Source organism: Scyliorhinus canicula, chromosome 11 (genome assembly GCF_902713615.1).
Source record: "Scyliorhinus canicula chromosome 11, sScyCan1.1, whole genome shotgun sequence".
Lineage (NCBI taxonomy): Eukaryota > Metazoa > Chordata > Chondrichthyes > Carcharhiniformes > Scyliorhinidae > Scyliorhinus > Scyliorhinus canicula.
Genome location: NC_052156.1, coordinates 139,175,953 through 139,320,131, shown reverse-complemented (window position 1 = coordinate 139,320,131; position 144,179 = coordinate 139,175,953). Strand labels below are relative to the sequence as shown.

The window sequence follows — 144,179 nt, the reverse complement described above, 5'->3', positions numbered from 1 at the left end:
AGCACAATCGGTCACGGCCAATAGAACATACCCCATTTACCTGTTTGCAATAATAAATATTAATTGACCCATTTTTAAAAATATATTTTTATCAGTTTTTAACATTTTATACATGAAACAAAACAACCCCCAATGAAAAGAATAACAAAAGAACCCCCTTCCTCTACCCACCAACCCTCATATAACACAGAGAATAACCCCACCCATCTCAATCCCCCACCCAAACCAACACCCACACCCCCTTAGCAGTTGACAGCGACCAATTCTTTAAAATGAAGACTACGTAGACCCCCATCTCTTAGGGTGGCACGGTAGCACGGTGGTTAGCACTGTTGCTTCACAGTGCAGGGTCCCAGGTTCGATTCCTGGCTTGGGTCACTGTCTGTGCGGAGTCTGCACGATCTCCCTGTGTCTGTGTGGGTTTTCTCCGGGTGCTCCGGTTTCCTCCCACAAGTCCCGAAAGACGTGCTTGTTAGGTGGATTGGTCATTCTGAATTCTCGCTCTGTGTACCCGAACAGGTGCTGGAGTGTGGCGACTAGAGGATTTTCATAGTAACTTTATTGCATTGTTAATGTGAGCCTACTTGTGACACTAATAAAGATTATCATTACTATATTATAGAAGCCCTCAACCACCCCCCCCCTTGAAGGTGACCTTCACCGTCTCAAGTTACAGGAACTCCATCAGGTCCCCCAGCCACACTGAGGCACAGGGCAGAGAAGCTGACGTCCACCCCACCTGACTGCGAACAATCAGCGAGACGAAGGACCCCAACCCGGTCTGCAGCTCCGGCAAGTCCGACACCCCAAATATGGCCCTGAGGGGATGCTGACATGGTGCTGAAAAAAGATCTTCAAAATGTCTCAACTTCTTGCAGGACTAGAACATATGTACATGGTTCGATGGACCTCTCCCACACCGCTTGCAAATAGCCTCCACTCCCTCAAACCACCGGCTCATCCTTGACCTCGTCAGGTGCGCCCTGTGCACTAACTTTAACAGTATTAATCCCAGTCTCACACACAAAGTCGAGGCATTCACCCTCCGCAACACCTCACACCACAACCCCTCCTCCAGCGCCACCCCCAGCTCCCCCTCCCACTTGGCCTTAACCCCCTCCAGAATCCTCCTATAAATCGCTGAGATGACCCCGCCTTCCTCTAACCCCGTTACTGATAATGCCCCTCTAACACCTAATTGATCCATTTTTAAGAGAGATAACCTAGTGCAGCTTTATATTTCAGCTGAAAATTAGTTTACCACAAAATGTAACCATTTTAATCAGTGTCTCACCATGCAGCTGCGACTAATCTGATTTTAAATAACTGGAAATAACTTTGAAAAAAAATTATACTGGACTAGTTTCAGTTTCTGAGGATATAAAGTATGCTTGAATGCATAAAAGTTTTAAAATCATGCCTATTGTCTTTGCACAAAACAGAAAATTGAAGTGTCTCTGTGAATGGCCACATCGGGTGCAATTGGTAGAAACTCATTAACTTAATTATTTCAAAGGGTGGCAAGGTGACACAGCGGTTAGCACTGCTGCCTCACAGCGCCGAGGACCCAGGTTCAATCCAGGCCCCGGGTCACTGCCCGTGTGGAGTTTACACATTTTCTGCGTGGGACTCACCCCACAACCCAAAGATGTGAAGGGCAGGTGGATTGGCCACGCGAAATTGCCCCCTCATTGGAAAACATATTTTAAAAAACGTAATTATTTCAATTTGGGAGTGTGGCCAGTTTTGAATGCTGGACCAGCTTCTAGCACAATGATTTTTAAAACAAAGATTAAAAATGATAGCCAAATCTCAATTTACACTCGTTGTAACTTGCATTTAGAATTCCATAATGGGGCAGCACGGTGGCACAGTGGTTAGCATTGCTGCCTATGGTGCTGAGGACCTGGGTTCGAATCCCGGCCCTGGGTCACTGTCCGTGTGGAGTTTGCACATTCTCCCCGTGCCTGCGTGGGTTTCACCCCCACAACCCAAAGATGTGCAGGATAGGTAGATTGGCCACTCTAAATTGCCCCTTAATTGGAAAAAATAATTGGGTACTCTAAATTTATTTAAAAAAAGAAGAAAAAAAAGAATTCCATAATGGTTTGCTGTGGTTTGGACAATTTCAGCAGATTGTGCTGATACAACCAATGCCAACTCCAGCACTTATGTTTAGATCAGCTCGGATATTCGGTGCGATTTAGTGGGTCTGTTAGCCGTGGGCACAAATCCTGTCATGGCCACTAAATCTAGCGCTGGCGAGATTTAAGAACGCCATCTTCCTGGACCCTCCCCGATGACATGATTAAGTTCATTAGCATCTACATGACAGGGTTAACGTTGTATCTTCAGCCCTCATCAAATCTTCCCACCCACAGGCATGAGGTCACCCTGACGTGAATTATTACTGATTTTTAAAAAAGGGGAACCAGGCACCATAACCTCCGAGAGGGAGGAAGGAGGTAAGTACCACTGTCACCACTGAGCACCCGGGAGTCCAAGGGGAGAGAGGACGCTGGCCAGCACCCGGGGGGTTGGGTGCAGGGGTGTTGCGGGTGGTGGTGGTGGGGGGGGGGGCATGGGGTGGTGGTAGATGGTGTCCAGAGGGAGGTTTAGGGATGTTGGCAGGGTGTTGGGGTATTGCTGGGGGGTAGGGGGTGCCTGGAGTGGGGTGGTCGAGGATGCCCCGGGGGGCACCTGGGGGTCTTTGGGAGAGGAGATGGGGAAATAGGAGAGAAAGAGGAGGGCAACTGTCAGAGCCTTAAGGCTGTACTTGTGGGGTGGGGTGCGGGGGTCAATGTAGGTGTCAATGGTACTGGAGTCTGCTTTCAGTGTTTTGTGAGTATGCTTTCAGTGGTGTGTAAGTCTGCTGTCTGCTGTATGGGGTGGGGGTGGCTGCGGGGCACATGACTTTGGTGTGGGATATGATACGAGACAAGAAGCCGGGCCTACTGGGCTGGGTGGATGAGACCCTGAAAGAGAAAATAACATGGTGCCCACCTGGGGACAGGGTGGATGAGGGCGTGGAGACATGGTGAGGGCTTCAACCCAGGAGTGGCTGAACAGGAAGTTTAAGTGTTGAGGCATGACAGCAATAAGATCTCTGGATTATGCAGCTTGAGTAAGAAGGATACCTACAAGCGCTCCTTCTCCCTGAAGCAGAAAGCAATTGTGCCCCCTAATAATCCTGAGACTCATGCTCGTCACACGAATTGGCCACTGAGAATTAACCCTTAACAATGTCAGCTCCCCACAGTCTCAAAGTCAAGGAATGGAATGAGTGTTTGGGGTTCAGGGTTCAAAGCTTGGTGGCATGGGATAAAGAGGCAATGGGGTCGCTTCTCTGCCGGGACCACAACACCTGCCAGCAGCCCCTGCAAGGTTGACTTTGGGCAGATGGGATGACCCTCCTGTAATAACCCCCAGTGGGAGTAAGCTTAATGGAGGGCTGTCCCAGATGATAGGTTACAGGCAAATCTAAGTGGATGAGGGATTAGGCTGGGGCTCACCATGCTTAAGAGATGGGAGAACACTTGAGCTTTGAGTGTGCGATTGTTGCCCCCTAATAATCCTGAGACTCATGCTCATCACACGAATTGGCCACTGAGAATTAACCCTTAACAATGTCAGCTCCCCACAGTCTCAAAGTTAAGGAACGGAATGAGTGTTTGGGGTTCAGGGTTCAAAGCTTGATGGCATGGAATAAAGAGGCAATGGGGTCGCTTCTCCAGGTCAGGGGAGATAATGATGGCCAGCAGGTACTACCCAAACCTGACTCTCTACCACAACCCTCACAGGAGTACGAGTGGTATCGGGATTGAGCTAGTGGAGCTGGCTATCCTTCAAATCACTGCACTGCAGGGGGACAGACTCCAGCAGCAGAATGCAGTGCCTCCGAGGGGAGACCCTGCAGATTAACACCATGTGGCTGTGAGATAGGATTAGGGGCAAGAGGCTGCATCAGCCATGCAGGGAGCACAAAGGCGAAGAGGACCAACCATCTACCCGACACTTATGTCCTTCATGGAGCTGACTGACATCATCTGCCATCAAAGACTCCACCTTATGAAGGAGACTGTGCGGCGCCTGTGCAATGTGTCCTCCACAACCTGGATCTGCAGAGAGGCGAGGAGCTTCGTCAGGATGACCTGGACGAGTGAAACATGTCCTTGGATGAGGAGGAGGTATCTGAGGATGCTAAGGAAGAGCCTGTTGGAGCCTGAGGATGGTGGCCACACCGGGCCAAGGGTGCACATGGGCAGGTGGGCTAGAGGCACCCTCATCACCTCTCACTTTATGGACCCCTCCCTTCTGCGCCCCCCCCCCCCCCCCCAAGACAACATGATCCCTCTGTGTGACCAGGGGATGAAGGTGACGATGTCTCAATCATCAGGGTGCTGGTGCTGAGGACCATAAGAACATTACCTGGACCCCACATGCTGCCATTTGGGGTGTGGGGGTACAGGTAACGTTCTGAGGGGTGACGGCAGGGCAGAGTGCAGAGAGGAGACTGGGAGTACTTACCCTGGCAGACCAGAATGCTTGTGCATCTTCTTGCAGCACTGCATCCCCCCTCCTCTTGGTCAGGCTGCTGCCATTGGCAGCTGTGACCATCTCCCAGGAGGGTTTTGTTATCATGTTCGAAGGTCTCCTGCCAGCCCAAGGGTATACTGTTGCCCGTTTCTTCACCATGGCATCCAGCATATGGGTGAGGACCCCCTTCATGAGATGAGGAGCTGATTTCCTCACTGCCTTCCACCTGGCTTGAATGAGAGCAAGTTCTATGGAGCTGATTAAATGCAGCGCCCCTAGATGACCCGTGATGTGAGCAAATCAGACGCTTTGCGCCTCAGGTGCGATATTTTGCATGTGGGAGAAAACATTTTTGCCGGGGCCGACGGAAATCGCATCGGTTTTGGCATTAGGATTGAAATCTTGCCATTTTGGGGGAAAATTCCACCCATTGTATTTTAGAAATACAAGCCTTGTTGCTGTCTCTGAGATTTATTCTGCTCCTTTTCTCTTAAAAGCCCATAGGTAGAGAAAATATATGATTCTGTCTGGTGGCATGAACTATAAAAGCACAGAGACTTCCTTTAACGTGACAACAGATTGCTTTTTGCTCGATGCCTAACCCTGGGCACCAAAACATGGCCTTCCCAGACGTTGAATTCCAAGGGGATTTGTCGCAAACCTGATTAGCTAAACAACTCACCAGTGAACCATAACTCAAGCTTTTGACAAAGGATTTAAGTTTTCTTCCATAATACTTGACAATTGATTTGACCTTGAGGCATCAGGAACTGACTGAACAAGGTATAATTACGGTAGCAGGAGTGAAAGTGAACTCCATAGAGCTAAGCACCTAGGTTTTTACTTCAACTTCAGCTTCTTAGTCACACCGATTAATTGCCAATAATTAACTGAATTATACAGAGTTTCCTTAGTTTGGGTGACTGGAAAGATTATAGCTATAGCAATAAGAATTGTCAGAATGGTGTTTTTCCAGCATATCCGGTGCAGTGCAATGTCCACGCACAACCCATCCTTTCCATAGACCACCATTTTGGATGACAAGTTTAGTGTTTGGTTCTGGTCTCCTGTATGTCGTTAAGAGTTATTTTTAAAAATCTTCTTGGAGGCGATTTTCTGAGCCCCGCGCGGGCTGAAGAATCGCCGCAACCACGCCATGACGCCCCGACGCCGGCGTGCGATTCTCCGAGGTGCGGAGAATCAGCGCCATTTGCGTCGGCGCGGTTGGCGTAGCGCGCCCGCGGGTGCTAGAATCGGCGGGGCCGCCAAATCTCAGGCCTGGATGGGCCGAGCGGCCGCGCGTATACGACAGAGTCCCGCCGGCGCCGTTCATCCCTGGTCGCTGCCGGGAACTCTGCACGAACGGTCGGGTGGGCAGCCATGCTGGTCCCCATGGGGGCCAGAATCGGTCGTCCCCGTGCCCGTTTTGCACTGTCGTGAAACGCGACGGCTTTCACGACGGCACGAACACTTGGGCTCCATTTGGGAGAATTGCCCCCCATAACTTTTAGCTGGATAGCTTGCTTCTGATTTTTAATCACAAGTTAAAAGTTGAGAGTTTTAAACCAATCACTCAGTTTATGTATGTTGTATGATTAGACTAACAGAAATAATATTGCAGAAGCTCATGTGTTTGATGCAGATTAACAGAGGTTCATTGAACAGGTCTTCACTGTACAAGGTTTGACACTAGACTCCCTCAACAACCTGCAAAGGAGCCGATGGTGTCACACATGTCACGTGACTGGTTTTCAAAGGGACATTACACACAACTCAATAACATGTATATGTAACAATGTATGCAACGCTTGTTTTGTTATGCTCTTGACGTAGCATAAGCTGCTTCCTTGATGTGCACTTTGACAAAGGAAGGTTCAGACTTGGAGATAGCTTTAATACGTTTATTTAAACTGTTAAAAATTCTCCTACTTGGATTCGACTCTCCTGTTAAACCTGCTATAGCTACTCAGACTGACGAACTACTCTGCTACAATCCAGGTGGTGGGTGTGATGTGTTTCAAATCAACCCTGTGTACTCACTGAGTGTCTCCACTGGAAAGAGGAAGATCATGTGTGCTGTGTCCATTTATATGGGTTGGTGTAATGCCCCCCTGTGGTAGTGTCACCTCTGTGTGTGTCGTAAATGCCCATTGGTCATGTCCTATCTTACTGGCCTATTGTTTGAATGTCTGTGTGTCATGTTTCTGGTGCTGCCTCTAGTGTCTACCTAGTCTACGTGTATTTACATGAACCCCTTGTGTATTTACAGTGATGCATATCACTACAACTCTTACTTCAATGCAGATGACTAGGTTTGTCACATGGACTGTACATTCAATAGTACAGCCACAGTATAGTAAACACTCTTTGATCAGATATTTATACCATGATTTTTGGGTCTTTTACAAAATGACCAAGAGCTTAAGCTATTGGAATTTTAGAAGTGTCTCATGTGTGTACCCAGTGTCGTCACTATTTAATATTCTCCATGGATGTTGATCCTCGCTTTGTCTTTTTAAGGTTACCTGCTAACCCTAAACATCAGAACACTCACAAAGTGCAGCCTGAACTAGGTCCAATGCTCTATCGGCTTACAGTTTTGTGTGTTGGAATTTATTTTAATATGAAGCATAATGGCAATGTCCATTTTCTGTCCTTATTGAGATACTGCTGTAGCAGATGTTTGGGGAATCGTTTGAACAATTTTGACTTTCTTTTATTGAAGGGACGACGTGACATTTTATAAAGGCAGCGTTTCTGAACATAGAGAACAACCTTTAGTCTCGACACATGTACACTTAAGTACTCAGGTGGTCTGATAACTGAAGACTAACATTTTTGTTTAATCTCTTCAAGACTTCCTTGGCTTTATGTTTGTTCTGTCAAAAATCAAACTGTGCTTATTAACTGTAGAATCATAACAGTGAGCTGAAAACTGAAGATTTCCGCAGTTCTTGAACCTTTTAAAGTTGTTATTAGTTTGAATCATAATAATTTCTGCTCCTTGCAATGTATAATCAGTGGACACAGGGCAAACATTATTTAATTGATGGTTGAGAGCATTGCGTTGGCCCAGAGTAATTTTCGAATTCCCACTTGATGTAAGGATTTAGTATTGCAGAGCACAAGAAAGGGAAAAATATCTTGTTGCTGCCACATGGCACTATGAGATGGTATTTATCTCCAATTTTTATTGCTTACAGTTGAGAGAGCGCAAAGACTTTAGACTATGCAGCAGGCACTGCATTGAAACGTGGCAGGAACCCTTTCCATCCCACATCAGAGTGAAATGTGGAGATTTGTATGATATTCCACTTAATTTCCAACTAACTGACTGACTCAACAATCAGCATTCAGTTCAAAATAGCCTGTCTACAGATTCTTAGATTCTTTATTTGCAAATTTGGGATTAATTTAGCTAAATCAAGAGACCTAATATTTTGATAGCTCCTATTTTAAAATTATATTTTACTGAAATCACATGATATTTTTCAATCAAAGCTGCAATTTAAAATGAACAATACATAATTTTACTAAATAATTTGAATCTTCTACAATTAGCTTGAAAGATGAATATTCAGAAATCAAAATCTTAAAATAAATAATATATAAATATTAAATAAACTAAAAGGAAGGGTTGATTTTGCGTGATTGTGAATCATAATCTATCGTAGGTGCGTAGAAATGAGTAATCAGGAAGTCAGGCTGTTGTCAGACTATGAGCTTTACCAATATAGTTGACTAACCGGTTGTGGGAAGGAGGGCTATGTATGAGAATACTGTCATCTTCAATGGAGTTAGCTCTGCTGTTGGCCAGGATCTCAGCAAAGAGACCATCACCTCTGAGGGTGATAGAATGTTCAAATGTGTGTACCTCTCTGCCTCTGGTTAGTCCTTGGTGCCCTGGTTTATGCACCACGTTTTCCTGCAAGAGAGACGGAAGCATGCTCGTGAATGTTGTGCAATGTGTTTGCATGATGTGGCTGAGAGTTGAATGGCTGGCAGTGTAAGCACGCTGTCAGGTGTGGGTGTGAAGCTTGCAACAATGTTGAGTGCATGAGGGTGCGGTGAATCCAATTAGCATTGGAATATGATCCCTGGTTGAACGAGATTGTTGCTAGAAAGTGTTGTGTGGTGAATTTAACAGTGGGGAGGTTAATTTTGTAGTTGGCAGGATATTGGCATTTAAAATTGTGTTTTCTGACCTTGAACGCTTGTGTGAGGTTATTGTACTTCATGCAGCACTCCATCCAGGTCCCTGGAGCTCGACTTCGAGCATTGACCTCTGCAGCTATCTGTTGCCTCTAGCTTCACATTGGAGGGTCTCCTGCCCCTCTGCGGAAGGCCTCCTTTTCACTTGCTCCACCAAAGTTGCAAGTGCAGCTTTGGAAGAACCTGGCACATGTTCTCTCCCAGGCTCAGACATTGTTGTTGCACAGCATTTGTCACTATTCTCAGCATTTCCGCAGCAACATTGCAGCTTTCCTTTAATAGTTTAATTTAATTTTTTAAAATAAATTTAGAGTACCCAATTATTTTTTTTCCAATTAAGGCGCAATTTAGTGTGGCCAATCCACCTACCCTGCACATCTTTGGGATGTGGGGGTGAGGTCCAAGCAATCGCGGGGAGAATGTGAAAACTCCACACGGACAGGGACCCAGAGTGGGAATGGAACCCGGGTCCTCAGTGCCATGAGGCAGCAATGCTAACCACTGTGTCACTGTGCCGCCCAAGGTGCAGGTTAATTTTAACTTGTGCTGGCAAGTAACGATATTGGACCCCTGCTAATGCAACCAATGAACAGTACGGTTATCACTCACTGCATATTGCAGGCATGGTAATGAGCATATAGCACAAAGTTGGCATGTTGCATTACATTGACGGGGCACTGGGTAATTTCTCAATCTGATCTCTGGCGTCTGTTTTCAGGGGCTATCCAATTCGGCACCCCAGGTTTCTCCATGACAAAACAAACTTTTGGAGGTAAATTTATAAAAATCGGCGAGTAATGCAGCTGTAAATGAAACACATTAAAGAATGATTGGTAGCCATGAGTATTGTTATGACTAAATTACATTATGATTACTAGTTATTATTTAATTTGGAATTTTATTACTATTAAGAATATATCAGGCATGAAAACCAACTCATTTCAATTTGCCCACCAAATTACATCTTCCGTCGTGAATGTTTAAAAATATCCTGAACACAGCTGTATGGGCTCACAGGAATCCAGTGTAAGCTCATAAGATTTCTACTTTAATAAAATTTGTATAGTTGGGAAATGTACACATAAATATTGCCTCTGGGAAGAGATAAAGAGTGATCCCTTCAGACAAAGCATATTGTAAAACCAGTTGTTCTGCAATAACTTGTTCATAATAATAATTGGTAGTGAGAGTTTTATAATGAATATGTTGGTACATTTATTAATATTTGTATAATAGATATATAATGGAACCATAGAAACCGTACAGTGCAGAAGGAGGCCATTCAGCTCATTGAGTCTCAACCCTCTGAAAGAGCTCCCTACCCCGGCCCCACCGTATCCCCATAACCCCACCTAACCTGCACTGCACATCCCTGGACACGAGGGGACAATTTAGCATGTCCAATCCACTTAACCTGCACACCTTTGGACTGCGGGAAGAAACTGGAGCATGGAGGAAACCCATACAGACACGGGGAGAAAGTGAAAATTCCACACAGTCACCTAAGGTCGGCATTGGACCGGGTCCCAGGCACTGTGAGGCAGCAGTGCTAACCACTGTGCCGCCATGACAGTTGTTATATTACCCCGTTCCAAAATAGACCCTTTATTAATCATTTATGTACTGTTTAAATAAGAAAGCTTCATCAATTAATTTACTTCATACATTTTTAATGATTCGTGGTGTTTACATTTAATATATGCAAGCTAATTCCCTCACAGTATCCAAAATATGTAAGGAATCTTGGGTGTCGGGTAATATTAATTTATCCATGATGGCTGAGGGAGAGTCTTGGGGCTGGAGGCGGGGTTGGGGGTGGGGGGATTGGGGTGGGAGGTGGGGAGGTGGTTAGCATGGTGTGGGGGAAGGATCGTTAAAACAGAAAATTGGCAAAAGCCCCCAATGAAAAGGTCAGCTTCCACTTTAACTGTGGTGTGTTTTGGAGTCTTCACTCTGGAGAGGTGGAACCATAATCATATTATTTACATAATGTTCTGTTGGTGATATTTTCACATTGATTTTAATTTAAGCTTTTCTCTATGGGTTTCCCGGGGCTTAGTGGGGCAGTTAGAAAATCTCAATGTAACCAGGCAGATTCATTACGGATTTGTGAAGAGCGAAATCATGTTTTACAAATTTACTGGAGTTATTTGAGAAAGTAAAGAACAATGTGGTTAATGGGGAACCTGTGGATGTGCTGCACTTGGGTTTCTAAAAGGCATTTGACAAGGTGCCACTTCAATGGTTACTACGGAAAATAAGGATTCACGATGTAAGGGGAACCATATTAGCTAACACGAAAATGAGAGTAGGCATAAATGGGTTATTTTTGGATTGGTAAGAGTGGAGTATGTTCATTTGGAGAGGCAGTGAAGACACAATGGACAAAATGACCTTTTCTGCACTGTAGCAAAAATGTGATTTTGTGAGTGCCACAGCGATAAGTGTTGGGGCATCAACTATTTACCGTTTATATCAATGATTTGGATGAAGGGACCAAGTGCATTGTTGCTAAATCTGCTGATGAGGCAAAGATAGGTAGGATAGTAGTTGTGAAGAGGACATTTGGAGGCTGCAAAGGGTTATAGACAGGCTAACTGATGGACAGAATTTGGCAGATGGACTATAATGTGGGAACATGTGATATTGTCCACTTTGGCAGGAGGATTAGAACAGTGGAGTATTTATATTTTTATTTTTCTAATTAAGAGGCAATTTAGCATGACCAATCCACCTACCCTCTGGGTTGTGCAGTTGAGGCCCACACAGACACGGGGGAAATGTGCAAACTCTGCACAGACAGTGACCCAGGGCCGGGATCGAACCCGGGTCCTCAGCGCTGTTAGACAGTAGTGCTAACCACTGCGCCACTGCCGCATAAAGTGGAATATTATTTAAATAGAGAAAGGTAGCAGAATTCTGAGATGCAGAGGGATCTGGGTGTCCTGGTACATGAATCAAAAAGTTATTATGCAGGTACAGCAAGTGATTAGGGAGGCAAATGGAGAGACAAGAACTAGGGGATGCAGTTTAAAAATAAAGGGTCACTCATTTAAGACAGAGATGAGGACATTTTTTTATCTCTCAGAGAGTTATGAGTATTTGGAACTGTGGTACTTGGGGCAGGCTGACAGCAGGAAAAAGACCAATAGGCCAAAAAACGAACAACCAAATAAGGCCCTGGCCAAAATCGATATTAGCTGTCTTCCAGACCACTCAAGTCAGCACAGAAACTCATTACTGCTAAATAGAATTTTATGATCACACAATTGCAGTACTTCTCACATTAACACAAAAGGAGAAGAAGTCCTGAAAAGGGAAAAGATCGTCAGCAGTCAAATAGATATACCACTATTCAAGAAAATCACTCTCAACCTCGTGGTTGACTTTCACGCCCTTTTCACGGTGATAAAAGTTTAGATATTTATTTTTACTCTGCTCGTGAGATAAACACTTTTCAATTGTGATTTTTAGCGTAAACTCTTGTTGCCTTAACAATGCTTCCCTTAGACTCTCATCACATAGTCCATACATAATCTGATCCCGGATCAGCAAATCATGCAAATCTGTGTAGTTGCATGTCTGTGCTAGCAATTTTAAGTCGGTGACAAAGCTAGGGAATGACTCGCATGTTTCTGTGACCTTTTGTGAAACCTAAATCTTTCAAAGATTTCATTTGTCTGCGTTTTGCAGTGGTCGTCAAATTTGGTGATTATAAAATAAAATTTTCTTTTGCCCTCCCCTTCAGAGTAAATGAAGGAGTTGTATATTTCAATAGCCTGCTGTCCTGCCATGGACAATAGAACCGCTATTTTTCTAGCTTCAGAAGCGGTGGTCAAATCATGTGCCTCAAGATAAATTTGGAATTGGTGTTTGAAAAGTTTCCAATTTGAGTTAAGATTACTAATAGTTTTTAGTTGACGTGGAGCTTGAACGTGATCCAATGAGTATATTGTTCTTCGAGCGATCCGAATGCTGCGAAGTCTTCCAAAGTCGAATAGTGGCACAAACTTTTCTTTTTTCTTGCTAATTCTAATCTAATCTATCTAGTAAGCTTTCTTGAAGTCAATATCCTGGTATCATGTTAAAATACTTTGTGTAATATATGTTACTCATTTGCTTCTTAGCAAGATGATCTTTAACTCGGTGTTAATTAACACTCGTAGTCTTCCAATTAAAGCAAATAATTTATTGAGTAATGTCAACAAATAAACTGTGAGTTTGTTCTCTCTCCAACATTTATACTAGATATTAAATAAACAAAATTGAATAAGAATTAACTATGAATAACTGCACCTGCACTCTGAGCTATCTCTCTCTACCTCTGGTCATTAGTCACTACACACACGAAGAGGCGGGAACTTGACTTGAGTCTGTCTTTTTTACCCATCTCTAGTGCTGCCATCTAGTGATTACTTAGCTGTTATGTCTTTACATTAACCCCTTGTGTACATACAGATATGCAGATCACTACAATCCTTCTGTTAAATCACCACCAGTCAGCTCTTCCCCTCAAAGGGGAAAGCAGCCTATGGTCATCTGGACTATGGCAACCTTACCTTACTTACCCTCAGCCACAGCCAGTGTCTGGGAAGCAAAGGTGATTGGACATTTATGGCCATCACACATCCATCATTTCACTTTTCCTTTGTTCTTTTATAGAAGGATATGGCACTAGGAAGTGCTGTAGGTTTTGGCCGAGGGAGGTATCATGACCGGTGCAGGCTTGGAACGCCGAAGGGTCTGTTCCTGTGCTGTATTGTTCCTTATAAAATATACGTATTTGTCAGTATTATCACTCCCGTGGTGCAGTAACATTTCCTCACAGTTTTACAAACTGAAAGTAGTTGGGTTCTCATCCCGGATCTAGACGCATCAAAGGAGTGAAAGCAAAGATCTATGTAGAGCCAGAAGCAACACAGATTTTTCTTTGCGCCAGACAGTTGCCTTATGCTCCATACAAAACGTGGAGGTGGAGTTGAAATCTGGAAGACCTGGGGTAATTATTCCATTTTCTGAATGGGCAGCACCGATTGTCCCACTGTCAAAGCAAAGCTGCACAGTTCAAATCTGATTACAGTTCAAATCTGATGACAGTGAACAAGGCTGCTAAAGTAAATAAATATCCCATCCTAGGATAGAAGATTTATATGCCAAGTTGACAGGGGGCCTCAAATACATCAAATTGGATTAAAGCCATGTGTACCAGCAGCTTGACTGGAAGATGAGTCAGGAAAGTTCATTACCAAAAATAGCCATGAAGACTTGTTCCAATATACGGCACGGGATTCTCCGACCCCGCGCTGGGTTGGAAAATCGCCGGGGGCGGTGTTGCCCGGAAGGGCCGAGCGGCCGTAAGAAAATACCCATGTCCCGCCGGCGCCGTTCTAACATGCTCTGAGCTGGCGGGACCTCGGCGTTGAAAGGTCCGGGGGCGGCCTGTGGTGGGGGGGAAGGGGTCCGACCCTGGGGAGGGGACCTCCGATGTGGCCTGGCCCGCAATCAGGACCCACCGATCGGCAGGCCAACCTCGCTGTCTCCCGGCCTCCTTTCTTCCACGCCGGCGCCTGTACGCCTGCGCCATGTTGGGTCGGGGCTGGCATGGACAAGGGAGACACCGCGCATGTGCGGAAATCGCGCCGGTGGAACTGCGCATGCGCTGGTTCGCGCCGGACCCACTGCGCATGCGTGTATCCCCCATCGCTCATTCCACAGCTGGATCAGCAGCTGGAGCGGCGTGAACCGCTCCAGCGCCCTGCCGGCCCACTGTAGGGGCCAGAATTGCAGACACTGAAAATATATCATCACTATTTTTATGGCCAGCACTTCATCATCATCTTAGATCATCAACCATTACTTTGCATTTGTGAAGAGAATCTTGTCCCTCCAATAGCAGCAGCCAGAGTGCAAAGATGGGCACTGTTCTTGGCTGCATATTCATTTACCTTTCAGCGTAAACCGGCAACCCAGATATCAATTGTGGATTCTTTGAGCAGGCTTCCACTGCTACAGACAATATCAGAGCCTCCCACACCTCAGGGGTGCGTCCTGGCTGTAACATTTCTTGATACTCTACCTGTTTAATCTGGCCACATTAAGACATGAACCAACAGAGACCCCATGTTGTCAAGAGTTAAAAAGATAGTTCTCATTCAGGGCTGACATTTTGAGAAGTCAGAACTGATTATGCCCTATATGCAACAAAGGGACGAAATCACTTGTGAGGATAGGGTTCTCCTGTTGGGTTGCAGAGTGATAGTGCCACCCCCGGGGCAATAGCCTCTTCTCCAAGGGTTACGTTTAGTGTCCAGCGATCGACAAGGAGATCGAACTTATGTTCAACCATTGCCTACCACAGTCCAACGATGTGCGGGTTAGGTGGATTGGCCATGCTAAATTGCCCGTAGTGTCCTAAAAAGTAAGGTTAAGGGGGGGGGGGTTGTTGGGTTACGGGTATAGGGTGGATACGTGGGTTTGAGTAGGGTGATCATTGCTCGGCACAACATCGAGGGCCGAAGGGCCTGTTTTGTGCTGTACTGTTCTATGTTCTATGTTCTATTGCGAACAGTATCAAATGCAACACAGCCTTCCGCCTGCTGCAAGTTTGCAGCCTAGGGAGTGACCGGGGCATCCGTGGATGAGGCTTTTCATCGATTTTGTGGGTCCCTGTTGGGCATGATATTCTTGAAATGAAAATCGCTTATTGTCACAAGTAGGCTTCAAATGAAGTTACTGTGAAAAGCCCCTAGTCGGCACATTCCGGTGCCTGTTCGGGGAGGCTGGTACAGGAATTGAACCGTGCTGCTGGCCTGCCTTGGTCTGCTTTCAAAGCCAGCGATTTAGCCGTGTGCTAAACAGCCCCATGGAAGACATGATTGTGGTAGACATCCACTCAAAGTGGCTGAATGTTCAGATTATGTGTTTAACCACTGCGGCGGCCACTGGGGACAAGCTGTGCCAAATATTCATGGCCTACCCAAGGTGATTGTCTCAGACAATGGTACTGGCTTGACAGCCAAAAGAGTTTCAACTCTTCATTAATTCCAATGGGCTCCAGCATGTAAGGACTGCCCCTTACCATTCTACATCAAGCAGTCAGGCTGAAAGGGCATTCCAAATGTTCAAAGCATCAATGAAATAACAAGCTAATTGGTCACTACTGCTTTGTTTAATGGACTCTGTGCTCTCATACAATTCAACCCTGCATACCACCACTGGGTCACCCTGGCTGAGTTGTTAATGAACAGATGTCTCAGGACCCGACTTGACATAATTTTTCCAAATTTGTCCAGGTAGGGTGGAGGCTAAGAAAGCCTCACAGAAAGGCCACCATGATACAGCCAAGAAGGACACAAACAGAAGATTTTGTGTACATGCGGAACTTTGGTAGAGGACCAGGTTACTTGGGAGAGTTAGAACATAGAACATAGAACAGTACAGCACAGAACAGGCCCTACGGCCCTCAATGTTGTGCCGAGCCATGATCACCCTACTCAAACCCACGTATCCACCCTATACCCGTAACCCAACAACCCCCCCTTAACCCTACCTTTATTAGGACACTACGGGCAATTTAGCATGGCCAATCCACCTAACCCGCACATCTTTGGACTGTGGGAGGAAACCGGAGCACCCGGAGGAAACCCACGCACACAGGGGGAGGACGTGCAGACTCCACACAGACAGTGACCCAGCCGGGAATCGAACCTGGAACCCTGGAGCTGTGAAGCATTTATGCTAACCACCATGCTACCCTGTTGCCCTGCAGAATTGGGCCAATATCCTATGTCATCGACCTACAGGGTCGGAAACTAGAAAGTATGGGGTGCGTTTGAACGGTCTTGTCTCGCCTGACTCGGTAACGCGACAAGGCTATTAAATCTCGCGAGAGGTTATCATCTTCTGATCAATGTGTGTGATCTTTATGTGTTTTGCCATCTACTCCTCCAGATGGCAAAGCTGCACCATCTATACTTTGTTGTCACTGGAACATGGAAGACATACAGAAATTCAATAGTATTGTGCCCAATTTTCATTGTGGGGGAGGGGGGGATAAAAGTTGAGAATGTACCATACCTGAGGGAGTGGGGGAGGAAGTGGTGGTGGGGGAGGAAGTGGTGGAGGAAGTGGTGGGGGGAGGGGGTGGTTGACGTCCAGCTATGTTTCCCTTCCTTCGTCACTTGTGTTTCAGTTAAAGATGGAGGATTTTGCTGACCTCATGCAGGGTTAGATTTCCATCTTGGGGGCAGCATGGTGGCCCAGTGGGTTAGCCCTGCGGCCTCACAGCACCGAGGTCCCAGGTTCGATTCTGGGTCACTGTCCATGTGGAGTTTGCACATTCTCCCCATGTTTGTGTGGGTTTCGCCCCCACAACCCAAAATTGTGCAAGCTAGGTGGATTGGCCACGCTAAATTGCCCCTTAATTGGAAAAAATGAATTGGGTACACTAAATTTACGAAAAAAAATATTTCCATCTTGGCTCAGCTGGGGGAGGGAGGGGTTTAACTGTTTTTCATGTATTGGAGAGGGAAAGGAAAGGGCAGTTACTCACATCTTGTCCTCGTTTCCTTACTCTCCAATCGGAGAAAGGTGGAAGGACTGAATTCTTTTCTCAGAAGTGGAAGGCAAAATGTAATTTTTTTTTCACTTTCCTACAGCGATAGGGTGAAGTTGTTGAATTAACTGCCAGGTTTTCAAATTTAAAACACCCAGACCGTGCCTGGGCTTTTTCTTTATGAATTAAGCCTGATTTAATGATATGAGTGGAGTTCCATTATGTTTCCCAAATAAAATTCTTTTGCTTTACAGAGCAAGAAATATGCAACCAGGGAAATTTCCTGATGGGAATTAAAATTTCCTTGATTTTTAGGAATCTGCTCTGAAATCTGCACCATTTAGTCATCGAATTAGAGAGCCAGAAATGCACATAAAAAGGTCATTCAGTGCACCCTATGCAAGTTGGCTCGATCTGCTAAGGAGCAATTTATGTTTTGTTATTCCCCGTCCCTTTTCTCTCATCCCTGCTCATTCCTCCTTTTCAGATTGTGGTGATATGATCTGCATACTCGTCTGCCATTGGGCCAGAACGTCGGCTTACCATTGGCCCTGGTCGGTCATGTGCCTCTCGACCGATTGGCCGAGAGGCTGAGTTAACCTCTATTAACGAGGTATAAATGCTCAGACGCCTGACGATCGTCCCTTTCCACTGTAGACGATCGCAGAGCTGTGTTCTAGTCAATTAAAGCCAGACTTTGGTAAATCACTCGCCTCGCGTACAATCGGTGGTACATCACAGATATGTAGAAAATTTAGAAAATGTAGAATCACTTATGGCAAAGATGGAGGCTCGTGTCTGCACCAGCCAAGAAGCAAGCCACCCAGCCTAATGCCATTTTTCAGCACTTGGTTCACGACCCTGGAGGTTACAGGACTTAGATGCATACCAGGAAATCTTTTAAATGATTTGAGGGTTTCTGCCTCTCTGACCCTTCAAGGTCGTGAGTTCCAGAACTCTACCACCCTCTGGATGGAACCATTTTTCCTCATCTTCCCTCTAATACGTCTGTTACGACCCCCGACAGGGACAGAGCTGTGGGCCATCGCCTAAATCCACAGCCACTGATTATGGTCCGATGGTACCATTTCCATATCACTTCACAGATGCAGGAGGAATCCACTGGGGACTACTTGGTGTGCTTATGGGGACTCGCAGCCCCCTGCGCGTTCGGAGCTGCCCTGGCTGAATCGCTACGGGACCTCTTTGGGCGGGATTCTCCAATCCTGCGGCAGAGTGTCCACGCCGTTGCATTTTACGACGGCGTGAACGAGCTGCTCCCACGACTAATTCTGGCCCCTCCAGGGGGCCAGCACAGCGCTGGAGCGGTTCGCGCCAGGCCAGCTGCAGATCCTGGCGGGAACTGTGTGCCGCGGGATCCACGCATGCGCAGTTGTGCCGGCGCCAACAAGGACATGCGCAGTGGCACCAGCACCAATGCGCACAAGCGCAGTGGCCTCCTTCAATGTGCTGGCCCCGACGCTAGATGGCGCAGGACTACAGGGGCTGGTGTGTATGAAAGGAGGCCCCCAGCCACAGAGGCCGGCCCGCCTATCAGTGGGCCCCGATTGTGGGCCAGGCCACATCGGAGGCCCCCCCAGGGATGAACCCCCCCCCCCCAAAGCCATCCCCGACCCTTACACTCCGAGGTCCCACTGGCCCAGAGCAGGTTAGAATGGCGACGACGGACTCGGCTCTTTTCTTACGGCCGCTCGGCACATCCAGGCCGGAGAATCGGTGGGCCAGCCGCGTAGAGCAGCCAATGACTGATGCCGCGCCAACCATGCCGCGCCAATGGCGCCGATTCTCTGCTCTGTGGAGAATCACGTGCCGGCGTCAGGGCAGCGTGGCACGATTCGCGCGACCCGCCGGCGATTCTCTGACCCGGTGCGGAGTCGGAGAATCACGCCCTTCATTTGTGGACTTCGGGACCGGGAGATGCAGCGGAAGCTGTTAGCGAAGACCCCTCTGACCCTTGTCAAGGCCGTCAACATAGCACTTGCCCAGAAAAGTGCCGACAGCGGCTCCAGGAACTCCAGAGCTTTGCAGTCCAGAACATTGGTCATCACCAAGACCATTGGCCGATGGCTATCGGAAATGAGGTGACAGGAAGTTCCCAGGTCGTAAGTCACTGCAGGTCCAGCGGCTCGCCCCAGAGCAATGATGAACCTTCCCTGACTCAGTGTTCCCAGATGGCAGGCACCAGTATTGAGCGGGAAACCAAGGCCAAGAACGAGGCTCCAGACAATCACGTGAGGGTGCCAGCCCCCGGCAATGGACAAGTCGTCATTTCCCCCCATGAGGCCACACACATTTCCTGGAAGACTTGGAAGCTGAGGAGACAACCCTGCACTGCTCTGTGAGACCCTCCCCAGAACTACGCCTATCCGGATGACGCTGCTGTTAAACGGTTACCCCACTGAGATTGAACTGGACACGGGAGCGGTGGTTTTGGTTGTCAGTCTATGCATGTTTGCCACCATTCAGACAGGTCTTCAGCCACTAGAGCTTTGTGACATGAGGGCCCGATTGGCCACGTATACCGGGAGCCCTTAGAAATCGAGGACACCGCCCATGTGCCTGTGGCATACAGAGACCAGTCTGCATGCCTACAATTGGTGGCAGTGCAACGGACCCAGCCTATTGGGACATGATTGGCTGTGTCACCTACATTTGGATTGGCAACGCATGTGCCAGATGTACCCCCATGGACCGGATGGAGTGCTGCCTAAGTTCCCTTCAGTTTTCGTCGAAGGCCTCGGGACCATTAAAGGAGCTAAGACCACGTTCAATGTGGAGCAAAACGCCCAGCCCCGATATTTCCATGCCCGCCCTGTGCCGTACACACTTTGCGCCAAGGTAGACCAGAAATTGGACCATTTGGAACAGCTGATGCTTATTCGCCCTGTCCACTGTGCCGATTGGGGCGCACCCATCATCCCCATATTGAAACTGGACCAGTTGATGCGGTTCTGTGGGGACTATGAAATTACCGTGAACCTGGTTTCCCGCCTTGACCGTTTTACCCAGTCCCTCGGATCTCTACACCTGGCTCAGTGGGGGGGAAAATGTTCACTAAGCTGGATATGAGGCATGCGTACTAGCAGCTGTTGCTCGAGCCAAGTTCCCGGAAATATGTGACAATCAATACCCATCGGGAATTGTACGGATATACGCAGTTGCCATTCGGAGTCTCCTCGGTTTGTGTGATATTCCAGGTGGTTATGGAGAACATCTTGTAAGGGTTGTCAAGGGTGGCCATCTGCCCGGGCGATGTTCTCATCACCGGGACACGTGGAGACCAAGGTCCTTGAGCGGTTTGCTCGGGCTGGCATCCGCCTCTGGAGGGAGAAGTGCATTTTCCATGCACCGGAGGTCACATATCTCGGCTACCAGGTGCACAGCAGAGACCTCCATCCAGTGGAGGAAAAGGTCCGGGTGATTCGCCAGGCCCCCAATCCTCGTGACCAAATGGAACTTTGTTCTTTCCTCGGCCTCATGAACTATAACGGGAAGGTCGTACCCAGAATGGCCATGATGCTCAATTCGCTCTGCTCCACCGACTACTGAAGAACGGACAGAAGTGGGACTGGGGCCCCCCACACGAGGTGAAGCAGCGGCTCTTGTCAGAGGAATTACTTACCCACTTCGACTCGGACAAGCACGTGCTTCTCACGTGCAACGCGTCGCCACACTGCATCAAGGCGGTCCTCGCACACCACACACCGACAGCTTGGAACGACCTATAGCTTTTATGTACCGCACGCTGGTGGCGGCTGTAAGCTCCGGAGTGTGATCGGGAGGACTGGCCTCCAGTTCCGACAAAAGATCAACAACCTACACCAGGCAGCATGAGTGAGTGGACGCCAACGTCGCCAGATCCCCCTCCCCCCACCCCCACATTGAGGCATTCCCACCCCCATTCGAGCAACTCTCCATGCGACCACCAACCCTCCATTCATCCCCCTCTCCCTTCAACCCCTCAATATTTCCTTCACAACCCCCCTCCCACCACAGTGAACCATGCATGTGACTCATGATGCCCTCTCTGTGTGTCCGCAGTAAAAGCTCTCCCACAATCACCAGGAGAGGGCCCAGACTGGCGGAGGGGTGCTGGACATAAGAATTCTCACCACCTTTAAGGAGTGGGCCCTGGAGCTGACTGGGTTGGCCGAGGTCAGAGCGGAGGTTGGCGGAAACAATAGAGGTGGAGCCAGCGGGCCCCACCCGGAGGACCTGTCAAACGTGAGTTGACATTGCCTTACTGACTGACCCATCCCTCCCACTGGCCACATGTCCATTCTCTCGCAGGTCCTCCCGCTGACGGCACCGGCCCATCCCAGGTGGCCCCCTCCCCTGACTCCCTGGAGACAGCCTTGGAGGGAAGCTGTGAAGAAGACACAATAGAGGTGTCAGAGCTATCATTGCCACCCCTCACCAGGGCAGATACATACCCCTCGATGGGAAATGTTCATGGTCAGGCTTCTGGGGCACAACCTGGTGAGCACCACACAGCTGCTGATGCACATCAGGTGGAGGCAGTAACGCCCAGGCGAGACAGCAGTTGGAGGCCCCAGGACCCAAATGGGTCCCAGCCTGATGTTGAGTCCAAGGAAGAGGTATTCCCGGAGTTGATAGAGATGTTAGGGTGTGGTCAGGACATTCAGAGGGAGATGTCAGCGACACTCCAGCAGATCCATAGCGGATTGGAGGAGTCCCAGAGGCTACGGGGGGGTGGAGTTGTTGCCGCCAATGCATGGCACTGGGGCCAACACTGCTAGGGCATGCAACCGCAGTGGAGAGCCTAGTGCACGACATTGGCATCATTAGTGAAGGTATCCAAGGCATTGCGCAGTTGGCCATGGCTGAGGGTCTCGACAGAATGTCTGCCTCGCTGGGGTACCAGGCTGACCTTGATGAGTTTTTGCGGGACATGTACGGGACAGGGGCAGCACGGTAGCATGGTGGTTAGCATAAATGCTTCACAGCTACAGGGTCCCAGGTTCGATTCCCGGCTGGGTCACTGTCTGTGCGGAGTCTGCACGTCCTCCCTGTGTGTGCGTGGGTTTCCTTCGGGTGCTCCGGTTTCCTCCCACAGTCCAAAGATGTGCGGGTTAGGTGGATTGGCCATGATAAATTGCCCATAGTGTCCTAAAAAGTAAGGTTAAGGGGGGGGGTTGGGTTATGGGTATAGGGTGGATACGTGGGATTGAGTAGGGTGATCATGGCTCGGCACAACATCGAGGGCCGAAGGGCCTGTTCTGTGCTGTACTGTTCTATGTTCTATGTCCCGCTCTCAGATGGGAATGGCTGAGGCCCTGCGGAGCGCGTCCCAATCGCAGGTGGGGCATTCCCCGTCTGGTCCCCCCAGTCTGATCCCTCCGTTCCCAATGTCCCCAGGGGAATCAAAGGCCATGGGGTGAAGTAAGCAGCTGGTTGCCTCCACCTCTGATGTGCATCCTGGGGCGACACCCAGACACAGTGCAAGAGCTAGGAGGACCAAGCACATTGAGGATCACTGAGGGCACCGGGGAGGGGGTGGAGTAGGTAGGTGGTGGAGGGTGGGGGGGTGGGCAGCACCATCAGGAGGCTGGGGAATTGTAAAACACATTGAACACCCTTGACTACAACCAATATGATGCCTCCGTCACTTCCTTCTGCAATGTGGGCCGACTCCGAACTCTTGGCCCATCTCTCGAGGCATTCCCCCACCTCGCCCCTGGACCCACCGTGTGCAGGGGTGATGGGTATGAGGAAGCACAAGCAGACAGGCAGGGGTCTGACTTTGGCATAGATTGAGGAGCACCACCACTCAGCCCTCTGCGGGTTATCATCATCCCCCTGCCCTAGACAGTGACCCGCTGATGGTGCCGACACAGTCCCAGCACCCTGGAGTGGTGTTACACAGACTTTGGGAGGGTGGGAGATGGGGGATGGGTGGCGGGTGAGGTATCGACGACGGACCAGGCCACGTCCCATGTGAATCGGGTGATTCTGAGGACCTCCCTGCCCTCAGGGCTTGCCAGACCCTCGTCACTGCTGCCTGTCTTGCAGCCTCCGGCTGGTCCTCCAGCTCCTGCTGGTCCGGCGCCGCCTCATCATGCTCGTCCTCATCCTCCTTCTTCCTGGAGGTGGTCACATGTTCCTCATAACCATCCTTCATCTTGTCGTCTCGCTGCTGTGCGAGATTGTGGAGGACACAGCAGATCACCAAAAAGTGGACGACCCTCCGAAGGTACTGGAGTGCACCACCGGTCGAAGCATCTTGAGGAGTCTGATGCACCGCTCAATCACAGCCCGAGTGGCCACATGGGCCTCAGTGTAACGGATCACCACTTTGGTCTCTGGCTTCCGTACTGGCATCATTAGCCAGGTCCTCAGCGGGTACCCTTCTCCCCCAAGAGTCAGCCGCCCATCCTGGGGTGGTCCTCGACAAGGCCGGGGATGTAGCTGTCGTGGACACTCCCTGGGAAGTATGCACACATGTGCATTATCTTCATGTGGTGGTCGCACAAGAGCTGAACGTTGAGGGAATGGAACTCCTTTCTGTTAACTTAGGGCACTCCCAGATGGCCCGGTGAGCGCAGGGCAACATGTAGACCATCCACTGTCCTCTGGACCTGTAGCATCCCAGCGATGGCGGCAATGGTAGTGAAACCTGCTGCCTGGGCATCCTATTGGGCTTGGTCCATGTCAAAGTTTATGTAGTTTTCCACCCAGGCAAACAGGGCAGCCGTGACCTGTCAGATGCACCTGTGGTCTTTGAGATGGCACACAGGTCCCTGCTCGAGCCCTGGAAGGGTCCTGAGGCATAAAAGTTCAGGGCTGCGGTGACCTTGATCGTCACAGGGGCGGGTGTCCTCTTCCATGTGGTGCCAAGTCTGCTAGGACATGGCACTGATGCCGCATCATCTTCTTGTTGAAGTGAGCCTCCTGAGGCACGCACTGTCTGTCATCTGTTCAAACGACCAGCGATGCATGTATACCCCGGGGCCATCGCGGGACTCCCCCTCTGGCCTGATGAGCGGCCGGATCCTCAGGGTATGGGCTGCCTTGAGCATCTGCTGATGCCGCTGTTGCTGCCGGCTCTGGTGCCTGGCCACCCGGCCTAGCAGCAGCACCACTAGAGCAAATTCTATGTCCAATAGCCATAGCGCTCATTTTCTGTAAGGCATTGGGAGAGTGTGTTAGACTGACAAATGGCAGTGGCTCCCACCCTGGGACTCTCCATTCCCCGTCTGACTCCCCCCCCCACCTGGAACGCCCTGCACACACACCCCCGGCCGCAGCGGCCCACCTTCTCTGGACCCCAAATCCTGTACCCCATGCACCCGCTCATAACGTCACCTGGACCGGGCACTGATCTCCTCCCAAATGCACACACCCATGTTCCAGCTGTGGACATGTTCCTGGATCTGTGTCCCATCCCGTGGGCATTCATATGTTGGCTGCTGCACGTGTGGTGTTGCCTACCGCAATGTTCAGGCACAGTGTCCAGGGATCATGGTCTGATTGGGATGCTAGGGAATAAATCCCACATGCTACATAGTCTGCCCACCCGCGGGAATCCACTTGGGTTGTGTGAACTGGTCACGTTACCACGATTGCCAGTTCCCTATTAGCAATAGCCTTCAACCGCACAGACAGAGGCCTCAGCAGTCAATGGGGGTTATGGGTGGTCAGTGGGACAGACGGACAGGGACATGGGTTGCCCCGGAATGGATACAGGATGCAGGGGTTGGCATGGTGGTTCTGTGCGTGGTAGCCCCCCCCCCTCCCCCACCTGCGGAGGTTCCCCACCTCTTGCCAATAGTCCACCACCCACCACCGAGCTCTGGGGTGGCAAGCCCAGCACCTCACGCTGGTTGCCAGTGAGCAAAGATGGTTACTCATCTCCTCAGTTCTCCACGGAAGCCCTTCTGCCAGGTTCACGTTTACTACTGCTGTGATGTCAGAGAGTGGGTGAAGCTGGGCTGTCTGTCAGCTTTTTACTTTCGTTTTAGGCTGTTTGCTGCAGGGTGTGTTTTAGTTTAGTTTTCAGTGTTGGAGCTGAAGCCAGACGAAGCAGGTGTGCTGCTGTTCTCTCTGACATCAAAAGACTATCTCTTGATCATTTGGTGAATTCAGAATTATAAATGTTCTCAGTAGTGAAAGTAAACCTAATGTGCTTCTGTTGAAAGATGTTTCTTCTGTCTTCTGGATGTTGCCTGGGAAGTTATTAAGGATTACTTAGTGTTGTATTCTTTGAGGGTTGTATTTGAATTGATGGTAGCTAAGATGTTCACTGTATGTTTTAAAAAGGTTAACTTGAGTTCAAAGAATAAACATTGTTTTGCTTTAAAAAATACTTTTCCATTTCTGCTGTACCACACCTGTAGAGTGGGTCGTGTGCTCCCCATACCATAATCCATTAAAGATGATGTGGAGATGCCGGCATTGGACTGTGGTGAGCACAGTAAGAAGTCGTACAACACCAGGTTGAAGTCCAACAGGTTTGTTTCAAACACTAGCTTTCGGAGCACTGCTCCTTCCTCAGGTGAAGACAACCTGGTGTTGTAAGACGTCTGACTACAATCTATTAAAAGTTGTGGGCCAGGGGAACTCCATGATACACTTTGGGGTTCTCTAAACCCTGGCCCTTAACAAATTGGGGGCTCGAGGGGGATAAAAGTCTATTTATTGGATTGGCTTAGTGAACTGAAAGACAGTGAGGGGTGACCATATTGTGTTTGCTTTACAGGTGTGATATTCTAGTTTAAGTGGGGGGTGTGTTGTGGACAATGGCTCTTTCAGAGGCTCAGAAGTTTTTGGGGGTGGAGTCAGTCACATGCAGGATAGAGACTAAACGCAGACTGTTAGATTTGGTGAAAACATTGCAGTTAACATTACCTGACAAAATGCAAAAAGATGAGGTAATTATGGCGATGGCTAAGCATTTAAAGTTGCCTGAGATACAGTTTGACTCATTGGAAATGGCAAAAATTCAGTTGCAAATTAAACAAATGAAACATGAGAAAGAATTAAAGCAGCTTGAATACAAAAGAGATAGAAAGGAAAAAGAAAGAGAGAGAGAGGAAAAAGAAAAGGAGAGAGAAGAAAGAAGAAAAGAAAGAATAGCCCTTGCAGAACAAAAAGAAAGAGAAAGGAAGATGCAGACCAGGGAAAAAGATAAAGAGAGAGAGTTTGAACTTCCGAAAATGGCCATGAAACATGACAGTCAGTTAAAATTGGTAGTCGTAAAGGGAAACATCCAGTTGGATGATAGTGATGGGGATAGTGAGAAAGAGTGTCATAGTCGAAGGCTTGGTGGGAATCTATTTAAATATGTCCAAGCATTGCCAAGGTTTGACGAGAAGGAGGTAGAAGCCTTTTTTCATTTCATTTGAGAAGGTGGCTAAACAAATGAAATGGCCACAGGACATATGGGTATTACTGATTCAAACAAAGCTGGTAGGTAGGGCTGGTGGAGTATTTGCATCACTACCGGAGGAGGTATCTGGGACGTATGAGGAGGTGAAAAAAATCCATTTTAGGTGTATATGAACAAGTACCTGAAGCTTACAGACAAAGGTTTGGAAATTTAAGGAAGGAATTTAGTCAAATATACATGGAGTTTGAAAGGATCAAACAGAGTAATTTTGAGAGGTGGATAAGGGCTTTGAAAATAGACCAAACGTATGAAGCTCTCAGAGAAATTATATCAATTCCTGATGTAGTGAGAACTCATGTGGAAGAACAGAGGGTTAAAACTGTGAGGGTTAAAACTGGCAGATAATTATGAATTAGTTCATAAATCAAAGCTTGGATTCCGACATCAGTTTCAGCCTGTGAGGAATAGAAACTGGGGACATGAGTAATACTTAAGTGGTAACGGTAAAGGTGATCTGCTGGGAGATAATAAGGAGAGTGTACTTCAGATTTTAAAAAGTCCAGGAGGGTGGAAAAGAAATTAAAAGTTTCAAATGTTTTCACTGTAATAAACTAGGCCATGTAAAGTCACAGTGTTGGTGGTTGAAGAAAAGCACTGGAAGGCTGATGTGGTAAAACAGGATAAGCCAGTGGGGGTTTGTTAAAGTGGTAAAGGAAAGACCAAGTGAAGCAAAGGAGGTGCAAAAGATTGTACAGCCTGATCAAGAGGTGATGATAAGAAGGTGCCATATCTCTTTAAAGGAATTTACTTGTGTGGGTAAAGTTTACTCATGTGAATCATGTGGAGTGGGTAAAGAAGTCACAATTTTAAGAGCTAGTCAATCTTTAATGGTAAGAGATGAGGAGTTACGTAGTTTGGGAAGAATATTGCCAGAAAAGGTGGTAATATGTGGAATTCAGGGTGAGAGGAGTAGTATTCCATTATATAAGGTAAGATTGGAAAGTTCAGTGAGGAATGGTGAAATGGTAGTATGAGTAATAGAGAAACTATCTTGTCCAGGAATACAGTTTATCTTGGGTAATGATATAGCTGGATCACAGGTGGGAGTGATGTCTACTGTTGTTGATAAGCCAGTGGAAAATCAGACAACTGAAGTGTTGAAGGACTAATATCCTGGGATTTTTCCGGATTGTGTGGTAACAAGGTCGCAAAGTCACAGGTTAAAACAAGAGAAGAAATCAAAGAGTGAAGATGAAGTTGATGTGCAATTATCAGAAATGATTTTTGATCAGATGGTTGAAAAAGAACAAGAACAGGTGGAGGATGAGGGGATATTTTTAGTTCAGGAAAGTTGGCGGAGTTACAACAAAAATATGTAGAAATAAAACAGATGTATCAGAAAGCATACACAGAAGATGAATCTGTGTGTATACCAGAGTGTTATTACCGTAAAAATGTGTCCTGATGTGAAAATGGAAACCTTTACATATGCAGGCGGATGAAAAGTGGGCAGAAGTTCATCAAGTAGTATTGCCGGTAGGGTACAGAAAGGAGGTGTTGCGGTACCAGTGGGAGGTCATTTGGGAATAAGGAAAACTCAAGCTAAAATCCAGAAACATTTTTATTGGCCTGGACTACATAAAGATGTAGTTAAATTGTGTCAATCATGTCACACATGTCAAGTGATAGGGAAATCTCAAGCAGTGATAAAACCAGTGCCCTCACTACCCATTCCAGCATTTGAGGAACCTTTTACAAGGGTCCTAATTAATTGTGTAGGACCGCTTCCGCAAACAAAAAATGGGAATCAATACCTTTTGACTATAATGGATGTGTCTACTAGGTTTCCAGAGACCATTCCAGTACATAATATTACAGCTAAAAGGATTGTGGAGGAGTTACTTAAATACTTTACTAGATATGGACTACCCACAGAAATACAATCGGATCAAGGATCAAATTTTACCTCAAGGTTATTCAAAGAAGTTATGGATAGCTTAGGAATAAAACAATTTAAATCAAGTTCGTACCATCCAGAATCACAGGGAGCGTTAGAAATGTGGCATCAGACATTAAAGACAATGTTGAGTTCTTATTGTCAAGATAAATCCAGAGGATTGGGATAAAGGAATTCCATTCGTACTGTTTGCAATTAGGGATGCACCTAGTGAATCAACCAAATTTAGTCCTATTGAACTCATTTTTTGTCATGAGGTAAGAGCACCATTTTAATTGATTAAGGAAAAATTGGTGAGTGAGAAATCGGGAATTACATTATTGGATTACATGTCAAATTTTAGGGAACGATTAAATAGAGCAGGTGAATTGGCTGGACAACATTTAATAGTTGCACAAAATGTGATGAAACGAGTAGCGGACAGGAAATCCAAAGTTCGTAGTTTTGCCAGTGAAGATAAAGTTTTAGTACTGTTACCAGTGGTAGGTGAGCCTTTAAAAGCAAGGGGCGAAATTCTCCGGCCCCCACGACGGGTCGGAGAATAGCGGGAGGGCCTTCCCGACATTTTTCCCGCCCTCCTGCTATTCTCTCCCCCCCCCCACCCAACTCCCGACACGAATCGCTGCCGCCGTTTTTTTACGGCCGGCAGCGATTCACAGCTGTTCGATGGGCCAAAGTCCCAGCCCTTTACGCTGTTTTTACAAACGGCAAACAGACCTGGTCTGGCCGTTCGTAAAAACGGCGGGAACAACTCGCTTTTTATAACCATGGCACCGATTGGCACGGCAGTACCACGGCCGTGCCAAGGGTGCCATGGGCCCGCGATCGGTGGGCATCGATCGCGGGCAGCGGGCCCGATGCCCGCGCACTATTTGTCCTTCCGCCGCCCCGCAGTATCCATTCGCGGGGCGGCTGAGGGGCATCCCGGCCCGCGCATGCGCGGGTTTCGCGCAAATACACAATGACATCATCCGCGCATGCGCGGGTTGGAGTCTTCCAATCCGCGCATGCGCGGCTGACGTCATATGACGCGTCAGCCGGCGCTAACTCCGGCAAGCGGGCTTAACGAAATTTGTTGAGCCCGTGATGCCGGAGCTTGCGGCGTCGGGCTGCTAGCGCCGACCGGGGACCATAATCGGTTCCCGGTCGGGAAGGGGCGCGCTGGTTTGACGCCAGCCTTACGATTTCTCCCGTTTTGGGAGAATCGCGCCCAAGGTTTTGTGGACCTTATCAGATTGAAAGGAATTTAAGTGAGGTGAATTATGTGGTACATACACCTGATAGAAGGAAGACTCACCGAGTGTGTCATGTGAATATGCTTAAAAGCTACTTTGAAAGGGAAAGAGAGAAAAAGGAGGAGGTTTTAATGATTCGAACTCAAAGTGATGAACAAAATTCAGATGACTGTGAATTTGATATACCTCAAATTAAATTGGAAAACGAGGATGTTCTTAAAAATTGGGATAAATTTTTGAGTTACCTTCCAGAGGAAAAACGAACTGACCTGAAAGAGTTATTGATATCACATGGGCACGTTTGTAGAGATACATTTGGAAATACTAAAATGGCTATACATGATGTAGATGTGGGGAAAGTTGTTCCGATGAAACAACATCCATACAGACTTAACCCTTTAAAATTGGATAAAAGAAAATTACTGCGGATGCTGGAATCTGAAACGAAAGAGAAAATGCTGGAAAATCTCAGCAAATCTGGCAGCATCTGTAGGGAGAGAAAACAGCTAACGTTTCGAGTCTGGTGACTCTTTGTCAAAGCTTTTAAAAATTTTTTAAAACCCTTTAAAATTGGCATAGGTTAACAAAGAGATTGAGAGTATGCTTAAAAATGAAATAATTGAAGTGGGTTGCAGCCAATGGAGCTCACCCATAGTGATGGTACAAAAACCAGACGGTACCCAACGGTTGTGTGTGGACTAAAGAAATGTTAATGCAGTTATAAGAACAGACTCTTATCCTATCCCACGCTTGGAGGACTGCATTGAGAAAGTGGGACAATCAACTTGGTATATACCAATTCAAAGTTATGCCATTTGGCATGAAAACCACACCAGCCAGATTTCAACGGTTAACTAACAAAGTTGTTTCAGGATTACCCAATTGTGCGGTATACATCGAAGATCTGGTAATTTTCAGCCAGACATGGACAGAACATTTGAAACTACTGATGGAGTTATTCGATCGACTTCAGGAGGTGGGTCTGGTGATAAACCTAGCCAAAAATGAATTTGGAAAAGCCCAAATCACTTTCCTTGGCCATACAATTGGACAGGGTCGAATGATCACACGGGATGTGAAACCAACAGTTATTGAGGAGTTTTCAATACCCTCAAGTCGAAGGGAAATAATGCGATTTTTTGGCATGAGTGGATTTGATCGGACTTTTGTGCAAAGGTTTTGTAGCGTGATTGCTCCACTGATGAACTTGCTGAAAAAACGCAAAAATTTCAATGGACAGCGGACTTACAACAGGCATTTGACTGCCTGAAAGCTGTGATAACCAATGCTCCTGTGTTGGAGAATTACAAGAGACTCAGGTCAGATTGAACTAATGTATCTGACTTTAAAGAGACATGCCGAGGCACAGAGAAATGGATGGATCGTGCAGAGACCTTCTTCTTCAAAGACTGTCAATCGAGAAGGATCCAGTTGGAAGAAAAACATAAAATGGACTATATTGTTGTACCTGTTTGCGTGTGTTGTTTTTTTTTAAACGAAAAAGTATATTTACTGTGTGCATTTCTTAAAGAATGGTGAAAAGGTGAAAAATGAAACCATCTTGAAGTTGATGGTTTAATTTTTTCGTGGGGGGAGGTGTCATGTGAGAGTCCCTTTCAGAAATGGGTGTTTATAAATGGGTTGTCGTGTGGCTGATGGACAGAGCCGACTGCCTCACTGGTGAGGAGGATGGTGCTAACTGACCATTAGACGCAGACTGTGACCAGGGGTTAGGCTGGCCGCATGTCAGCAGCGCGTCCAGGCCACCGGGGCACACAGGTATCCCATGACAGCCGGCTGCCGAGGTGTCGAAGAACCTCCGTGTAACATGTTGTTTATCTGCCCCCCACCACCCTTCTGCAGGTCACCATGACAGCGATGTTCACCACAGTGGCTGGAACCGCTGCACTGCAGTTGGCCATCCAGCAGCATCGACTGCGACAGCCCACAGTGGATGCAGATGCAGGGGCTGGTGCTGCAGCAGAGGGGATGGCCGCGGAGTGGCCCGTCGTTGCCGCGCAGGCCGCAGGCGCTCATGGCCGGTATGTTTAGGGGGATGCCGAGGGGAACATTGAACCCCAAATGGTGAGGAAGGCACAGGATGCGGGCACTGATATCGAAGTGCATGGGGAGGGAGGAGGAGGAGCCACTGATGGTGGAGCCAGGGCGCCACAGGCGGCCATCAAAGCTGAGGGTGTACCGTGACCGAATGTCGTTCGAAGCCCTACAGGACATGCAGGAGGAGACTACGGCTCAGCAGGTAGACGGTCGCACATATCTGCCACCTCGTGGCAAACCTCGCACCACGTGGAACGGGAGGAGGACATGCTATACCGGTATCCGTCAAGGTGACGGTGGCCCTAAACATCTACGCTACTGGTTCTTTCCAGGCTCCGATAGGGGACCTATCTGGGATCTCACAGGCATCGGTCCACAGGTGCATCCGGGACGTGACCGACGCCTTGTTCGCCATCGCGGACCGTTACATTATATTTCCCGAGGACCGAGCACATCAAGAAGCACGAGCCCGTGGATTCACCAAGGTGGCCAGGATACCAATGGTCCAGGGAGTGATCGATGGTGTTCACGTCCCCATGTGCCCGCCTGCAGACAACAGGAATGGCACATACTCCATGAACATCCAGGTGGTCTGTGACCCCCCACATGAGGATCATGCACGTGTGCGCGAGGTTCCCCGGGAGTGTGCAAGATGCCTACATTCCTGCGCAGTCGTTCATCCCCGCAATGTTCGAGGGACGCGCTCCCCCGGCTGAGGGGCTGGTTGCTGGGCAACAGGGGTTAACCGTTGAGGTCATGGCTGATGACGCTGATAGGGAGGCCTCAGATCAATGCGGAGCCCCTATACAATGAGGCCCATGCAGCAACCAGGGGTGTGGTGGAGCGGTGCTTCGGCTTGATGAAGATGCAATTCAGATGCCTGGACCGCTCCGGAGGGGCCCTGCAGTACCGGCCCGACAGGGTCGGTCGCATAGTTGTGGTCTGCTGTGCGCTGCACAACATTGCTATGCAGAGGGGAGATGCCCCGGTAGAGGAGTCGGAGGGAGAGGCCGATGACAGCGGTGCTAACGCTAACGAAGAGGAGGAGGAGGATGAGGAGGAGGAGGTGGAGGAGGATAGCGTGCAGCAGGGTGGGGCGTGGGACGCAGGACACAGACACGACCCGGGTGCTGGTAATGTCCAGGAGGCTGCACGACGGCATCGTTGAGGACAGCAGGCACGCGACGCGTTGTTGGCCGCAAGGTTCACGCACCACGTGGGAGGGGCTCGCTGAACACTACCACTTGCATCGGCAGTCGTGCACACGGACACGACACAGCCCCCATCACCCCCCGGCATCCCCGCTCCGCGTACACGGCACCAATTCCACATCACCTTACCACTGCGGCACTACGGTATAGCGCTACATTGATGACTGTGTAAGCGGGTGTGATCAGTGCCATGTTGAATGATGACAGCCCGATCTGCGATGAGCTGTGAGCTCATATTCGTTAGACAAAGTCTGACTCATGGCAATAGCTGAACCACCCATCTGGGTGGTCACTGCGTTCGTCACGGACACTCCATCACGTGCCCGTGTGGGGTAGCTGGCGTCGGGTGCCGAGGACTATGGTGTCCAACTGTGGGAGGGGGTGGGGGGGAAGGGACTGCACACCCGGCACTGACGTTGAACCGCTCGTCAACCCCAGCGACACTCGGTCACCATCAGGAGCCCCGGGCACCGGACATAGCATAGAGTCTTACAAGTTAGGTGCAACCGCTATCTGCACGCTATCTGCACGCTGCACGCTATCCTCCTCCACCTCCTCCTCCTCATCCTCCTCCTCCTCTTTGTTAGCGTTAGCACCGCTTTTATCCTGTCTTGCAGGCCTGAAGATCCTCCAAGTCCCTTGGAGACCTTGTGATCCGACCCGACCTGACCTCCGTGACCTGGAAGAAGATCGGGCCCAAACCGGAAGTGAAGCCCCGACCTCGATTTGGAGCCGACCCGGGCTTCGGAGCTCCAAACCCGGCCTAACAACCGACGCAAGCCCCCGGATCGCCCGGCCTTGTCCCCGGAGCTCCCGACCCGACCCCCGACGGCAAGACACGGCTCAACGCGACCCCGAGAGACCCGCCCAGCGACCCGACCCGGAGAGGCCCGCCCAGCAACCCGACCTACCTGGTGATGGAAGAAAGAAAAAATCCACATGGAGGCCCCACCGTGCTGACTTCAAGATCCGACCCCAGGAGCGCCCAGGAAGGGAACAGACCATGGGACCTAGCCCAATCTGCCCCAGGAAGCCCCTGCCCACGACCCAGGACCCCAAAAACAACGGAGACTGCGCGCGAGGACCCGAACACGCTGCAAGGTATTCCCGCGCCCGCAGAACGCCGGGACCCATCCGGATCGCAGACTCACCCCCCCCCAGCAACCCCTCTACCTTAACCAGCGCCCGGGGCCCTGCCAGACGCGACCCCGGAAATGTAAACAGCGTCCTGGACCTCGCTAGCGCCCTGGACCCCGCCAGCGGCCTGGACCCTGCCAGACGCAACCACCTACCTTCCACAAGGGCTGACGTCTCCCATCGGATCGCAGGATCATCTAGCAGCAGCCGCCGACCGAGAAAGCGAGGGAAACGCAGCGGTCTGCAGGTTAGACTGAAGGAACGCGGTTTCAAGACCCCTCTCCCCAGCATGCTCCTAGCAAACGTCCAAGCGATTGAAAACAAGCTGGATGAACTTAACGCCAGACTTACCTCTCAGAGGGAAGTAAGAGACTGCTGTGTGCTCTGTTTCACAGAGACATGGCTCACCCCCGCCTCACCGGACTGTGCCATACAACCTGAAGGCTTCTCTATTCACCGGGCGGACCGCACGGCATCTTCAGGCAAAGCGAAGGGTGGAGGGGTTTGCCTCCTCATCAACTCCTCCTGGTTCTTGGATGTGGTGACCCTGGCGACCTACTGCTCCCCAGACCTGGAATACCTGACCGTAAAGTGCCGCCCATACTATCTTCCACGTGAGTTCACTTCAGCCATTATCACAGCGGTCTACATCCCACCCCAGGCAGAAGTGAGGAAGGCGCTGGATGAACTGTACACAGTCATAAACAACCATGAAACAGAACACCCGGGGGCCCTGTTCATTGTGGCCGGAGACTTCAACAAAGCCAACCTCAAGAGTGTACTGCCAAAATTCCACCAGCACATCTCCTGTACCACCCAGGGCGACAACACTCTTGACCACTGCTACTCAAAAATCAAGGGCGCCTACCGTTCCATCCCCCGACCGCACTTTGGGAAATCAGACCATAAGACTGTGCTCCTTCTCCCGGCTTACAAGCAGAAACTCAAGCGGGAGAATCCAGCTAAGAAGGTTGTGCAGTGCTGGTCTGAGGAGACAGAAGAGCTCTTACGTGACTGCTTGGAGACAGTGGACTGGTCCATATTTAAGAACTCAGCGACTAACTTAAATGAGTATGCCACCACCGTCACAGACTTCATCAGCAAATGTGTGGACGACTGCGTGCCAAAGAAAGCAGTACGTACGTTCCCCAACCGGAAACCATGTCTCAACCGCGAGATTGACTCCCTACTGAAGGACAGATCTGAGGCGTTCAAGGCAGACGACCCTGTCCTATACAAGAAATCCAGGTACGACCTCCGCAAAGCCATCCGAGATGCCAAGAGAGAATATCAAACTAAGCTAGAGTCACAGACAGACTCTCGGTGGTTGTGGCAAGGACTAAGCAACATAACGGGCTACAAAGCAAAGCCGAGCAGTATCTCTGGCAGCAGTGCACCCCTCCCCGATGAACTTAACGCATTCTATGCTCGGTTTGAGCAGGTAACCAACAACCCGCTATCGAGTGCCCCAGCAACCCATAATTCACCCATACCCACCATCACAGTTTCCGAAGTCAGATCGGCCTTCCTGAAAGTGAACCCACGGAAGGCGATGGGCCCGGACGGGATCCCTGGTCGTGCACTCAGAACCTGCGCGGACCAGCTGGCAGAGGTTTTCACAGACATCTTTAACCTATCCCTACTCCACTCCGAGGTCCCCACCTGCTTCAAGAAGACCACCATCATACCGGTACCAAAGAAGAACCAGGCAACGTGCCTCAATGACTACCGCCCGGTGGCCCTGACGTCAGTTGTAATGAAGTGCTTTGAGAGGCTGAGCATGAAGCGCATCACCTCCATACTCCCGGAACGCCTTGACCCACTTCAATTCGCATACCGTCGCAACCGGTCCACATCAGACGCCATTTCCCTGGCCCTACACTCATCCCTAGAGCATCTCGAAAACAAGGACTCCTACATCAGACTCTTATTTATTGACTACAGCTCCGCCTTCAACACCATAATCCCAGCCAAGCTCATATCAAAGCTCCAAAACCTAGGACTTGGCTCTCCACTCTGCAACTGGATCCTTGACTTTCTGACCAACAGACCACAGTCAGTAAGAATGAACACCAACACCTCCTCCACAATAGTCCTCAATACCGGTGCCCCGCAAGGCTGCGTACTTAGCCCCCTACTCTACTCCCTGTACACACACGACTGCATGGCAAAACTTGGTTCCAACTCCATCTACAAGTTTGCTGACGATACGACCATAGTGGGCCGGATCTCGAACAACGACGAGTCTGAATACAGGAGGGAGATAGAGAACTTAGTGGAGTGGTGCAACGACAACAATCTCTCCCTTAATGCCAGCAAAACTAAAGAGCTGGTCATCGACTTCAGGAAGCATAGTACTGTACACACCCCTGCCAGCATCAACGGAGCCGAGGTAGAGATGGTGAGCAGTTTCAAATTCCTAGGGGTGCACATCACCAAAAATCTATCCTGGTCCACTCATGTCGACGCTATCACCAAGAAAGCACAACAGCGCCTTTACTTCCTCAGGAAACTAAGGAAATTTGGCATGTCCACATTAACCCTTACCAACTTTTACAGATGCACTATAAAGAGCATCCTCTCGGGCTGCATCACAGCCTGGTATGGCAACTGCTCGGCCCAGGACCGCAAGGAACTTCAGAGAGTCGTGAATACCGCCCAGTCCATCACACAAACCTGCCTCCCATCCATTGATTCCATCTACACCTCCCGCTGCCGGGGGAAAGCAGGCAGCATAATCAAGGATCCCTCCCACCCGGCTTACTCACTTTTCCAACTTCTTCCATCGGGCAGGAGATTCAGAAGTCTGAGAACACGGACGAACAGACTCAAAAACAGCTTCTTCCCCACTGTCACCAGACTCCTAAATGACCCTTTTATGGACTGTCCTCATTAACACTACACCCTGTCTGCTTCATCCGATGCCAATGCTTATGTAGTTACATTGTATATCTTGTGTTGCCCTATTATGTATTCTCATGTATTTTCTTGAATTCTGTTCAATTCCCTTTTCTTCCCATGTACTGAATGATCTGTTGAGCTGCTTGCAGAAAAATACTTTTCACTGTACCTCGATACACGTGACAATAAACAAATCCAATCCAATCCAATCCGTGAGTTTAATAGTGAAAGTTACATACAGATGCCCTAGCCCCTACAACTAAAGTGTGCCCTGCTCCTGGGCAAACTTACTATGTGTGCAACTTCCTTGTCTTACGGGCCCTACCACTACATCTAAGTGATTCCCCAGATGGTACAGCGGGAGTGGAGGCGGACTGCTGAGAATCACGCCCTGCGACATGGCTCCCCGTCGGCACGTGTTTCCTGGGGCGACCCGGCCTCGATGGGCCAGGCTGCTCGGCGGGCGTGCTGGATGGCGTGGTGCCACCATGCTCTGCCCGCTGCCCACCTGATGCGCCAGGGACGGAACAGGGGGAGACCGAGTGTTCAGGGACGCCCCGTGATGGAGTTAATGGGACGGGCCCCAGAACCTCCTCCTCCCTCGGGGAGCCCGGTGGCCCCTGGGCCTCACTGTGGGACAGATGTGCGATCGGAGACGTTCCCCGTCGCACCACCGACACCTGGAGCTGCCAGTCCTGGAGGCCTGCAACGGTATCGACCAGGGTCCAAATGTTTGCAGAGACGGAGCCCAGGGAGTGCGACATTCCTGCCAGGGACTGTGCGAACTCAACCTGTGAGTGCGCTACGCCATCCAGCATGTGCGTCAGGTGGTCGATGTTCTCTGTGACTGACTGCTGGGACTGTGCCATGGCCTGCTGGGACTAGGCCATGGCCCGGTGAGACTCGGCCTGGGCCCGGAGTACGGTGGAAATGTTGTTTTGGCTCTGGCGCATGGCTGCCTGTGAGAGGGCAGCCCTCTCCTGGGCCATGGATGACGCATGCACGTGAAGCCCAATGCTTTGCAGAACCTGACCAATGGCCGAAACCGTTTCACCCATTGCCTTGGCCGTGGACGCCACCCGTGCGGTGTCGGCCTGGGTGGCTGCGATGAGCGGCACCACTCCCTGCTCCTGGACGTGAATGGACTCCTCCAACTACCTCTGCAGCTGCTGGAAGATGGCTCTCATCCCGTTATTGTGTCCCTCGGTTTCCACATGCATCAGGTGTCCAGGTGGGTCAAGTACATCCAGGAACCCGGGAACCGTCTGGGCGGCAGCTGGATACTGGGCCTGGGCTGCCCTCCGACCGTCCAGCCTCTCAGCTGCTCCAAACTCCACCTGCTCTACTGGCTCGGCTGTGTGGTGCACACCAGACCGTGACCCAGGTGCCTCATCACTTAATTGGCCAACCGAGGTGAGTGTCTCTGGGATGGTGGATGGTGTGGAAGACAGCAGTGCCGCAAGCTCTAGGTCCTCGTCCGTTAGGAAGTCCGGTGTGTCCTGGTCCCACTCATGGCCCGGCGCAGGGCACACACGGCCCATGTAATGTTCCACACCGGGTGACTCCGTTCACTGCGTGGCCGTCCTCTGTGCGTCTACGTCCACTGTCCCCGTCCTGTCCCCGTCACTGTCGTGGCTCATGGCCCGACCTTCGGGCAACGCACAGCCATGACTATCGTCACTGTCCGTCCTATGGGCAGCAGTATTATCTCTGTCCATCCTCTGTGCGTCCCCTTCCAGAATCCCGGAAGGAGAGGATGGCCCTCCTGGCCGACCTCCTTCCACCCTCTGGCGTGCGACCCTGTGTGCGGCTGACGTTGCGGATGGGCGGCGGTGTGTTGGCCAAGACGGCCCTGGATGTTCGGCGGCTGGCCTTGGGGAACACAATGATACAGGGTTCGTTAGACATGCTCGGCCGGGTGTACGGAGGTCCAGTGGGCAGAGTGTGAGGGGGGGAGGATGGGTGGTCCAACGGGCAGAGTGTGAGGGGACAGAGGATGGGCTGGAGGGGGGCATGCAGGATCGTCTCACTTGCTTCTGCACCTCCAACCTCGCAGTGCGCGACCTCCTGGGTGGCGGATCCCCCAGCGAGGTCCAGTGCCCTCTGTTCGTAAACGGTTAGGGGGTGCAGCACAGGCGAACCCCCTCCGGTTCTCATACGCTCACGTTTGTTGTGAGCTGTCTTGTCCTGTTTGCGCGGGGGGGCGGGGGGGAGGGGGGGAGAGGGGGGGGGGGGGCATGGATAGAGCATCACAATTGGGCGGGTATCATCAGGGCGTTCAGATATAGGCTACATTAATGCTGGGTGAGGGGAAAGTTGGAGCCACACCATGGCATCTCTCCAGGGGGTCGCAGTGCTCATGTGGGTGGGGTACAACGTTGTTCACCCCCCCCTCCACTCACCCTCCCCCTCGTGCCCGGGGGGGGGGGGGGGGGGGGGGCGTTGGTCGATGAGGGACATGGAGGGGGGGAGGGTCAGTTGTGACCCGGGGGCACCCCCGTGGCACTTACCCTGGCAGCCCTAGTGAGGTCATGGAGCCTCTTCCTGCACTGCTCCCCGGACCGAGGGGTGTGCCCCACAGCACTCACTGCAGTGCCAACCTCATGCTACACGCATCTCACTGTGCTGGACGGCTGGCGATGCCCACGTCTTGGGTAGAGGATGGCCCTACGTAGCTCCACCTCATCGAAGAGGGTGTCCAGGTCCGTGTCCCGGAACCTCGGGGTGGTTCTTCGGGGCTCGGCCATCTCTCCTCCTTCTTCTGCTCCTGGGTCCTTCCGTGCTTGGATCGTGCCCTTTAAGACGCGGCGCGGCATCATTCGGGCGTCGCGCGCTGACGACGCGGATTTTGCGCCATGCCCCCCGTGTTTCTTGCGGCCCCGATACTAGCCCATTTCAGAAAGCCAGAATTGATCGCGATCGGGGCCATTTCACGCCGTCGTGAAACTGGACGGAGTTCACGACGGCGAAGTTGCTCCGGTGCGGCCTCGGAGAATCACGCCTGAGCTCTTTCAAAGTAGCAAGAGGGCTGGATGCTATTCATATGATGAAAATAGGTACATTCCATCTGAACATTATGAATTATGCTCTCATTTCGTAGTGCTTCAGAGAGCGTACAGCAATTACATTAAATATTAGATGGCGTGATTTCTATGCTGTGCAATCTTGAAAAAGTAACATACTTAAAATGACAAACAATTTACTTTGATATCTCGGAGTCTTTCGCTTTATGCATTACGAGGTTTAAGTGATGTACAGGGAGTTCACCACTTGAACCAATTTCTTGCAGTATTGCCTCAGTCTAGACAATAGACACTGATACTGAATACAGAATATCGGTCAGAGCTGCACTATATCTGTCAGTGCTTATTACATTTGATACCTTTTAGCAAAATAACCTACATTTCAAATTTCATGTTTTTACCTGAGGAATAGCAGCATGGTCTGAAATTCAAAGGCTACAATAATTTCTCAAATTTATGAGTGAAATATAAATTTAATCCAATAAAACTGATGTCAGATATTTTATCTATGATAGTTTAATCTTATTATTCCAGAATGGCAATTACATTGACATCACCTCTGTGCCTGTTAAAATCACAATTACAAATTGTTAAAAAATGTAAAGGTCGGATTGTGACTGCAGACGGTATCAGAATACTTTTCCCCTCAGAATCAGTCACTAATATCACAACTCAATCTCTTCCACAGATCAACCTCAATTAATAAACAAAATCATTTTGAAATGATAGGTTTGTTACAGGTACAAAGCGGCCATGGAAATCAAATATTGCCTTCAAGATAATTTTTTGGAGCAAGCTTGTGCACTATTATATCAGCAGGATTATGACTGAAATTTGTCATGACTGAGAGAAATGCTGGGAAAGAATTGATGTGCCATCCTTTATGGAAGTGATTATTTGCACTCTAAAGTTTCGACAAACAAATTAGAAAATAATCATTACTTTTTGTGTTAAATGGTGTTCAAATCATCTTCTTGAAACAACAACAGCAACGTAGCTATACAAAGTACTAAAAGCATCAATGCAGAACTATAGAACTGAAAGTTTAATACTGAACCAGTCTTTCAAAGGACCTTTACAGTACGGGTGAACTGTTTAGTTCCCCTGCATTACTTTATCAAGATATCAGCAGGCAGCAATCGATTGAATCAGTAAAAGTGAATGCTTTGTATATATTTACATCTAATAAAGCATTCTGACATTAATACAAGGAGACAAATACCATGTTGTATCTGTCAGCGTGTAAGTGACAGGGTTAGTGTCGCTATCAGCTGCTTCAACCCAGACTGAGACACTATTCAAGGGGAGAATTACTCCAAGGTTTGAAACATATTGTTCGGGCCTACACGATGGATGAGCTCTCTCCAAAATGGAGTTTGGGGAGGGAATCCACAATTGGCTCTCCATGAATATCAATAATGCAATTCAATCAATGGGTGAAAATTAGAAAGCTTTCTGATCAAATCTAAAGTCATGCAGGGCTGCACTCTCTCCTGCCCTGTTTGTGTGTTACATAGTACGTTTTACTGAGACCATCTGTTATGTTCCGGTGCTTGGTCGGCAGGAATTATGTACAGCAGAATGTCCAGTTCTTGACTATTTAAAATGTTTTCTTATAAAATAAATGTGTGGTTCAGGTAACTATGAGAAATATGTTACAAACTACTAATTATGATAAATTATCCGAGAGCAACTGCAAGTATGACTATCCACTAACACGACTATCTCCAGACTCCTTGAGGTACAGAGTCACGTGGTAGATTTACACTGCCACCTGCTGGCTGGAGGTCATTTACATCACTATTTACACGATTGTTTGTGCATATCATCATACCATCAGGGAGGGTCCAGGCGTGAGAGGAGTGGTGATCCCAGGCAGTGGAGGGACCCAGATGAAAGCCTCCCTGTACATGGGTGATGTTGCCATGTTCTGCTCGGATCCAGTAATTCACTGATGAGCATCTGTGACCAGTTCAAACTGGCCTCAGGAGCCAAGGTAAATCATGGCAAGAGCAAGGTCATGTTCTGTATGAACTGGGTTGACTGATCCTTTTCCCCTTCACGGTCAGGTCAAACTGCCTGAAGGTGCTGAGGATATAGTTTGGAGGACTGGCACTAGAAACTGGAAGGAAAGACTATCTATGGTAAAACAAAAACGGGGACTGTGAGAGCGATATTTACTTTCCATTGCAGGTAATAACCTGGTCATCGTGTGTGGGGCACTCTGGGTGTTGCTGTACGTGGTGCACCCAAGTCCCGCGAGGCATCGGATTAAGAATTCCGGCCAAAGGTGGGGGGGGGGGCCAAACGGCGCTCGCGGAAGTAGATCTTAAACCCATTTATGGCTTACGTGCCCGGGATACACCAGCCTCCCTCGATTTTCTGGCCTCCCAGGGAGGCTGTAGCCAGGTGCCGATCAGCGCTGGTCCAGAAGAATGTGGACCAGGCAGAGCGGCACCCGAGCATCTCCCGGGCCATCAGAGATCCCTGGGTGATCAGAGTCAGTGCAGGGTGGCCCCCTGGCCCTCCCTCTGGAACGTGGGCACCTTGTCACTGCCTCACTGGCATCTTGGCACTGCCACCTTGGCACTGGCAAGGTGCCCAGTTAGCACTGCCAAGCTGGTTGTAGCACTACCTAGGTGCCATGCTGCCAATGCAAGGGTGCCTTGGTGCCAGGGTGGCACTGCCAAGGCTCAGGGGCAGGGGGCACCATTCCCATGAAAGGAGGGTGGGGGGGGGGGTTGAAGGGTGGCGGTGTGCACCGTAGGGGCCTCCAGGAGGTTGGATGATAACGGATGGGGGGCCTGGAAGTGAGGGGTGCTGTAGGAGACTTGGAAGGGGCCTGAAGAGGGGGGCCCCCAGGGACCCCATTGCGGGGTGTCCTCACTTGGGGGGTGTAGGGTAGTGCCTATGTGTGTGGGGGGTGACACTGCCCATGGGTGGGGGGTGGGGGAGACCCACTAGCTCGCTTAGAGATCGGGGCACCCTTTCAAAATGGTGGCCCAATCTCTGAGTTCAGTTCCCCAGTGCTAAATAAAATTCTTTGGGCGGGATTCTCCAGAAAGATTTCTAAGTGTGGTAGGGAGCGGGAACTGCTGCGAGCTTCCCGGCACTCAGCCCAGCGAGGCCAGCAACATTATTCAATGTTAATTAGTCCACTTAATGAGGCCTCACTGGCTTCTCGTCACAAATGAAGGCTCGCCAGCTGATTCGCCGGCACCGCGCTCATAAGCCCCCCCCGCTAACAAGGTCGAGCAGCACTTAAACTGCACTTGCTCAGCTAACCCCAGCCTGCTCGCAACAATGGCGCCCAGGAGACCGGACCCACGATTTGAGGATGCAGATCTGGCCAGAGTCCGAGACGCAGTGAAGGCCAAGAGGGAATTCCTGTTCCCCCAAGGGTCTCCCGGGGGACTGGAGGGTTGGCCACAGGGCAGCAGTTCTGCCTGAGATGAGGTGGCGGCGGGTGTGAGCGCCGGGTGTGTGACCAGGAGGAAAAAGGTCAATGACCTACACCAGACAGCATGAATGAGTAGACATTAACACCCCACCCCCCCCCCCACATCCCTACTCCCCCCCCCCACCATCGCCGAGACCTTTCAGCCCCCACGCGAGCATCCATGTCCCCAACTCTTCATGCAACCCCGACCCTCCTTCCTTCCGTCTCTCTCCCTTCAACCGTCCCCCCCAAACCTTCGTTCACACTCCCCCTCCCACCACTGTGATCCACGCATGTGGCTAATGATGCCCTCCCTGTGTCTCCTCAGGTAAAGCTCTCCCACAATCGCCGGGAGCGGGCCCAGACTGGAGGTTGGGTATCGGACATAAGAATCTTCACTTTCGAGGAACAGGCCCTGGAGGTGACTGGGGTAGCCAAGGACAGAGCGGTCACCAATGTGGAAGCTGGCGGACACCGCAGAGTTAAAGAACCACCGGGCCCCAGCCAAAGGACCTGTCAAACGTGAGTTGTTATTGCCTTACTGACTGACCCATCCCTCCCACTAATCACATGTCCATTCGCCCGCAGATCCTCCAGCCGACGGCGCCGGCCCATCCCGGGTGGCCCCCTCTCCAGCCTCCCAGGACAACACCTCAGAGGAGAGCTCCGAGGAAGACACAATCAAGGCGAGACAGCTGTCATCCCCACCCTCCACCAGCGTAGATACACGCACCTCTCAGTGGGAAATGTTAGTGGTCAGGCTACTAAGGCACCATCTGGTGAGCACCACACAGTTGCGGATGCACATCAGGTGGATGCAGGAACCCTCCAGGGGAGACAGCAGTTGGAGGTCTGCTGGATCCCAGGGCCCAGTTGGGTCCCAGACAGGTTCTGAGCCGATGGAAGAGACTTTCCCGGAGCTGATGGAAATATTAAGGTTCAGACAAAACATTCAGGGGGGGATCTCAACGGCATCCTAGCAGGTCCATAGCCAATTAGATGAGTCCCAGAGGCTACAGACGCAGGAGATGTTGCCGGCAACGTGCGGTACCGAGGCCAACACTGATAGGGCGGCAACCGCAGTGGAGAGCCTAGTGCACGACATTGACATGATTAGTGAAGATGTCCAAGGCGTCATGCCATCAGTAACAGCCATGGCTGAGGGTCTAGGTAGAATGTCTGCCTTGCTGGGGGATGTTACCGAGTACCAGTACCAGAGAACTTGATGAGGTTCTGTGGGGGGGGGGGGGGAGGCACAATTGGGGGAGTGGGGAATTTTTACACACAATAAACACCCTTGTGCACAACCAGTATTATGTCTCTGTCACTTTCTTTCGACCTCCGAACCCTTGGCCCATCACTTATGCATCTCTCCAACCTGGGCACATTGTGTGCAGGTGACGGGTGTGAGCGAGCACTCAGCAGACAGGCAGGGGTCAAACTGTGGCATTGATTGAGCAGCACCAGCGCTCAGCTCTCTGCGGCTTATCATCATCCCATTGCCCTCGACAGCGACCCACTGATAGTGCCGACACAGTTCCAGCACCCTGGAGTGATGTGACACAGACCCTGGCAGGGTGGGAAATGGAAGCGTGGTGGTGATGGAGCAGGCCACGTCCTAAGTGAATCGGGCGAGTATAAAGGCCTCCCTGGCCCTCTGGGCTTGCTGGACCCTCGCCGCTGCTGCTTGTCCTGCAGCATCTGCCTGGTCCTATGGTTACTTCCTGATCTCATCCTCCAGCCCCTTCTGGTCCGGCGCCTCTTCATCATTGATGTGCCATCAATTGTACGAGAGACGAGTTGCTTCACAAAAGTTAGGCTTTAATAAACTAGAACTTAACCCTGCGGTCGTCTACAATAAAATGGACGACCGCCGGACGTTTGACTATTTATACCTCGGCAAGGAGGCACGGTTAACTCAGCCTCTCGACCAATCGGTCGAGAGGCACATGACCGACCAGGGCCAATGGTAAGCTGGTGTTCTGCCCCAAAGGCAGACAGGTATGCAAATCATATCACCACATTCACCCCTTGCGGAGAAAGAAGCCGGGGGGGTGGGGCGTATGAACGAGAGCCGGGGCGGGGTGGGGGAGAGAACTGGTGATATGAGTAGCAGCCGGGAGGACAAAAATTTTCTCTCCTTTCTTTTATCGAATTTGGGGGCTTCCCACTGGCCCAGACAATAAGCTATATTACACAAAAGTCCATGGAGCTGTTGAAATTTAGAACGATTCGATCAGTCTTTTTGTGGCCCGTGACATTCTGGCAGACCGCCGCAGTAGAGGAGGTGACGTCAGGCCGATGGTGGTGGTTCCGCTGACGTCCTGGAGTCCGGGAGCGATGGTCCTTGAACAGTCTCCGTCACCCGAGCTGGCTGTGTAGACGCCATGGATGGGGAAGGGGGAACCTGAGGGGGGCGCTGGGGGAAAAAAAAGGGGGGGTCTGTGGTGGAGGGGGAGAAGGCCGCACGCCAGCGGGTGCCAGGTCCCTGAGGGAGACCGTGTCCTGCCGACTGTCGGGGTACTCCACATACGCATACTGCGGGTTAGCGTGGAGTAACTGGACTTGTTCCACCAACGGGTCGGACTTGTGCACCCGCACATGCTTCCGGAGCAAGATGGGTCCGGGGGTGACCAGCCACGTCGGAAGAGGGGATCCGGAGGATGACTTCCTGGGGAAAACAAGAAGACGTTCATGAGTTGCGGTACGGAGGAGTGAGCGGATTGAATGTAGGGCATCGGGGATCACCTCTTGCCATCGGGAAATAGGGAGATATCTGGACCGGAGGGTCAGTAGTATGGTCTTCCAGATGGTACCATTCTCCCGCTCGACCTGTCCGTTACCCCGGGGGTTATAGCTGGTCGTCCTGCTAGAGGCAATGCCCCTGTTGAGCAGGAATTGACGCAGCTCGTCGCTCATAAATGAGAACCCCCGATCGCTGTGTATGTACATGGGGTAGCCGAACAGGGAGAAGACGGAGAGGAGTGCCTTAATGACGGTCGATGTGGTCATGTCGAGGCAGGGAATGGCGAAGGGGAAGCAAAGAATTCGTCAATTACCGCCAAGAAATAAATGTTGTGGTTGTTAGAGGGAAGGGGCCCCTTGAAGTCAATGCTGAGACGTTCGAAGGGGCGGGATGCTTTGATCAGGTGTGCGCGCCCGGGGCGGTAGAAGTGCGGTTTGTACTCTGCGCAGATGTGGCAGTCACGGGTTACTGACCTGACTTCCGCGATGGAGAAAGGCAGGTTGCGGGCCTTAATGAAATGGTAGAGGCGGGTCACCCCTGGATGGCAGAGGTCCGCGTGGAGGGAGCGGAGGTGGTCTATCTGCACGCTGGCGCAGGTACCGCGGGACAGGGCATCAGGAGGTTCATTGAGCTTCCCAGGACGATACAAGATCTCATAGTTGTACGTGGACAACTCGATCCGCCACCGTAAGATCTTGTCATTCTTGATCTTGCCCCTTTGTGCATTATCAAACATGAAGGCTACTGACCGTTGGTCTGTGAGGAGGGTAAACTTCCTCCCGGCCAAATAGTGCCTCCAATGTCACACCGCTTCTACTATGGCCTGGGCTTCCTTTTCCACAGAGGGGTGGCGGAGTTCGGAAGCCTGGAGAGTTCTGGAAAAGAAGGCCACGGGTCTGCCCACTTGGTTCAGGGTGGCTGCCAGAGCAACTTCTGATGCGTCGCTCTCGACCTGGAAGGGGAGGGACTCATTGATGGCGAGCATTGTGGCCTTTGCGATGTCCGCTTTGATGCGGCTAAAGGCCTGGCAGGCCTCTGTCGACGCCGGGAAGGTTGTGGTTTGAATGAGGGGACGGGCCTTGTCAGCGTAGTTGGGAACCCATTGGGCGTAGTATGCGAAGAAACCCAGGCAGCGTTTGAGGGATTTGGGGGTACTGGGGAGAGGGAGTTCCATCAGGGGGCGCATGCATTCGGGGTTGGGGCCTATCACTCCTTTACGCACCACGTAGCCGAGGATGGCTAGACGGTCGGTGCTAAACACGCACTTATCCTTATTGTATGTGAGGTTAAGGAGTTTTGCGGTTTGGAGGAATTGCTGGAGGTTGGCGTCATGGTCCTGCTGATCGTGGCCGCAGATGGTGACATTATCAAGATACGGGAAGGTAGCCTGTAATCCGTACTTGTCGACCATTCGGTCCATCTCCCGTTGGAAGACCGAGACCCCATTTGTGACACCAAATGGAACCCGAAGGAAGTGGTAGAGGTGCCCATCTGCCTCAAACGCGGTGTATTTGCGGTCACTCGCGCGGATTGGGAGCTGGTGATAAGCGGACTTAAGGTCCACAGTGGAGAAGACCTTGTATTTAGCGATATCGTTTACCATGGTGGACATATGGGGGAGAGGATATGTGTCCAGTTGCGTAAACCGGTGAATGGTCTGGCTATAGTCGATGACCATCCGGTTTTTCTCCCCAGTCCGGACCACCAGCACTTGGGCTCGCCAGGGACTGTTGCTGGCCTCGATGACCCCTTCCGTCAGCAGCCTCTGGACCTCGGACCTGATGAAGGACCGGTCCTGGACGCTGTACCGTCTGCTCCGTGTCTAGACGGGTTTGCAATCGGGGGTGAGATTAGCAAACAAGGAGGGTTGTCCACTTTGAGGGATGCGAGGCTGCAGACAGTGAGGGGGGGTATAGGGCCGCCGAATTGGAAGGTCAAGCTCTGCAGGTTGCATTGGAAGTCCAGTCTTAGAAGTGCCGGTGCGCAAAGGTCAGGGAGGACAAGGAATTTATAATTTTTAAAAACCTACCCCTGGACTGTGAGGTCTGCGATGCAGCACCCGGTGATGTGGACGGAGTGCGAACCTGAGGCTAACCCGATTGTGTGTTTTACAGGATGGACAGGGAGCGCGCAGCGTCTTACCGTGTCAGGGTGAACGAAGCTTTCCGTGCTCCCGGAGTCCAGCAGGCAGCCCGTCTCGTGGCCGTTGAGGTAGATGAGCGTTGTCGTTTTGGCGAACGTGCGTGGATGTGACAGGTCAAGCTGAATGGCCGCGAGCCGTGGAGAAAATCCGTATTTGTCGTCGCCGTCCGAGTAGATGCTGGAAGAACCTTGCGTGCCAGTCCCGGAAGGCGGTGGCCAGGATCCGCACGTGGAGTCGGGATCCCAAGATGGCAGCACCCAGGACCCGCACGTGGAGTCGGGGCCCCAAGATGGCGGCGCCCAGGACCCACACGTGGAGTCGGCGTCCCAAGATGGCGGCGCCCTGGACCCGCACGTGGAGTCGGCACCCCAAGATGGCGGCACCCGTAGGGCCCTCATGGTTGCTGGGGGCGGGGCTAGCAGTGCCGGCGAGCCGAGTGGAGCGGCTGCGAGCGGGGGCGGTGAGGCACGCAGGCCAGGCGGGGGGGGGGAGACTCGCGCGGCGGGCAGGAAGGGACCGGGAGGGTCCGGAGAGGTGTGTAGGTCGGGCGCCGGGGCCCGGGGGTGGGGGGGGGGGGGGAGACTCGCGCGGCGGGCAGGAAGGGACCGGGAGGGTCCGGAGAGGCGTGCAGGTCGGGCGCCGGGGCCCGGGGGCAGGGGTGAGAGATTCAGGCGGCGGTTAGGAGGGCTCCGGGGAGCTGGTGCGGCCCCGGAGGAGAGAGAGAGGCGAGCAGGCCAGGCGCGGGGGCCCGAGGGCGGGGGGGGAGAGAGTTGTGCAGCATCTGGGAGGGGACCGGGAGGGCCCGGAGGAGAGAGAGAGGCGCGCAGGTCGGGCGCAGGGGCCCGGGAGCGGGGGGGAGAGTGTTGCGTGGCGTCCAGAAGAGCCGCAGCCTGGCAGACCGTGGAGAAGTGGCCCTTCTTCCCGCAGCTCTTACAGAGTGTGGAGCGGGCTGGGCAGCGCGGGCGAGGGTGTTTCGCAAACCCACAAAAGTAGCAGCGGGGCCCCGTGGACATGTCGGGGCGTCCCGCGGCACAGGTCTGAGGGAGGTGGGGAGCGGCGGATGGCGGTGGGGAAGCGTGCCAGGAGGCCTGGCTGGGGTCATAGGCGCGGGCGTTTTGATCGGTGACCTCCAGGGAGGAGGAGGTTCCGTGCCTCAGTTAAGCTGAGGTCGTCTCTCTCCAGCATCCGCTGGCGGATAGCGGGGGACTGCATCCCAGCCACATAAGCGTCTCTGATCAGTAGTTCCATGTGCTCCGTAGCTGAGACTGCAACGCAGGAGCAATTCCTCCCCAGGATAGCGAGGGCCTGGTAAAATTGGTTTAGTGACTCACCGGGGAGCTGCAGTCTGGTGGCCAGCAGATGTCGGGCGAATACCCTGTTGACTGGTTTAATGAATTGTCCATTTAGCTTTAGTATTGCTGCATCATAATCCGTTTCCTCTTTGATTATTGCGTAGGCGTCGATACCCATGCTGGAGTGGAGGACGTGCAGCTTCTGTGCCACGGTGGGGGGGGGTTGTAGATGCCAGGTATCCTTCGAGGCATGTCAGCCAAAGTTGAAAAAGTTCTGCAGCGTTCGGAGTTTGTGGGCTGATGCGGAGGCATTCGGGCTTACACCGGAACTCCATCTTCAAAGTTGTAGTTTATTAAATTGATGTGCCATCAATTGTACAAGAGACAAGTTGCTTTACAAAAGTTAGGCTTTAATAAACTAGAACTTAGCCCTGCGGTCGTCTACAATAAAATGGACGACCGCCGGACGTTTGACTATTTATACCTCGTCAAGGAGGCGCGGTTAACTCAGCCTCTCGACCAATCGGTCGAGAGGCACATGACCGACCAGGGCCAATGGTAAGCCGGTGTTCTGCCACAATGGCAGACAGGTATGCAAATCATATCACCACAATCAATCTCGTCTCCGTCCTTCTCCTCCTCCTCATAAGTGGCCACATGGGCAGCACGGTAGCATGATGGTTAGCATAAATGCTTCACAGCTCCAGGGTCCCAGGTTCGATTCCCGGCTGGGTCACTGTCTGTGCGGAGTCTGCACGTCCTCCCCGTGTGTGCGTGGGTTTCCTCCGGGTGCTCCGGTTTCCTCCCACAGTCCAAAGATGTGCGGGTTAGGTGGATTGGCCATGCTAAATTGCCCGTAGTGTCCTAAAAAGTAAGGTTAAGGGGGGGGTTGTTGGGTTACGGGTATAGGGTGGATACGTGGGTTTGAGTAGGGTGATCATGGCTCGGCTCAACATTGAGGGCCGAAGGGCCTGTTCTGTGCTGTACTGTTCTATGTTCTATCTATGTTCTTCATCACCAACCTCCAGCGCATTGCCCCGCTGCTGTGCGAGGTTGTGGGGGGCACAGCAGATCACCACAAAATGGGCGACCCTCCGGGCAGCATACTGCAGGGCACCACCGGAGTGGTTAAGGCATTGGGACCGAATCTTGTGGAGTCCGATGCACCACTCGATCACAGCCCGGGTGGCTGCATGGGACTCGTTGTACCGGGTCCACTTCGGGTCCATGTACGGGCATTATTAGCCAGGTCCTCAGTGTGTATCCGTTATCCCCCAAGAGCCAGCCACCCATCCTGCGGTGGTCCTCGATGACCGGGTATGACCGACTGCCCCAGGATGTAGCTGGCGTGGACATTCCCGGGAAGCGTGCACACACATGCATGATCTTCATCTGGGGGTCGCACATGAGCTGTATGTTGAGGGAATGAAACCCCTTTCTGTTATTGTAGGGCACTCCCAAATGGCCTGGTGAGCGCAGGGAAATATGCGTGGCATCTATTACCCCCTGGACCTGGGGCATTTCAGTGATGGCAGAGAAACCTGCTGCCTGGGCATCTTGCTGGGCTTGGTCCATGTCAAAGACGATGTAGTTTTCTGCCCGGGCATGCAGCGCATCCGTGACTTGTCGGATACACCTGTAGGCTGTGGCCTGCGAGATGCCACACATGTCCCTGCTCGAGCCTGGAATGATCCTGAGGCGTAAACAATCAAAGCTGCGGTGACCTTGACGGCCACCGGGCTCGGGTGTCCTCCTCCTCCACGTGGTGATTGGCTCCTGTTGAGGTGGAGCTTAGTGCGGCACGTGCTGTCCGTCATCTGTTCAAACGACCAGTGACACTTGTACACCCTGGTACGTCGCGGGACTACCCGTCTTGGACCCCTCCCTGGCCTGATGGGTAGCCAGATCCTGTGGGTGTGGGGAGGGGTCTGGCACATGGCCCACCACCTCGACCAACTGCAGATGCTGTTGCTGCCGCTGTCTCCGGCATCGAGCTGCCCAGCCTAGTAGCGGCACCACTTGGGCAAATTCTGGGTCCAACTCTCTGCCACCGCCTTCAATAGCTGTAAGGCATGGCAGAGGGTGTTAGACTGACACACAGTGGTGGCTCCCAGCCTGGGATCCTCCATTCCCCCATTGATCCCCCCTCCCACAGGCCTGGAACACCCTACGCAGGCACACCTGTCAGAAGCGGGGCCCCCCTCACCCGATCCCAAACCCTGTACCCCAGACACCCGCACACAACATCACCTGGAACGGGAGCTGGTCCTCTCCCCGTTGCACTCACCCACCCTCCAGCCGTGGATATGTCCCCAGAGCTATCTCCCATCCCCTGGGTGTTCGGATCTTGGCTGCTGCGTGTGTGGTGTTGCATCAAGCTTGTGATTGGAATGTGAGGCAATAACTCATACTACATGGCCCGACCACCCACGGAATCCACTTGTGTTGTCTGAAGTGCTCACTTAACCATGATTGCCAATTCCCTATTAGCAATAGCCTCAGGCGCATGGCCAGAGGCCTCAGCAGTCGGTTGGGGCTAATAATAATAATCTTTAAAGCTGCAATTAAGTTACTGTGAAAATACTCTAGTCGCCACACTCCGGTGCCTGTTCGGGTACTCAGAGAGAGAATTCAGAATGTCCAATTCATCTAACAAGCACGTCTTTCGGGACTTGTGGAAGGAAACCGGAGCACCTGGAGGAAACCCACGCAGACAGAGGGAGAACGTGCAGACTCCACACAAACAGTGACCCAAGCAGGAATCCAACCTGGGGCCCTGACGCTGTGTAGCAACAGTGCTAAGCACTGTGCTACCATGCAGTCGCTAGGGCAGACAGGCAGAGAGAAGGGCTGGCCCCGGAAAGGGTACAAGAAGGGTTGGTATAGTGGTGCCATGAGCGTTTCCCCCCCCCCCCCCCACCGTTTGCCCCACCAGCACCTCCCCCCCATCCTCCCATGGCAGCCCACCCCTGTGGAAGGTCCCCGACCCCCCAGCCGAGGGGTCAGCTGAGGGTTCCCCATCCCCCGTCGAGCACTTGGGTGGCAAGCCCAGCGCCCGGGCTCTTTCCCTGTGATTAAAGATGGCTACATACCTCCTTGGCTCCCCACAGCCCTTCCGCCAGGTTCACGTTTTTAAAAAGGTGTACTGATTGGCGCCAGCGTGACTGCTTGCTGGGGAGGCCAGTAAATCACAGGAGGCCATTGGATAAGGGGTCACTCCCATTAATTGTATGAAAATAGGGCTTAAGTGGGAATAATTGTTTTCTCGCCACGGTGTGGTGAGATCCCGATTTCATCTACAGGAGCGGGTCAGTTGCATTGCAAACTGTTTGGCACCTGGCGCGGTTCTCATTTTTGGCCTCTCCCGCTATTCACCAGCCTCGTTTCGCTTGAGCGAGAGGGCAACGAGGCCAGAGAGCCGTGCCTTAAGTGTGGGTTAAACCGGTGAGAAACTCCCCAGGGTCCAAAACAATTACAAAGTGTCATTGAATAATGGTGGGGAACCCACCGACAGGGCCGGCAGGAAACTCCCTGAAAAATCCGCCATAAATGAATTTGGAAAATTTGGGGGAGAATCGCGCCACCATGTTCACAGGGACACAATGCACAACCCTCTAGATAAACGGGGAAAAACATACCCAATATTACCATCATTCTGATGACCACCTTTGTGTGGTGGCTGCACCAAGCTGTGTGTAGACCATTCGTATGCAAACACCAATGATCACTGCGTGCAGTTGTTCTACCTGTCCCCGGTGTTGTAAAGGATGGGTCTGGTCATGTTGTCAGGGAATGCCCCAGATGGTTGCACCGTGCCGTACCACCTGTCCCTCATGGACGAATTTATGTACCTTTGACCACAAGTCCATTGGGCAGTAGTCTGTACCTAATGTTTTTAAGGCCCTGTGGGAAAGCTCTTAGGTAATCTCATGATGATGCAGGTGCGTGTGCGTGCGCACATGCATACTCAGTTGTCGCCAGCTCTTTACACTGGAAGACCAACATGTTTCAGGCAAACCAAAGAATGGCTTTCACTGAGTTGATGGTTCTCCAGCAGCAGTTCATCTTTGTCTTGGAGTACATCTCTGGGAGTGGCCTGTGGAGGACAAAGTCCTATGTCACGGGACTGCTTGGGATGAACCTCAACAAAAACCACTGCATCTCTTTCCAGATCTTCTTTACAAAGAGAGCCGGTGGATGTGGTTTATTTAGACTTTTGGAAGATTTCGACAAGGTCTCACAAAGCAGATTACTCTGTAAAGTTAAAGCACATGGAATTATGGGTAGTGTCTTGAGATGGATAGAAAGCTGGTGAGCAGACAGGAAGCAGAAGGTTAGAATAAATGGGTCGCGGGCAGCACAGTGGCGTAGTGGTTAGCATTGATGCCTCACGGTGCCGAGGTCCCAGGTTTGATCATGGCTCTGGGTCACTGTCCGTGTGGAGTTTACACATTCTCCCCGTGTTTGCGTGGGTTTCGCCCCACAACATAAAGATGTGCAGCGTAGGTGGATTGGCCACGCTAAATTGCCCCTTAATTGGAAAAAATGAATTGGGTACTTTACATTTATATAAAAAAAAGAATAAATGGGTCTTTTTCCAAATGGTAGGCAGTGAGGGTAGGGTTAGGGCAGGAATCTGTGCTAGGACCCCAACTGCTCACATTATATATTAATGACTTGGACAAGGGAACTAAATGTACTATCTCCAAATTTGCAGATGATGCAAAGTTGGGTGGGAAGGTGAGCTGTGAAGAGGATGCAAAGATGCTTCAGCAGGATTTGGACAGGCTGTTTGAGGGGGCATATGCAATGCAGGTGCAGTATAATGTGGATAAATGTGAGGTTATCCGCTTTGGTAACAAAAATAGGAATGCGGATTATTATTTGAATGGATGTAAATTAAGAGAGGTGGATACGCTGTGAGACCTTGCATCAGTCGTTGAAAGTAAGCGTGCAGGTACAGCAGGCGATAAAGAAGGCAAATGGTATGTCGGCCTTCATAGCGAGAGAATTTGAGTATAGGAATAGAGATGTTTTGCTGCAATTGTATAGGACATTGGTGAGGCCACACCTGAGCGATGTGTGACGTTTTGGTGTCCTTATCTGATGAAGGATGTTCTTGCTATCAAGGGAGTGCAGCAAAGGTTTTCCGGGCTGATTCCTGGGATGGCGGGACTGTCATATGAGGAGAGACTAAGTTGGTTAGGAGTATATTCTTTGGTGTTTAGAAGGGAGAGGAAACTTATAAAGTTCTAACAGGATGAGAATGTTCCTGATGGTGCGAGAGTCCAAAACTAGGGGTCATAGTTTGAGAATAAGCGGTGACACTTTTAGGATTGAGGTGAGGAGAAATTTCTTTACTCAGAGAGTGGTGAATCTGTGGAATTCGCAACCACGGAAAGTAGTTGAGGCCAAACTGTTGTGTAAGGAAGGAATTAGATATGGCTCTGGGGGTTAAGGATATCAAGGGATATGGGGGAAAAGGCGGGATCATGGTATTGAACTTGATGATCAACCATGATTATAATGAATGGTGGAGTAGGTTTGAAGGGCCGAATGGCCACCTGCTGCTTCTATTTTCTTTGCATGTTTCTGAGACACATTCCAGAAGGAGCGGATGCCAGTCTCTTCCTCACCATAGCTGTCTCGTGGTCAAGGTGTGGTGGGGTGAGATTCCAGGCGCACAGGAAGCGCACAGGAAGGATCTGACAGGGAAGGCCCTTTTCACCACCAGCCAAGTCATACCGTGGTGCTTGTTTGAAAGTTCTGGTGGCTTTGACAGTCTGCTCAAGGAACCATCTGACAGGATCCAATGACCCCTTTCCCACAGATCCTTGAGGACATTGCGTGCAGCCCACTGCCTGATAGACTTGTGATCGAAAGTGTTTTTCTGCATAAACTCTCCATTTGGGAGACTATGGACTGGATTCTCTGATTTTGAGGTTATGTCCGGAGTATGTGTCTAGTCTTACGACCAAAAGGTTGGCTCCGCTCCCGCACCGATGCTGCGCCCGTTGAGGGGCTAGCAGCCTCGCCATGTAAAGCCGGCTTTACTTGCAGCTACAGACGGTGAATTGCCGGGTATGTGGCCATGCATGCGCACGGCGGTGACCTGCGAACCCGGCCTGCCAGTTAGTGCCCCCCTGTAACTCCCCCTCGCCCCCCCCTCCGAAGCCTTCCCATTCCGTGGAACGGCTCTGTCCCCCTCCAACCCCCCGTGGCGGCGCTGTGCGCTGACGCGCCCATGCCATTGGGAAGTCAGCTCATTGGGCACGGAGCATCGGGGGAAGGCCTCAGGTGACGTCCTGAGGCCATCCCAAACGGCATGCGGTGTAGGCAGCGATGACGCTGTTTCTGAGTGGGCGGAGCATCCGAAAAACGGTGCCGACTCCAATTTCGGCAGCAAAATGGATTCCCCGGCCAATCGCATTCGGAGAATCCAGCCCTATGTTTCCCCGTCGGAGGAGAATTGGAACCGATTTACATTTCTCCTGGGAGCGCAAATCAGGAAATAATTCCGTATCCCTTGCCATGTACATTTGTGTGGGTGGTCCAATAGCAGAGTCCTGCGACCGGTAAGTGCATCCCGATCATTAAGTGCATTCCAATCACTCAAGTGTGTTCTTTGATGTGGTTGATGTTTGTAAAAATTGGGATTTCATACTTCGAGTCATTAATCCATGAAGGAAGAAGAATGAATCAAGGCTGCATCTGGTTTGTGAAAGCTGCCAATCACAGCCCACAACTACAAAGAAATGAATGGCTTGCAGCTGATGGATCAGAGGGTTTGAAACACAGGTCATGGCTGTTCTCCTTCCAGGAATGGACATCTGGAGCTTCCAAGTAAGATTTACAGCTGTAATTATTTTCACTGCCCCTGTCAGGACTGCTCTCTAACTTTCAGACAAGGGTCTCTTTTCTGGGGTGGAGGGTCCCTTTATTTCTAGGGTCCCTGTGGGAGGTCCTTTAGTTAGGGGGTCTCTCTAGTTAAGGGCTCCCTATGGGGTGTTTCCTTTAGTTAGGGGGTCTCTGTGGGGGTCCCTCTAGTTAGAGGGTTTCTGTGGGGGTTTCCTTCAGTTAAGGGGTCCGGGGGAGTCTATGTCGGGGTCCCTCTAGTTAGGGAGTCTCTGTGGGGAGGTCCTTTAGATAGGGGTCTCTGTGGGGGTTTTCTCACTTCAGGGGGCCCCGGGGGGATCTCTTGGGGGTTCTCCTGTTTTGGGGGTCTCAATGTGGGGACAGGTCTGGTGGAGGAGGGGTGTCTGGGTAATGCATTGTCGGGGGCGGTGGTGGCCCTCAAATGGATTTTGGGGCTACTCCCTCACCCACCGCGAGGACTACCATGTCAGGCTCATGTTTAGTGGGACCTGTAGTAATCTCTGCCCACGTGATTCCTGGCCCAGGGGACCGGAGAATGATGGAAGGCTGGAGATTAGGGTGCCGGGTCTGCTAAATGGATGCAAATGGGTAATTAAGATCCATTTGCATTCATTTACTACCTCCTGCTGGCTCGGGGAAAGTGGGGGGGGGGTCAGAACATCGCTTTTGAATCGCCACCCGGTGCCAATTCTGGTTTTTCGGTTCTCCATCCCATTGGGAAACGCGCTTGGGGTGTCCCAGGATGGAGAATTCACCCCACTTTCTTTATTGGGTTAAGCTCCCTGATTCAATGTGTTATGCACCCCACGATAAATCCTCTTCTGTAACAGGGGGATACAAAACAGGACTTTTACTGCAGCATCAAAGAGATGGCGAGGGCTCATTATGATAGAAAAGAGCCTCCTCTGAAAGACATCTGGAATTTTCTTTATGTGTCTTCTGTTAGTCAGATTGAATTGGACAGAGAAGAGGCTATACCAATCGGCTCCGTCACTTCATCCTGATGCTCTGGGACTTCCTGTTGCTTGTCAAGCTACCGGTATAGGTCATGGGAAATACTATTGTGAACTTTAGCTCTACATCCCCACAAGCATTTATTGATTGCAAACAAGAAAGGAAAAACCAGCTCCGGACAATTAGGGCAGTTCCGTGGGGAGGGAAATTAAGCTCAGACAGTGGCAGTTATTGTTGCTCGGTTTTTCCCTAATTTGTGCTAATAAAATCTTGGAGAAAATTTAACTCCTCCTGCCTTGGTCATACAACAGAAATTATGGCCATTAGGATAATAGCCACCTTCAGATTCTGGCCGATGAATCCTGCACATTAATCAATATAATACAACAATGCTTCAGCCTTCACACTTCACCATTACCTTTTTCACACTGATTATTTTGTTTTATTTTTTCATTTTTCCAATTAAGGTGCAATTTAGCATGGCCAATCCACCTCCCCTGCACATTTGGGGGTTGTGGAGGTGAGACCCACGCAGACACAGGGAGAATGTGAAAACTTCACACTCGGGACCAGGATTGAACCCGGGTCCTCGGTGCCGTGGGGTAACAGTGCAAACCACTGTGCCACTCTGCTGCCTTCACACTGATTAGATCAGAATTTACTGCATAACCTTTTTTTTTGCTTTGCAAAGAAAACTTGAGATGCTTCTTTGAAATTCAGAGTTTACTGATATATTGTGCAAAGGGAGTTTACTCGAGATTGGCTGTCAGATAAAGGATGAAACCATCGGCCTCAGTATGGTCTACATTTACATAATGATGTTCAATTTTTTTTTTTGCAAGTGATGGAGCTTGTGGTCTGAGGCAAAAGACATTAACACAATCCACAAAATAGATCCCAAGACACATATTGGAGCATAACCATAAGCACATGTGTGACAGACTGGAAATGAGTTTCAGATGGTTTGGACTTCACAGGACCAAATTATATTTCAGGCCTAAGAAATTATTTGAATATTTTGCTGCCATCCCCCTTCATATAATGGTAATACATGCAATGTTCCAGTCAATTTGACAGAGGGTAACAGTGTTAGTTAGATATGAAGGCAGATAGATAATTTGGTGCACAGAGATATTCATGATATTATCAATTGCACTATTTTTTCTTCAAGTGTCATTTTGGTCATGTGCTCATATACAGCCCTAGTGTTCATGCATTAAAAATATAAAAGATCGCTTCTCGGCCTTTTGGCTAAGATCAAGTCTCGGCCTTTTGGCTAAGATTGTGCTTAGATTGAGCCTTTTGGCTCAGATCTGGTATGTCTCCTTTATGGGGACCATGAATTTGATTCAATTTGAATTGGTTTTTGGAGCACGCAAGGAGCTGGATTAGGGGTTCGCCTCTGTCCACACTCTGAGCCCTGGCTTTGTAACTAAGATAAAGTAATAAAAAATAAAAATAAATAAAAAAAAATAAAAATAAAAATAAAAAAAATATAAAAGAGACAGTTATGTCATACTTTTTTCTCTGATCAGCTTATTTAAGCATCTTTCTTACCTAAAAGCAATTAAACCTTTATCGATTTCAGAATGTCTTCATTGACAGAGGTCATTGACTTAGGGGCCCTGATGGGGCAAGCCAGTTGAACCGAGCACTACTGTACGAGCTTAAAATAGACTGATTGAAAAATATGTTTGCACCCATCCTGAAATGGCTGGCTGGGAATGCAGAGATTCATCCCTGTACCTAAACGGATAGGCCCAAGCTGCACCTAATATTAGGCCTTGGCCTCATTGAACCGGCGACTGTGGACAGCAGATGAGGATCCGAAAACAACTTGCTGGAGAAGAAGTGCAGGGGATCCAGCCAGCGTAACACTGACAGTGGCTGGGGCAGCACGGTGCCACAGTGGTTAGCATTGCTGCCTACGGCGCTGAGGACCCGGGTTCGAATCCCAGCCCTGGGTTACTGTGTGGTGTTTGCACGTTCTCCCCATGCCTGCGTGGGTTTCACCCCCACAACCCAAAGATGTGCAGGTTAGGTGGATTGGCCACACTAAATGGCCCTTAATTGGAAAAAAATAATTGGGTACGCTAAATTTATTAAAGTCCTTCAAGGCAACCGGGAGAAAGATGAATGGAGGGCTGGTAGTGGTGGCCATGATTGGGAAGTATGGGTGGTACAGTAGCAGCAAGAGATGCACCAGCACCTTGAGATGTTTTTGTTTGATAAAGGTGCAATAAAATGCATGTAGTTGTAAATGCTTTTTTCGTGCAAGTCAGGATTGTTCAAGAACAGAAGTTTCATTAAATGATTTGAACTGCAGACAGTGACAATGCAGTACCTGAGAACAGAAAGATTTTGATTTTTATGCTATCTTGTTCTTGTGATATTGTGGACAACACTGATATGACTTGCTAAGATACGTTTTATTGCCATCAACAGTTAGTTGCCCTGAACAGGTAGTTGTGGCATTCTCCTGAAACACCATGTTCCAATGGTGTACCTATGGTATTAGATTGGGAGTTCCAGTATTTTGATCTGGTAATAATAAATAAATGGCAGCATATACACACATATATTCATGTGTATGTATATATCTCCAAATAAGGATGTGTCACTTACAGGAAACTTGCAGTACTCCTGAGCTCCTAATGTGGTTACATTTGTCTTTCTTGGTGGTGGAGACCATGGTGCTGTCTAATTCACCTTGGTGAATAGCTGCATGCATCCTGTACATAACATATATACAATTCAGTTTAATACATTGAATTTGTGCCTTTTCACTTCTAGTGTCAGAGACACCAATCAATCAGACTTTCTGATTGTGTTGAATGGGGTGAGCTTCTGGCTGGTCCATTTTGTTTCTAGCCAATGGTTGGGAGAATTGGTGGTGCTAATGCCATTGACTGTCATGGGAAGATAGTTAAATTCTGTCTTTTTAGAGATGGTCATTACCCTGGGACTTGTGTGGATCAAATTTTACTTGCCAATTATCGGCCATGCCCGAGTGTCATCCAATTTTGCTACCTGTCAACTGGACTGGTTCATTATCTGAGGCATTGCAGATAAAACTAAACACTGTGCTCAATTCTATTGATGATGCAGCTTGTCATAACTCCCATGAGGACCACAATGAAACCATTGTCGATCTCCCCATGAGACTCATGGTGTATGAGCTTCCCAGGCAGGGAGTGGAGGCCATCCAGCTGGAGCTCGTTAGACCTACGTGTAAAACTGGCCCAAGTAGGGCCTGGAGCTGTAGGTTGTCCCAACGGGGACTGGATTGAGAGAGAGTTACTGCTGTGGGCAGAGTATTGTACATAGTTCAATAAATCCTTGTTCCAGTCTCCCTTGCTTCCTCAGTTACTAAACAGTTGAAGGTGATTTAGACAAGGATTCTGCCCTGAGGAAAGCTTGCAGAAATATCCCAGGCCTGGGATAATTGGCTGCCAACAACCATAATCATCTTCCTTTGTGACGCCCATCAATGGAGAGTTTTCCCATGATTCATTGAGTTAAATTTTACTAACGTCTCTTGATGCCACACAATGATCACAAGACATCTCACCTCAGGAATTCAGCTCCCTCTCCCATGTTTTGACCAAGGTAGCAATGAGGTTTGGATCTGGGCCATCCTGGTGAAAACTCAAACTGAGAGTCAATTAGTGGGTTATTGCTGAGTAAGTGCTGCTTGATAGTACTCTCAATGGCACCTTCAATCACTTGGCCGATGATTGAGTGTAGACTGATGGGGCAGCAATTGGCTGTATTGGATTTGTCCTGCTTTTGTGGACAGAAAGTACCTGAGTAATCTTCCATTTTGGCATGTATTGTCGGTGTTGTAACTGTGCGAGAACAGCTTGGCTAGGATGGGCTAGTTCTGGAGCCTAAGTCTTCAACACTACAACCAGGATCTCTATCAATCACGGTGCATACTTAACATTCGTAGCTTAATATCACCCTCACACATTTAACAGTAGCAAACTTCACACAACATCAATTGCTCAATCATGACAGCCACATCATCCAAACGCACTGCACCGCAAACTGCTGGAGGTAAAATATCTCAGCTTCAGGACATCATTGCAGGGCAGGGCTGGATCATCTTAAACTGTGTCATGACTGACCTTCCCTTTGTTTGAGGTCAGAAGTGGAGTGCTCACTGATGATTGTAATGAAGCAGTCCATTTCCGTATGCTGCAGGCTCAGAACCTCTTTGTGAGACCCACTAGAACATCCAACATACAAAAGATACAGGGATCGTTCCTGTTCGCTGTTTGGGGATAACCAAATTTCTAGGCCTCCAAGTCTTCCTCAGTTTCTTCCCAGTTAAAGAATCACTCACATTATTTGTTATGTAATTTTATTTGACAATTCTAACAAATAACTCAATACCAGCAAAAGTGTCCATAAAGGTTTCTATAAACCAGGTGGGCAAAGCTCCGGGACACTGATTGATGCATGCCCTCTTTTCTCCAGCCTCATCAGTATCCCTCAGCCAGACTCTCGATGCATGGCTGCGAGGAGTCTCATCCACCCTCAAATGCCAACTTTCATTTTTAGTGCTGCTTTCTTCTGAAAGAACAGCCTTATGTTAACGTGGCTTTTTCTTTGGTGAGATGGCAGAGTACAGTCTGACACATAGCACTACAGTCTATGTGTGGCTGAATGCAGTAGTGATTTTATAGCAGCCAGGACACTTGACATCCATGAAGTTGGAGTTGGGCCTTTTCACCGGATGTTTCTTCATGTTTCCTCTTCTCCTTGGGAGACAGATGCAACAAATATTTAGCAAAAGGCATCTTTAATGTGGAGTCGCTATTGTGGGAAAGAAGGAAGCTCCTCTCCACAGATTTTTAGTAAAAGGTGAAAGATTTATACGATCTGAGTCATAGAGGTTTACAGCATAGAAAAGCCCTTCAGCCCACCCCGTCTGCGCCAGCCAAAAACAACCACCAAAGTATTCTATTCCCATTTACCAGCACTTCGCCCATAGCCTATGTCAGTGTTTTTCAAACTTTCTTTCCCGGGACTGACTTTTACCAACTGGTCGACCTTCGGGACCCATGTCAGCCAACCTTCAAGCCCCACACCGGCCAACATTCACAACCCATGCCGGCCAACCTTTGTGACCCATGCTGGCTGCCTTTTGCAACACACACCACGTTCGCTTACCTTTAATGGGAATGGGGAGTCTGCTTGGTTCTCAAAATCTCACTCCAATCTGGTTCACAGGAGGAAAGAGTAATGCATAAAGCAGGTGAAGACTTCAACCAGTTCCTTTGTGCTATCTTCATCTTTATGAAAACAGAAAATCCAACATTTCCTATGTAGGTTGTTTTTAAGGGCAATAGCAACAAAATGCTTGTTTTACTCAGCACTGGATACTCGTGGGAGATGCTGCTCCACAATGCCGGCAGATTCATGGGCTCTTGCAGTGTTTTTAATGTGCTGTCACAGGTCAAGTACACAAGCGTCATCTTTTTGTTTGGAGTCAGCTGTAAGTTAATAACAAACTCTGGGTTCTCAACTTCAAACAAAATTTTTCATCCATCACTTCTCTTTCAAAATCTGAAACTTCCCCTCTCATTTGCCAATACTTCTTTGTATATAACAAACACGAGCTTTGCACCCTTATTTGCATTGGCACAATTGACAAAATCATAACTCAAGAAATCATCTTTATACTGCTTTGTTCCCAAGTTGTTTCTTTTTTGTTGGCTTTAACCAAAGGCCCTGGAGTTCTGTACAAAACTAAAACTAACACTAATCTGTCCTGCCTTGGACTTTCCTGCGCAGCTCTCACCAGCATAATCAGTTGTAAGATCCTGGCCTGTAGGTACACTACCTATTTGTGTCTCTGCATGTTAGAAAATGATTCATCTTCACAGTCCTCTTGCTTTACTTGTCAGCAGTTTGAAAATGGAAGAAGCTCTCCACCGTGATTCTGCGCCATAAGCACGTACATAGAAGGCGCTTGACGTCAAGTATGCACAGGGCGAGTGACCTGGCTGGCAGATTGAACGCAGTCTCATTTCTCCACATTTATTGGGTGGCAGCTGCCATCATTCTTAATAAAAATGCTAGAATTGGCTGTTGGGCACTTCTTCTGCATTCAGGAGCACTGCAGGAATGCTGCTACCAACTGCTTCTTGCCCCTCCCGACACTTGTCCATGACCTACCCGCGTGTTACGATCTGCACTTTAATGTGGATTCCAGAACTGCACACAATACTCTTGCTGTGGCCTAACCAATGTTTTATACAGGTCCAGCATGCCATCCCTGCTCTTAAATGTTATGCCTCGGCTAGTAAAGGCACATGTACCATATACCTTCTTAACCACTGTATCCACCTTCCCTACTATCTTAAGGGACCAGTGTACAAGCACACCAAGGTCCTTCTGATCCTCGGTGATTCCCAGGGTCCTGCTGTTCACCATGTATTCCCTAGCTTTGTTTTTCCTGCCCAAGTTCCACACCTCACAGTTATCCGGATTAAATTCCATTTTCCACTGATCAACCCATCTGAAGTGGCTGTCTACTGTCATTTTTTTCCCTCTGTTGTTGCTCAGCAGTAATACAGTGCAGCGTTTACGCTTAAAACCCCATTTAAAACCTGTTGACATTTTGCGTGACTCGGTAAATGCTCTATTGATTGGTGAAATATTGATCTATCAGAATGCCACGCTTGTGTTTTATATGTTATCTGCCTTTCTGCTTTGCAATCTTAGTATAAAGATGTGTAAACAGTTTTATGAAAGCACTCTGCTATTTTAATATCCTGTTAAAACAGCGGGCAAAGAAATTTCATGTTTTGCCTTTTCTACCAATATTGCAGAATGTAATTTGAATCAAATAAATAATTGAGTTTGCTATTGCAAATTCAGCATGTGACCCGATGCGTATTATGCTATGTGCTATGCTTCAATCAAGGCCATCCTGAGATAGGCTATCTCTTGAATCGTTAAAAATGTTCAAGAATTTTGACAGAGAAATATCTTTCATTCGTTGTTTGTTCCACATTTGTTTGTTGACAAAAAAGAACTTATGCTCCACTCAAATTGTAGCCTACTTCCCATCCAATAATTTCCAGATTCTCTGGCCTTAATAGGTCTGTTGCTATTTATTTTCTTGGGGAAACAAGAGGCGTTATTTCTCCCTGGACTGGCATGTCATTGTCCAAGAAATCTCAAGGTTTGTTATAATTTAGAATGATGAAAAGCCAGAAACAAACTTTTCTTCATTCCAAAGCAATGTGATAACCTTCTGGTTGGTCAGCATTTCTTCAGAGTAAGATGGAATGAAGCTGAATTATTTTTTTCCTTCTGTACCGCTTCATCTATTTGTATGTGTATTAGTGATTATAATTTATGCAAAAACCTTGTGTATTCTGAGACAGTTTCAAATAAACTGTGCTTATACATTGACTATAAATGAGTAATTCACTTTTGTTGAGCAGAAATCGGTCAATTACTTAATTTCAATGCTTGGAACAACCTTTCTTAGTTTGTACCAATTGATGAAAATAACGTATTTATTATGGTGACAAAGCTATTTTTGTTTGACAATGGATATTAAATCAGCGAGTTTTATTTTATCAGTTTTATTAGTGCCCCAAAAGTAAATGGTACCTATTGATTGAATTGATTATGATATTTAAGCTTGGAAAGGGCCTACATTTTTGAAAGCATCGTCAGATGCACTACTGACTGCTAATGTAATGGGATAGTATTAACAGTAGAGGGAAATCTGTCATTCTTCTATTGGTCAGATCATTAGAAATTACATTTACTATATGCAGATTAATTTCCACTACCATTGTCTTTAGGGGCTGGTTTAGCACTCTGGGCTAAATAGCTGGCTTTTAAAGCAAACCAAGGCAGGCCAGCAGCACGGTTCAATTCCTGTACCAGCCTCCCCGAACAGGCGCCGGAATGTGGCGACTAAGGGCTTTTCACAGTAACTTCATTTGAAGCCTACTTGTGACAATAAGCGATTTTCATTCATTTTCATTTTCAAACTCTTTTAAATGATTTCCACCTGTGAAGACATAAAAACAAACAACAACTTGAAATGGCGTTTAAAAGAGATTTGGAACCATCATTTTCCAGAGCCAAATGGTAACATTTTGTTGCTGCTGGGTCGGTGGAAAATAGGTATAAAGTTTCAACATGAACAATTCATCTTTTCATAAGAGTTATTCTCTTCAGTTGCATAATAAATTAGAGATTGTTTTTTTCACTGTATATGCTATTCCTCATACATTGTACTTGTTTTTCTGGATTGGAGTATTTCACCTAAATTTTAAAAAATGCATGGTAAAACAAAAACAAAAATGACAGATCAACTCTTTGTACCACTGCTTTAAGATTTACATATTTTTTGTAGTAAGCATTTCCGTGTTTCCTGAATAGTGATGAGTGTAGAGCCAAGTGTCAACTACAGTGGTTAACACCGTTGCTTCACAGCACCAGGGTCCCAGGTTCGATTCCCGGCTTGGGTCACTGTCTGTGCGGAGTCTGCATATTCTCCCCATGTCTGCGTGAGTTTCCTCCGGGTGCTCCGGTTTCCTCCCACAAGTTCCGAAAGACGTGCTGATATGTAATTTGGACATTTTGAATTCTCCCTCTGTGTATCCGAACAGGCGCCATAGTGGCGTGACTTGGGGCTTTACACAGTAACTTCATTGCAGTGTTAATGTAAGCCTACTTGTGACAATAAAAGATTATTATAAGCTATCCTAAAGATTTTGGATTTCATGCTCAAAAGCCATGGATTTGTCTCTTACGTCCTTTTCTGATTTGACCTAACATTTTTCTGCACTCACTGCTCCAATTGTAATCCAGTTCTGGGTCTGTATCCCACCAATTAATATAACTTTTCTGCTGACATTTGTGAACACCATATGACCCAGATCAGATTGGCCTTGACTATTAGTGGTATGTGTTAGTAAAGCACAAATTATTTCTTGACTTTATTTCATTCAGCTGAGTTGTGTGTTTTTTTTGCTCATAGCAATGTTTCACAGTCATACCTTTCATTCTCTCTGTTCAAATACATCAGAAATTGTGTGGATTTGTTTACTTCTGATTTACTGTTGCATTGTTTAAGAAAGCCAAATGTTAAAAATTCAAATTAAATCTAATTCAGATTTAGTACTCAGTCTGGTAAATAACAATGTGGTGTTTAAAAGTATAAGTTTAATACTGCCTTCAAGAAACCAGTTAACATTGCGACATCAGAAGGAACTTTATTTTGATCTTAATTGGCATTGACTGTTCATTCCAAAGCAATGTGATCTCCTGGTTAGCAGCTCTACACATTCATACCACATGCGGTAGAGGCAAGTGGTTACAGAGAATAGGGTCAAGGCAGCAGAAGGAACTGTCATCCATGATGGAATAAAGGAAGGGAGGATGTACAAATTCTGGAGTCAGTGAAGGGATATATAGGTGGAAGACATTACAAAGATAGCCTAAATTAGGCCATGAGTGGAGTTTAAAATATGGATAAGGATTTTAAATGTAATGCACTCTTGAAATGGGGAGACAGATATGAATGGAGGCTGAGTGAGTGGGCAGGTCATGTGCTGCAGACTTTTGGACATGTTTATGGGGAATGGAGAGTGAGAGACCAGCAAGGCAGTGTAGTCAAGTCTGGAGCTGACAAAAGGGGGCTAAAGTGGGTGAAGGCAGGTAATGTTACACGGATTAAGTAAGCATTTAAGACTGAGATGAGGAATTTCTTCACTCGGGGGGGGGGGGGGGGGGGGGTGATTCTTTGGAGTTCTCTATTGCAGAGGAATGTGGAAGCTCAAGCATGGAGCACGTTCAAGACAGAAATGTATAGATTTCTGGATACTTATGACAACAAGGGATAAGAAGTTGGTAGGGGGAAAATAGTAGATAATCGGTCATGATCTATTTGAATGACCGAGAAGGTTTGATGGGCCAAAGTGGCCTGCACCTGCATTCCTATTCTTTATTATGGAGATGGTATGGTGTTTAGAATTCAGCACATGTTCTGAAATGCTTTTTATTACAAAACTGTTATGACAAACTGGTTCAGCCTGAGATAGCTGTTGAATAGGGGGATGAAGTTAAAGGCTATGGAGTGAGGTTTAGGCTAGGTGCCAAAGATAGTAGCCACGTTTCGGTTGGTAGCACTTGTGACGATCGCCACTAGGTTTTGGGTTCAAGTTCCATTTCAGGCTTCAGCACAACCTAAAATTCAGCACAATACTGAGGGAGTACTGCACATTGGGAAGTGCCATCTTTTAGATGAAGATGCTAAACTCGTCTACCTGCTCAGTTAGATATAAAGATCCCATCACATATTTCAAAGAAGGTCTTGGGAATTAGCGCCAGTCTTCTGATCAATTATTTATCCCTTAATAAACATTCACAAGAAAATTATCTGATTACTATCACAAGGGGCAGCAGGGTAGCATGATGGTTAGCATAAATGCTTCACAGCTCCAGGGTCCCAGGTTCGATTCCCGGCTGGGTCACTGTCTGTGTGGAGTCTGCACGTCCTCCCCCTGTGTGCGTGGGTTTCCTCCGGGTGCTCCGGTTTCCTCCCACAGTCCAAAAGATGTGCGGATTAGGTGGATTGGCCATGATAAATTGCCCGTAGTGTCCTAATAAAAGTAAGGTTAAAGGGGGGGGGGGTTGTTGGGTTACGGGTATAGGGTGGATACGTGGGTTTGAGTAGGGTGATCATGGCTCGGCACAACATTGAGGGCCGAAGGGCCTGTTCTGTGCTGTACTGTTCTATGTTCTATGTTCTATGTTCTAATGCTAGTTGCAGAAGTTGCTATATGCATATTGGCTGCCACATTTCCTACATTAAAACAGTGACTACACTTCATTGGCTGTAAATTAAGTGCTTTGATTTGTCCAGTGCTCGTAAAAGTGTGAAATAAATGCAAGTATTTCTCATGTGAAGAAAATTTTATTTTAAAAATATTTATCCAGGATTGTGGGGCTGTGTGTGTAACACAGTCTGGGGACTGAGTATCTATGCAATTAAGACAATCAAAGGGGCTGTGTGTGAAAATTAGGCATTTGAAGTGAGTATGACCAAGTTAGATGTTCGACAAGTAAACATAACATGGGTAGAAATTTGCATTGGGAGGTAAGTGAGGATTTGGATTTTAAACTGCTGAGTTTCAAAGGGAGATAAAAAAAAGGGTTTACAATTTAGGTAAGGTCATAAGTAAATAAGGCAAAGTTACTAAATTTTATCTTACCAAAACGTAGTGGCGATAAGGAGAACATAAAAGGTTTTGATATTCTGGGAAAGATAATTTTCAAAGGAGGAGAAGAACAATTGGGAAAAGATGAGGAAAATATATTTGAAGAGAGGTTGGAGCTATGCTAGGGGAACGGCCAGGTAAGATCGCCTGGCGAAAATGCTCAGCTGTGAAGAAATGAAGTGAGCAGCCTTCAGCCACCTCAGAGAAGTTGCAGAAAACAGGGTTTTGTTTAACGTTTTGATTTCCACATTTGGGTGAAATACCTCCCCTACATCAAATATGGGTTGTGCCGAGTAGTAATATAACTGGAATTTTAATAGATCTATAAGGACTGTTGCCTTTGGAGTTTTTTATTTCTGAGTTTAAGCAAGTAAGAATCTTTTGGGCAAATATTCTGTAAGATTAATTCTAAGTGTGTGAATTTAATCAGGTGTTTTCGGTTTTCTTTAGTTTTAATTTAATATTTAAATCCCCACAAGTGTTACTGGAATTTGTGGTTCCTGACTTTAAGCACAGGTATCTTTTTGAAGTAAAATACAAATTGAAAGTCATTGTGATACCTTGCCAAGTTTCTCTTTGTGATTTGGTTAACAGGGCCATTACCACCTGCACCTTATGATGACCTTTCTTCCGCCAGTGTTGAGTTGGAGGAAGTTATTATTTATCTATAAAAAAATGTCTGTGAGAGCCCAATTGGGAACACACATGCAGCAGGGACAAAGCATGAGGCTGAGTCAGTCATTCAGAGTAAGAAAAAGAGGAGGATGAAGAGTCAGGCAGCATGATGAAAATAGCGTGTGACTTTTTTTTTAAAAGCCTGCAGCTCACAATGACTCACAGAAATGTCCAACAGACAGCAACAAAAAAAATTTAAATTGGTCGGATGTCGGCCTTTGTGGCCGTTGCCATGGGTTACCAGCCGCTTCCGCCGGGGTGACGCAGGCGCAGAAACTGGGGGGGAAGACTCTCGGGCCCCCACCTCTACGCATGCGCCAGGAGCCGCCGAGCCGTTGTTGGTGTGAACGGCGCCGCGCGCCACGATAGGGAGAGAAATCCATCCATCGATAGACAGACCGACCGAGCGGCCGGCCGGTGGCTTCACTTCATCAACTGGAGGCTATTCAAACCCACGGGGAGGACCCGCCCTGAGGCCGGCACCCGCAGACCCCGCACGACTTTGTTTCCCCCCCCGCCACCCCTCATTAATTTTTGAACGTGTTGCCTGGTTTCTGGGGAAACGGAAGCCTGTGTGAGCGAGTGAGTGCCAGCAACTGTGAGGAGAAGCCGCTGCTCGATCAGAGAGGGAGGGAGGCCGGGCCTGGGGGCGTGGGGGGCAACACAACCTGCAAGATGGGCTGTACACTGAGTACCGAGGACAAAGCGGCGGTGGAGAGATCCAAAATGATCGACAGAAACCTTCGAGAGGATGGCGAGAAAGCGGCCAGAGAGGTTAAGCTGCTGCTGCTGGGTGAGTGAGTGGATGTATCACTCCTCCCCTCACCCCACACCGACTCCCCTCACCATACCCCTCCCCTCACCCACTCCCCTCAGCGCCACACCGGATCCCCTAGCCCCCACACCAACTCCCCTCACCCCACACCAACTCCCCTCACCCCCACACCCCACCCCTCACCCCACAACGACTCCCCTCACCCCCACATTCCTCCGTTCCGTATAATGTCCCCGATTCTCCATCACCCCCTGATTCCCCCAGTCACTGTTACCCTGATTCCCCCAGTCACTGTTACCCTGTTTCCCCCAGTCACCGTTACCCTGTTTCCCCCAGTCACCGTTACCCTGTTTCCCCCAGTCACCGTTACCCTGTTTCCCCCAGTCACCGTTACCCTGTTTCCCCCAGTCACCGTTACCCTGTTTCCCCCAGTCACCGTTACCCTGTTTCTCCCAGTCACCGTTACCCTGTTTCCCCCAGTCACCGTTACCCTGTTTCCCCCAGTCACCGTTGCCCTGTTTCCCCCAGTCACCGTTGCCCTGTTTCCCCCAGTCACCGTTGCCCTGTTTCCCCCAGTCACCGTTGCCCTGTTTCCCCCAGTCACCGTTACCCTGTTTCCCCCAGTCACCGTTACCCTGTTTCCCCCAGTCACCGTTACCCTGTTTCCCCCAGTCACCGTTTCCCTGTTTCCCCCAGTCACCGTTTCCCTGTTTCCCCCAGTCACCGTTTCCCTCAGTCACCGTTGCCCTGTTTCCCCCAGTCACCGTTGCCCTGTTTCCCCCAGTCACCGTTACCCTGTTTCCCCCAGTCACCGTTACCCTGTTTCCCCCAGTCACCGTTACCCTGTTTCCCCCAGTCACCGTTACCCTGTTTCCCCCAGTCATCGTTACCCTGTTTCCCCCAGTCACCGTTTCCCTGTTTCCCCCAGTCACCGTTTCCCTGTTTCCCCCAGTCACCGTTTCCCTCAGTCACCGTTGCCCTGTTTCCCCCAGTCACCGTTGCCCTGTTTCCCCCAGTCACCGTTACCCTGTTTCCCCCAGTCACCGTTACCCTGTTTCCCCCAGTCACCGTTACCCTGTTTCCCCCAGTCACCGTTACCCTGTTTCCCCCAGTCACCGTTTCCCTGTTTCACCCCAGTCACCGTTTCCCTCAGTCACCGTTTCCCTCAGTCACCGTTTCCCTGTTTCCCCCAATCACCGTTTCCCTGTTTCCCCCAATCACCGTTGCCCTGTTTTCCCCCAGTCGCCGTTTCCCTGTTTCACCCCAGTCGCCGTTTCCCTGTTTCACCCCAGTCACCGTTTCCCTGTTTCACCCCAGTCACCGTTTCCCTGTTTCCCCCAGTCACCGTTTCCCTCAGTCACCGTTTCCCTGTTTTCCCCCAGTCGCCGTTTCCCTGTTTTCCCCCAGTCGCCGTTTCCCTGGTTTCCCCCAGTCGCCGTTTCCCTGGTTTCCCCCAGTCGCCGTTTCCCTGGTTTCCCCCAGTCGCCGTTTCCCTGGTTTCCCCCAGTCGCCGTTGCCCTGGTTTCCCCCAGTCGCCGTTGCCCTGGTTTCCCCCAGTCGCCGTTGCCCTGGTTTCCCCCAGTCGCCGTTGCCCTGGTTTCCCCCAGTCGCCGTTGCCCTGGTTTCCCCCAGTCGCCGTTGCCCTGGTTTCCCCCAGTCGCCGTTGCCCTGGTTTCCCCCAGTCGCCGTTGCCCTGTTTTCCCCCCAGTCGCCGTTGCCCTGTTTTCCCCCCGTCGCCGTTGCCCTGTTTTCCCCCCGTCGCCGTTGCCCTGTTTTCCCCCCGTCGCCGGTCCTCCCCCCCCCCCCCCCCCCCCCCCCGCCCCGTCGCCGGTCCTCCCCGCCCACTCGTCCCGCCGCCAGTCCTCCCCGCCCACTCGTCCCGCCGCAGGTCCTCCCTGCCGGTCCTCTCTGCCCTGCCGCCATTCTCCCTTCCTGCCCGCCCGTGCGCAGTTCTCCCTTCCTGCCCGCCCGTGCGACGTTCGCCCTTCCTGCCCGTTCGCCCTTCTTGCCCGCCCCTTCGCCCTTGCCTGCCCCTTCCCCCTTGCCCGCCCCTTCGCCCTTCCTGCCCGCCCCTTCGCCCTTCCTGCCCGCCCCTTCGCCCTTCCTGCCCGCCGTTCGCCCTTCCTGCCCGCCGTTCGCCCTTCCTGCCCGCCGTTCGCCCTTCCTGCCCGCCGTTCGCCCTTCCTGCCCGCCGTTCGCCCTTCCTGCCCGCCGTTCGCCCTTCCTGCCCGCCGTTCGCCCTTCCTGCCCGCCGTTCGCCCTTCCTGCCCGCCGTTCGCCCTTCCTGCCCGCCGTTCGCCCTTCCTGCCCGCCGTTCGCCCTTCCTGCCCGCCGTTCGCCCTTCCTGCCCGCCGTTCGCCCTTCCTGCCCGCCGTTCGCCCTTCCTGCCCGCCGTTCGCCCTTCCTCCCCGCCGTTCGCCCTTCCTGCCCGCCGTTCGCCCTTCCTGCCCGCCGTTCGCCCTTCCTGCCCGCCGTTCGCCCTTCCTGCCCGCCGTTCGCCCTTCCTGCCCGCCGTTCGCCCTTCCTGCCCGCCGTTCGCCCTTCCTGCCCGCCTGCCATTCGCCCTGCCCGCCCCTTCGCCCTGCCCGCCCCTTCGCCCTTCCTGCCCGCCCCTTCGCCCTTCCTGCCCGCCCCTTCGCCCTTCCTGCCCGCCCCTTCGCCCTTCCTGCCCGCCCCTTCGCCCTTCCTGCCCGCCCCTTCGCCCTTCCTGCCCGCCCCTTCGCCCTTCCTGCCCGCCCCTTCGCCCTTCCTGCCCGCCCCTTCGCCCTTCCTGCCCGCCCCTTCGCCCCTTCCTGCCCGCCCCTTCGCCCTTCCTGCCCGCCCCTTCGCCCTTCCTGCCCGCCCCTTCGCCCTTCCTGCCCGCCCCTTCGCCCTTCCTGCCCGCCCCTTCGCCCTTCCTGCCCGCCCCTTCGCCCTTCCTGCCCGCCCCTTCGCCCTTCCCGCCCTTCCTGCCAGCCCGTTCGCCCTTCCTGCCCGCCCTTCCTGCCCGCCCCTTCACCCTTCCTGTCTGTTCGCCCTTCCTGCCCTCCCGACTGCCGTTCTCTCTTCCTGCCCCATCCCAGTTTAGGATTTCATCTTGAGAACCCAGTGACATTGTTTTTTTTCTCTCGTTCAGTCATTATTTTAGGTCGGTGCTTGAATTTCTAACAGAAATTGCACGCTGCAGAATCACCAGATACATTCTTTGAATGTTTTAAAGCTTTATGTTGTACCACCCAGGTTTGCAATCCAATCTCCTTCTTCCCCCAACTCCGGTGAGACAGAATTGTCGATTCTGTCATTCCCCCCCCCCCTTTAAAAGAAAAAAACCCCGCTGTGTAATTGACCGTTGTTATGAATGCCAGGTGAATCTAGCTGCTGGTTATTTTATTCCCTGTTACAATGTAGTTTTTAGTGTTAAAATGTACAGGAAATGAAACAGTCGGAGGTGACTGCCTTTTCAGATGAGCAAAATTTTTTTAACCACTGCGCTACCATATTTTAATTTGTGTTGCCACCCCGCTGATGTACAAATAAATCGGATAGCTAAAACTGCAATCCAATTCTGTTTCGTTAAAACTTTTATGTTCTCGTGCAACTAGGTTCAGTTTAGGAACTTTAATAGAACATTAACTCATCAAGGAGTTAAACAGATTGTGACACTTCGATCACGCGTTTTCATTCCAGGGTGCTCCGCGCAAAAGTGCAGCTTAATTCCCTGCTTGATTCAGATTAAGAGCATTAGTGGTGGAATATTTATTTGCAAGTGGTATTCTCATTATTTTCGGAGCTTTAGAATATCTTGATGCAGCTCTTCAACATCACAGACTTTGGGTGTATTCAGTACTCGAACAATCACTTCCTGTATCTAGGTAACAAATATGCTGCAGCATGCAAAATCAAAATAGGAAGGAATGTTTTGTGCTTACAAGTTCATATACATGTCTTTTTTTGACCAGAATGTTTAAATTTAAAAAATCAACTTAATCACTTGCAACTCATACTTGTATCAGTCTGGCAAAACAATTGGAAGTGGAAATCTAAACAAGTTTAAACATGTTTCCTAGTATCTTTACACTTTGTTTTAATCTATTATGTTGTACAGTAACCTATCAAATTTGTGATTTAAATATTGCTGTTTCTGAGTGTTCTAAGGATTTCTTTTAATACGTAGCTGTTTACCATCACAAAATGGAGCGCCGGATTTGGGCAAGGTTTTTTCTCGTGCAAGTTATTGATGCCCAATATGTTTATCATAGTTAATAGCCGACTTTTTAAATGAGTTTCTCTTTGAACTGTTGAGAAATTCGTTCAATCTGATACTGAAAATATGATTTTGTGCATTAGGAGTCTTGAAGAAATTAAAGTTTGTAATGTTAGCATAAAGAGGCAATTTTGAGATGTGTGCATTTTTGTTAAATGTCAATATCACCACCGTCCCAGGGGACCATAGGCTGCGAGAGAGAGCTGACTGGTGGTAATTTAACCTGAGGGTCACCACACCTCTGGCGAGGGGCAAGGTTGAGCAGGTGGGGTCTCCATGAATAACCTCACCTGTACGGGAATTGAATCTGTGCTGTCGCCGTTGCCCTTCCTCACGAACCAAACGCCCAACCAACTTTGCTAACTGACTCCCATTTTTATATGTAAAGATGATGTGAAAGCTGCTGGAAGAGTTCAGACTTGTTTGTTGCCATATAGTGCAATAAGTAATTGGGTTAGCAGCTGATTATTGGATTAGGATAATGTAATATCATTAGACTAGAACAGTGTTGTCTAATAAGTTAGACATATGTCTAATTGGATTTTGGATAAGCAAACAAAAGCTGAGTAATAGACACCATTGGGCATGTGATCTCAGTGTTCATATTCCCACAATGCATGCATTAGTATGCACATCTTTTTTGTGTATTTGTTGGTAAAGCTAGAAAATACCAATCATTTACCGGTATGTCTGAGGTGGGAAGAGATTTCTTCAAATGATTATGAATCCTTGGAATTCTATATCCCAGATGGCTGTGTAGAGTATCCACGCAAATTATTTTTGGTTGAACATAAGAATATAGACAATATTCCTTCAGAGACCAAAATGTAATCTATTTCAGCCTTAAATATATTTCATGATGTAACATCAACAACCATCTGGGATAGAGATACCAAAGATTCATAACGATTTGAAGAAATCTCTTCCCACCTCAGACCTAAATGATCAGCCCATTATCCTGCAATTGTGACCCCCATGTTCTAGATTCCTCTCCCAGGGGAAACATCCTCAGTGTCTACTTTATTGAGTCCCTGGGTTTTACTTTTGTTTTGACCTGGAAGCTATTTATGGCTCTGACTTTTATTTTCGATTTAGACAGTTGGAAGCTGTATTCAGACTACAAGCAGCTTTGAGCATGTTAAGAAGGTGTCGCCAGATCGCTTGTTACCTTCAAACTAATAACTGCGTTTTGGAAACAATTCAAGCCTACTGATTTGTGGCAAAAGGGATTGTCTGATTTATGGATATTGTTACTTGAGTGAAACAGTGAAGGGAAATTATTACGTGTACTGTACTGTAGCTGTGTGGGGTATTTACGTTTGCAGTTGATAAAAAATGCTTACTGTGTGTTCATAAAATGTTAACTGAATTCGCAAAATAAACTTTGTTTTGCAAACGTGCTTGGGGCCTCTGTTGCATGTGCTTCTCATAACCAAAATCTATAAACAGTTGTAGGTCAGATGAACTTTAGAATTTAGATATTTAGAACAGTACAGCACAGAACTCTATGATCTACTTTGGTGTTCTCTAAACCCTGGCCCATAACAAATTGGGGGCCCATCCGGGATAAAAGTCTATCTTTTGTGATTGGGTTGGCGAAGTGAACTTAAAGACAGTGAGGGGTGAGCATATTTGTGTTTGCTTTTCAGATGTGGTATTTCGGTTTAAGTAGGGAGTGTGTTGTGGACAATGGCTCTTTCAGAGGCTCAGAAGTTTTTGGCGGTGGAGAAGGTCACATGCAGTACCTTACGAACAGAGACTAAAAAAGGCTTTTAGATTTGGCAAAAACATTGCAGTTAACATTACCTGACAACATACGAAAAGACGAGGTAATTGCGGCAGTAGCTGAGCATTTAAAATTGCTTGAGACACAGTCAGACTCATTGGAAATGGCAAAAATTCAATTACAGATCAAGCAACTTGAACGTGAAAAAGAATTAGAGCAGCTTGAATACATAATGAGGGAAAAAGAAAGAATTGCCCGAGCAGAACAAAAAGAGAGAAAGGGCGATACAGATCAGGGAAAAAAGAAAGAGAGAGAGACAAAGATAGAGAGGAAAAAGAGAGAGAAAGCACTAGAGAGGAAAAAGAAAAGGAGAGAGAAGGGAAAAAGAGAGATTTTGAACTTCAGAAAATGGCCATGAAACATGACAGTCAGTTAAAATTGGCGGATGTAAAGAGAAACGTACAGTTTGAAGATAGTGAGAAAGAGCGGCATAGTTGAAGGCTTGGTAAGGATCTATTTAAATATGTCCAAGTATTGCCACGGTTTGATGAGAAGGATGTAGAAGCCTTTTTCATTTCATTTGAGAAGATAGCTAAACAAATGAAATGGCCACAGGACATGTGGGAATGACTGATTGAAGTAAAGTTGATAGTTTGCATCACTATCAGAGGAGGTATCTGCGACATATGAGGAGGTGAAAAAATCCATCTTAGGTGCTTATGAACTAGTGCCTGAAGCCCACAGCCAAAGGTTTAGAAATTCAAGGAAAGAACTTGGTCAAATATACATGGAGTTTGAAAGGATCAAACAGAGTAATTTTGATAGGTGGATAAGAGCTCTGAAAGTAGGCAAAATGTATGAATCTCTTAGAGAAATTATACTTTTGGAGGAGTTTAAAATTTTTATTCCTGAAGTAGTGAGAAGCACGGGGTTAAAACTGCGAGATTAGCAGCATAAATGGCAGATGATTATGAATTAGTTCATAAATCAAAGTTTGGTTTCCAACATCAGTTTCAGCCTGTGAGGGATTGAAACTGGGGAAAAGAGAACTACTATTTTGTGGTAAAGGTAAAGGGGATCTAATGGGAGATAATAAGGAGAGTGTACCTCAGATTAAAAAAGAAATCCAGGAGGGTGGAAGAGAAATGAAAAGTTTCAAATGTTTTCACTGTAATAAACTAGGCCATATAAAGTCACAGTGTTGGTGGTTGAAGAAAAGCACTAGGACAGCTGATGTGGTAAAACAGGATAAGCCAGTGGGTTTGTTAAAGTGGAAAAGGGAAGCCCAACTGAAGCGAAGGAGGTGCAAAAGATTGTACAGCCTGATCAAGAGGTGATTGATCAGAAGGTGCCAGATCTCTTCAAAGAATTTACTTGTGTAGGTAAAGTTTACTCATGTGTACCAGGAGGAGTAGGCAAAGAAGTCACAATTTTAAGAGATATGCGAGCTAGTCAATCTTTGATAGTAAGAGATATGAGGAGTTATGTAGTTTGGGAGGAATATTGCCAGAAAAGATGGTACTGTGCAATTCGGGGTGAGAAGAGTCGTGTTCCATCATATAAGGCAAGGTTGGAAGGCCCAGTGAAGAGTGGTGACGTGATAGTCGGAGTAATAGAGAAACTATCTTGTCCAGGAATACAGTTTATCTTGGATAATGATATAGCTGGATCGCAAGTGGGAGTGATGCCTACTGTGATTGATAAGCCAGTGAAAAATCAAACAACTGAAGTCTTGAAGGACGAATATCCTGGGATTTTTCCGGATTGTGTAGTAACAAGGTCGCAAAGTCACTGGTTAAGACAAGAGGAGAAATCAAAGAGTGAAGATAAAGTTGAAGTTCAATTATCAGAAACGATTTTTGATCAGATGGTTGGAAAAGAACAAGAACAGGTGGAGGATGAGGCGGATATTTTTAATTCAGGAAAATTGGTGGAGTTACAACAGAAAAATATAGAAATAAAACAGATGTATCAGAAAGCCCACACGGAAGAGGAATCTGAGTGTATACCAGAATATTACCTTAAAAATGATGTCTTAATGAGAAAATGGAGACCTTCACGTATGCAGGCAGATGAAAAGTGGGCAGAAGTTCATCAAATGGTATTGCCGATAGGGTACAGAAAGGAGGTGTTGCGAGTAGCACAGGAGGTCATTTGAGAGTAAGGAAAACTCAAGCTAAAATACAAAAACACTTTTATTTGCCAGGACTACATAAAGATGTAGTTAAATTTTGTCGATCATGTCACACGTGTCAAGTGATAGGGAAACCTCAAGCGGTCATAAAACCAGCGCCCTTAATACCCATTCCAGCATTTGAGGAACCTTTTACAAGAGTCTTAATTGATTGCGTAGGACCGCTTCCTAAAATGAAAAGTGGGAATCAATATATTTTGACCATAATGGATGTGTCTACTAGGTTTCCAGAGGCCATTCAAGTACGCAATAATACAGGAAAAAAGATTGTGGAGGAGTTACTTATTCTTTATTAGATGTGGACTACCCACAGAAATACAATCAGATCAAGGATCAAATTTTACCTCCAGGTTATTCAAATAAGTTATGGATAGCTTAGGAGTAAACCAATTTAAATCAAGTTCGTACCATCCAGAATCACAGGGAGCGTTAGAAAAGTGGCATCAGATGTTAAAGATTATCCAGAGGACTGGGATAAAGGAATTCCTTTCGCACTGTTTGCAATTAGGGATGCACCTAATGAGTCAACCAAATTCAGCCCTTTTGAACTAGTTTTTGGTCATGAGGTAAGAGCACCACTTAAATTGATTAAAGAGAAATTGGTGAATGAGCAGTCTAAAGTTACATTATTGGATTACGTGTCAAATTTTAGGGAACGATTAAATAGAGCAGGTGAATTGCCTAGACAACATTTAAATGTTGCACAGCATATGATGAAACGGGTAGCGGACAAGAAAGCAAAAGTGCATAGTTTTGCCAGTGGAGATAAAGTTTTAGTATTGTTTCCAGTGGTAGGTGAACCTTTAAAAGCAAGATTTTGTGGACCGTATCAGATTGAAAGGAAATTAAGTGAGGTGAATTATGTGGTAAGAACACCAGATGGAAGGAAAACTCACCGAGTGTGTCATGTGATGATGCTTGAAAGGAATTTTAAAGGAAAGGAGAGTAAAAGGAGGAGGTTTTAGTGATTCTAACTCAGTGAAGAACCAAATCCAGATGACACTGAATTTGACATTCCTCAAATTAAATTGGATAACGAGGATGTTCTTAAAAATTGGGATAAATTGTTGAGTTACCTTCCAGAGGAAAAACTAACTTACCTGAAAAAGTTATTCATATCACATGGACAAGTTTATGGAGATGAGCTGGGAAGTACTAAAATTGCCTACATGATGTAGATGTGGGAAATGATCCTGATACATGAATCACAGCATGTCTCTGCTATTTCTTCTTTCCCCATGATACTTTCTCCTGTCTCTACCTCGAAGGGAGAAATGTTTATTTTAGTTACTTTATTTTATATGCTTATAGCTATATACTTGTAGTTGCTGTGGGAGGCTAGGGAGGAGACTGCAGTGGCACTGCCAAAAGAATTAAAATCTACTCTGGACACAGGAGAAGTGCCAGAGGACTGGAGGACAGCTAATTTGGTGCCATAATTCAAGAAGGGAAGTAGGGACGAACCAGAAAATTACTGGTCAGTGAGTCCAACTTCAGTGGTAGGGAAACTAATGGGAAAAATTTGAAGAGACAGAATTAATCTCTATGGAGAGGCAAGGACTAATCAAGGATAATCAGCATGGTTTTGTCAAAGGGCGATCATGTCTTACAAACTTGATTACATTTTTGAGGTGGAGACTACGTGTGTAGATGAGGGTAGTGGAGTTGATGTAGTCTACATGGGCTTTGACAGGGTGCCACATGGGAGGCTGATGAAGAAGGTAAGAACCCATGGGATCCAGGGCATTTTGGTAAACTGGATACAAAACTGGTTTAGAGGTAAGAGGCAGAAGGTGATGGTTGAAGATTATTTTAGTGACTGGAAACTTGCGACCAGTGGTGTTCCGCTGGGATCCGTGCTGGGTCCCTTGTTTGTAGTATACATTAATGATCTGGATGTGAATTTGGAAGGTATGATAAATAAGTTTGCAGATGACACAATAATTGTTGGTGTGGTAAATAGTGAGGAGCAGGCCTTGGATTATAGGAGGAGGCAGAAGAGTGGCAAATGGAATGAAACCATGAAAAGTGCGAGGTAATGCATTTGGAGAGGGCGAACAGGGCAAGGGAACATACAATGAATGGTTGGACCCGAGGAAGTACATAAGATCAAACGGACCTTGGTATGCATGTTCACAGATCTCTGAAGACGGGTAGATAAGGTGGTTAAGAAGGCCTAAGGGTGACTTCCGGTGGCGGCATGTAGGAGGAGGTCACACATTGGAGGGCTCCTGGTCGAGGATTCATTTTTTAGAATTTAATGCCCGGTCCCAAAGGTAATTTTTGGTTAAATAAGTGCAGGAAGACATAAGGAAGAAAGATGTCCAAAACCCAAAGGAAAGCAGCTGTGAAAAAGGGGTCAAATGTAGGTTCACCGTTGAGCGGAAGGGTCAGTTGAGCAACTCGAAGGAAGGGGGAGGCTGGGTCGCCAGGTGGGGCCGTACTGCTCACGGCAGAAATGATGACTGAGGTCATGGCTGTGGAACTTGAAAAACAGTTCGCGAAGCACATGGAGGTGATAAAGAAGGAGATGGTGGCAGTATTTAAGGTGCTGGTGGAGGAAGCAATTGCCCCGGTGAAGGCGGCGGTGTCGAGAGCATCGGCCGAGGTGCGGGAGCAAGGTGAGAGACTGAAGGGAGTGGAAGAGGCTTTGTCGCAACACAGTGATCAACTCACCTGGATGGGTGAGGAGCTACAGAAGTGGTGGAGACCAACAAGGGTCTGTGAGCCAAAGTGGAGGACTTGGAAAACAGATCTAGGCAGCAAAATCTGAGGATCATGGGTCTCCCCGAAGGGATGGAGGGCTGGAAGCCGACAGAGTATTTTGGCAAGGTGTTGGCAGAGCTGTTGGGAGAGGGGGAAGACCCCTCTCGGTACAAACTGGATCAAGTTCATAGGGCGTGGAGGCCTATAGCAAAGGCGAATGAGCCGCCAAGAGCAGTGACTATTTGTTTCAGTAAAGGAGAAGGTCCTGTGTTGGGCTAAGCAGAAGCAGGAGGTGCAGTGGGCTGGAGCTGGTATATGTATATACCAGGACTTTACTGTGGAGTTGGCAAGGAGGCGGACGGCCTTCGATCGAGTGAAGAAGACACTGGTTAACACAAAACAGCAGGTTTTGGTTCGGCGTTGTGTACCCAGCTAAGTTGAGAGTAGCCTACAAATCCAAAGACTTTTATTTCGAGGCGGTGGAAGTGGCGGAGGTGTTGTGAAGGCAGAAGGACTGGGGCAGAAGTGAGAAATGGGACTGAGAATTGGTCTTGAACTGAGGGTAGGGGGTGTGGAGGAGTGTATGTAGCTCTATTTTTCACAGCATGTTGTATGTGCTAAATGAGTCAACGTTGTCTATTAGGGCAAGGTAAGAGTTGGGATTTTTGCAGTGGTAGCTCTTTGGGGTTTTCCTGGGAACTGGAGGGGAGTGAGGCATGGGCAGGGGGCTCCACGCTGGCTGGTTTAGGCTGGCCAGTGAACAGGAGTGTGGTGGGGGGAGGGGCTGCAGCCATCAGAGCCTGGTAGAACAGGTTTCGATGAGCCTAGGAGGGGTGAAAAGTTGGGGGAGGGGACGAATACTGGGTGAGGTGTTTTTGAGAGGAAGTGGAGGGGGTGGTGGGGGGCTTCTACAATTCATGGGCGTCATGCATTGTACACTTTCGGTGATTGGATGACCTCGAATATGAATTAAAATCGCTTATTGGCGCAAGTAGGCTTCAAATTAAGTTACTGTGAAAAGCCCCTTGTCGCCACATTCCGGCGCCTGTTTAGGGAGGCTGGTACAGGAATTGAACCTGTGCTGCTGGCCTTGGTCTGCTTTACAAGCCAGCTAAGTAGCCCACTGTGCTAAACCAGCCCCTTAGCTGGAGTTGGGGGGTGGTGGTGGTGGTTGGATGGGTGGACTATATATGTTAATGGTGACTATGGGTGATTCCTGATTCCTTTTTATCTGATGTTTACGTTGACATGCGGGCTGTTGTTTGGGGGTTGGTGGGAGGATGGGATCGTTGTTGTTGATAAGGGGATTGACATTGTATTTGTTACCGCTTATTGTTTGTTGAAGGGTGTAAATTTTGAAGAAAATGTGAAAAAGGAGTATAAAAATATATTAATAAAAAAAAGTCTATGGGATTCTTGCAGTTATTAACCAAGGCGTGGAATATAAGAGCAGGGAAGTTAACCTGGAGCTATATAAAATGGTGGCTAGGCCCCAGCTGGAGTACTGTGTGGAGTTCTGGTCACCACATTATAGAAAGGAAGTGATTGCTTTGGAGAGGGTGCAGAGGAGATTCACCAGGATGTTGCCTGGGCTGGAGTGTTTCTTTAGACTGATACTATCCTTAACCTTAAGTCACAAATGGATCTTTCTTGCTGGATTTTTGTTTTTAATGGAATGCATTTTTGTTAAACATTTTGAATTGTTTCTTTAAATTTTTCTTGCTGGTTATTTACCACTATACCTTTTAGTCTATTTACCCAATCACCCTCAGCTAGCTCTCCCATCATGCCTATGTAATTGGCTTTGCTTAAGTTTAAGATTCTTGTTTGTGATTCTGGAGTTTGTGCTTTTGGAGTATGTTGCTTTCAAACTTAATATGAAATTCAGTTGTGTCATGATCGCTATTTCCCAGTTGCACCAGGAAACTCTCAAAAACATCTACAAACTCAGCTTTCAGACCACCTTTGCCAATTTTATTGGTCTAGTCTATATGAAGATTAAAGTCGCCTACAATTATTACATTGCCTTTGTTTTGTCTTCCAATAATTTCTTGTTTAGTGCTCTGTCCGGAGGTGTAGCTGCTGTTAAGAGGGTTGTGTTTTCTGACTCTTGCTATTCCTAATCTCCACTATATTGACTCTACTTCCTGATCTTTTGGGTCAGGATGTTTCCTCATTAATCCCTTATGTCATCCTTTACTGTCAGGGTTACCCCTCCTTTTTCATTCTCCCTGTCTTTTCAAAATGTTGTGTACCCGTATATATTTATTTCCCAATCTTTGTCTCCATTTAAACTTATCTATGCTGTTATGGCCATTCTAAGCCACTTATCTTTATTTGTATCACTATTTCATCTATCTTGCTGAGGATGCTTTGCACATTTTGATAAAGAGCCTTTATTTATTTTTTACTACTATTGCTTACATGGACCTAACTAGCTGATACACTTTACCATTCCTGTACCACTTAGCTTGCCTTTAACTACATCGCTACACTGTTCTATTGCCTTGACCTTTCACTTTGGATTTCTAATTCACCCTTCATTAAAACTCCATCACTGTGTGTTCCAAAAGCCTTATCTACAGCCTAGTTATACAATTTTCACAGTAACTTCATTGCAGTGTTAATGTAAGCCTACTTGTGACAAGATTATTATTATTGTTAATTGCCAGGACATTGGTCCCATCCCAATTTAAGTGGAACCCAACCCAATTGAACTGCTACCTTTTTGGTGTTGGTGTCCCATGAATCAAAGCCTCTTCTTCCCACACCATGTTTTAATTCCTGGTCATTCATTACCTAATGTATTTGGACCAACATAGTTTAATATGTGTAAAACGTTTCTGTGAATCTAAATTTATAAACTCATAGTCCCATCGGTATTTTACTCTGTTTCCTCCGGGTGATCCGGTTTCCTCCCACAGTCCAAAGATGTGCGGGTTAGGTGGATTGGCCATGCTAAATTGCCCTTAGTGTCCAAAAAGATGAAATGGAGGTTACTGGGTTACGGGTATAAGGTAGATACATGGGTTTGAGTAGGGTGCTCTTTGTAAGGGCCGGTGCAGACTTGATGGGCCGAAAGGCCTCCTTCTGCACTGTAAAAAAAATTCTATGAAAAGAAGCAATCTACATTAAGCAGGATGTAAAGTCTATAACTATATTTTTTCCACAGTTTAAGTGGACATTTTATGAACGTTTTGCATATCTCTCAAAACAGTCTATGGATTGTTCTGTAGCACATTATCCACAGTCCAGAGATTATAAATAGTTGCCAAATTTATGCAGATTTATTCTGAAGTAATGCTTCTGGGAGGTGAGAAGATAAGGGATGATTCTTTTATCCCTAATGTCCCTGTAGCAGATAAAAGCTCAGTGTTAGTTTGATCAGTAGGGAAGGGAGGTGGGTAGGTGAGAGAGAATGGGGGAAGAGGTGGGTAGATGAAGGGGTGAGTGAATGATTGAGTTGTCGGGTGGTTGGGAAGTTAGTTAGTGGGATTGGTCGGTGTGGGAGGGTGTAAGTTGTCGTGCTCCGTTGAGTTACTCCGAGTAATCGCTGAGTTAGACCAGATAGTCACCAGCGTACCATTTTCTGGATAAGTATCCAGGTAGATCCCACGTAACTGGCCCCAAGTCTCTGACACAGAGCTTGGTGTCAGAGGATTTCATGGAAGGTCCTGAGCGGTGCAGATCAGCCAATTGGCAGTTTACACTTATTTCAGCACGTGTGTGTCAAAACGTCCGCAGGATCCAGTAACTTATCACCCAATTTTTGTTCCATCTCTGATCTGGATACCTGTAGATTTGGGCCAGTTTGATCTGTGTATTCATGCACAGTAAACTAATCCTTTCCATTGCTGAGCATCTGATTTTGGTTTTCTTGAGTCAATTGGAGAAAAGTGTAATTGTCCTGGTACCTGTCATGTGTTTTCTCGCAGAGGGACTTTTGCAATGAAAGGTAGTGGTTGCAAAAAGCTTGCTTTACAGACAGTAAGTGGCAGCAATGCTCAAAATTTTTATGAAGGAAGAGGTCACTGGTTGGATATGTTTGCTCATTAAGTTCAGGCTAATTGAAATGCTTTTAAAAATGAGTTTCAACTAAAATAGAACTTGGTGGAATTCTATAAATAGCAGTTCATACAAAGCCTTGTCTATTAGAATCCGGTTCAAAACGCATGCATTTCATGCACTAATGCCTAAAACTAATTGCTGGATTCAGACATAAAATTATATTTACCAGCACTTCAGAATTTTCATCTGCGTCCGCTTTATTTTTAAAATTATTTTTCTTGCATTGTGTTCTCGGATGTGCCTTATTGATCTGTTCACTTCAAAGATTTCTGTAAATTGCAAGAGATGGGCCTCTCACTTTTTTTTTTAAGCCGTGAGATTTTGTGCAGATGTCAAATTTTAATTGAGTTCCTGTTCCTGGAACACAATTGACTTTCTGATATTTCAATACAGACCAGGAATCTGATTATTGTTTGCACATGTAGCTAATCTTGATCAAGGCAATGGTGGGGATATTACAGTTAGCCTCTGTGTGATGGGGATAAGGAAAAGAAAAATCTGTCAAATTCCCATATCTCTGTTGCTATCTTGTAACCCCAGGAGGAAATAAATGTATTGCCTTTCTACAGATGTAGCCCAGAAGCATTGTTCGTTGAAGAACAGAAGGGTTCCTAACACCTGCAGAACAAGAAATGAAAAAATAAACACAGAAAAATGTTACTAAGTAATACCATCAGACAAAATGATAATTCAGAGATAGCAAAATTTAAATTGAAACTCGGGTGATCTACTTCCCATTCAATATTGTTGAATAATCCACCATTCACCTTCAGACAAAGGCTTTGCTTACTTTCCTCTTCTAAGCTTGTCGAGGATTAAGGTGACGATGGGAGTTGGGGGACAAACCAAAATTAATTATTTTTTAAAACTTGGAATGTTCCACTAATTGTAAATTTAGGTTTTAATTTTCCAGTTAACAACGGTGGTTACATGGCTAGTTTGAAGAAATGACACACTTGCATCTGAGAATTTTTGACAGTGATTATTTAATTGGAGTGTGGAATTTAAAGGAAAAGGGGAAATCTGTATATGAAATAAAGGATGAATTTTATTAATTGGGGTACTTGACATTGGAAATCTCTTGGCTTTTTAATACAGTCCAAGGGATAGAGAATGTTTTCCAGTTAAATTAAGTAAAGTGCTGGATTTCATGCTGGGATGTGAAAAGATGGGAATCAAGTTGTACTCCAGTCTAATAGATTACCACATTATTGCTGTATTATTGTAGGGTTTCAGGAACTTTTTAATAAAGAAAAATAAATTAGGTGTTTTTAAAGTGAATATAGTATTATAGATTGTTAGGAACCTAAAGCTGATCAGCAAAAGGTTGATTGTAAATGCAGTTGATTCCCCCGCTAAATCAATATCAAAAACAGCATGTATTTCGCTAACCGACATTACCTGCTTTCCTGTGCTACATCTCGGGTGATATAGCTCGAATAATTCAGCCGTAAGCCTTGACTCTTAAGTGACTTTTACAGAGCTTGGTGGAAGGGCAAATGGTATGGAAAAGATACATTTGGAAAGTTACTTCAAATTTCAATTATAAAGAGTAGTACAAGAATCTCTTTAAGTAAAAAGCCATGAACTTTCACAAAACTTTGCATACAAGTTGTTGCTTTGTTTTATGAGGAGATTTAACAGATTCCTGTTCCTTTGCTGAAAGAAGAGCAATTAGGATTTCTGCAGTCATGATTGGATTGGATTTGTTTATTGTCACGTGTACCGAGGTACAGTGAAAAGTATTTTTCTGCGAGCAGCTCAAACAGATCATTTAGTATATGAAAAGAAAATAAATAATAGGGCAACACAAGGTACACAATGTGAATACATAAACGCCAGCATTGGGTGAAGCATACAGGAGTGTAGAATTAATCAGGTCAGTAAGTCCATAAGGTTGGTTAGGAGTCTGGTAACAGCGGGGAAGAAGCTGTTTTTTCATCTGTTCATGCATAATCTCAGACTTTAGTATCTCCTGCCCGATGCCAAATAAAGCTTGTAGTTCAAACTTGCAATAAATGGTAAAGCTGATATCAGTCTGTTCAACTATAATCCTGTTATAGAAGGCAAGCTAAGGCTGATCACACAACAGCTAATCACCTGTTAATTGGCATCTTGGGAGAACAGGCAACCATTACTGATCCACTTGGTGTCCTGGATTGTACAAATGTGATACCTTTTCCACTGCAAATTACATGTATTACAGATTAACACCAATCTGTTACTAAAGCTCTGCTAATCAGAGTGGACTTTGTGCTGATAAATTTATTGTGTAGCTATATTGTGTCCGAGATCTCTCTTTAAGCCAGAGTAACTTTGATTAATAAAAGGCATATTTAGAACTAGTGCCTGAAGTTCTTCACACACAACTGATCCCAAAGTAGTAGAGTGAAATATCACTTGAGAGCCAACTGAATGCTGCATTGATGCGCTACCACCATTTTATTTCTTTATTTATTTTAAAATTTCAAGTACCCAATTCCTTTTTTCCCAATTAAGGAGCAATTTAGCATGGCCAATCCACCCACTCTGTATATCTTTGGGTTGTGAGGATGAGACCCACATAGACATGAGGTGAATGTGCAAACTCCACATGAATAATGACCTGGGATCAAACCCGGGTCCTTTGAGCTATGAAGCAGCAGTGCTAACCACTGTGCCACCGTGCCACCCCCGATACCACCATTTTAGATGGTTGAATCAAAGTGAGCTGAATGGCCTTCCTCATTTGCAATCACTTTGCCAAAATGTTTATTTTCACTGAAAACAACACTGAATACAGCCATTTGAAAATAAGTACAGGGTATAACTGAATTTCTTCCCTTTGCTGTTGGGGCTTTTGAGAGTGGTCTCATCAAGGGGAGGTCAAGCCTGACAAATTTATTAGAATTCTTTGAGGAGGTAACAAGGAAGTTAGATGAGGGAGAGTCAGTGGATGTGATCAATTTGGATTTCCAGAAGGTCTTTGACAAGGTGCCTTACGGAAGGCTGCTAAATAAGATAAGAGCCCATGGTTTTCAGGGCATGGATAGAGGATTGACTGACTGGGAAAAGGCAGAGAGTGGGGACAGAGTAGTATTTTTCAGGATGGTAGCCGGTGCATAGTGGTGTTCCGCAGGGATCAGTGTTGGGACCACAAGTCATACAAAACATACATACAAGACCATTAAACATAAATTTTGATCTGGAAGAAGGAATTGAGGGCATTGTTACTAAGTTTGCAGAGGATACAAATATATGCAGAGGGACAGGTAATGTTGAGGAAGTGTGGGAGGCTGTAATGTTGAGGAAGTGGGGGAGGCTGCAGAAGGACTTTGAGACAAGCTAGGAGTGTGGGCAAAAGTGGCAGATGGAATACAATGTTGGAAAGTGTGAGGTTATGCACTTCGGGAGGAAGAATAGAGGCATAGACTATTTTTCTAAATGTGGAAAGGCTTTGGAAATCAGTAGCACAAATGAGTCCTAGTTCAGGATTTCTTAAGGTTAGTATGCAGGTTCAGTTGGCAATTTGGAAGGCAAATGCAATGTTAGCATTCATTTTGAGAGGGCTAGAATACAAGAGCCGGGATGTACTGCTGGGGCTGTAAAAGGCTCCAGCCAGGTCCCATTTGGAATATTGTGAGCAGTTTTGCGACCTGTATCTAAGGAAGGATGTGCTGGCCTTGGAGGGGGTCCAGTGGAGCTTCACAAGAATGATCCCAGGAATGAAAGGCTTGTCATACGAGGAGCAATTGAGGACTCTGGGTCTGTACTTGATGGAGTTTAGAAGGATGGGGGGGATCTCATTGAAACATACGGAAAATGAGAGGCCTAGACAGAGTGGACATGGAGAACATGTTTCCGTAGTAGGAGAAACTAGAAACCTAGGTCTGAAGGGACAATCCTTTATTTCTTTAACCAGAGGGTGGTGAATCTATGGAACTCATTACTGCAGAAGGCTTTGGAGTTTAAGTCACTGAATGCCTTTAAAACAGAGATAGATAGGTTCTTGATTAATAAGGGGATTAGGGGTTACAGGGAGAAGGCAGGAGAATGGGGGTAAGAAACATATCGGCCATGATCGAATGGCGGAGCAGTCCCGATGTGCCAAATGGCCTAATTCTGCTCCTATATTTTATGGTCTCTTGTCTTATGCATACTGTGTTCCAAAATCCATAATCCAGATGTATATTTCAGCATGCATATTATAAATACTGTACTATTAATGCTTTATTTTTCTTCCTATTTTGTTTAACAGTTTTTTTTCTTCCTGTCTGAAAGCATTTATCATGGATTGCCAAAGGTGCCAATGAGGTTCATGGTAAATGCTAGCAGACCTTTTAGCGGGCTGAGCCCAATTCCTTTGTTGGATATGTTGCTTCATAATGTTCTCCTCAGATAAATACTAAAGATGGTCTAAAAAGAACCCCATTCACACCATTGTGGAAAACAGGCTAATACCCCACATGTTGCAGCATAGGACTTGTGATGTAATTGGTCTTACCAAAATGGTGTCTCACATTAGATAGTAAAAATTACCGCTTTTCCATTATTACAGCACCAGAACCTAATGTGTTCAGTATACACACTTTTAAACTTATAATTGTGTACTTACCAACTTGAATTTTAACAATTTCCTGGACTCCTGCTAAGAGTGTTTGATGTCGATCCCGGGTCAGTGTCCGTGAGGAGTTTGCATGTTATTCCCGTGTCACCCCACCGTACTGCGCTGTAATGTTCTATGTTCTAACTAAATGGAATAGTGTAGGTCAGATAGGCTTCAGATGGTTTCACGGGTCGGCGCAACATCGAGCGCCGAAGGGCCCGTACTGTGCTGTAATGTTCTATGTTCTAACAACCCAAAGGTGTGCAGGTGGATTGGCTGTGCTAAATTGCCCGTCAAGTGGAAACATTAAAATAAAAAAGTGATTTGAGTCATATGAAAATAATTTAAAAAAAAAAAAAATTTAGTGTACCCAATTATTTTTTCCAATTAAGGGGCAATTTAGAGTGGCCAATCTACCTAACCTGCACATCTTTGGTTTGTGGGGCGAAACCCACACAGACATGGGGACTCAGAGCCGGGATTCGAACCCGGGTCCTCAGCGCCATAGGCAGCAATGCTAACCACTGTGCCACCTTGCTGCCCAGTCATATGAAAATAAGTGAGGAATTTAGGTAATTGTACAAAAGACAAACCGTTAAAATGACGATCACCGCACATGTTGAAGATGCATTGAGATCCAGAGTATGCAGCTTTTTACTTTTACTTTTTAAAATGATCTTGTTATAAAAAAGGACTATGCAAGTTGGTGATTATTTCACTTGTTGCAAGTGATGTTTCAGAATATAATTTTATGCCTTTGACTGTTGATTTCGAAATTAGCATTCAAAATTTCTGTGCAATAATGTGGAAAATAATGAGGCTAAAATTGAAAAACATCGGGGCAGCACAGTGGTTAGCATTGCTGCCTACGACGCTGAGGTCCCAGGTTTGAATCCCGGCCCTGGGTCAATGTTTCGCACAGGGCAAAATAGCTGGCTTTTAAAGCAGACCAAGGTAGGCCAACAGCACGGTTCAATTCCCGTACCAGCCTCCCCGAACAGGTGTCGGAATGTGGTGACTAGGGGCTTTTCACAGTAACTTCATTGAAGCCTACTTGTGACAATAAGCAATTTTCATATGGAGTTTGCACATTTTCCCCGTGTCTGCGAGGGTTTCACCCCCACAAGCCAAAGATGTGTAGGGTCGGTGGATTAACCATGCTAAATTGCCCCTAAATTTGAAAAACATACTTGGGTACTCTAAATTTTAAAAGTAAATAAATTTAAAAAATAAAATTGAAAACCATCAGCTTTGAAGGTCTTAACTGGGGAAATCTTTCTTTATTTAGAACACCCTGAAAAATATCTAAAGTACTTGTAGGTTTTCTTAAGGAACACTTACAGGTATTGGGAGCAAATGCTTATTTTTGTTTGTTTTTATCTATTTGAAGAAATGTCACGATGTTAGAATGATATCCCACTGGATCTGATGTGATTGCAATAGTTATCTGTCTGGGTTATTGGCCTTTCTAGATTATATAGATTGTAGGTAGAAATTTATATGATTAAATCGGGAGTTTTACAGCATGTTTACGCAAATGGCATTGTAACTCTTGGCTCAACATAAGAAGACATGGGCAGCAAGGTGGTGCAGTGGTTAGCACTGCTGCCTCACGGCACCGAGGTCCCAGGTTGGATCCCGGCTCTGGGTCACTCTCTGTGTGGAGTTTGCACATTCTCCCTGTATTTGCGTGGGTTTCGCCCCCGCAACCCAAAGACGTGCAGGTAGGCGAATTGGCCACACTAAATTTCCCCTTAATTGGAAAAAATGAATTGAGTACTCTAAATTATTTTTTTTAAAACGTAAGAAGACATATGCTTAAGCAGTAAATAAATTGTTTTCTGGGCTTAATTGAATGCGCTTGAATTAAAATCTGTTCTACCAATTAATTGCATTGTGGGACATACAGGCTTAATTGTTCTGTAAGTAACATTTGTGTACTTGCAGTGCTGCTTCAATTTGCTTTCAGTGTATACAAAAATCTCCAAATAATGGTGAGCTAGTCTGCCAGGAACACAGGTGTTTTTTCAATATTGTTCCATCAGTAATTGCTTGTTAATGGTATGGGTATTTGATCAAGAGAAACTAAAAGAAAATTTGTGAAACTTATTTGGAAGGCATAATTTAAAACTAAGAATACATCTCAAAGACTATTCGATGCATTGAAAAATGTTGATGAGCATGATCTTTCCATTCTTTTCAATTTTGTTAGCTATAAAATAGAGCTTCACTTCATTTGATTTTATTTCTCCTGATAAATATTGTCAGTAAACCATTTTAACAGTGCAATACATTTTCAACCTTCTGCAGTGAATGTTTCAGGGTTTTATGGCTTGAAAAGTGAAGACTGCGTAATTGTATTAACTGGCTAGCTAATTTTAAAGCTATGGTTGATGAGATACCACCATTTTAAATGGTTCAATCAAAGTAAGCTAAATGGCCTTCCTCAGTTGCAAGCATTTTGCCATAATATTTATTTTTGCTGAAACATTATTAGTTTGTGACAGAAAGTAAATAATGCCCTCTTGCAGCAAAATACAACCATTTGAAAATGAGTAATAACTGAATTTCTTCCTTTTGCTGTTAGGAATTTTGAGTGGGTTTTTGCCTTCAGGTGATACATACAGTATTCAAAACCCACAAACTAAATGTGTATTTCAATATGTAGATTAGAAATAGACAACAATCCTTTTGCACCTTATTTCTCTTATTTCCTATACCAACTCTTTTCCTTTCTGAAGGCATTTATCATGGACACTGGTTGACATCAGTACCTTACCAAAGGCGCTGATGAGGTTCATTGCAAATGCCAGCAGTCCTTTCAATCACGGGCTGAGCCCAATCTTTTCGTAACCTGTATTTGTCGTAAATATTGCCTCATAATATTCTCCTCAGATAAATACTAAAAATTTCAAGACATGGTATGTTATAGAGTGCTATTATGCATCTTATTTAAGTTCATTGTTGATGTCATCAGTATGTGCTGTGACCCATTTTGTAGTTATAAGTGCTCATTAGAATTTAGAAGAATGCGAGGTGATCTCATTGAAACATATAGGATTCTTCAGGAGCTTGACAGGGTAAATGCAGAGACACTGTTTCTCCTCATGGGACAGTCTTGTACTAGAGGCATAGTCTCAGAATAAAGGGGTACACAATTAAAACTCAGATGAGGAGGAATTTATTCTCTGAGGGTTGTGCGTCTTTGGAACTCCTTGCCACAGAGAGCTGTGGGGGCAGAGTCCTTGTGTCTATTTAAGGTGAGGTAGATTCTTGATAATTAAGGGAATCCAGGGTTACGGGGAAAGGGAAGGAAAGTGAACATGAGGAATGTTGGATCAGCCATGGTTCCCATTAAAAGTTGAAGCAGGCTCGAAGGGCTGAGCGACCTCCTCCTATTCCTATTTCTTATGGCCTTGTTAGTTATCTGTGTATATTCATATTTAACTACCGTTAGTTCTAATTATATTCTGTTCCCGTTATTTCGATGTTTAACTAACTGCTCGACCGCACTGTATTTTAAACTTCATTATTTTTATGAAGTAAAGATAAAGACTATTCACTTTCATTAAAGTGTTTTGACTACCTTTTTGGGGTCAAGTTACCACAAAGTTTTCAGACCGAAGACAAGTTAGCAGCACCATGACTGTTTGGGTCTATCAGTGGGTTTGTGGAAGAGAACAAAACTGGACTGACTATGTAGAAAGGTTGAAACACTTTCTTGGGAAATGGAATCGCAGATGAGGCTAGAAAGTACTCAATCCACATGTGTGCGCGCGAAGACTGACAAGCTCATGTGATGGATGTAGAATTTTATATCTCTTGAAGTAATATTTTTAAAAGATTGGATTAAGGTATATATTTGTTTCAATTATATTTAAATTTAAAAACCTAGGTTAAGGTACCCAGATTGTGTCTCCCAAAACTGTAATTAAGGTGTCATAAAAGAGTGGTAATTATTGATTTTAACCATTTACTTGGTAAAGGGCTAATTGAATCGTGTTTGATTGCTGAAAATTCTCTGACGTGCAGATAATTTATGGGGGAAGTGGTACTTAGTCCTAAATAAGCAGAGTAAGAAGTTTTACGACACCACTTTGAAGCCCAACAGGTTTGTTCAGAATCACTAGCTTTCGGAGCACAGCTCCTTCCTCAGGTGAATCTAAATAAGCAGGTCATGGAACTTAGTCGGATACAGGTGATGTAATCAATGCGAGGTGCCAGGTCTGTGTGTAGCGGTTTTGCTTTGCCAAATGTTGCCAAGTGCTAGGACCTCTTGAAAGGCCCTCTCTCCAAAAGTCTCTACACAGCTAAGCAAGTAAACCTGTTCTGCAAATTTTCATTTGAACTGTATTGGGTTGCTTAACTGGCATTGGTAGCAGTTGTAGTTAGTAAGTTTAAGTTTTTCCTTATGTTTATGAACTGTTTAACTGATGATTGCAAAGCTATTTCTTTAATGTTTATGTGGTTAATTTTGTTTTTAAATTAAAATTTGTTTTAACATAAAGATATCCATTGGTTAGAGTAATCGCTACTGGGGTGGAGTATCCTTCCCTCTCGGTTTTCCAAATTAAATTTTAAAAATTGTATTTCTCGTCCGGAATCCTAACAAATGTTGGAGTTTTGTCTGGTATCCTATCATGAGTGAGAAATGTAGCTACATCACAGAAACTGGGGGACGTTTCAATTGTGGATTTAGTTATGCTCATTCAGAATCACCACAATTCTAAGCCTTCAAATGATACATTGAAATGATACATTTCAAATTCCAGCTATTTTCGGAAGAAAGGCAGTCTGTTGCTAACTTTGTTATAATAGAACAATAAAGATTATTATTATTGTTGCTGAACTGTGTCAGCTGTCTGAATATCGCAAGTATGGGGTAGTTTTTGGAAGACATGCTTCGGGACAGACTAACGAGGACAACATTCAGTTGTGTTTGCTGGGAGAAGCCACAGACTTAAAAAGGCTCTAGAAATTTCTCAGGGTATGGAAATGGTTGTCAATAATAGAAGATATTCCAAAGGCCAGTGGCGCCGTGCAGGTAGGTGCACTGCATGAAGTAAACAAAGAAGCTGCATGGAAAAAGCTTGAAGTGACTGATGACCTTAATGAGTGTAGATTTATTTGTTCCACTAAATGTGAACTAAAGAGGAAAGGACTGAAAGGAATGGAGGAAGCGCTATCTTCCAAGCGCTTTCGCTCTGAAAGAAAAAATGAATGTCTTGAAAACGAAGAATCGTCCAGGGTCACGCCAACAAGAGGATCAGAAAGGGTCTTCAGATATCTTTTCGGGGAAACTGGAGTCAAATGTCTTTGAATTAACAACCTTGCTTAGAAATCCAGATAAATATGAGGAGCATAAACTGATTACAGCTGCCATTTGCAGACTCCGTGAACAAGAAATTGAAGCTGTATCCATTGCAGACAAACCAATTGGCATGCTAGACCATTGTAGAACATTGTACAATGAATATACAGTGAAAGAACAGCCAGCACTTACCGTCTGGACAGCACCACTGATAATATGGTCAGGGGCTGGTTTAGCACAGGGCTAAATAGCTGGCTTTTAAAGCAGACCAAGGCAGGCCAGCAGCACGGTTCAATTCCCATACCAGCCTCCTTGAACAGGCGCCGGAAGGTGGCGACCAGGGGCTTTTCGCAGTAACTTCACTTGAAGCCTACTTGTGACGATAAGCGATTTTCATTTCATTTCATTTTTAAGTAAGGAATTACCCACCAAACACAAAGAACATTTTCTTTAAAGATGAGCAGGTGAGACTGAGGATTGGAACAGAGACAGAGGATCCAAGAACTTGGAAACCCATGGTGGGGCAACTAGTGAGAGCCTGATGAAATGGCTTCTGATTTGGGTGTTGTTTTCGATCCACTGAAGAAAGTTGATGGCCATTCAGTGAAACCTATTCTAGTACCTCGATAGAGGGCAGAATCCTCTCATTTGGATTGTTTCTCGTCCAGCACTGACTCTGACTGGGACTCTGAAAGTGGCAAAGATTCCAACTCTAGTATGACAGCAGACTGTTCTAGGGGCACATTAGAAACACATTGGACAATTAGAACACAACACAATGAAACAGTGCATTATGCCAAGAAAGGCAAGGTGGAGGAGGAGCTGACAGAGTCACCAGTGTTACTGTGCAGATCCCAGCATAGTTGCAAAGCTCCTAAAGTCTGAGGTACAATTAAGACATTAGTTTCATTGTATTATGTCATTGATGGGGATTAAAATTTAAGTGGAGTGGTGAGGTGTCATTGAGTGTTATTATTATGCATCTTATTTAAACCCACTGCTGATGTCATCAGTAAGTGCTATGATGTCATTAGTCGTTGCTGGTACCTGACTATATTCTTATTTAACTGCTGTTCTAATTCTATTCCGTTACTGTTATTTTGATGTTTAACTGACTGCTCCATTTTTGAGTCCATACTGTATTTTAAACTTTGCTGTTTTTATATATTAAAGAAGATTAGCTTTCGCTAACGTGTTTTGGCAACCTTTTTGTGGTCACGCTAGCACAAGTTTTATGGCTTGCAAAGTGAAGATTGCGTAATTGTATTAAATGGCTAGCTAATTTTACACCTATAATTTGAAATGGTATTTGGTAATAAAATAAACTTCATTATATTGTGTGAATAACGCTAGTATCCATAAGTGCTCTTAAATATGAGCAACCGTTATTTACACAAAATCCAATGACACTTGTAGTAAACTCGTATTTATGCTCAAATAAAAGTGCTATTTATAGTTCTGTTTTAAAATACAGGTTCTGGAAACAAAGTTCAAATTTCTCAATTATAGTTGGGCAGTAATCTGACAGTTTGAAATATTTGTGACCAACTAAAAATTGGATGTTGAAAATTTCTGGTTTGCAACTGCTTATCTGCAAATAAGAGCCATCCAAAATACATTTAAATAGTGTCATGGGAGTTTTGTTGAAAAGATGGTCTGTGCTTGTTTTTTGTGAGCAAGTGAGCACTTTCCAGAACTCAAACCGATGACTAGGAATCTAAAACACTAACACCAGAGCTGATTGACAAGGCAGTAAAGAGCATTTGAAGTTCGATGAATGGAGTCTCCAATCCTTCATGAAACTAATTTTATCGATGATATCTTGCTGGCTGAAACAATTGCAATTCTTTCTTGATCCTTGAACTCTTCAAAAAAAGGAAGCTGGCCACTTGAGTTTGCACGTTTACTAGAAAAAAAGCTAAAGTTCAGTAACTCAGCACTACCACCCTGATCGAAATTGGCTTTACTAGTTAGCTATAGATGATATAGGTAAACAGTTTAATTGAGAACTCATTAAGAATAATTAACTGAAATCATATTAAGCATTAATTCAGTGCAACTATAGTTGGCATATTAATCAGATAAGGCTCTCTATTTTCACATTTCACAAGTTGCTTGAGGCCTGCAAGGTCAGTGACTCAACTAGTTAAAAGACCCTATTGTTTGGTAAAAACTGGGCGGCTGCCCAGTACGGACAGTTCCATTTCTATAGTAACAGCCAGTCTATGTTGAGATGCAGGTGTTGATAATTTGGGAAACTGGCAAGTGATGGTATGGGAAATTCACACCGATATATTTAAATACATATCTCTTTAGTGTACCCAATTAATTTTTTCCAATTAAGGACAATTTAGCATGGTCAATCCACCTAGCCTGCACATCTTTGGGTTGTGGGGGTGAAACCCACGCAAACACGGGGAGAATGTGCAAACTCCACACGGACAGTGACCCCGAGCCGGGATCGAACCTGGGACCTTGGCGCCATGAGGCTGCAGGGCTAACCCACTGCGCCGGCGCCGTGAGGCTGCAGGGCTAACCCACTGCACCACCGTGCTGCCCTATATCTCTCTTAAATTGATGACAGACACTTTGGCCGATTTAAGTGAATTATAAATTAGTTAAAGCCAATCACAGCTGTAAAGAAGGCAAAACCTTAAGATAATAATCTTGTTAAGAATCACCTGTCGGGATGGAAAAATCCATTTCGGAATCAATCTATCTCTTTCTGAAACCTTTTCTTTGCTTGCTTTTGCTAAATCGCCATCTTTCTTTTGTTTAAATCACTGTCATTTTATACTGTGATTTGATTTGATTATGATTTGAAGAATTACCACGATTTGTATTTTAAACTCAACCACTGTATTTGCGAAAGACAATGAATCTGACTAGCTTGCTAAAGGGCTTGTCGGGATTCTCTTAATGTTGTATGGAAAATAAAGTTACCAATGGGCATCACAAACTGACAAATAAAGTTTAGCTGAGCTTTGCCAATAAGCACAGGCTTGATCTCTGTTATTTAGGAACTAAGCGGGATAACGGATATCCAGGGTTCTGAATAGAGACAGAGATCCATCACCACCCCCCATCCCCTCTAATTTAGAGATTTCAGGTTAAACTATGGAATGTGTGGCGTGATTATCCCCGAGGTCATGTTGAAGAATCCCAGAAAAATGACAGAATTGCATTGATGTACAACACTTCTATTTAATGTTTTGGATTTCGCTCTGTTCAAATATATTCTGGATAAATCTACTCAAAAATATTGGCAGCCGTAAGACTATTTTGTTATTGGGATAGAGACCTATTATAACTTAATTCTTATAGCCAGATTACGTGCATAGCTAAGGTTAGTTAGGGTACTTGGATCATTGTTTATTTAGTCCCTTAATTGTTTTTACTGGACCTTGCAGTACAAGAGAGTTGCTTTAAATGTAAGATTTCTGTTCGTTTTCTATAATTAGAAATTGCATTTTTAGCAACTATCTGTTTTGAAATCTTTTTAGTCGGGCTGATTTTTGAAACCATGCTGTATTTGTCACTGAGCCAGAAGCATCTATTTAAAAATAACTGAGATTAAAACAAATGTTTGAGTAGTGCATTTAAAAAGTCAATTGCAATCAAGGTGGTTTTCATTTCGAAAAAAGTGTAGGTTAGTTTCAAGTGGCATATTACCCGATGAATTTCAAAATCTTTGTACAGGGGCTGTTTAGCACACTGGGCTAAATCGCTGGCTTTGAAAGCAGACCAAGGCAGGCCAGCAGCACGGTTCAATTCCCGTAACAGCCTCCCCGAACAGGTGCTGGAATGTGGCGACTAGGGGCTTTTCACAGTAACTTCATTGAAGCCTACTCGTGACAATAAGCGATTTTCATTTCATTTGGTACCTAATGGTTTTAGAAACACTGACGTCAATCTGATGCAAGTTTGATAGATTTCAGTTAATGCAACGACACTTTGTTTGAATAATCCAATAACATTCTGATTAACTTATTGCTGAAAAAAGAGACATGCTGTCAAAACTTTTCATCCTGCACTTATCAGGACAGATGCAAAAATACCAAATTTCAAAAGGGAACAACAATTTATATTGCATGAGAAAAAGCGTGCTGAATGGTTGGCAAGTGGCCTCTGGTTGAAATTTGGCATTCTTGCATCTGTCCTGATGAGTGCAAGAATAAACGCTTCGGCAGATTGCAATATTCAAATCAAATTAAGTTAACTTAAAACAGCGTAAGTGCAAAAAATGTGAAACTATTAGGTCAGTAAAGGACACATGAGGAGACCGGTGACTGCATCTGAGTGAGGTGCAAATTAGAGTCACGTGGGAATTCAGATGAAATGCACCCAAGGATGTTGAAGGAAGTGAGAGTGGAGGTTGCAGAGGCCATGTTTCTGCAGTTCTGAGACACAGGGGAGGTGCTAGAGGACTGGAGAATTGCAACCGTTTATGCCCTTGTTCAAAAAAGATTGTAAGGATAAGCCCAGAAACTACAGACTAGTCAGTTTAACATTGGTAGTGGAGAAACGTATAGGAACAATTATTTGGGATAGAATCAAGAGTCAGCATGAATTTCTTAAGGGAAAATCATGTTTAACGTTACTGGAGTTTTTCTTTTGAAGAGGTAAAAGAAAGGGTTGATTAGGGTAATGTTACCGATGCTGTAAACATAGACTTACAAAAGGCATTCAATACAGTGCCGGACTTGAGTAAAGTTATAGCTCATGGAATTAAAGGGACGGTAGTAACGTGGATCCAAAGTTGGCTGGTTAATAGGAAACAGTGAATGCACATTTTCCAGGCTGGAGGACGATTTGTAGTGGTGTATCCCTAGGGGTTGGCATTGGGACCCTTGCGTTGCCTGATTATATCTTAATGATCTAGATCTTGGTGTGCAGGCAACAGTTTCAAAGATGCGGATGATACAAAACTTGGAAGCATTGTAAACTGAGGAGGACAATGTAGAACTTCAAAAGGACATAGACAAGTTGGTGGAGTGGGCAGAAAGGTAGCAGATGATGTTCAACACTGAGAAGTGTGAGGTGATTTATTTTGTTAAGAGGAACATGAAGAAACAATATAAATAAGGGGTGGAATTCTAAGGGATGTGCAGGAACAGAGGGAGGGACCTGGGTGTATACATGCATAAGTCATTGAAGGTGGCAGGGCAGGTGGAGAGAGCAGTTAATAAAGCATACAATATCCTCCGCTTTATCAATAGGACTTAAGAGTATAAGAGTAAGGAGGTTTTCATAGATTTTACAGTGCAGAAGGAGGCCATTCGGCCCATCGAGTCTGCACCGGCTCTTGGAAAGAGCACCCTACACAAGGTCAACACCTCCACCCCATCCCCATAACCCAGTAACCCCACGCAACACTAAGGGCAATTTTGGACATTATGGGCAATTTATCATGGCCAATCCACCTAACCTGCACATCTTTGGACTGTGGGAGGAAACCGGAGCACCCGGAGGAAACCCACACACACACTGGGAGGATGTGCAGACTCCGCACAGACAGTGACTCAAGCCAGAATCGAACCTGGGACCCTGGAGCTGTGAAGCGATTGTGCTATCCACAATGCTACCGTGCTGCCCAACTATGCGGACACTAGTATAAGACGATAGTTAGATCTCAGCTGCAGTATTGTGTACAGGACATCTTTGGGGTATCCCCCAGAAGCATTGCCATGGAGCTTAGAAGTTACGTCCATGGTCTTTCTACTAACTTTTTCTACACTTTAGTTTTGGTACATTGTTCATTACAACTGGAGAAGGGGTAACGAAACCAACATTGTGTTAGTATTGCCAGCATACACATTAGGCAACATTTGTGTGAGCAGAGCAAGGTAACTTCAGCTTAATGTCTAGATTAGATTGCAGTTACAACTGCTATTAATATTTATAAGGTAGGCAGCAATATAGTTGCCAAGAGACAATATACTGTTGATGTCCAACCTTTTCAAGCCATGGGCCAGATACACATTTCAGCACTAGTGAGTGTGTTGGATATGATTGCCCAAAAAGAGCGTATACTTTCCTCCTATGTTGCTTGTAAACTTGATTCAGATTCAGTTCTTTAGGACTGAGTGTTTTTTAAATAAGTGAAACTGAGTAAACATCAAAATTAGGGTGCAAAGATGAAAGTGAGTGAGCTCATGGGATAAATGAAAAGCATTTGTTGCCAAGCTTTGTTGCAAGATTTGTCTAGGATATATGTTCTCAAACAAGATCTGTAGAGACTTAATGGGGTGGTGTGGGGGGGGGGGGGGGGGCATCTGCAAAATAATATGGAAGTACTGGCTGAGGTGGACTGGTCTTGTGGATGGGTAACTACCCAACGATTGCACCTCCTCTTACGAACAGGTGGCAATTCGAAAATCTTTCTGCTGTTTAAGATGCTTGCCATTTTTTAAAAAATTCCTACACGAAATGACACAGCGAGTGTAAATGGAGTCTGCAGCTCTTGCATTGGTGCACTGTTACTTTAGATGCTCAAGACCCACACATGTCTCAGACCATCCTTCTGCTGGTCTGTCAATGTCCCAGAGAACCACAGCTTTGCCAGACTATGAATAAACCAAACTGATTTTATGGGAAAGCAAAATGCTGTGGATGCTGGAAATCAGAGATCAAAACCAAAAACTCGTGGAAATACTCCACAGACTAGGCAGAATGGAACAGAGATAACGTTTCAGGTTGATGACCTTTCATCAGAACAGGGAAGCAAAACATGTAATTGTTTTTGAGCAATGGGCGGGTAGGACATGGGCATAGGTAGGTCTGCGATGGGGTGGAAGACAAAGAATTGGTCTTGGGAAACCAAAGGAAATGGTGATGGGGCAGGAAAAGTAACAAGATGTGGCGAGAGCAGGTGTGCTGCTCTCTGAAAGTGAAAATAACACTAGAGAAACCAAAACATGCAAAGAAAAGGAAACAAATTGGGTGGGGTTTGGGCCAGAGTTTGTGGTCTGAAATAGTTGAACTTGATGTTTAGTCTGGAAGGCTGTAAAATTCCCAATTGAAAGATGAGCTGCTGTTCCTCAAACTTAAGTTGAACTTCACTGGAACAGTGCAGCCAGCCAAGGACAGAGATGTTTGCATGAGGCGAGGTGGGTAATTAAAATGGTAGGCCACCGGAATCTCAGGGCCATGCATGTGGACTTAATGGGGGCAATTCCGCAAGACCGTCATCAAATCTGTATTTGGTCTCCCCTACGAGAGGAGACCGCATTATGAGCAGCAAATACAGTACAATAAATTGAAATAAGTATATGTAAATCGTTGCTTCATCTGGAGGGTGTGTTTGGGTGGTGAGAAGAGAGGAGGTAGAAGGGTAGCTGTTACATCTCCTTTGATAATATGGAAAGATGGCATGGGAAGGGCACAGCGTGTTGGGGTTGACTTGAGGAGTGGATTCAGGTTTCATGGAGGGATGCTGGGAAGGGAAGACATGGTTGGTGGCATCGCACTAAAGAGAGATCGATTTTGTGGTCGGAAGCGGGGACACTGATCTCACTGCCGAGCATATAAGTAAGTATCTCAAGCATTATTAAAATACTTTTTCCATGCAACATTTTCATCTGAATGTTATATAATACTTTAATTTAGATGTCTGGGTCTGTGATTACTAATTCATTTGAAAATAGTGCGGTGGAATAGTGGTATTGTCACTGGGTGGGTGGAGAGGCAGTGGCGTAGTGGTATTGTCACTGGACTAGTAATCCAGAGGGAAATGTCTGGGGTCCCGGGTTCGAATACCACCATAGCAGATGGTGAAATTTGAATTCACTAAAAATCTGGAATTAAGAGTGATGATGACCAATGAAACTATTATCGATTGTTGTAAAAACCCATCTGGTTCACTAATGTCTTTCAGGGAAGGAAATCTGCCGTCCTTACCTGGTCTGGCCTACATGTGACTCCAGGTCCACAAAGCAATATGGTTGACTCTTAACTGCCCCCCACTGCAATGGCCTGGCAAACCACTAAGTTCAAGGGCAATTAGGCATGGGTAACAAATGCTGGCCCAGCCAGTGATGCCTACATCCTAAGAACGAATTTTAAAAAATAAAAAAAACAAAAGGGTTTGAGAGCCAATGGTCCAGTACACCCTTACCTTAAGCTGCTACTTTGAAACTGGACTGTGATATACATAATGCAAATACGATTCCTACATTGACTGTTTCAGCACTACTGCCAGCCATAATTTGATTTTTTTTATGGAATTGCTTTTTGTGTTCCTGTGATGGCTAGAGTGGGTATAACAACAATTGTACCCAACACTTTTACTATGTTTTATATGATACAAGGATTTGGTGCTCTAGGAATGTGTATGCAATGTTGAATGATCCCGCACGTGGTCTGATAGAAAAATGAATCTGAATGATGACAATAGAAACAAAGATAGCAATTGTTGCAGCTCTAACTGAATATCAATCTAATTGCATAAAACGCAGCTGAATTAAGTATTTTTATTTCTCCAGTTCACAGTAAATAGCCATTGTACAGAAAATATACCTTGTGCTGCAGCAAAATAGTATAGTTACATATGGTTTATCCAGAGTCAGAGGCCATGGGTGCGATTCTACGCTCCCCACGCCGGGTGGGAGAATCGCGGGAGGGCCGGGCGACTCACGACACGTCGCCCGGCGCTCCCCGTGATTCTTCTCTCTCTCTCTCTCTCTCTCTCTCTCTCTCTCTCTCTCTCTCTCTCTCTCTCTCTCTCTCTCTCTCTCTCTCTCTCTCTCTCTTCCCCCCCCCCCCCCCCCCCCCCCCCCCCCCCCCCCCCCCAAGCTCGGAAGAATCACCGCTCGCCGTTTTCACGGCGATTCTCCGACCCGGATGGGCAGAGTGGCCTGCCGCTCCCGATCGGTTCACGACTGCGGCAACCACACCTGGTCGCTGCCGTCGTGAACATGGGCGCCAAATGCTCGTTTGAAGCTTGTGGGGGACGGAGAGGGGAGTGAGCACCACGGCCGTGCTCGGGAGGGGACTGGCCCGCGATCGGTGCCCACCGATCGTCGGGCCGGCGTCTCAAAGCGGCGCACTCTTTCCCCTCCGCCGCCCCGCAAGATCAAGCCGCCACGTCCTGAGGGGCAGCGGAGGGGAAGACGGCAACCGCGCATGCGCGGGTTGCAGCCTTCGTGATGTCAGCCGGGCCAACATGCGCATGTGCGCATGGAACTGGCCAACATGCGCATGTGCGACTGACGTCACTTAGGCGCCGCCATCGCGTCATTCTTGGCGCGCCGCCTTGACGCAAACATCAAGGCCCGGCGACCGAGAGTTATGGAGCGCCGTTCCTAGCCCCCCCCGGTGGGGGTGAATAAGGTGCGAGGAGCGGCCTCCAAGGCCGTCGTGAAACTCGGCCGAGTTCACGACGGCCTTCCCGATTTATCGCGGGAGCACAGAATTCCGCCCCATGTCTTGCATAAAGATTTCAGAAGCTGCCTTGGCCAAGCTATTTGACAGCTTGCATTGATGTGGTATATTATCTCTCAGGATACCTCAAAACACTTCATACCCAGTAACTTATTTAAATTAAACCCTCCTAATTGCCCACTAATACACCAGCTGATGGCATTTCTTTATTTACTGCTTCTAAAATTTTCATAATTATCAACATTTCCCTAAAATAGGAAACGTTATTGAGACAATTTTTATAAAAAGGCTACAGCTGCTCTTCTCCTTTCTGAAACTGATTCAACTTAATACATTTCTTTCTGTACCCTCTTGATGGCATTTAATATCCTTCTAAAAGAGGGTGTTCTAAACTAACCACATTCTAAATGCAGCCTAACCAATTTCCAGCATTAGCCTTACGATCTGCATTTGAGTCACCAATGCTATTTATAGAATAAAGGATTGCATACTTAATTTTTAACATCATTATTAACTTCTCCTTTTTAAGATTTATGATACTAAACCCCTCTTATTTTTACTGGTCCACTTTGAATATTTCATCTATTTATTTTGCCAAGAATATATCACCCCTCAGTTCTCTGTACTCATTTTCACCCAATCTGACCAATTTAGCTATCTTGTGTTCTCTTGGAATCACTTTTTCTGTCTCCAAATTTATATCCATCTGGTCCCAAGAATATGTTATCGTTGAATTCTGTTTTTGGTCCTTGGCCAGCTTTGTATCTATGAACCATCCTACTAAATGTCTTTATAAAAAATGCATATAAAGAACATTTTCTTGTTATCATCTGATCTGCAAGGATGGGTTTAAGAGCAGCAGATTATTTACTTCAGAGAAAAGCTAGCTGACAATTTTTTAAGGCTATGGCCTGCGAGGAATCTATTTGGGATGAACACAAACTTAGATTTAGAAATGGACCGGTATAGTATGGAAAGCAGGGAAAATTGCTTCATTGTTTGAGGATGCAAGCACTTTGGTGTACTAGTTTTTATAACTGCCAGATGGCAGAGCTACTTCTTTGGTCCCCTAGGTTTCCATTAAATGGGATTTAGAGAAAACAAGAAAAATAACATCTAAATATTGGAATTGGCAGCTTTGTAGATGGGCCTTTGTATCTAATGCTTCCTCAAGGTCCTGGGCATGTGTGATGCTGAAAATGTTTTGTATTACAATATTGCACACATTTTGTTTTTGTTTAAATATTGTTTTATTGGGGCATAATTACAGTAGCGAATGTTTGTTTCATTGTTCCTTCCTGCTTTCAGCTCTTTTCTTGTGCAATTGGGTGCTAAAACTAATATCTGGATGATCATATGCTTGCTCCAATCCCAAATTCAAGAGAAATCCTGAAGAAAGAAACTCTCATATATATGTGGTGTTTTTCATGACCTTGAGATATATCAAAGCACTCAACAGTCAATTAAGTACTTATGAAGTGTTGGCACTGTGATACTGCAGACAGCATGTGTGGTAATTGTCCCTTTATAAGGGCAACACAGCAGAAAAGGATGACCTGGTTTGGGGGACCAACAGGTGGTAGTTAGGCAAGAGACATTTAGGGACCTGGGTATAACTATGCAGCTGCAGGCTTCTGAACAATTCTTATTAACAAATCCTTTTTGTTTTCACTAATGGAGTCTCTGAAAGTGTTATATTACAACAGGGCAGCAAGTGTGTGAACAATAAGCCCCACAAACTGCACTATATGAACTGATCTGTTTCATTAGTGATCTTGGTTAAGAGGTGGGCAGGCAGAGTTGAAAATAATGCAATGGTATATTTTAACCACTGAGAACATCTGAAAGATAAAGTGTAGCATTCCCCCAGTATTACAGAGTGAGCCGCTGAAACCTATAGTGTATAGTGGGACTTGAAAGCATAAATTCCTGAGTCAGCAGAGAGTGCTATGACTGACTGCAAACTGGCCACTTGTTTAAAAATATATATTTTTACAGGGTGTTGGCTTCGCTGGCTAGGGGCCAGCATTTGTTGCCCATCCCTAATTATCCTTGAGAAGGCGGTGGTGAGCTGTCTTCTTGAATCGCTGCAGTCCATGTGATGTAGGCACACCCACTGTTATTAGGGAGGGAGTTCCAGGACTTTGACTCAACAATAGTGAAGGAATGGCGATATATTTCAACGTCAGGAAGGTGAGTGACTTGAGGGGAACTTCCAAATGGTGGTGTTCCCATGTATCTGCTGCCCTTGTCCTCCTAGATGATAGTGGTTGCGGGCTTGGAAGGTGCTGCCGAAGGAGTCTTGGTGACTTCCTGTCATTCATCTTGCAGATGGTACACACTGCTGCTACTGTGCGCGGTGGTGGAGGGAGTGAATGTTTGTGGAAGAGGCCAGTCAAGTAGGATGCGTTGTCTTAGATGGTGTTGAGCTTTTTGACTGTTGTTGGAGCTGCACTCATCCAAGAAAGTGGACAGTATTCCATCACACTTCTGACTTGTACCTTGTAGTTGTTGGACAGGCTTTGGGGAGTGAGGAGGTGAGTTACTCGCCACAGGATCCCTAGCCTCTGACCTGTTCTTGTAGTCACAGTATTTATGTGGCTAGTCCAGTTCAGTTTTTGATCAGTGGGAATCCCCACAACTTTGTTAGTGAGGGTTTCAGTAATGGTAATACCATTGAATGCCAGGGTGATGGTTTGATTCTCTCCCAGGAAATAGTCATTGTCTGGCACTTGTGTGTTGTGAATGTTACTTGCCACTTGTCAGCCCATATTGGATATTGTCCAGATCTTGCTGCATTTGCACATTGACTGCTTCAGTGCCTGAGGAGTTGTAAATGGTGTTGCATATTGTGCAATCACAAGCAAACATCCCACATCTGACCTTGTGTTGGAAGGAACGTCATTGATGAAGCAGCTGAAGATGGTTGGCGCTAGGACACTAACCTGAGGAACTCCTTGCACTGATGTTCCGGGACTGAGATGACTCGCCTTCAATCACCACAATCATCTTCCTTTGCGCCAGGTATGACTCCAACCAGGGGAGAGTTTTCCCCTGGTTCCCATTGACTCCATTTTGTTGGGTTTCCTTGATGTCATTCTTGATCAAACGCTGCCTTTGATTGAAGTCAAGGAGTCACTCTCACCTCACCTCTGGAGTTCAGCTCTTTTGTACATGTTTTAACCAAGGCTGTAATGAGGTCAGTAGCTGAGTCAGTAGCGGAACCCAAACTGAGTGTCAGTGAGCAGGTTATTGCTAAGGAAGTGTCATTTGATAGCACTGTTGATAACCCTTTCCATCTCTTTACTGATGATTGAGGGCAGACTGGTAGGTAATTACCAGGGTTGGATTTGTTCTGATTCTTGTGTACAGGACAAACCTGGGCAATATTCCACATTGCTGGTTATATGCCAGTGTTGTAGCTGTACTTGAACAGATTGGCTAGGGATGTGACAAATTCTGGAGCACAGGTCGTCGTAACTATTTTTACATAGAATTTACAGTGCAGAAGGAGGCCATTCGGCCCATCGAGTCTGCACTGGCTCTTGGAAAGAGCACCCCACCCAAACCCATACCTCCACCCTATCCCCATAACCCAGTAACCCCACCCAACACCAAGGGCAATTTGGACCCTAAGGGCAATTTAGCATGGCCAATCCACCTAACCTGCACATCTTTGGACTGTGGGAGGAAACCGGAGCACCCGGAGGAAACCCACACACACACGGGGAGAACGTGCAAACTCCACACAGACAGTGACCCAAGCCGGGATTCGAACCTGTGACCCTGGAGCTGTGAAGCATTTGTGCTAACCACTATGCTACCGTGCTGGAATATTGTCAGGACCAATATCTTTCTAACTAACCAGTGGTGGCGGGGGGAGAGAGAGACCTCTGGAGGAGACCGAGAGGGATCATCCACTTGTCGCTTCCGGCTGAAGGTCATTGCGATGCCTCAGCCTCAACTTTTGCGGTGATGTCCTCTGACATGGAGGATGGGGATATTTGTGAAGCAACCTCCTTCAGTGGGTTGTTTAATTGTCTACCAGCTTCATGACTGGATATGGCAGGACTGCAGAGCTTCGATCTGATCTATTAGTTGTGAGATTGCTTAGCTCTGTCTATCACTTGCTGCTCGTGTTGTTTGGCATGCAATTAATCCTGTGATGTAGCTTCGCCAGGTTGACTTTTCTGCATGCCTGGTGCTGCTCCAGGCATGCACTATTACATTCTTCATTGAACCGAACCAAGGTTGATCCCCTGGCTTGATGGTAGTGGGGATATGCCGGTTCATGGAGGTTACAGACTGTGGCCGAGCACAATTCTGCTGCTGCTGATGGCCCACAGCATCTCGTGGATGGCCAGTTTTAAGTTGCTAGATCTGTTCTGAATCTATCCCATTGAGCACGATGATAGTGCCACACAACATGATGGAGGGTACCCTCAATTTAGAGACGGGACTTTGACTCCACAAGGACTGTGTGGTGGTCATTCCCACAAATACCGTCATGGACAGATACATCTGCAGCAGGCAGGTTGGTGAGGATGAGATCTAGCATGTTTTTCCCTTTTGTTGGTTCCCTCTCCACCTGGCACAGACCCAGTCTGGCAGCTATGTCCTTTATGGCTCGGTCAATTGTGATGTTAGTGAGCCACTCTTGGTGATGGACATTGAAGTCCCCCACCCTTGAGCTACATTCAAGCCTATCGGCAATAACGAACATTTAAAATAAAACATTCTGAACTCTTTTTTTTCAGTAAATGTTAAATGTTCCCAACATTTTCAGCTTGCTTTTTCGGCAAAGCTTCTACTTTTCCTTACACAGTCAAACTACTTTGCATTTTAATCTGTCTCTGATTTAGTACTAGTGCATATGCTTTTGTACATGAGTAACTCCCTGAGATGATCTCCATTCATTTGCACCTGCTTACAGTTGAAAACCTGTGTGATGTACAGTAGGGGAGGGGAAAGAAAAAAGAAATTGTTTACATTATGTTAATGTGCAACTGAAGATGTTTCTGTCTCTTACAGGTGCTGGTGAATCTGGCAAAAGTACCATTGTTAAACAGATGAAGTAAGCATCAGTTTTTTTTTTACTGGGCAAGTGGGTGAAACTGTCCAATTTTCCTTCTTCTATTGTGAGAGACTGTCTTTGTAAATTTTACTACACCATTTTTTCTCTATAGAATTATACATGAGGCTGGTTATTCAGAAGAAGAATGCAAACAATATAAAGCTGTTGTCTACAGCAACACCATTCAGTCTATTATTGCCATTATTCGGGCAATGGGAAGGTTGAAGATAGACTTTGGTGATCCTGCAAGAGCAGTAAGTATCTCAAAAAATTGACATTGTAAAAATATCAATCTCAATATTTGTCTAATTGTAATTCGAATAATGCTGATGTTGTTTTACAGAAATTGAATTTCTAAAATTCTGTCGTAAGATGTGGGCATCACGAGACCAGCATTTGTTGCCCTTGAACTGAGTAACTTGGCCATTTCAGAGGGCAATTAGGAGACATATGTAGACCAGGATGGGAGTAAACCAGATGTGGACCTCTGGGTTGCTGTCTTCCCTTAAAAAAAAAATTCCGAGACCAAACTGGTGAAATAATTTAATTTATAATTTAATTTATCAAACCTAACTTCACAGCAAAAATAAAGATATAATGAATTTTTTGTTCATTTCATTTTGCACAAGTTGCTGTTTCTCAAAATAAAACCAATTTGTGTTGAGATGAATGAGCACTTTTTCATCTTTAAACTCTTTTTTGAAGAAACTGAAATACTGATTTATTGATGTTGAATACCTATTTGCAATGAATGAAGCAACTCTTCTGCTTAATTCAGTTTCTTATGTAATTAGTCTTACAGTTTCAATATAAAGAAACATTGGGCGGATTTTCAATTGCCAGCGGAGCCTGGTATAAGTGCGGGTAGGATTTAAAAATCTGGGTCGGTATACTCTAAAAATGGGCTATGTTCCCACACCAGCAGGAAAACCGACGCCAACGACTCCGGTGTCAATGGCCGCCAAAAGTCAGGAATTCTCACCTTCCTAGGTGGCTAGGTTGCCGCCGGAGTCGTTCTCGCTGCTCCAGCCGGCGCAAGTGCCCAGTGTGATCTCACGTATGGACGGACCAGCCGGCGCATTTCCGCACATGCACGGCGGGACTGGGCAAAACGTGACGGCCACTCTGCCCATCGGGACCCGGGGAATCACCGGAGGGGCTGCTGTGGACGGCTCCCGACCGGTGTGGCGGAAATCCCACCGGCCCCCCAAAAACGGCGCAGGTTAATAGGGCAGTTGGGGTGGCGGGGCAGGATTCACGCCTCCCCCCAGGGATTCTCCCACCCGGCGCAGGGTCCCTGGTTTCTCGACAGTATCTCTTGATATGGATCCTGATGCGTCTGGGACACGCTCTAGTTTTCCAAGTGAAGGTGGGCTGGTGGTGCTGGCGGGGAGTGGTTCCGGGTGATGGAAGGGAATCGGGAACCTACTCCTTTATATTCTCCTCCCCCCACCATCCAGATCTTCTGTCAATCATTTTAAATCTTGGCCTCTGGATACTTTTTGATTATGGTCTTTATATATTTCCAGGAGTCTGGTACCTATATTTGTTCACAGCTGGGGCTTTTCACATTAACTTCATTGCAGTGTTAATGTAAGCCTACTTGTGACATTAAAGGTTATTTATTTATTTATTTATTTTATTTATTTATTTATTTAATGGCCTATTAAGTTCCATGAAGAGCTTGTTGATGGGCTGGGGAGGTTAGGACTGCAATTTTCAAAAGTGAGGTTAGCAACCCTGCACACTCTGGTGCGTATTAGTGCACAACTGTCATGTTCAAAACAAGCAAAGGGGAAGTTTTTACAATTTTAAAATGTTTTTGTTAAATTTAGAGTACACAATTCATTTTTTCTAATTAAGGGACAATTTAGTGTGGGCAATCCACCTATCCTGCACATCTTTGGGTTTTGGGGGCGAAATCCATAGAGTTATGCTGCAATTGTATAAGGTGTTAGTGAGGCCACACCTGGAGTATTGTGTTCAGTTTTGGTCTCCTTACCTGCGAAAGGACGTACTGGCGCTGGAGGGTGTGCAGAGGAGATTCACTAGGTTAATCCCAGAACTGAAGGGGTTGGATTACGAGGAGAGGTTGAGTAGACTGGGATTGTACTCGTTGGAATTTAGAAGGATGAGGGGGGATCTTATAGAAACATATAAAATTATGACGGGAATAGATAGGATAGATGCGGGCAGGTTGTTTCCACTGGCGGGTGAAAGCTGAACTAGGGGGCATGGCCTCAAAATAAGGGGAAGTAGATTTAGGACTGAGTTTAGGAGGACCTTCTTCACCCAAAGGGTTGTGAATCTATGGAATTCCTTGCCCAGTGAAGCAGTTGAGGCTCCTTCATTAAATATTTTTAAGATGAGGATCGATAGTTTTTTGAAGAATAAAGGGATTAAGGGTTATGGTGTTCGGGCCGGAAAGTGAAGCTGAGTCCACAAAAGATCAGCCATGATCTCATTGAATGGCGGAGCAGGCTCGAGGGGCCATATGGCCTACTCCTGCTCCTAGTTCTTATGTTCTTATTAAAAACGAGGATAATGTGCAAACTCCACACGGACAATGACCCAGAGCCGGGATCGAACCTGGGACCTCGGCGGCGTGAGGCAGCAATGCTAACCACTGGAACGTTTTATAATTGAAGATTATCGGGTCCTGGGGGATCTTGCACCAGATCATGCACGCTTTCCTTTCTGGTGGATTATCATTCTCTTTTGTGCTGTTGGCCCTTCAGTCTTCTGCCCATTCTCTTCAAGGTGATGACAGGCCCTCATTATGGCTACCAAATGCGTTTGCTGTTTGCACTCTGCAGAGATCATTTACCTCCTGCGGATGCTTGGCACATGCTAATTGGACACTGAGCATGGTTCCTGCCAGATTTAGAACACTTAAATTTCAAACTAGCATCACATGAGGAAAGCAAACTACTATTTTTTTCATTAAAGTAAAACCTTTTCTGAATAGAAAACATTTTGATAGTTTTATATCTTAATATTTTATAAATAAAGGCATAAGAGTGAAGTGAAACACCAAACTTAAAAATTACTTGGTTAGGTCCCAGCTGTGAACAAATCTAGTTACCAGACTTCTGGAAAGATATAAAGACAATAATCAAAAAATATCCAGAGGTCAAGATTTTAAATGATTGACAGAAGACCTGCATGGTGGGGGAGGAGAATATTTTTCACTGGATTGTCAGGATCTGGAACATGTTGCCAGAAAGATGGTGAATGTGGATTCCATAACTAAATTTAAAAGGGAGTTGAATAAGTACTTGAGAATGAAGGCCTTAGAATCATAGAATACCTACAGTGTAGAAGGAGGCCATTCGACCCTCCGAAGGAGTACCCTACCTAGGCCCAGTCCCCCACCCTATCCCCGAACCCTGCAACCCTATTAATCATTGGATACTACGGGGAAATTTAAGCGTGGTCAGTCCACCTAATCTGCACATCTTTGGACTGTGGGAGGAAACTGGAGCACCTGCAGAAAACTCACGCAGGCACTGAGAATGTGCAAACTTCACAGTCATCCGAGGTCGGAATCAAACACGTGTCCCTGGCGCTGTGAAGCAGCAGTGCTAACCACTGTGCTACTGTGTCGCCCTTTATTGGTTACGGACAAAAAGCAGGGATGTGAGACTAAACACAACTGCTCTTTCAAAGGACCAGCCAGAGGCTTAACAGATTGAATGACTGCCTTCTATGCTGTAAGTTTTGTTTTTATTTTGCTATGTGCTAGCTACACTTTCATGTGGAGCTAATTCACCTTTCAAAACTAGTTCATATCTAGTGGAACCGGCATAGTCAATGTAACAATCCTTAAAGGGCCTTTTTACCCGTAGCCTTTAATGATTGCTCTAGCATTTTACTTGGAAGGATTTGATAAATATCTAGCATGTCTGATTTTGGGAATAGTCAAATGACGTTTTTCCAATACATTTGCTGCTACATTTGCTTATTTACTCTTAATGCATTTTTTCCTAAATTTTCATTTTCTAATCTAAATTATCCTCGTTCTTTCTGTCACTTTAAACTTGTTTCTCTGGATGGAGGGCAGGGTTGACTGCTTAACTGGCCCATGTGGGCTAACACCATGGATCATCATTAACTGCCTTATATCTAGAAAAATGTTATACATTGTAATTTTCAAACAAATATGTATAGGTGCTCCACTGAAACTGTGGACTCAACCCCATTACATAAGTGAGGTGGCTACTATAGAAGCAGTAGCCTTTTTTTGTATTTTAGAGTTGCCTCTTTAAATTAATGCTCAAACAGAGTTCAAAACTGGAACTGACGCCAATATTAATTTATCATTCATGCGTTTGCTTATAATACAGCAGCTCAATAAGACACAAGGAAGTAGCACTTAATGTTGCAACATGTTTTATATTTGGATTTCTTGAAAACAGTTTATTGAAATACACATGGCTCAATTTAGCATAATATTTGCAATTTTTAAACAATATTTAATGGCTGTCATTTGAGGGCTAATGACTCGGGTGTAATATTTTACCTGACCAAAACATTTGATTACAGATAACTAAAGTTTGTGTGTGCATGATAACAATGGCAATCTTGACTGGCTTTCAATGAGCTGAAATGAGTTTTCAAGTTATGCTAATCCTTCTCCAAAACAAATTTGTATTGACATCAATGGACAGTAGAAACTAAAACTGTTCATTAACAAGGTCTTCAAAGGCTACTTGTTTGGCACTATCGTGTGTCATTTTGCCTGACTCTTCTGCCTTCTGTTCAGTGACCTGATTATTTCTCACCCCTCTGTGAATTGTCTTGGGATACTTGGCTGCATTAAGAAAGCTGTGAGCTTAACAAAGTGCTTCTATCCACCAAAGGGAATAGTGACACTGCTTTTGTTGCAATGTACCTGGCGTTGCTATGACAATACCTAAACATAGTACTTTAATTGGATGCACAATGATATTGCTTGCATCATAATTCAAATGAACATATTGTATACTAGTATAGGGTGCTTATTCATGAGTTGCACAGTTATATTAGTTGTTATTTATTTATCAATGATAGCAGATAATTTGGTCAGATACAGTGAGGGGTAGTATTCTGTTTTTAGATACATTGAAATTGCCCTGGGTATATTACAGTTTAGGATTCTGATTAAAAGTCATTTGGATAATCACACGTAAAATATTCCGTGAGCCACTGCAGTTGGGCACCTTGATAGAACACAATTGCTTCATTTTTCTTCTTTTTAAAACTTATTCCTTGTGATCTGGCACAGTTTTATTAGTACAAATGAAAATGTTTTTAATATTTTTATTCTTCTCCTTTTTCACATTTTCATCCAAATTTACATCTACCAACCTAAATAATCAATGGTAACAAATATAATGTCAATCCCCTGGTCAACAATTCCTCTCTCCCTCCCTCCCTCAACATCTTCCTCCCACCAACCCCCAAACAACCCGCAACATTTTAAATACAATGAAAATGGGTTTATCACCAAAAATAAACATTTCCTCCGGCTATGAATAACCTAGTTTAAAATCTCTTCTCTCCTGAAACATTTACTGGTATCATAGAATCATAAAATTAGAATCATAGAATTTACAGTGCAGAAGGAGGCCATTCATCCCATCAAGTCTACACCTGCCCCTCAAAGAGTACCCTACTGAAGCCCACACCTTCACCCAGCAACCCCACCTAATGTTTGGACACTATGGGTCAATTTAGCGTGACTAAACCACCTAACCTGCACATTTTTGAACTGTGGGAGGATACCGGAGCACCCAGAGGAAACACCCACAGATACAGGGAAAACGTGCAGACTCCACACAGACAGTGACCCAAGCTGCAAATCGAATCCTGGTCCCCGGTGCTATGAAGCAACAGTGCTAACCACTGTGCTACCCATTGGCATACACTAATTAGTTTGATAGTAAAAACAATTTTTGGTATAATAATGCTTTTGAATTGTGCCTACTGGTGCCTGTGCAACTAATAACTGTATGAGGCTTCCTTAACCAGCAGAATCTTGCAATTTTAACTTGAGTGGCAATGGCAAGTTTTATTAGTAGGACCCAATCCAGCCACACTGAATCTTAAACCATAGTAAAGGATCACAGCATCTACAAATGCAAGCCTTTTCAATTACATTGAAGTTGTTCCTTTCCTGTTCACTTCTACTTGGATTTGTTTTATGGATTTAGGTGTGATAGGGTTAGATACCTGGATGACCTTGCCCCAAATGTCGACCAATGACTTAAGACATGCCGAAGCAAGCTAGCTCTTGGGCAACTTGCGTTATTATACTTATCCTACTTTTCCTTTCGTAAATTTTCTCTTTCTGTTCTACACGTCGGACAGACTGCAGACTTACTTAGAACATACAGTTCCGAAGGAGGCTATTCGGCCCATCGAGTCTGCACCGATCCAACTAAGCCCTCACTTCCATCCTATCCCAATAACCCCTCCTAACCTTTTTGGACACTAAGGGCAATTTAGCCACACTAAGGGCAATTTAGCATGGCCAATTCACCTAACCTGCACATCTTTAGACTGTGGATCCCGGAGCACACGGAGGAAACCCATGCAGATACGGGGAGAACGTGCAGACTCCGCACAGACAGTGACCCAGCAGGGAATCGAACCTGGGACCCTGGCACTGAAGCCACAGTGCTCGCCACGTGTGCTACCGTGCTGCCCATCCTGTCTCCCCTCTTAAGTTGTCCAATAATACATTTGAAACTGATCCTGATTACATCCTTTTTTCTCAATTCCTAATTCTTACTATCCTAACCTGATTCGGGATCAGAATTTGGTATACCTTAAAACTTGCATCTCTTTCAAACTTTCTGAGCTTGTTAGTTTGTTCTTTGTGGTAGTTTCTTTGTGGTAGGGTATTCTTGTGGCTTATTGTTTTGCCAGATGAAATGGCGAACTTCAGGCATTGGGATTGAAGAACCAGCTCCTTAAATCCATCCTGACATTCAAATCAACTTGCCAAATCGTTTTAAGGAGGGAAGCAAGGAATACCTGCTTTGGTGCTTCTAGTGGTTTAAAAATCCATTCACTTGAGACACGGCTGCAGCGCCAGGAACTACAACAATATAATAGTGCATTATTTCAGAGAAAGAGATTGGTTAGCATTATCACCATTTAGTTCACAACTGTTGCAACTCTCACTAAAATATAACATATGACCTAGTCTATAAAACCATCCATTGGTATGCCTTGGGCAAACATTCGACCCAGTTATTATCTCTGGATTGATATGAGTGTTTGGCTTCAGTAATTTCTGCAGGATTGCATGTAGAACAGTTCCCTATGGTTTACTAAATGAGATGGCTTGAAACTCAACATTGCATGGTTGGTTGACTTGTTTTTCTATTTTTCTATTTATTACATTTTAATCATAATGAATAACAGTACAAAAATGGCTTACTGCACAGCAATTTAGTAAATTTACATTTGGAAGAGAAAGGAAAAGAGTAGGAGAAGGAAGAATAAAAAGGAAAGTAAAAAGGAAAAGAGATTTTAAAAAACACTCCGTACCCCCAAAATAAATAAAATCATCAACAATCAGAGGACAGATTTATGATATGCAACCTGTTAAGAGTCATTTACGTGAAAGAGAGCTACAGTTGCTCGAAATAACCAAGGAAAGTTTACGAATCTACATAAAATTAATCAGTAGGGGCCCTTAGTGCACTTTATTTTCTCGATCATTAGGGGCCCTTATAGTGCACTTTATTTTCTCATGTTTGAGATTCTGCATACGATCACGTATCCAATTAGTAAAAGAAAGTGGGACAGACTGCTTCAAATTTAGTAGAATAATGCGTCTAGCCAATAATATTGAAAAGTTGCATGCATCAGTCTGAATGTAAAAGGGATTTGGTTCCACTCCAATGAGTACTATATTCCGAGAAGGTTCAATGTTACTACGAGAGTGATGCAAAACGTTTTGTTCAAAACAAAGCCAATTCAGGACATGACCAGTATGTATAAGTTAGAGAGACTGGCAGCAGTATGGCATTTATCATAGGCTGGATCAAAATTTCGATAAATCTTAACTTTGGACAGATAGATGTGATATAAGATTTTAAATTGTAGCAACCAGTGTTTTGCACATGCAGACGAGGAATGTACGCGAGGGAGAATAGACTTCCTGTTAACTTCTGATAAATCAAAATCTTGCTCCTGGAGAGTTTTTAAGGTATAAGACTAAGGGCAGTATAGTGAAAAGATTAGAGAACATAATCTGGAAATGAAACGCATAACCAAAGGATTTCATTCTAATATAAAATCTATCAGTGATTTAGGGGACAGTAAAGGAAACACAAAATTGTCAAGTTGGTTGACTTTTTAAAGAAGCCATTTCATCTCCTCCTTTAGTTTATTATGCAAGATATGGGAAATGTTCCTTTTTTAAAGAATGATGTCATGCAGGGTATGTAATTTATCCCTTGCATTATTCTGGGAGGGGAAAACAGAAAATTAAATGGGAACATTTGAAAGAGAGAGGGATGTAGTCAACTCATTAAGGAACATGTTTGAAATCATATTTAATTTACACAACTATAATGTTTTTCCTTAGGACGATGCTCGTCAGTTGTTTGTATTAGCTGGTGCAGCAGAAGAAGGGTTCATGACTGTGGAGCTTGCTGGAGTAATTAAGAGACTCTGGAAGGATAGTGGTGTTCAGGCCTGCTTTAATAGGTCCAGAGAATATCAGCTGAATGACTCTTCTGCATAGTAAGTATTATGTGGAGTGGTGTTCATCATTGCAGAAGATATGGACATGGAAATTGCTGCAGGTGTCTAAAGCTATTTTAATAGTTTTTTTAAAATGCTACCTTATGGTTACAACTGAATCAGTCTGGCATTGATTAACCGTCCCACGGTGTGTAGTGATTTACCCATAATTGTTCCTTGAAACCTTGATCAAGCTTTTGGTCATTCCTCTTAATATTCCTCTTAATAACCCTTTGGCTTGGCATTCATTCTTGTTTTTGCCTCTGAAATACTTGGGATGCTTTACAATATAAATGCAAGTTATTTTAACATCCCGATTTGCCCATGGAACTCTTGACTTTAATATATTATCTTGTAGGTTAGGCAGTCCCATTATAAATATATCACATTTACTTAAAACAGGCTTTCTTGCTAGCAAATCCAGCAAGTTTATATTTGGGTTTTTGGTGTCTGATGGAGGCATTTTCTTTGGGAACTATCAACTAAACATTTCAACATAAAAAGGCACAAGTGAGAGTTGCCGCTTGAATTTACTTAAAAAGGTGACGGTGCTGCAGATTAGGCCTCAGTAATTCTGATGATGGGAAATCTAACAGATGATATCTTGTAAGTGATATTTAGTAACCACTATGGAAGTCGTGTTAAATGGTTACTGGATGATGATGACTGCATGAGACTCAACTCTGCTACCTAATTGAATAATAATTCACTGTCAAGGTGGGCATTTAAATTATGCACATGAGGCAAAGCACCAGCGGGTAACTTGGAACAGCACCCAAGCAAGCAGACAGATGTTTGGGAGGGGAGAGCAGGAAATGTTTCACAGCATTGAGTTTTCTATTTAAAGTGACCATTGGTTTTGCTAAAATTTTCAAAGGACTGTGGAAATTTGAGTTTTAATTAAAAAGATTTGAAAATTATTATAATACTTGGTGTGTCATTATTTCTCATTTATATTCTCAGTTATCTGAATGACTTGGACAGAGTAGCACAACCAAGTTACATTCCAACTCAACAAGATGTTCTAAGGACCAGAGTTAAAACAACAGGCATTGTGGAGACCCATTTCACTTTTAAAGATCTTCATTTTAAGTAAGTACTGCAAATCTTAAAATTTATTTAGCTACATCGCTGACCATTTTGCTTTAGTGATACACTAAAACTTCAAATTGAGTAAACAGCAGGTGAAGTCTACTAATAATTCAAGTAGCTAAATCATTAAAAATTAAATTGAATAGTTAATAGTTGGCCAACTGAACCCTTAGTGTGTTTCTGTATTTAGAAAAGATTAATTTAAATGAAATGATTTTAATTAAGAGTAGACTCGTATTTGGTGTTTGCCTGGAAAGCTCTTACATAAATAGTACCATTTCTTATAAAATTCACTGATTTCTTGAAATCAATATTGCAGAGCCATGTAACTTTGGAAAACAGGTAACATTTTGACTCGTGTATTTTTTGCTTTTAATGCAGAATATACTTGAAAATGCTTTTTTGTTACTGGTTTTGCTGGAATAAACTTGCCACTAGAAGACTTGAATGATATAAAGAGGATGAACGTGATATGAAATACAATTGTGTAAGAACATAAAAATGAATATAAAAATAAAATGGAGGAGAGAGACGAGGAAAGGGATTTGAATGGTGCAATGACTATGTCTTGGGGTTAGAAAGTTGTCCTTTTTAATTACTCCTGAAAGACATGCAGTGCACAAATTGTTTGAAATGCAACACTTCCTTTCAACTGACTGAAATGTCATATATTTTCTGTACCTAACCTAAAGCAGTAGGGTTTGTTAAAGTGGAGAAAATATGAAAGCAACTTTGAAAGAGAAAAACAGGATCCACTTAAATTAACTTATCTTGAGACATCCTACTAATCAGCTGCCTTCACATTACCTTCTTAAATATTACTGGTTTGGCAGTTCAGCCTCGTTGGCACAGCTTTGGTTAATAGATGTTCAGTTTTGAAGATTTCTTCCCTGAATAATCTCTTGAACAGTCCTTAACAAGGGTTGATATTAGACTTGTCTGTATTGTATTCAAGTGGTGCAGTTCAATTTGGTAGCTGGATAGATGGAAGTTACAGGTGAACATACTGCTAGTGTACTTCATTTACCTGGAAAGTCTGCTTGTGTTTTTACAAATAATGGGCGGGATTCTCCGACCCCACGCAGGGTCGGAGAATCGGCGGGCAGCGGCGTTATTTCCGCTCCCGCAGGGTTTTTAAATCTCCCACCGGCCAAAAACCGGCGTTGTGCAAATCCCGCCGGCAGCCTCTGAAAACAGCTGGCGCCGGCGGGATTTCATTTTTTTTTTAGTGGCCACAAATCTCCGGCCCCGATGGGCCGAAGTCCCGCCGACGTGGCCACGGGTCACGTCGGCGAAAATCACAGTTGCTTTAAAACGGCGTCAACCATTGATGATGGTTGACGCCGTTCAGTGTCGGGGGGGGGGGGGGGGGGTTGCGGCATCGGGGGGGGGGGTTGCGGCATCGGGGGGGGGGGGGTTGCAGCATCGGGGGGGGGGGTTGCGGCATCGGGGGGGGTTGCGGCATCGGGGGGGGTTGCGGCATCGGGGGGGGTTGCGGCAATCGGGGGGGGGAGGGGTTGCGGCATCGGGGTGGGGGTGGGTTGCGGCATCGGGGGGGGGTTGCGGCATGGGGGGGGAAGGGGTTGCGGCATCGGGGTGGGGGTGGGTTGCGGCATCGGGGGGGGGGGGGTTGTGGCATCCGGGGGGTTGCGGCATCGGGGGGGGGGGGGGTTTGCGGCATCGGGGGGGTGGTTGCGGCATCGGGGGGGGGGGGTTGCGGCATGCGGGGGGTGGGTTGCGGCATCGGGGGGTGGGTTGCGGCAATCCGGGGGGGGTTGCGGCATCCGGGGGGGTTGCGGCAAATCGGGGGTGCGAGGGGTGGGGGGGGGTTGCGGCATCGGGGGGAGGGTTGCGGCATCGGGGGGTGGGTTGCGGCATCCGGGGGGTTTGCGGCATCGGGGGGGGGGGGGTTTGGGGGCAGCGGCGTGCAGAGAGGGGGGCTACGGATGCCCTGGGCCAACGCACCATCGCCCCCCCCCCCTCTGTACCCGCTGCCCCCTACCCCAACCAGCCCCCCCTCACAACCCATACCCCCCTCCCCCCTCCACCCCTACCCACCTCCCACCACCCCTACCCCCCTCCCCACCACCCCTACCCCACCTCCCCACCACCCCTACCACCCCTCCCCACCACCCCTACCCCCCTCCCCACCACCCCTACCCCCCTCCCCACCACCCCTACCCCCCTCCCACCACCCCTACCCCCCTCCCCACCACCCCTACCCCCCCTCCCCACCCCCCCTCCCCCCCTCCCCACCACCCCTCCCACCCCCTCCCCACCACCCCTACCCCCCTCCCACCCCCCCTACCCCCCTCCCCACCACCCCTACCCCCCTCCCCACCACCCCTACCCCCCCTCCCCACCACCCCTACCCCCCTCCCCACCACCCCTACCCCCTCCCCACCACCCTACCCCCCTCCCCACCACCCCTACCCCCCTCCCCACCACCCCTACCCCCTCCCCACCCACCCTACCCCCCTCCCTACCCCCCTCCCCACCACCCTACCCCCCTCCCTACCCCCTCCCCACCACCCCTACCCCCCTCCCCACCACCCCTACCCCCCTCCAACGCCGCCCCTACCCCCCTCCAACGCCGCCCCCCATCTCTCTCAACGCCGCCGCCCCCCATCTCTCACAACGCCGCAACCCCCCACCCTCAACGCCGCAACCCCTCCCCTCTCAACGCCGGTACCCACACCCCGTCCCCCTCCTCTCTCCTCCTCCTCCCCCCCCCTTCCTTCCTCCTCCTCCCCCCCTCCTTCCTCCTCCCCCCCCCCCTCCTTCCTCCTCCCCCCTTCCTTCCTCCGTTAGTGGGGGGGGGGGGGGTGCGGCGTTAGAGGGGGTGGGGGGTGGGGGGGTGCGGCGTTGTGGGGGGTGCGGCGTTGGAGGGGGGTAGGGGTGGTGAAGGGGGTAGGGGTGGTGAGGGGAGGGGGTAGGGGCAGCTGCGTGCAGGGGGGGGGCGACGGTGCGTTGGCCCCGGGCATCAGTCGCCCCCCTCCTCTGCACGCCGCTGCCCCTACCCCAACCCCTCCCTCACCACCCCTACCCCCTTCACCACCCCTACCCCCCTCCAACGCCGCACCCCCCCACTAACGCCGCACCCCCCCCCCCACACTAACGGAGGAAGGAAGGGGGGGGAGGAAGGAAGGGGGGGAGGAGGAGAGGGGGGGGTGTGGGTACCGGCGTTGGGGGGGGGGGGTTACCGGCGTTGAGGGGGGGACCCGGCGTTGAGGGGGGGGGGGTGCGGCGTTGCGAGCGATGGGGGCGGCGTTGGAGGGGGGTAGGAGTGGTGGGGAGGGAGGTAGGGGTGGGGAGGGAGGTAGGGGTGGAGAGGGAGGTAGGGGTGGTGAGGGGGGGGGGTTGGGGTAGGGGGCAGCGGCGTACAGAGGGGGGGGGCGACGGTGCGTTGGCCCCGGGCATCCGTCGCCCCCCCTCTCTGCACGCCGCTGCCCCCCAACCCCCCCCCCCCCCCCCCCCCCCCCAAATGCCGGGTCTGTCTCTCCCCTCCTCCTCCAAAAAACACCGGGTCTCACCACTTCCGCAGCTGGTGAAACTGACGCGTATCGCGTCAGTCAGCTGCTGGCCCTTCCGGGAACGGAGGTTGCCAGCTTACAAGAAGGCCCGGACGCCGGAGTCATGCACACCGCTTTTTCCCGCCGGAAATGGGAAACGGTCCGCGGAGAATTGCGCCCAATACCTGCCTTCATAGTTTGGAAAGACTATTGAGAAAAGGTGGTTTCAGGAAATGATAAAACACAAAAATATTGTTTTCTCTTAGAATGTTCGATGTGGGTGGCCAGAGGTCTGAGCGGAAAAAATGGATCCACTGCTTTGAAGGAGTAACTGCCATTATATTTTGTGTGGCACTCAGTGATTATGACCTTGTTCTTGCAGAGGATGAGGAAATGGTAAGTGGACTGATCAGATTTACCAAGATACATATTTAAGGAAATAATGAATAGGATGTTGTGTACACCCAAATGTTCCATGCCTTTTCAATGTTAATTAATTCGCAGGTAGCTGTTCCATGCTCTGTTCATTGTTAAAGGGAGCTGGATATAACCATAAGCAGATCACACCTTGGGATAACTCCTCCTTCCCTGCACTACAGAGTGCTGATCTTGTTGTAGATGGAGTTGGAAGAGGTAGTTATTAGTGCTCCCAGTTGGTGAATCAGGGAGGAGGAGATGAGTGGAACATTGCAAGACTACGTAATATGCTGTTGTGCACCCCTAGCAGTCAGCTCAAAATGTCATTAACAGAAGGCAGGCAGCAGGATGACTCGTAACATTTGGAAACGTTCATAGAATTTGTATAGTGCAGAAGGAGGCCATTTGGCTCATCAGTTCTGATGAGCCAAATGGCCTCCTATGAAAACAGTTCTGAAAGAACACCCCACCCAGGCCCACTCTCCTGCCCTATCCCTGTACCCACCTAACCTGTACATCCCTGGACACTAGGGCAATTTTATCGTGGCCAATCCACCTGGCCTGCACGTCTTTGGACTGTGGGAGGAAACTGGAGCACCTGAAGGAAGCCCACACAAACACTGGGAGAATGTGCAGACTTCACACAGACATCATCCGAGGCAGGAATTGAAACCGTTCTCTGGCGCTGTGAGGCAGCAGTGCTAACCACCGTGCCACCATGCCGCCTCTGTTAACACTTTCCCTTTTCCTAACTGGTTTCACCAAATATTTAGCATTTTTGAAGAGGTATGTTCAAGATTTGAGATGAGTTTAAAACAAATAGTTCTAAAGTCTATGCTCACATTACTGTACAGAAACTTTTCAGTTTTAAATCTGGTTTGAAGTGTTTTGAGTGCAAGATAAATGTACAGGATCTTAAATGAATATGTGAACTGCCATTAAATAATGCTGTTGATTTTGTATTCAACTCTATTACGGGCATAATATTTTGTGGACATACTGATCCGTGACCGACTGAAAACATCTTACTTCGCTATATCAATCATAAAGCTTTCTTTGACAGTGTAGCACGCAATGACAACCATAGTATATTCATTTCACAAAAGCTGGCATTAAATTCCTTTCTATTTGCAAAACCGGGATAGATCTTTCAGTCTGTATTTTTTCTTTCATTTTCCTTTTCTTAACTGCTTTCCAAAGGTGTTTCATTCCAGATTTCATTTCCTCCTTAGTATCAGATTAACTCCAAGTCAAAAGGTCGTTGGGTAAATCTCCAGTACAGAAGAACTATAGGATACTCATTACAAAATTGGACCATGTTGGAATTCGCTTTCAGCTTGTGGGATCTAGCTGTTCCCAAATGGTCTGTTGCATTTGAACAGTGATTGCTCTTCAAACTTGGTTTTTGGAATATCCTGATATGATGAACCATAATATAAATACAAATTATTTTATTTCTTACCCTCCTTTCTGCTCTTCTTTCACCTATAGTTTCCATGTCACAATGTCTCTTTCTTAAGTACTTCTAGGATATTTGCATCCACTACCTGGAAATTTGTTGCTTATATTAGTCACTGTGTGAAAGGTGCCCTGACATCAGTACTTGAACTGCCTTTTACTGAATTAAACCTTGTAGCTATGTCCTACCGTTACTATTTTATTATAAATTTACCGTTTACTATGTTTTATACCCTTTGAGACACCGTTTCACTTCTGAATTGTCCAAATTTTTGGTCTGTTTTCATGTCTGTCGCTGGACTCTAGCAAACAGTTTCATGGCTCTTTCTCTGCAGCACATCCCAAAACTTAAAAGTCTTTCTTAGGGTGACACGGTAGCACAGTGGTTAGCACTGTTGCTTCACAGCTCCAGGGTCCCAGATTCGATCCCGGCATGGATCACTGTCTGTGCGGAGTCTGCATGTTCACCCCGTGTCTGCATGGGTTTCCTCCAGGTGTTCCGGTTTCCTCCCACAGTCCAAAGACGTGCAGGTTAGGTGGACTAGCCATGCTAAAATTGTTCATAGTGTCCAAAAAGGTTAGGTGTGGTTATGGGGATAGGGTGGAGGTGTGGGCTTAGGTAGGATGCTCTTTCCAAAGGCCAGTGCAGACTTGATGGGCTGAATAGCCTCCTTCTGAACTGGTGATTCTATGATTTGTCAGTACCCAATGTTGTACATAATGTGCACTTACAATGTCATCAGAATACTGTTATTTTAGCATAATATTCTGTAGACATATGGTTTAATGCATAACATTTTGTTTCTTAGCACTTTCCAGCAGGACTGGTGAACAGTTGCATTGTGTAGGTCTTTATGGTTAAATCTCCACCATACATAAGGTGGATGTTAAATTTTGTAAACTATAATAGTAGCAATTTTGTTCATAGTTATATTTTATTCTAATTTGGACTTGTTAATACAAAAGTAAAATGCTGCAGGTGCTGGGAATCTGAAATGAAAACACAGCTGAAAATATTTAATAGATCAAGCAGCATCTGTGGTGAGAGTTAATGTTTCAAGCCTGGAAGCTCTGATGAATGGTCACAGACATTAATTGTAACTGTTGTTTCACTGTCCACAAATGTCATCAGACATGGCTATTTCCAGCATTTTCTATTTTTATTTGGCCTCACTGATGTGTTTCAACTTAGTTGGAAACTCAGTTGATCCATTTCATTTATTTGATGGTGAACTTGGGGAAATGGTGCTGAAGCATCTCAACCTACTTTGGTACAGTTGCAGACTTAAATGTTTGCAATTTTCCAGATCCCTGCTCCATTTTAATTACCAAGTCATTCAAATTTAATTTCCTCGCTGTGAAGGAAGAATTAATTCTTATGGTCATAGCACTTTTCAAGATGTTACAGATTGCTTCACTTAGTAAATTTCCCTTTGAAGTATAGTCCCAGTTATTGGATAAGCACAACATTATATTGTACATAGGACAAAATCCCACCTACAGCAAATGGTGGGTGACCAGTTGAATTAATGTTGCTGGTGATGGTTGAGAGGGGAATATTAATGGGTCATTGGGAAAACTTTGTACTGTTTGAAAAGCGTGACGTTATCTTGCAAGTCCACCTGTGCAACAGAGTCTTATCCAAAAACAGCATCTCTGAAAATGCAGTGCCTCCTCAGTGTTACATTGAATTGAGTCTCGGTTATTTGCCAGTTGAATAGACTGTTTGTGTTTGAAGTATTGTACTTAGAATAATTGTGTAATTCTACAGAACCGAATGCATGAGAGCATGAAACTTTTCGACAGCATCTGTAACAACAAGTGGTTTACAGACACATCTATCATTCTATTCTTGAATAAGAAGGATCTCTTTGAAGAAAAGATTAAGAGAAGCCCCCTTACCATATGCTATCCTGAATATGCAGGTAAAGATATAGTACTGGTAGTATTTTCATTTTTGCCTGAAAAAATTGCAAGTTTTAAATTACATTTGAACAAGATGTTAAAATAACCCTACAAGTGACACGGATCAATTTTATAACCTTGATATTGAAGCCTTATGGAGGCAGCTGGCCTTGTATCTTGGCAGCAGCCCTTGTGGTCTTAGTGCTGTTTCATGCATTGTAAGGTTTACCTAGCTAATTGGGTGATAATTCTTTCTTTTTAATTCACTTTTTAACCTAACCTACTCCAGTTTGCAAAATGGGTCAATGAATATATGGTAGCAAATAGTCACATTAAAGCTTTTAATCTTCAGTGAAGAAAGTTTAGGAAAGGTGGTATATTGGTCAGAAAATAGAGTACAAAATAAAAGTAGGGGGCAAAGCCATGGGAGAGGAAAATAAATAAATAATCTTCAGTCAACTAGGTTAATAAATGTGATGTGATGCATTTTGGAAGGACTAATAAGGCAAGCGAATGCACAATGGGCGGTAGTATGCTAGGAAGTACAGAGGAGCTTGAGGTGCATATCCAAATATCCCTAAACGCAGCAGGACAGGTAGATAAGATGGTTAAGAAGGTATATGGGATACGTGGCTATGTTAGTCAAGGCATAGAATATCAGAGCTGGGAGGATATGATAGAGCTGTATAAAATGCTTGTTAGGCCACAGCTAGTGTACTGTGTGCAGTTCTGGTCGCCACACTGTAGGATGTGATTGTACTAGAAAAGAGTGCAGAGGCGATTCACCAAGATGTTGGCTGAGCTAGAGCGTTTCCGCTATGAAAATAGGCTGGGGTTGTTTTCCATGAGCGCTGAAGGGGGACCTGATTGACGTGTACAAAATTATGAGGGATATAAATAGGATGGACAGTAAAAAAACTTTCCCTTTGGTAGAGGAGTCAGTAACCAGGAGGTGTAGATTTTAAGGTATGGGCAGAAGATTTACAGGGGTTTGAGGGAAAACATTTTCACCCAGAGGCTGGTGAGAACCTGGATTGCACAACCAGAAGAGTGGTAGAGGCAGGAACCCTCACAACATTTATGAAGCATTGAGATGAGCACTTGAAATACCGTAGCATACAAGGCTAGAAAATGGGAATAGAATGGATAGGTGTTTTATGGTTGGTGTAGATACGATGGCCGAAGGACCTCTTTCTGTGACGCTGACTCTGATCGTAATGGAGTTATCATGACTAGTTTCTATGTGATTATTGTCCACTTACTTTACTGAACCATAATTGTTCCAAAATTGAAACCAGGAAAGAGTCTACGCCTCTAATGTAATCCATGAAACAGATATTGTGGAAAATTGTGGGTGTAGGGCTCCACTGCTGTGTTTTGCCTTGTGGTTCTCCTAGGATGAGCACCATCTTCAGGAAGCATGGACCCATCAGTGTGTGGTAATACTATGTTTTTTAAACTGCAGAACTCTCCAAATTACTACTTGATACTTGACTTGAATTTCGAAGTTGTATTACAGGAATTGCTTTATGAAAGGCTAGGAATCTATTCTACCACATCAACACAATGTGGATCTTTCTGTTGCTGTATGATAAAACTTTCAAATTGTTATATCCTCTGGTAGTCATTTTGCAATTTCAAGAAAAGGTTGTGTGCATAGTGCAGGTAAATATTCTGAAGGTTCTCGGACTGGAAATTCATTGTTATAGTCAAACGAGCAAAGTCTAAATTTCATATTTAAACTTTGGCTTTTACGTCATGCAGGATCAAACACATATGAAGAGGCTGCAGCATATATACAATGTCAATTTGAGGATCTGAACAAACGAAAAGACACTAAGGAAATCTACACTCACTTCACATGTGCCACAGACACCAAAAATGTGCAGTTTGTGTTTGATGCAGTCACTGATGTCATTATAAAGAATAACTTAAAGGACTGTGGTCTGTTTTAAAGCTGTCAAAGGGATTGGTAAGTTGCCTTTGTTTTTCTCCAAACTCATTACAGTAAGTAGCCTTGATATAAAGTGCCTGGTCAAATTTTTAACAGGTTCATTGTGTTAACAACATATACCATCTGTCAAACGATGAATGCAATAGTTCATTTGTGAAGTTATTCAGTCATTTCATCAGGAAAATTGTTTTTCACAAAAGATGTTCTCTGCTTTCAGGAAGAAAGTACTTTAGTTTGCATGTTAATTTAAAGACATACTCAACTCAATCACATTCTCTACCCTATTTTCTGTCAGTTCACGGCAACTGTCTTACTTCAGCCCTTTAAAGTTTGCGTTATCTTTTTAACGCACTTGTACTATTCATTCCCACTCCTCCAAAACAATTCCTGTGCAGCATTTGAGGGCTCAGGTGTGGTTTGATTCACTGAGCTTAGCTTAGTTCTCTCTCTCTCTTGCCTTCTCTCATCTGCCCCCTCTTGTTCACTTGCCTGCCCTCTTTTTTGAAGTATTGTATTGCCAGCATCTTTGCTCCCCTAAAAGGCACAAATGAGATGATGAAAACATATTTTCAGTTCTTCACAGATCCAGCTTTTCTCAGTTTTGAGTCTGATCACCATCTCTTATACTTTGGCCCTATGCATAATTTGCTATTTTTGTCACTATCTCTCAGTTCAAATATAATCTCACATTTAACCCACTGCTAAAACTGCCACCAAATAGCCTAGATTCCCTCTTGTGTCCACACTTTTCCCATCAGCAGCTCTCAAATCCATAAAGCCAAACTTTGTCCAGCACTCGAGAACTACTCTCTACCCTGGGGTGACCTTCAGCTTCTTCTGTCAAAACCAAGGGTTGTAGGGGTTAATTAGGATCGCAGCTCTTTGAAATGTATTAAAGCTCTTTTTGAAATATATTAATAACTTGGGGTTACAGGGTGTGAATTTAAAGTTTTCAGATGACTCAAAACTTGGAAAGGAAATGTAGTAAACAAAGAGGAGAGTAACAGGCTTCAGGAGTTCATGGACTGAGGAAATGGCAAATGAAGTTTAATCTGAAGAAATGTGAAGTGATACATTTTGGTAGAATGAAGAGAGCCAATATAAATTAATTGATACAATTTTAAATGGGGTTCATGAACAGATAAATCTGAAGGCATAAGTGCATGGTTCTTTGGTCAGTAACCAGAGGACACAGATTTAAAGTGATTGGCTGAAGCAGCATGCATAACGTAAAAAAAACGAGCATTATGCAGCACGCTGTTATAATCTGGACCACCCCTCTACCTGGAGGGGTAATGGAAGCATAACTTTCAAAAGGAAATTGAATATGTAAATAAAGGGAAATGGAAAATAAATAGGGTTTTGCAAAGAAAGCAGTGGAGTAGGCCTAATTGGAAACTCTTATCAAAGATCTTGTCAAAGTCATGGTGGGCCTAATGGCTTCGAGGCTTGGCTTTTGCTTCTTCATACTGACAACTAAGTCTCTTTTGTTTTTATTTGACCGTTGCCAGTCTGCTTCTGCATTTTGCTCCTAAACTGTAAATATATTGCAATCGTTGCTCCTCTTCCTCCTTATATTTTTGTTGTGCCAAAATCAGACATGGCGCATCCTTTTATTTTTAATTCACTCTTCAGCTTCTCAATTTTCCCTGATACAGTCTTGAGACTTTTAACTGGTATTCCTGGATGGCACGGTAGCACAATGGTTAGCACTGTTGCTTCACAGCACCAGGGACCCGGCTTTGATTCCCCACTTGAGTGTATGTGCTGAGTCCCCGTGTCTGTGTTGGCTTCCTCCGGGTGTTCCGGTTTCTTCCCACAATCCTGAAAAACGTGCTTGTTGGGTGAATTGGACATTCGGAATTCTCCTTCAGTGTACAGAACAAGGGGATTTTCACAGTAACTTCATTGCAGTGTTAATGTAAGCCTACTTGTGACACCAATAAAGATTATTATTAGAATTACTGTTTTATAATTTGTTTACTCATTTGCCTTCACTTTTGAACCATACAGTTACTAATGAGCCTGGCACTTGCTTAAATTTCTAGATTTTTTATAAAACTGAAAGCATGTGTGTTTTTTCCCATATATAAATAAGATGCTCCATTTTATACAACACAGAACACCTTGGCTAAACATAGGATGCAGTCTCATTATTCAATGGTATTGTCATATACCAACACTGTTGTTGTTTTCTGATGAGATTTATAAAATGCACTGTAAACTTAAACCACAGGAATTTTAATATAAGTTATGGGTTATTATAAAATGCATATTTGATATTTAAAGACTTTTGTGAATTACCGGCTTATTAAATCAATCAGAAATGCAGTCTTTAAAAATAATAGTTATTGAAGTGCAATCTTTGCAATGTACAACTTTCAGTAAAATCGGTAGTTCCAGTAAAAATGCCTCCAGGCTTTTGAATTGTTCTAAATAGAGGAGATAAAAATAAAATGCCTTATCTTTTTTGCAGATTGAAAATAGCTATTCAGTCGACTTGAACCTACTTCTGAATATAAGGGAAGATATACTGAATGGACCAGTACTGTACAATTTGCCAGTTGTAACAGCTTTATTTATGTTTGTCTTGTAAATTTTTTAAGTAATTAGGGTAGTCTACATTGAGTTTAATTTTGTATGTATTCCTGTAACTGTAGCTATGTTTATTGTAAAACATTTTCTTTTTTTTTCTATGGCCTTCACTCTTCCTTTCAGAGGAAGAAAGATGGACCCTTAGCTTATCTAAGAAATGGCTGATTACACAACACATTTCTCTATCCACCTTTGTAATTCTGCATGCCTTTTTAAATGTATAAGATACTTTGCTTAGCAGAATGTAGAATCAATAGAAGCTAATGGGTTTATCGTGATCACCTTATTTTCTCACACTGATTGAAGTACACCGCTATGCACGGCTCCATTTCGGAAGGGTTTTATCAATCAACTCGCTGCTTATTACAGCAGATAGAGTACTAACAGTCTTTGTTGTGCATTGCCTTAAAGGTAGTGCCAAAGTTTTATACGTTTTAAGCTGAAATAAAATGAATTTTTGTTTGTAAATAGGAGTTAACATTTGTATATGTATTCTTTTGAAAGTATCCATGAGCATTTGCAGGGAGAGGTGGGAAAGCAGTGTGATCAGACGTATCACTGAATATAATTGCAGTGGGCTCAGGCGGTGTTGAAAAACTGAGTATTTGAGCTCCAGTATATGTTTCATCACAAAAGTCTACTCAACGTAAGAAAGGAAGAGAATAACCTTTCTTTTGTAATGTAGAGATTTACAGTAACGATTAAAAATCTCTGGTTCATACCAGAAATTAAGGTACATTTTGAGTGACATTGCTACAGAAGGAGATTTGGAATTTTTTTAAAGCTGTGTTCTGACTGCATATGGTTTCGGTCAAGTTTGTTGAAATCTACTTCAGATGCTTTCAACTGTCCAGGATATCACCTCCTGGACTATTTCTGACAACTGCATTTACAGTAATAGAATTTAAATCCTTAGCTTTTTTTCTTACTGATATTATTTGGAGATAAATTTTAAATGTTGACTGTGTTTTTGTTTTGAACCTGCTCTTTATGTAGTCCCATATTGTGGTGATAAAAATGTATCCCTAAGATACCTGTGAAAGTTTGCATTTAGTGAATTGTTTGTAGGTGCTTATCTCGTTTTGGAACTGTTTCCGTGCAAACCAGTTTCTTGTTGATGTGCATACATTTGACCAACACATTTAACTCTTACTGAAAGTAGGTCTGAAATACATGCATTTTTGTGTTACAGGATTACAATCACTACCAATATAATTTTATACTGTTAAAATTGTTGTAGCGGTCCTAAAGAATATTGCAGAATAAGATCAAGGACCGAAAGAAAATTAATTCTTGGGGCTATTTTGTGCATTTGAGTGACATGGGCCAAGAGTATTGGTTATATGTACTAACTATACAGATGAATTTATGTAAAGTTTATTTTTGTTTAATTGACCTACAGATATAAGTATGAAAAAACTTTACAACCTTTACTGAGATTAAATGATGTAACAAAAAGGCATTTATAAAGTTACTAAAACATTAATTCTTGTATATTTGGCCAACAAATGTATGTATATTGCTTTTTAGATTATCCAAGTTGGTTTTCTGGAATAAATTTTCCTCTTTGCACTTCATGCAAAAGGTGATTGGGACTTGGATAACCAACAATTGATTAAGGATTACTTACAATTAGTCCAAATACTTGTGCCTTGCTGGTGAACAACTTTTGTCAACCAGGTCTTATTTCATTAAACATTTTCTGATAGAAGTAGCAGCTAGATTCACAAGCTTGATCATACTTGATACAAAAATAATTGGCGGAATTTAAATGTGGGACCACCTTCTGTTATTTCTGAAAATGTAAGGAGTTTGACAAGACAAAAAAAACTACTGACTCAGATATTGGTGATCATTACTACTGCTTTTTTGAACTTGGTCTGTACCATTATGGATGTCAGTAAGTGAGCTTAATAAAACTGAATTCCAAAATTTTAAGATGTCTAAAGTGGTTTGTGTTTTTCCTAGTTGAACCTTAGTTGATTTTCAGCCACAGAGGGGTTGTACCTCTGGTCTAATTTTACATGTCACAAAAGCAGGGGGATGCTAATGATAATGTTTCCTAATGAGTTATTGAGCACTCCCACTACTTGACCCATCTAGCTACTCCCCATCCCACTGAGTAATGTAATGACTCGATGAGCGTAATGCTATGTTCGAACTGTTAGTAATATATTTGGATATTTAATTTGCTACTGCTACTGAGCCTACAATTTTTGGAATCGATTGGTAAAGTAGCAATGCATGTTGTTCTTGCCTGCTCCCAAGATAACATTGTAATTTTCCTGACAACAAAGCTTAATGCTAAAAGTCTATTCAAGTTTATGGGCAGAACATTGCCAGCTAGTGAAGACAGAGGCAGAAATTCTAGAGCACTATTTCCTCTGGCTAATCATGAGCGTGCATACTTAATTAGAGTTATTGGAAATGTACATTTATAATAAAGTCTGTTAAGCAATTGCCTATTGCAGTGTTATAGCTTAGATTCCAGTTAACAAGTCTTATGGTACCTTCTATATACATTTGTGGATCAGGGTATAATAAAAGTGCAATTGAGGTTGAGGGGGGCTCTGACAACATTAAGACATAAAAATGAAATTTGTTTATGGGGCTGAATAAAACCAAACAAACTTATTGTATTTCTTGTCTGATTGAAAAATACATTGTTTACATTGTTTATTTCCAACAATTCACAATCCTAGATACACAGGAACCAGCATAATTTATCAAACCCATTTGAAGTAGAAGAGAGTAGGATATTGTCACTGCAATGTGTTGATTATACATTGTAGGGCCCGGGGGCTGCAGTTCTGATTAATAAAAGGGTTTATTTTCGGCTGCTAATGTTATGGCAGACCCCACCGGGTGATTGTTAGTGGGTCTTTGGTGGGAATCTCTGGTCCTACTTAATGTGTATGCTCCAAATTGGGATGATACAGCTTTTATTAGCAAGCTACTGACTTCTATTCCTGACTTGGACTCGAATGCTAATTGGAGGGGGGCCCTTAAATTGTCTTTCAGACCCTCGATTGGACCAATCTAGGCCTTCAGTCTCTGATTCAATCGGGGTGGCAAAAGCAGTATTGTCTTTTATTGAGCAGGTGGGAGGGGGTGGTGCTGACCCATGGTAGTTTTTGCATCCGAGTGAGAAGGACTACTCTTTTTTTTCCCTTATGTCCATCAGATGTACTCTTGGATTGATTTGTTTTTGTGGTGGGTAGGTCTCTCCTTCCTGGGGTGAAGAGGCCAGGTACTCTGCAATTATCTCAGATCATGTCCCACATTTTGTGGATTTGGTGTTGAAGCTGCGTCCTTCTCGATGCCCGCTGGGGAGATTGAATAGGTCATGTTGGCAGATATAGGTTTTTGTGAGCGTACATCCTCCGCCATTGGGGGAGTATGTTGCGTTTAACAAAAGTGAGTCCAGCTTACCTATGTCGTGGGTGACCCTTAATTTGGTCATTAGGGGGGAGATATTTCCTGTAAGTCACAAAAGGACAAAACAGGGTGAGAGAAGTGGCAGAGGCTGGTGGATTCCATCCTAGAGGTGGACCGCCAGAACTCGCTTGCCCCTACGCTGGAGTTGTTGGCGAGCAATTGCAGATGCAATTCGAGCTACTCTCAAAGGGCAAGACGGTGAGCCAGCTGTGACGCTCGAGGGGACATGTTATGAGCACTGAGAGCAGGCCAGCACACCAACTGAGACGGCAGACTGCCCCCTGGGAGATTGTGCAGATAAAGGACTCGGGTGACAGGTCGGTTTCCATCCCATTGAAGCTTTTTAATCAATGTCTTTACAGATCAGAGCCCCTAGAGGAGAGATGACCCTGATGCAGATTTTGGAAGGGATGTCCTTTCTGGTGGTGGAGATGGAAAGGAGGGAGGAGTTGGAATCCCTGTTGGGTGCTGAGGAGATTATGAAGTGAATTGGTTCAATGCAGTCAGGCAAACCTCCGGGTCTGGATGGGTTTCCCATCGAACTCTATAAGAAATTTGCGGGGCAGCTGATCCCACTGATATTAGATAATTTTAACTTTTCCATGACACTGGAGGTTTTGTCAGTTACACTGGAGCAAGCCTTTATTTCCCTGATTTTGAAGAAGGATAAGGGCCCTACAGAATGGGTCGTATCAGCCTATCTTGTTGAATGCTGATTACTAAAGTGTTGGCAATACAGTTGGAGCCCTGCCCTCGAGGGATGATTTTGGAAGAACAGACAGGTTTTGTCAAGGATCAGCACCTGTCGGCCAATATACTTCAATTATTAAATATCGTACTGTCCCCCTCTCCAGCACCTGTAGTGATTATTTCAGTAGATGCAGAAAAAGTGTTAGGGTCGAGTGGGGGTATCTATTTGAGATTCAAGGGAGGTTTTGTTTCGGGCCAACGTATATATCTTGGATTTGTGTGTTGTATCGGACTCCATCGCCAGTGTTGGCAAAAATTATTTGAGCTTGGGTTACTTTCAGCTGAATAGGGGGACTAGGCAGGGTTGTCCATTGTCTCTGCCTCTGTTTGCCAATCAAACCACTGGCCATAGTGTTGAGATCTGCCACTGAGTAGAGGTGGATAAAGCAGGGATGGAAAGAGCATAGGGTGTCCTTGTATGCAGATGATCTGCTTTTTTAATCACAGACCTAATCTCGACCATGGACAAGAGAACAAAGCTATTTAGGAGTTTTAGCTCCTTCTCTGATCTAAGTTACATTTGGATAAGAGTGTATACTTTCCGGTGAACTCTCCCAGGGAGGGGAGGTTGCCTTTTTGTCTTGCCAAATCTAGCTTTCGTTCTCTGCAAATCCAGGTAGTCCATGATTGAACTTCACTGAATAAACTAAATTATTCCAGTCTGCTGTGGGTTAAAACTGATTTGCAGAGGAGGGGAACCTCCCCCTCTCCTTGGCGAGGAGGGTTCAGACAGTTAAATTAAATGTCATTCCAAGATTTTTATTTCTTTTGCAGTGTCCCCATTTTTCTCCCCAAATCATTCTTTGCTGGAGTCAATAAGACAATAGCTTCTTTCATTTGGGCGGTCATCACCCCAATGATCTGTAGGGCATTTCTTCAGAGAGAGAGATCGGGTGGCTTAGCCTCACCCAATTTGTCATTTTCTTACTGGGCGGCTGATATTGAAAGGGTACTGTGTTGGATCAAGGATCCGGATTCCATATGGGGTTAGATGGAGGCTCTTGTATTGGTTCTAGCTTGGGGGCCTTGGTAACTGCCTCGCTTCCATTTTCCACTGCAACACTTACCTCGGGTCTGGTAGTGGTGTCCACGCTGAGGATTTGGCATCAGTTTAAGTGACATTTTAAGCTCGGCACCATGTTGTTAACAGTCTATCTCTAGGAATTCTCTTTTTGCACCACTAGGTTTGGATAGGTCCGGGGGGAGGGAGGGGCTGGAGAGGTTTGGGGACCCATTTGTGGAGAGTAGGTTTGTCGGATTTGAGGATCTGATGGATAAATTCAAACTCCCGAAGTCTAATCTATTTAGATATTTTAAGGTGTGCAATTTCCTAAATAAGGAGATTGCTTATTTGGCACCTTCGCCCCCCTCCTGAATAGGATTTTGTTTCGGGCTGAGGTGGGTGAGGGAAAGATTTCAGAAATTTGTGGCCAGATCGTGTCAGCGGAGCAGGCTCTGTTGAATGAGGGAAGGAGGAAATGGGAGGAAGAGATGGATCTGGTTTTTGAGGGAGGAGTGTAGAGTGAGGCTCCTCACTGGGTCAACTCAACCTCCTGTGCTTGGCTCAGCTTGATTCAGTTCAAGGTGGTGCACAGGGCGCATTTCACTGGTGAGGATGTGTTTTTTTTCTCTCGGGTGGAGGATAGATGCGAACGTTCTCTGGGACCAGCGAATCATACCCATATATTCTAATAGTATCCTAAACATGTAAGCTTCTGGGTCTCCTTTTTAACACCATGTCAGGGATCCTTGATATCAAGTTGGAGCTGTGTCCGCTGGTGGCCATTTTCAGGGTTTCCGATTGGCCAGTGCAGCAAATGGGGGTGAAGGCGGATGTGCTCACATTTACCTCGTTGATAGCCCGGAGGCGAGTTCTGCTAGGCTAGAGTTCTCCATTCCACCCAGTGTCTCGATCTGGTTGGGATATCTAATAGAGTTCCTATACCTCAAAAGGCCAAGTACATCAGGGTTATTCAAACTGCGCATCGCAACATGCGCGTGGGTCATGGAGCGAAAGGTCACGGCGTTCCCGATCACGGGAGAAGCGCCCAATGCCATGGCTGGCTTTTAAGAATGTGACCGGCCCAGGCATGGGGCAGCACGGTAGCACAGTGGTTAGCATTGTTGCTTCACAGTGCCAGGGTCCCATGTTCGATTCCCGGCTTGGTAACTGTCTGTGAGCAGTCTGCACGATATCCCCTGTCTGCGTGGGTTTGCTCCAGGTGCTCCAGTTTCCTCCCAGGTGTCCTGAAAGACGTGCTGTTCAGTGAATTGGACATTCTGAATTCTCCCTCTGTGTACCCGAACAGTCACCGGAATGTGGCGACTAGGGGCATTCACAGCAACTTCATTGCAGTGTTAATGTAAACCTAATTGTGACAAAGATTACCATGTGTGTCCCCTCAGGCCGATCCGGCAGTGTGCTGGCCTGAGATCCGAGGCCCTTCCCCTCCTGTCTCTGTTCACCCATTTGGCCATTATGCTGCCTTTCCCCAGCAGCCCATCCCATCCCGGGTCTGGCCTGTCCCCACTCTGCTCTCAGAGCCGTAGCTCCACTCACCTGGGTTCTCATGCGTATTTCTCCATAACCCAGAGAGTGGACCACAGTTCAATGGGGCAGACTGCTTCCTCCTGATGTCAGTGTGCTTCCCCAGTACCACCTGGCTTTTAAGTTAAGAATGCCTGCCATGACCAGCCTTTAAATACAAACAATGGATTTTTCCCACCAGAAGCAGCAGCAGAGAGCAGGGCACACATCCAAACATACACTGATGTCACACGTCCTGTACATCCATGCTTTTTGTGAGAAATCATGGAGGAAAGATTTCTCCATTTTCTAGCTGTGAGCAAGCAAGGTAACGAGACCAGAAAATGGATTGTTTTAAACAAAGAAAAAAATGAAATCAGGAACAAAGCAGTATAAAGATGATTTCCTGAGGTATGGCTTTGGTAATTGTGCCAATGCAAATCAGAATGTAAAGCCCATGTGTGTTTTATATATAGAGGAAAACGGGCAAAGGAGAGTTTAAAACCCTCAAAACTTTAAAAGGCATCTGAAGAATAAGCATGGTGAGTTTGAGGACAAACCTCTTGGATTTTGTTCAAAGTATGCAGCGAGAACCTAAATCATCAGCTGAAGTCCTTAGCAGAAATGTAACATTGAATAATAAAGCAAGTGAGATTGTGAGGACCAAACAGGCTCACCTGTTGCATTAAAGGTAAGCAAAAATGGTGTGTCATGAAGGCTGGTTGGCGTGGGTCCCGAAGGCTGGCTGATGGGTAAATGTGGGTCCTGTGGAGAAAAGGTTTGAAAAATGCTTAAGTACACCATTAGAATGTCGGTAAAAGGGTTCTAATCGAGGTGGCAGCCATTCATTTCCTTTTTTTGGAGAGCTAGACACTGTCAACTGTTGGGGGGGGGGGGGGTGTTAGTCTATGTTTGGGTATAGGTGAGTGGGATGGAGTTAGTGGCGTTGTTAATTTTGAAGGCGATATTCATGTACTGTACCTGTATGTATGTATTGGTTGGTTAGTGTGGATTTATTTTGTAATAATGAAGCATTATTTTTTGCAATTAAAATATCTTCTAAAGATTACGCATTGTACTTCCTTAATCACCATATTTGTGTGTTAAATCAACAATGTCTACACCCTCTGTGAAACTGCACCATCCACTGTGACCGCCCCAATCTTTATAAATAGTATCCTCAGCTAGTGGTACTCAGTTGAGTTCAGTGTTACGATCCCAGTTGATGTTATGATTGGATGGGAAGATTCCAAAATGGAACTCTGGCTCAAAAGATGGTAACGTTTACTTTTATTTTAGAAAACTTGGAGGAATAGAGTCACAGGAGCGCTAATTAGTTTTCACAACAACAAAAAAAACATTTATTAAACACAAAGATGGATTATGATGCAATTCTCCTTTTACCACCCCTGCCACCCCCTTAGCTCCACAAATATACACAGATTTTAAGGTTGACATATCAAACTACAATGGTCTCAGTATCACACAATCCCTTTATTTAATTTCTTTATAAATTTCGAGTAACCAATTCTTGTTTTTAACCACAAGGGGCAACTTAGCATGGCCTATCTACCTACCCTGCAATCTTTTTGGGTGGCGGGGGTGAGACTCACGCAGACAGAGGATTAATGTGGAGGACAAACTCCACATGGACAGTGACTTGGGGCTGGGGTATAACCAGGGTCCTCAGCGCTGTGAGGCAGCAGTGCTAACCATTGCGCCACCGTGCCACCCTACAAAGTGCTTTTAAGCACACAGACTGACTGTGGTCAGATACACTCCCCACTCTGAATCCAAGTGAATTTCTGGATTTCGCCTCAAAATCAACCCAGATGATTGTATGAGTTGCCTCACTCCACTCCCAAAAAAACACGCTCAAAATTTTTATTTTACAACAATGCTTCCCATCACTGGTTTGCATTACGAATCCAGTCCAATTTTAAATTACTCTTTCAAACAAAGCTTCTGCTCCACTTTTAACCAAGAATCCAGCATCCAGGTTTTACACCTCACACTTCAGGATTTTTTTCTCTTTTCTCTTTTCTATTGTACAAGCTGTTCCAAAACACACACACACACTGCTTGTACTTCATTCTCTTCAGTGCCTTTGTATGTTGGTGTAATGTAATGTGAAAGGTAGAAACAATACTTCAAATGTAGAGCAACCAACTCATTTCGCTGACTAAAAGTCAATTGTAGCCATAAAATACTAGAACTTCCATTTATGTCTTTAACAAGGTGAAATATCTCAAGTACCTCACAGGCGCTTTATCAGACAGAATTTGGCACCAAGCCACATAATGCTGGAACACCTGACCGAAAACTTGGCCAGAGACATTTTCAACAAACATGTTAAAGAGAACAGGGAAGGAGAGGCACTTAGAGAGGGAATTGCAGAGCTTTGGGCCTAGACAGCCGATGGCATAGCTGCTAACAGATGGGAAAAGGAAACTGAAGATTCTCGAGCACAGAATTGGAAGACTGCAGAGTTTTCGGAGTTATAGGGCTGAAGGAGGTAATGGAAACACGGAAAGTTGATGCCGTGGAGAGATTGCTGGACTGGAAGCCAATGTAGATAATCAAGCACAGGAGTGTACAGACTTGTCACGAGTTGGAACGTGGGTGGTAGAACTTTGGATAAGTGCCATTCATCTTTTTTGTGTTTTGTTCATGTTTTGTGATTTGCTTTAATATACAGTTGAGCTTCATCCCTTTATTGCCAAAGTAATTTAAGAATTTTGTCACCCTCTATTTCGTATTGCTTAAATAGCGCCACAAAAGCCATTTAACAAGTGAGGGGATTCATTTTTATTTTTACTTAAGAATGAAGCAAAGCAATGCAGACAAGTGAGAAAATATTATTTCTGCATATGCGTGGCACTGTATAAATGCAACTTTATCTTTTCAATATCGAGGATAAGCTGCCGATTAACAAACTATTATAAGCTTGGCTGAAGTAAAGAAGTTGGTAGTACCTTCCCTCATTCACCAGGGAACATTAGACCCAAAGAAAACAGGAGCTGTAAATTATCCGAGTTGATCCAGTCCGTTGGTCTTAACAGCAAGGTAGACTAGATAGCATAACATTTTTCATCATTCTTCACACAAAATCAAATATATTCATCACTTATGATTTGTTATGAAGCCATACAGTCAAAGATGGCCTAAAATTTGAATCACTGTACCACCACTGAAATGGTGACAACCTGTCTGCAAAGCCTCACCAGGAACAATTGCCTTGAAGGAGCATGAATGGGGATTATCTCCTACCCCATTAGCAAAGTATTCTGATCATCAGCTGGACACTCAAATGTGTGGGGACGAATGATTAGACAAATTCACTTGGACAATGGGATCTGGCTATGAAATGAATGTGACCAGATGTAATCTAATCATGTAAGCCAGGCAATTGGAAACTGCTAGCCATGACCATATTTTGGTCACTGGGCAACTTGCGAGAGAGGGCCATGTGACAAGCCAGCTAGCTCTTTCTGAGTGTATAAATGTGTTTTTTCTGCAGACTAGTGCACATTATTTCGAGAAGTTCGAACCTGGTCTGCTGTTTGACCATCCATGTATGAGAGACGGAGATTTTAAAAGGGACACAACCCAGAAGCTGCTATGTCAGGAAGAAGAGGAAATTGACTGTCAACATGGACATTGCCTTGATGCCGATCCCAGAAGGACCACTGAGCCAAATCATCACCCTCCAGGATCTGTATATCCCTTTAATTTTAGTGGACTTTAAATACTTCATCTATCCTCCCATTCTGCAATCTATTTGTGCGTGAATGTGGATGTCGTGTGCGAAAGTTCGCACATTTTTTATATTTTACAGAGACTGGATTAAAAACAATGGGCTGGTTTCCGGTGGCCACTATTTTTAACACAGTCTCTGTAAAATTGCAAGCGGGCCGGCCGCATCGAGAGGAGCTCCTGCCGGTGGCCACTATTTGCAGTGCATTCGGGGGTTTCCCCGATTCTTCGCTCCCCCCCCCCCCCCCCCCCCCCCCAAATTATTGGCGGCCTTTGGGCCGACCTGGGCATCAAGCGGGGCCAGTTTGAAAACCGGCGAGGAACCCCGGGCGGCTGGTGCTGAGGCGTCGGGCCCAGTGTGTGCGGAGGTCGGAGCAGTAGGGGCGGAGCCAAACAGGTCGAGGCGGCAGGCCCGAAGCCAGGGCCCGATGTAGGTGAGATGTCCCACATCGGGTGGCTCCCGCCGAGAATGTGGTCAGAAGACTGAAGTCCGGTCCCAGGGGAATTCTGGAGGAATACAAAAAAGAAGAGAAAGAAGTTTTAAAGAAACTCGGTGAAAGTTTTTTTTCTTTTTTTTTTGAAGGAAGAATTTTTTGTTTTTCTATAAAAAGATTGAAGAAGTGTGGAGAAAAAAAAGGAAAAATAATAAGTTGCTAAAGGATGCAAAAAGCAGTGTCGAAGAAGGGAGGAAACGCGGGCTTGCCGTTGAATGAGAGGACCAGCAAAAGTGCTGACAAGATGGCGGATGCCTGACCGCATGGTGGGGCTGCACTACTTACGGTGGAGAAGGTGACCGAGGTGATGGCGGTGGAGCTGGAAAAGCAGTTAGCGAGGCACATGGAGGCTTTGAGGCAGGAAATGGCGGTCGCATTGAAGTCATTGGTGGAGGAGGCAATCACCCCGGTGAGGGTAGCTGTGGTAAAGACATCGGCTGAGGTGAGAGAGCAGGGCGAGAAGATGAAGGAAGTGGATGAGGCAGTGTTGCAGCACAGCGACCAGTTCACCTCGATGGGCTGCTGAGGGTGGTGGAGGTCAACAGAGGACTCCGAGCAAAGCTCGAGGACTTGGAGAACCGCTCGAGGTGGCGCAATCTGAGAATTGTGGGCTTGCCCGAAGAGACAGAGGGTCCACGGCCAACAGAATACTTTGCTAAGAAGTTGGCGAAGTTGATGGGGGAGGGTGAGAACCCCTCCCAGTACAAGCTGGACCGAGATCATTGGTCATTAATACCGAAGCCCAAAGTGAATGTGCCGCCAAGAGCAGTAATGATCTGCTTCCATAAGTACTGCATGACACCACCGTCGTGGGTTGGATTTCAAACAATGACGAGAAAGAGTATAGGAATGAGATAGAGAATCGAGTGAACTGGTGCAACGACAATAATCTCTCCCTCAATGTCAACAAAACGAAGGAGATTGTCATCACCTTCAGGAAGCGTAGTGGAGAACATGCCCCTGTCTACATCAATGGGAACGAAGTAGAAAGGGTCGAGAGCTTCACGTTTTTAGGTGTACAGATCACCAACAGCCTGTCCTGGTCACCCCATGCCGACACTATAGTTAAGAAAGCCGACCAACGACTACTTTCTCAGAAGACTAAGGAAATTTGGCATGTCAGCTACGGCCCTCACCAACTTCTACAGTTGCACCATAGAAAGCATTCTTTCTGGTTGTATCACAGCTTGGTATGGAGCCTGCTCTGCCCAAGACCGCAGGAAACTGTAAAAGGTTGTGAATGTAGCCCAGTCCATCACGCAAACCAGCCTCCCATCCATTGACTCTGTCTATAATTCTCGCTGCCTCAGAAAGGCAGCCAGCATAATTAAGGACCCCATACACCCCGGACATACTCTCTTCCATCTTCTTCCGTCAGGAAAAAGATACCAAAATTTGAGGTCACGTACCAACCGACTCAAGAACAGCTTCGTCCCTACTGCGATCAGACTTTTGAATGGACCTACCTCGTATTAAGTTGTTCTATTCTCTACACCTTGTTATAACTGTATCATTATATTCTGCAGTCTCTCCTTCCTTCCTTATGTACAGTATGCATTGTTTGTACAGCGTTCAAGAACCAATACTTTTCACTGTGACAATAATAAATCAAATCAAATCAGAGCTTCCCGGTGGAGCCGGCCTCCGCATTGCTGAAGGAGGTACTGACGACAGGGGGACTGGAGAAGGTGGTGGTGTCAGTGGTTTAAGGAGCTATTTTGGAAGAGGAGAAGGCACCACTGGAAGGGATCAAAGCAGTGGGAGGAAGAGTTGGGAGAGGACATGGAGGAGGGGTTCTGGTGTGAGGTGCTCCGGAGAGTGAATGCCTCCACCTCGTGTGCGAGGTTGGGGTTGATACAGCTGAAGGTGGTATATAGAGCACACCTCATGAGGGCG

General features: G+C 46.1%; 1 protein-coding gene and 1 pseudogene across 1 annotated transcript; one reads left to right on the top strand and one right to left on the bottom strand.

The window, feature by feature from the left end:
- Positions 1-62,188: 62,188 nt before the first annotated feature.
- On the bottom strand, positions 62,189-62,455 carry LOC119973672 (annotated as a pseudogene).
- Positions 62,456-69,870: 7,415 nt separating this feature from the next.
- LOC119973419 (guanine nucleotide-binding protein G(i) subunit alpha-1) lies at positions 69,871-133,256 on the top strand. The gene is made up of 9 exons (XM_038811503.1): positions 69,871-70,373; positions 109,601-109,643; positions 109,756-109,897; positions 118,228-118,385; positions 119,349-119,477; positions 123,256-123,385; positions 126,636-126,789; positions 128,534-128,741; positions 131,200-133,256. Exons 1-8 carry the CDS (start codon positions 70,256-70,258, stop codon positions 128,722-128,724), a joined length of 1,065 nt encoding a protein of 354 aa, XP_038667431.1. The 5' UTR covers positions 69,871-70,255; the 3' UTR covers positions 128,725-128,741; positions 131,200-133,256.
- The last annotated feature ends 10,923 nt before the right edge of the window (positions 133,257-144,179 follow it).

Bases quoted from the DNA above. Each gene is read 5' to 3' on its own strand.
- LOC119973419 (XM_038811503.1), top strand. From the start codon at position 70,256: ATGGGCTGTACACTGAGTACCGAGGACAAAGCGGCGGTGGAGAGATCC. The intron at 70,374-109,600 runs GTGAGTGAGTGG...TGTCTCTTACAG, and splicing joins GGTTAAGCTGCTGCTGCTGG to GTGCTGGTGAATCTGGCAAA. The intron at 109,898-118,227 runs GTAAGTATCTCA...GTTTTTCCTTAG, and splicing joins TTGGTGATCCTGCAAGAGCA to GACGATGCTCGTCAGTTGTT.